At 40.5% G+C, this 120,657-nt stretch overlaps 2 protein-coding genes across 4 annotated transcripts; one reads left to right on the forward strand and one right to left on the reverse strand.

Annotated features, from left to right (window-relative positions):
* The first annotated feature begins 307 nt into the window (after positions 1-307).
* Positions 308-101,838, forward strand: LOC109033145 (uncharacterized). 2 transcript variants are annotated; one of them, XM_019045606.2, is made up of 10 exons: positions 308-1,072; positions 2,982-3,928; positions 20,521-20,644; positions 73,669-73,831; positions 76,762-76,892; positions 78,035-83,723; positions 84,374-84,483; positions 85,252-85,357; positions 92,389-92,659; positions 93,472-101,838. In XM_019045606.2, the coding sequence occupies exons 2-10, from the start codon at positions 3,288-3,290 to the stop codon at positions 93,602-93,604; spliced, it is 7,368 nt and encodes a 2,455-aa protein (XP_018901151.2). In that variant the 5' UTR covers positions 308-1,072; positions 2,982-3,287; the 3' UTR covers positions 93,605-101,838. The 2 variants fall into 2 exon arrangements, with proteins under 2 accessions (XP_018901151.2, XP_018901152.2); XM_019045607.2 differs by lacking the exon at positions 92,389-92,659.
* A 1,033-nt stretch (positions 101,839-102,871) lies between these two features.
* On the reverse strand, positions 102,872-113,539 carry LOC109033146 (4-hydroxy-2-oxoglutarate aldolase, mitochondrial). Of its 2 annotated transcripts, none has more exons than XM_072306121.1 (8): positions 113,309-113,539; positions 110,528-110,746; positions 108,965-109,093; positions 108,010-108,107; positions 107,406-107,564; positions 105,212-105,308; positions 104,126-104,259; positions 102,872-103,606 (listed from the first exon to the last, which is right to left on the reverse strand). In XM_072306121.1, exons 2-8 carry the CDS (start codon positions 110,742-110,744, stop codon positions 103,451-103,453), a joined length of 990 nt encoding a protein of 329 aa, XP_072162222.1. In that variant the 5' UTR covers positions 110,745-110,746; positions 113,309-113,539; the 3' UTR covers positions 102,872-103,450. The 2 variants fall into 2 exon arrangements, with proteins under 2 accessions (XP_072162222.1, XP_018901153.2); XM_019045608.2 differs by having other exon boundaries at positions 113,313-113,537.
* Positions 113,540-120,657: the final 7,118 nt, after the last annotated feature.

Consider the following 120,657-nt stretch of genomic DNA (forward strand, 5'->3'; position numbering starts at 1 on the left):
ACCAAGCCACATCAACTATTGCCAAATTTAACAGGGAAATTACATTTTTTACGAAAAAACGCCTGTGCAGATTCCTTTGCAAATTTTGAGGAATTTGCTTTGTATTATGGAAAAAATTCACTGAGATTTGCACAGAAATCCGCACAACCGTTTTCATGTAAAAAATTAAATCGCCCGATTAAATTTGGCAATAGCTGATGTGGCTTCCAATTCACATTTTATCGAAGGCAATTTGGTTACAGCGCGGCCGAATTTTGTAATTTCAGCAGGAAGTACTGCCATCTGTCGCTCATATCTCGAACTCGAGAAGGTTCAGTCTGGTAACTAGCGCTCTCTGAAGGCCACAACAAAGACAGAGTGACAATAATAATGAAAATAAACCCGCGTCCTTTTTCACGCCTAACTTTTTACTAATCTTGTGTTGAAGAGAACAATTCGTGAGCAGCAGATAACGACGTTGCCCTTGCTTGCGTGTGCGTGCGCCTGTCCTTTCGAGTTCGGGTTCGAAACCTCCAATATCGCGCGTCCGCTCCTGTTGAAGAAATTTCGGGTTCGAAAATTTGATTACAGTCATCGCCGACTTCCATTCTTCAGTGAAAGCTTTTCTCGCCAATTCTGTCGACGGTCCGTGTCAAGAATTTCGCGTCAGTAGTTTCATTATTCTCAGTGAATTTATCGTATTACTCCGAAAGTTTTCGTGTTTACGTTGTGTTTCTGAGCGATGTATGCCGTGTTTATTAGGTACACACATATTATGTATGTAAAAGTTGTAATTGTTCGTTGCTCGAGTCTCCATACTTGATGGTTGTCCGTGCTACTTTTAACTAGCGCTCGTGATGCGGCTAGTTTTGTGTTTCCAATATAATCTAGTGAATCGCGATTATTGAAATTTTTGATTCATTGTCATTCATGGCGACTCATGAAGCTCCCTTGCAAGTTTCGTGTCCTCAATCCGACGTTCGCTGCAAGTTGAATCCCTCTCACTGATAATGTGTTTTTAATTCATGGTTGTCGCTTCAAATGTGTGTTGTGGTGTTTTCAAGCCATCGGATCTTTTAAAGAAGTCATGCAGGTACATACTCCCCGTTTCATACTATTCTCAATTTGCTGATATGCTGATATTTAACCTCGAAATTCTTCAAATTCAATTTCTGTTTTGTCTCCTGTTGTTATCACTGGATTCTAAAAGCTCCCTTTCATCCTGATGGAATTGAATTTTATCAAAAGATTGCTTTGACTTAACAGCGCATTAGTTGCACTTAATGTATTTTCGCTCAATCCAACAATCATAAGTAACTGTCCTGACGATCCTTTTAGTGATCTTCCTTTAAAGAGGCATTATTTCAGTTCATATTCTGAAGCAGTTGAATTCTAATACATATCAATTCTTCACCACAACTTTAATAATTTAATTTCGGAGTATCCTCCCGCTATGAGAAGTCTTTATCCATTGTGACTGCTAGAAGTTCTGTCAGTTTGATTACCTTTGGCTCTAATGTATCATTAGACTAGGTGAGAACTGAAACATGACAGAAATGAATCAATCAAATTTTTTAATTCCTCCATCAGAATCATGTGTTGAAAATGGTGGAAACGCTCTAAATTTTTAAAATCAATTTGCAAGTGAGTGATTTGCATAGTTTGCATTTGTAGGTGAGTTGGAACTTCCTGCTTGCCCCAAAACAAAAATCGCTTACAGGAGAATTGGAGTGCGGATCTTAAATGACTTCATACACATATACTCACTCTATACTTTTATCACATTACTCTCTTGATATCATGAGAAGAGTTGTGCATCAAACAGGAAAAATTGTTGTGAATCCAAACTCAGGTTTTTTGCCAAACATGAAAGTGCTCCCCAAGATTTGATCTACAACATTTTGGTTGTTCGGAAGCTGGAAGTTTGAATTTACTGATTCTCCTGTTAACTATTAATGTAAATCTCTCATTTTCAAGTTTACATACCTTGTGCTCAATGCGTTTTGCAAGGAAAATATGATTTGGGAGCATGTATTAGAGCATGGCGATTTTCACTTAATTTTGGTAGTCTATTATCATGCAATATTTAGCAAATGTCTACTTATTGAAGTTGAGCCAGGCTAATTTAATTCACTACAGGGAATGAGAGATTAGCTTATGGATGAAGGGGGGGTCATAAAGTTGGCCAAAATGGCTGTTGTATCATTAATACTTCAATGGACCCCAAAGGGCTTTTTTTTATCTGAACCGCAGAGGATCCCTATGGAACGCATCACTTTTTGATCCCGTTTCACTGGCGTGTTCCATACCTTCCAGTGGAACGTTTGGACCGCTCTTCCAAGGTGGGTTGAGGCTGTGGTTAAGCCGGTTGAACCGCAAAGATCCCAATCCATCGCAATCCATGCGCTCCACGGATAAAAGAAAAGCCATAAAGTGATTTTCTATGCTGGCTTTTCTTTAGCAGCTGCTGCTTTCATATCCACTAATGAAAGAGCACTGTATGTATTTTCTAAATTTTTTCCCTCTCCTGAATCACACTAAATACTATGAAGTTCGGAAAATATGAAAATCTTTCATTTACTTTTCTTGGTAAGTACTTAGGTAGGAATGGAATGTGCAAAAATTGTGATCCCATGATTTTAAAAACTTGGAGAAGAAGAAATACTTATTTGGTCACTTCTCTCAGGTGCAATCAAGCTGTTTTATTCATTGGGCATTGAAGATTCATATTCGAATCTATCAAGGACTGATTTTTCTCTGAGCATCCACTGTTCCTTGTGCTCTAAGTACATGAAAAAGACCCCCAATTTTTGCTTTTGTCGTGCATGCTTTATTTACTCAAAACATGTCAGATAGGTCATACTGTGCTCTTGCAATTTATTAAATTGCGTTTGGAAAACTATATTACCAAACAACAAAGTAGCAAAAAATTTTAGTAATTACCAACTCATTAACCTGTAGTTTATTTCAAGACTGTAATATCAATTCTCTGTCTTTTTCAGTGCTTGTGGAATGGCTCCAGCGCATCCAGTGCAGGATTTACTTCACACGCTTTTTCCGCAACTGCAGTTTACTCAGTGGCCGCAACCCAGCCCAAAATTACGCTTGTCCTCTCGATTAAGAGCACAAGAACGATCAGCGGGAAAGCAGAATTCATGGATTACTGTGTCTGAGACTTTTAACAAAGAATACCAGAGTTCTCTGGTATCTGTAATGAGTTGTGGTTTTGAGGGTGTGACCACCAGTTCATGGCAAAGTCTTAAGATCTTAAATCAGTTTTTTCATGTCATGGTTTCAACTTGTGTGGTATGGCTCCATTGCATTCAATGCAGCAAATCACTGCCAAGGAACCGCAGCAGTCACAATTGTCTCAACAACAGCAGCAGTCACCACAACAACAACAACAGCAGCAGTTGCCGCAACCTCCTCAGCAATCTCTGGCACCCCTTCAGTCTTCCGCTTTTCAGCAACAGACTGCGCAGCTGAATTCATTTCCTCAGACACTTCAAAATTTCAAGAAAAACTCTGTTTTTGTGATGAGTAGTACTGAAAATACCCAAATTACTAGTTCTGTGAATAATTTTTCGCGTCAGGAAATTCTACCCTCAGGTGAATCGGCAGAATCCAGCTGTAGCAGTTTAAGTTCAATAGGTGATGGAACAGAATACAATAATGCAAATGTTCCGAATAACCGTACGTTCGTTGTGAATTTTAACAATAGCAATAGTAGTAATGTTAAAAGTAGTTCCGCATTCGGTCAGATCAAAAGTGCGAATTCACCCCCGTACAGTGGCGTAAGTGTAGTGAAAGTGTCTGAACCAGTCGGTGGTGCTACCAGTAGGATAACTCAACTCAATTACAACATTGTAACCATAAATGGAGTCCCAACTATCTCTGTACCGCATGGATGGAAACGCCTAAATGCAAATGGAACAATCATCTATGTTAGGTAAGGATTTTTCACCTTTTTGCATGAAAGACAGCAAAATTGCTAAAGATTTGCTCTTAAGATTGCCAAAAGGTTGCAATCATTTTGGTAAAATAGACCAATAGAGGCATCATAGGTGAATAAATCCACTCAAAATAAAAGGGGCAAAATGAAGGATATTTGTACCATCTACCTCTCTCGGTCAGACCTGTGAATCTAGGTATGTCGACTGATTTTAACCCCCCCCCCCCCCCCCCCCAAGGTTTTTAACTTCTCTTTGTTAAGAATGGATGAGAGAGAACATAGAAGAATTAGCATGAATAGAATAGGAGCCAAGATATAAGTGGGATTGCTTCTCTCAACAGCTGCAAGCAGCTAGGCTAGTACATAATGTTTTTGAAGAACTCTAGAAATGATAGCTCATTTTTACAGTAAGCCACAACACACTTAAAATATTCTTAAGAAACACATAAAGTAACTAGCACCTAATAATAAGAGTCATGATTTTACCATTTATTTATTTATTTATTTTTTTTTTTGGGGGTGCCCTGATACCTTCTGACTTTGAAACCACCGGGCCTTGCAAAGTTGAACTAAGAGATAGGTGGAGCAGAGTAAGCCTCCATGGCAAGCCAATTGGTAGGCCCCACTCATCCTTTTTTCCATAGGCATCAGAGGAAATACTTAAAACTAGATGAAAGCTAGGCAGCAGTAGAAAAAGTCCAAGCATCTCCAAAAATTTCCCAAAAAGCAATCCCTCCTTCCCCCTATAATTTAGGATGCAGATAATTAACTGCTGTTTTTGTTGGGAGCGGGGGCGGTCTGGCCTCCTGGGGTGCTAAAATTCTGTCAGTTGGCTGAGGGGGCCCCAGCAGGACTCCTGTAGGGGTTCCAAAAACTTAGATACCCCTTTTAATGGAGGGCATTTGATTGGTTGGGGGGGGCACTCGAGAGAAGGGGCCTCTTAAACTTATTCACAGCCCAAGAATTTTCCAGCCAGACGGACACTCATCGGGTGCAAATATAGCTCATTCTTGACCTCTTATTTACTTTTTTCTGCTTTTGGAAATTTAAAAATCTTCAATTAGCAGAAGTATACAGAGAGATTGCTTGAGCTTTCCCCCGCCTCCTCTTAGCCGCTTTAAAGTTTGATTTACTTATCTGCTGGTAAACGAATGGATGCATGAGATCCACCCAATTCCCATAGCTTGCCCTAAAGGTTTATCCTCCTCTTCTCATCCCTATGCTCTTTTCAATAGAAGAACCCGTTCACACAGGGCCGGATTAAGGGGGTGGCCACATGGGCCGCGGCCCATGGCGGCAAATCTAGGAGGCGGCAAATTTTGCAATTTTTTTAAATGTAGGTATGAAAAAAAATCGGATTTAGGAAAAAATTACAAACAAAATCTCTCATTTCCTGCGAGTATAGTAATTTCTAATTTTGTCGTCTTTCGGTGATACAAGAGACAGCAGCTTTAATTAATCGAGTTAAGAGAGAGACGAAAAACGCAATTTGGCCAAGAACGGCGCGACTGAGAGAGAAATGATGACGAGGACTTGAGGTGAAAAGGAGAAGCCCTCGACGCGGCGGTCGGCATGTAACACATATTAGCGCCTAAATTCCTACAAGACTGCACGAATAATCCACGCATTGCATCAAACACAGTCCGGTCACTGATGTCAGCGTGAAACGGATACCGCCTACAAGAATGCATGAATGCATGAATGCATGATTCACGCATTGCGCCAAACACAGTGCGGTCAGCGTGAGACGCATAGCGCCTACAAGACTGCGTGAATACTTCACGCATTGCGTCAAACACAGTGCGTTTAGCAGCGGTCGTCGGCGTGAAACTCATAGCGCCCACAAAACTGTCGGAATACTTCACGCATTGCTCCAAACACGGTGCGGTCTGCGCTACGCGGCGGCGGAAGTTAAAATCATTAAACCACATTTATGTTTGTTCTTTCATAATTTTTTCGTTCATTTCTTATGAATGGAAGGCCTTGTCCAGTGTCCACGCGGAGATTGGTTTACGAAACTTAACGTTTGCGCAAAGTTCGGTGAATTTTTGCTAGTAGTGTTGGCAGGGCTTTCCCAAAAAATGTTTCCAACACGAGTAAACGCGTCTTATGCACCCCACCCCCACTGGCACGTTCACTTGATGCTTTTTATTGATGTTTCAAAACGAATGAGAAAGGGCGGCAAAACACAGGCGGCCCATGGGCGGCAAGTAGGTAAATCCGGCCCTGCGCTCACATGAAGAAGCCACAGCCTAATGTATTCCTTATACTTACTGAAAGTTAGAACAGGTAATGAATTAGCAAAGATTTTAGATGATGATGTACCAGTAAACACATTAACCATGATCCTTGAAAAAGGATAAAGCAAGACAGGAAATTTACAACTTCCCCACACAACTGAGTTTCGTAGTTTTGTGGTTTCATCGTCGATATATTCGATGGCGGGTGATGAGCAGCACTACCGTGCTAAGGAAGAACACCGTATGAACATTCGAGAGTTGCCAAATGTCTCCTGGTAGAGCATGTACTATTGAGGAAATGTATGGGTATTTTTCCTTGAAATTTTTGAAATAGGTATTATAGGTTAAATTGCGGAAATAATTTTCTGAAAAATTTGGAGTTGTTAATTAGCGATTTTCCAAGTAAATTCGATTTTTATTGAAGAAAAGATGGCAACGTCTGACGGCGTTTTCCCTCGGCATGGCAGAGCAGTCATCCAACGCCTTACTTAGGCAATATTTTTGGAGTCGGTCGGTTGTTGGATCGTAGTGACGGAGCCCTAATAGTACTAACAATAGGCGAATCAACCCCCTCTCGTGACGTGTGGCGCGTCGCGTCGCAGGGATGTTATTTCCGGGTCCCCCCCCCTCCCCCCTCTGAATCCCGATTAGGTTGCGATGCATCGGCTCGCGTTCCTGCTCCTCAATCACCCTTCGCCCTAGAGCAAGATCCCTCCTTGTTACACTTTCGAGAAAGGTTGCCAAATGTGGACCGAGAAAGAAGGTTTTAAGCGGTATCCTGCCGTGCTAAGGAAGAACGCCGTATGAGCCTTCAGACGCTGCCAAATTCCCTTAGATGAAGTATGAATTTTCAGGATAATCCATGAATATTTTTCCTCGAATTTTTCAGAGCATTTTATTCGAAATCAGATCTGAATTATCTGAAAATGTCAAGAGGAAATATCTTCAAAAATGAACGTTTTATCGGAGGAAGTTCGGCAACTCCCGAATGTTTTGCAGTATTGCTCACCATCGTTTTAAGTAAACGTTAAACTCTATTTTCTCATTAAAAATATTTTCGCTCTAGGTAGGTATCCAAAATTTTAGAGACGCGATAATTTATGAACGGTTAAACTCAAAACCGCGGTCGATATATTTTTTTCTTTCTTTCTTTCCATGTGGCTTTTTCCTTGTTTTCAATCTGGTTCAGTAGAAACGCAGGTGTTGCCAACATCATGCGACTGTTCCTTTCATCGGGATTTGTATCATCTCTGTTTAGTGTTCCTTTATTTAACCTGGAGGATTCTCCAGGCAGGAAGGAAAGAATGAATATAAAAGGCCTTCAAGTTCACAGCACGGTAGAGGAATACAAACCCTCGCTGTGATTGAGTGTCCAACAAATCCACACCCGGAATCTCGATGAAAATTAGAGGAAGTTCGCCTGAAAATCTCCCGAAAAAAAATGTATTTACTTAGTTCCTTTACGCCGAGAAACAACATCCACAATGCCAGCAGTGCTCTGCCTTCTCCGGGTGCCGCGCGCCAAATTCGCGTCGAAATCAGGCTCTATAGCGCCTAAAAGTTGGGGGACTGGGGAATCATGGCGCCTAAAAAAATTGACGCACTCCATCGATGTTTTCAAATTCGCAGTCTTGTGCCGCAATCAGACGCTGAATTTAGCAGCTGAATGTGGAAGTCAACAGTCATCGCCCAACGGCTGAAATTTAGCAAATTCGAGTTATTTTCATCCAGATGTGTATTAAATCTACTCGAATTGTTCAGACAAATTCAAAATTGGTCCGATGGTTGCTGAATTTTGCGCGTCACGCGCAAAATTCAGGCATCGGGCCGATGACTTCCACATTCAAGCCACATTCAGCTCCCACATTCAGCGTGTTGGAACAGGAGCGGTATCGTATGATACGTAGGCAAGAAGTTGAATTGATTGAACATTTTAGATGAATGAAACTTGCGCTTTTCGGCTAACAATCAGTTAGAACCTAAAATATCAGAGGGAAGGCAGAACACTGAATTCTAGCCGTATCCGATGGGGGTGAAGATGTTTTAATTTAGACGCTCGATGTGAACGCCCACGAGTCGTTGTCTCTGCCGAAGACTCTAAATGAATTTTCATTTAATATTTATTTTTCCTGACAAATTTGCATCGAATTTGATAGCATTTTCAAAGGTTGTGTACCTCTCTATTGCGAGACAAACCAATGACAGTCGTGTAATCCTCAAATCCAACACTAACGTAGAGTCTCTTCATAGCATTCACCCAATCTCCTTGTATTATGCAAATACTGAAAACATTAACAACGTTTGATAGGGCGGATAAAATCGTCATGTATCAATGCTCACTAAACTACCTGGTGTTTCAAAATACCAAGAAAAAAAACCAGCATGCCCCCGTATCCAGCGATACCGACGTCCAATAGAACTCATCTCACAATGGGCCCCGGAAAAAATGAAGATAGAAATTTAAAAAAAAGGGTAGGGACAGAAAGGAAAAAACTTGAAAAAGAGGCGATGATGAAAGAAGAAGAATTATCATATTTTATTTCGGAACCAGTTATCACCCTAATTTTTTGTCCTACCCTAAGCAGAAAGGACCGGGTCGTTTCGAAAGATTCTCATAAGTAGAACTGCAAGTGGGAAGTGGGTGTCGCAATAGTTGAGTTTGTAAGAAAGAGAGTAGTTCCGCTTACCGTCGCGTCGCTCCTCTGTATTTCGTAGTCCCTCTGACGCAAGGACGTATCTCAATTTCTACGTGAGCTCTAATGTCCATTTAATTTCATGCTCTCCGGGGCTCTTGTGGAAATAGGGATACGCCCTTACGTCGGAGGAACGACGATTTGTCGTCTCCGAACAGGGGTGGACCGACAGGAAAAAAGTGTTAGGCGGTTACCGTGCATGTTTTGAAGGTCTTCCTCTCGGTTCATCCAGGTGCCCCCCAGTGCTGCCGTTTTATTTTATCAAAAGATTCCGAAATAATTCCGATTTCCGGAAACATATTCTGATTTGTCCAAGTTCCGAGAAAAATTCCGAAATACGCCCGGATTTAGTTCAGACGATCGTCAATTTGATCAAATAAATGGTCAAACTGGCGAAAAACTGCAAATTTCGAGGAAATTCCGAATATAGCTAAGAATTCCGGGGATTCACAAGATTCCGGGAAAAGTTCCGAATTTCGGAATTAACTCGGGAAATGGCAGCACTGAATTGCCCCCGTAAGATCGACTTTAAGGTGATTCGATGGACGCCATATTTTGTGTCAGAACGGCCTGCGATATATTGCATCAATTGGTTCCATTTTTTCAGCTACTCCTCATATTTCTCCAATTTTGAGATCGCAATTCTGTTGTCAGGAGACTAAAGCACTCATTTACCAATTTTAACAAAGAAGTTCAACGTAATGAAGGCGCGGTTTTTTTAGAGAGGAAACATCGCATTCGATACTGATATCGAAACTGCACGCGAATGCGATATTTTCTCTCTAAAAAAACCACGCCTTCATTACGTTGAATTTCTTTGTCAAAATTGGTAAGTGAGTGCTTTAGTCTCCTGACAACAGAATTGCGATCTCAAAATTGGAGAAATATGATGAATAGCTGAAAAAATGGAACCAATTGATGCGATATATCGCAGGCCGTTCTGACACAAAATATGACGTCCATCGAATCACCTTAAGGAGCTGCTCCCAAGCAGGAAAAAGGTCAGGGACTTCCCTCCTGTACAATTTTCAACGTAAAATAATTTCAGAACGTACTCTTGACCATTTGCAAAGGAAGTATCTGAAAACAAAGTGCACCATCTCGGTTGTACCATAATTTCGACAGAATCCACCATTGCGAAATTTTCCAATTGCATCACCAAAAACCATCGTGGCTCCTAAAAATTATTTAGAGTGTCCCTAAGAATTAGTTTATTTTTGGCCTGTGGGCTCCGTAAATTCTGGAGTGAATCCGGAGCATCATTCTGGATGCCGTGATGCTGCACTTCTCATGGCGTATACTAGTATCACTCGTTTCGAAAATCGCTTAGCTCCGAGGTAAAAAAAAGTCCTCAGAACGGAGAAAATAAAGAATTTTGTGCCGATCTTTTTAATATAGGTAAAATGAGTAATACATTATGTGTATGGTCCTAAATAAAACTATTCTGCATTTCCGGAAACGGAATTTTCCTTTTTTCCGAGTTTGGTAATTTCGAAACGACAAAGGTTCACGCTGACTGGCCCCCGGAGGGGGGGGGGGTGGCCTATAAACCAGAACATTCGTTCTTAAAATAGTAAAGTTAAAGGGGATGAGAGGGTGAAGGAGAGAGTTAGGCAGTTTTGTTTTTACATGTTACAGGATAGGAGCCTACGTTATGAAAGGGTTACACGAAAAATTCGAAATTTAACGTTACGTATTCAATGAACGACCCCTAAAGGGAAATCGTATGATTTTAAGTACGTGTAATGGATCGATAATTGATATGACAGCAGGGTAACTCGAAGTCAATAAGCGTGCAACTTGAGTGCCGGGGGTGAAAACAACCCCAACCCGAGAGAATCACTTCTCGGCGCGCCGGTGCGGTGGGTTACACTTCTTGCGGTGTCGGCATATTTTCTCTTTGCAGGGTAATTATTGTATCGCTCTCTTAGCGCCATTCTGATCCCCTCTCCATCCCCCCGATGAAGAGCATTACTCTATTGAAGACTAGCCATGCTACGTCCTCTCATAACGTGTAGGTTTTGCATTGCTACTGAGATTGTGCAAATCGGTGGATGGTTTGGACTTGAACTATCTGAAGGTTTTACCTGATTTCCGTATTTTCCATCAATATTTTCTGTATCATTAATGATTTTTCTGCGAAAATAATTACCGTGTTTCTTTGTTCGGTCTCCTGAAAATCCTTTACGACGGGGAAGAGCGGGGGAATTGGAGCAGCACGGAAATGCTTATAAGTCGTTCTTAAATAGAATGTCCAAATTGCTGCAGTCGTCAGAACAGCCAGGATTTTATAGCGAACAGTCAAGCGTGGTAGCAAAATGGTGGGCTCGTGAGGAAATTAGTTTATGAAAAAGTTTCTTTTTTTCCTTGGAGTTTTTTTTGCAAAAAATAAGGAGGTAAAAATAGCGGAAAAGCTCGCTATTTTTTAAAATTTTGTCGCTCTTCGATTCTTTCGTTGAGTTAGGAAAGTTCGAGTGCGACTGATTTTTACTCCGGAAAACCTTCTGCGTTCCTGTGAGCTGATTACTGAATTTCATAGACGCAGGAGACGAAGAGAAAACATAGCGATCCAATATTGCTGGCAACGGGTGGTTGCGCGATGAACGAAGGATGTAAGCAGGAACGAACCCACTATCGGCGTTTTTCCTTGGCATGGCAGCATTGTCCTCTTCTCCTCTTTGTCCATCGCTTTGTCTATGGCTGTCATTAATCAGCCCGCAACGCCGTATGAACAGTCGAGAGTTGCCAGAATCTCCCGGATAATACATGCATTTTTAAGGGAAATCATTCATTCTCTTCTTTGAGATTTCCAGATGGTTTAGATCAAACTGTGAACAAAATTTGAAGAAAAATATTGAATATTTTTTGTCTTCGTCTATGACTGTCATTAACCAGCCCGCAAAGCCGTACGAACATTCGAGAGTTGCCAGAATCTCCCGGATATTACATGCATTTTTAAGGGAAACTATTCGTACTCTCCTTTGAAATTTTCAGATGTCTCAGATCAAACTGTGAACAAAATTTGAAGAAGAATTTTAAGAAACATATCGAATATTTTCTGAGCAAATTTGGTTTTTATTGAAGGATATCTGGCAACGTCCAACGGGCTCGTACGTCGTTTTTCATTGACATAGCAGCGTTGTTACGTTGTCTTCTTTGTCTATAGCTTTGTCTATAAATTTCAATAATCAGCCCGCTGATGAGGGATAATGGACGCGAGAGAGTAGCGATGATACGAGGGAAAAGAGCTGTGAATTGGCGATGAAGAGAAATCCGTGGCGTGAAGCAAAAGCTCCGAGGGAGAACGGGCTGGGATGTCCGGCCTTGACCCGGAGGAAGCTGACGTCAGACGTCGGCGCCGCCGCCGTCGACGTCGAGTGCGTCGACACGTCGTCGCGGCGCGGCGCGGCGCCGGGACCGGGGATCAGGGATCAACCCTTCCGCGTCACGAGATCCGTGCGCGGGGACAAGCGGTGGGAAATTGAGCCGGGCCGGGGCGCCGAGGGGGGAGGGGCAGATCCCGAGTCGCCCATCGCCGAGCCGCGGAGGGGAACAGAGACGTATGAATAGTAAAATCAATAAAAACACATAAGACGTTCAAGTGAAGGCTCCAGGGATCGCGGAAGGAGCGCCCGGCTTATAGACAACCACCGCCACTTGCGGATCCTCCGTTCCGTCTTGCGCCTCATGCAACTGTTGCACAATTTTTTTCTTTTTTTTTACCGCACCGTTCAAGGATAGCTAGAGGTCGTAAGGGGCTATTCATAAAGTACTTAGCGTGATTTTTTCCGATTTGTCGGCACGCCCCCCCCCTCTCCCTTACTTCTTGTCCTGCTTGGTCAAAAAATAATGAAGACCCACTCACCCCCTAGGCTGCAGGGGTGCAAATTGTTCTCGACTCGGCCGTGCGGTCGCGACCGAATTGTGGATTTTCCCTAAAAATTGTGGAGGCGGACATTTTTTTTGATTTTTCAGTTTTCAGATTTTCAATTATTGTGGAATGATGCGATTTTGGGACATATTCTAAAATTGACAAACAATTTAACAGAAGTCTGATCAGCGCGCCGTGTTGACCTTCTTGTGAAGACTCAGCGTGTCGTAGAAATCTGCGGAGGCCCAGAACACTTTGCATCCCTGCCTCAGAGTGTTACGTAATTTATGGACTGACACTAACTTAAAGCATTTTGGCTGACCTACCCCTCCTTCTCTTCTCGCGGGGCAACCGTGTGACAACCTCTGCCTCCTCATTAATTTAAGCAAAGTTGGCCTGACACTGGCTGACAACCCCCTTCTCCCGATTTTTCCTAGAAAATTACGGATAAAACCTGGAAAATAGCTGGTTTTTTTTTATCATTGAAACATATTTTTTTTTAAATGAGGGTTCACGTAAGACATGGCCAGACCCTCTTTCTCCTATCTTCCCAAGTGGCCCTCGCAATAATTTAATGATCCTCGATTCATTTTCGGAAAACACTAACAAAATTTTGCTCGTAAAATCATGGAACATCCTTTTGCAGTCAAAGGAGTGAAATGACTCAGTTTGTCCGGTGCGGCGACTGTGATCGCCGGTGCGACCGGTGGCGTCTTCCTCCAGTTCTTCCCGATTTAAATTGGAATAAAAAACAAAAATAAGGAGACCATAGATATGGTGTTTTCTGTAAATTTTGCATGAAATCGAACAGATAGATTCTGAGATATTGCTGTAGACAGATTTGGGTGACGCCGGACGGACGGACGCACATTTTTCAAGTATGGTTATTTTGACTCCATGGACCTTAAATCGTCCAGAAATGATGAAATTTCAACTTTTTTTTTTTTTCCTTGGAGGATGACAATGCTTCCTCTACCCTGAAAGGGAGCGAGAAGGTGAAAAACCAAAAGGCAAGGGGCTAGGAAAAGAGGCAGAGGCAAAGAGGAAGTGTGGAAAGAAGCACGGTCAAGGTCGCGAACACCATTCATCTCAACCATCTCGTTCCTCGATCCATCTGATCCCCCCCCCCCCCCCCTCGCCGCCTTGCATCCTGGCGCTCGTGCCCACTTGATGACCGCGACCCCAAGCGCGCGACTACTTGAGCTCCATGCCTAGCCTCGCCTCGCCGGGCTAGCCTATGCCGAGTCGTTAACATCACTACATGATAGAGAGGGGGGGGGGGGGAGAAAAAGAGAGAGAGAGAAAAAAATAGATTTGAATCTTGGTATCTTGTCTGGATAATCCTTCCCTGCGTGTCAGTACAAAAGATGCCGAATCCTGAGTGATCCGCGGGAAAAGCATCTGGTCATACATAGAAAACTCTCGCAAAATGTCAAGTAAAAATGTCGCTCAGTTTCTCGTAAGAAAAGGGATAAGTGCGAGAAATAATCTGGCAACTCGGCATGTAGTCAGGACGATCCTTCTCATCATCAATCTGTCCAACTCTCTATCCAGCGAAGTTTATGTAATCCCAAGCTTTTACCTTTCACCGCAAACGGGATGCTCCATGATTTTTCCAGCAAAATTTTGTTAGTGTTCTTCGAAAATGGATGTGAAGTTTGGCAGCTGAAGAAAGGGACACAGGGCATGCTAAAAGTAACGGAAATGGATTTCTGGGGGAGGTCAACAGGAATATCTACAAGAGATTGGGTCCGCCACAGGGCCGGATTTATCTACTTGTAGCCCATGGGCCGCCTGTATTTTGCCGCCCCCTCGTCATTTGTTTTGAAACATCAATGAATACCGTCAAGTGATTGTGCCGGAGGGGGAGGAGTGCATACGACGCGTTTACTCGTATTGGACACATTTTTTGCGAAAGCCGTGTCATCACTACTAGCAAAAGTTCACGGAACTTGATGTGAAAGATAAGTTCCGTAAACCTACCTCTACGTGCACAAGACCTCCTATTTATAAGACATGAACGAACAAATTATGAAAGCACAAACATAAATGTGGTGTAATAATTTTAACTTCCGCCACCGCGCCACCACACTGAACGCACTGTGTTTGACGCAATGCGTGAAGTATTCATGCAGTCTTGTAGGCGCTATGCGATTCACGCTGACCGCACTGTGACAGCATTGTGTGACACGCATTGCGTTAAAACGCAATGCGTGAAGTATTCATGCAGTCTTGTAGGCGCTAATATGTGTTACATGCCGACCACCGCGCCGAGGGCTTCTCCTTTTCATCTTAGACCTCGTCAGCATTGCTCTCTGCGCCACGCCGCCGCTCCAGGCCAAATTGCCTGTTTAGTTTCTATCCTAACCCGACTAAAAATAGGTGCTGTCTCTTGTGTCACCGGACGACAAAATTAGAAATTGCTATGCTCTCAGGAAATGAGATATTTTTTCGCCTTTTCTCGTTTGTAATTTTTTTTTCTAAATCCCATTTTTTAATCCCTACATTTAAAAAAAAAATTGCAAAATTTTTTTAAATGAAATTTTTAAAAAAAATTGCGCGGCCCATGTGGCAACCCCCTGAATCCGGCCCTGGTCCGCCTTAATTAATGAGAGTGCCTCGGATCATGGGAGTCAAAAATGACTTCTTATTCTACGTCATGACCAAACAGCTTGTATGGTATGCTCATGTTGACAGGACGACGAAAGAAAAGCTGCCGAATAAGATGCTCGATCGGGTGCCTCCTGGGAGGAGATAAAGAAAACGCCCTGTAAAAGGGTAGCGACATGGGGTTTTAGAGGAAAATGAGTGAGTGCCAATTTCCTGAAGGGCTAGGGGGAGGCTAGGGGAATAGGGCGGTGAGACGTCGCAGAGCGCCAGAGAGAGCTGCGAGAGCGGCTTTTATGTATGTATCTAGTAACCACTAACTTTTTTTGTGGACTAAAATGGCATCAAAGCTGAAAATCGATGATGGAGTTAGGTATGAAGAGCGCAGCGTGAAACTGGTTCCGTGACCACACCGATGTGGAATCAGGGCTCATGCTGGTAAGCGAAGCCGGAGAGTCGTTAGCCGAAGCCGAGGCGTCGGTGAATGTTGAACTGGTTGAGTGGTGGAGTGTCGGTCGATGACGACGACGACGGATCAATAGTTATGTTGGTCACGATTTGACCCTAACTCGGATCACGACGGCGTAAGTTCACAACTCCTCGGGTCCATCGCTGTCGCCTTTCCCTCGGCCTCAACGGACCCCAGCGCCTGCGCCGGCGCCCCTGCCCGTCGTTCAATTTGCGTCCTATGAAAGAACGCCGTATGAGCCTTCAGGCGTTGCCAAGTTTCCTTCGAGGCAAACCGAATTTATCGGGAAGATTGGGAATATTTTCCCCCCAAATTTTCAGACAGTTTTTTGCGCGATTTAATCTAAAATATCTGAAAATGTCACGGAAAAATATCCAAGAATGTCGTCAAAAATACATGTTTTATCAAGGGAAATTTGGCAACTCCCGAATGTTCATACGGCGTTCTTCCTTAGCACGGCAGAATTTGCGTGCGATCCTTCGAGGCTCAGCGCGGGCCTCCTTTTTCGCGCCTGTCGCTGGCCGTCGCTGCTCGAAGCTCGCCCCAACATTGCATCGCGTTTACTATACAGTTAAGGCTTATAGAGTACTTAGAGGCGTAATGCAGGGTGTTAACAAGTCCGGCAATAGCACCGATTTTTCAAGGGCGGTCCGGAAGTACTGAAAAAGTGCGGAAATTCTGCTAGAAGCTCCGGACTTGTTTTAATTTTTTTATCATTTTTGTCACAATTTGAGCGAGAAATTTAAACTTTTGAAGTTTTTCGAACCTTGTCAAATGGAGGTACCTACTGAAAAAATACTGAATTTTTCTGTAGCAGTAAGTAGGGCTCTAGCGGAATGCTGTGGGCTTACCGCTGTTTCGTCTGAAACGCTGTCACATTTTTTCAAACTTACTTGCATCTCAAAGGGCCTCGTTTCTACTCAAATAAGATGAATTTTGCTGTTTTAGCATATTGACCACTCAGATTATTCAAAGAGAAAAGGAGAGAAACTTGAAACCCTCTGTCATTATCGCAGCTGCTAAGGAAAGTTGCGCGACTTGCGAGTAGTGGTCCGACGCGCGCCTTCAATTCCACGCGACACTTCCCGCATTGCCGCGAAGTTGATTTAGTTGCGTGACCTAAGCTAACCCAACTCCAGTCTTCAGTGGTAGCTCCGTGCCTTTGCTACAGATTTGAATCAATTCCGGAAGCGAACAAACATCTAGATACCGAACATATTCTGCTACGTTACTGATTTCTTTCTCGATTTCCAATCAAGAGCGAAAATCCTAATTCTTCAAGCGTTATCAAGTCAATATCACCCAATATATCCGCGGCTGCGGCTTCAGCGGATCGATAGCTAATGTTAACAGCCGAGGAAATCTGCGCGACTTACGAGTAGTGGTCCGACGCGCGCCTTCAATTCCACGCGACACTCCCCGCATTGCCGCGAAGTTGATTAAGTTGCGTGACCTAAGCTAACCCAACTCCAGTCTTCAGTGGCAGCTCCGTGCCTTTGCTACAGATTTGAATCAATTCCGGAAGCGAACAAACATCTAGATACCGAACATATTCTGCTACGTTACTGATTTCTTTCTCGATTTCCAATCAAGAGCGAAAATCCTAAGTCTTCAAGCGTTATCAAGTCAATATCACCCAATATATCCGCGGCTGCGGCTTCAGCGGATCGATAGCTAATGTTAACAGCCGAGGAAATCTGCGCGACTTACGAGTAGTGGTCCGACGCGCGCCTTCAATTCCACGCGACACTTCCCGCATTGCCGCGAAGTTGATTAAGTTGCGTGACCTAAGCTAACCCAACTCCAGTCTTCAGTGGCAGCTCCGTGCCTTTGCTACAGATTTGAATCAATACCGGAAGCGAACAAACATCTAAATACCGAACATATTCTGCTACGTTACTGATTTCTTTCTCGATTTACAATCAAGAGCGAAAATCCTAAGTCTTCAAGCGTTATCAAGTCAATATCACCCAATATATCCGCGGCTGCGGCTTCAGCGGATCGATAGCTAATGTTAACAGCCGAGGAAATCTGCGCGACTTACGAGTAGTGGTCCGACGCGCGCCTTCAATTCCACGCGACACTCCCCGCATTGCCGCGAAGTTGATTTAGTTGCGTGACCTAAGCTAACCCAACTCCAGTCTTCAGTGGCAGCGTATAATGTAATCATGCGTATCTCCGTAGCAACGTTGTCAAATCTATGTTTGTGTTCTTTCTCTCTTTATTTTTTTTTTTGAAAGAAGAGTCGAATCAAAACATCTTCTTGGCAGAGGTGTACCCTCGACCACCACAGCAGCAGTGAGAAATCACTGTGAGAGATGGAGGAGATAGGTCGTCCACACCCACCACATTAACTCCTCACAACGTGTTAGTGACGATCTCAGCAAGTTGGCAACTTTGCTGATGCTCCATCTAAATCCATTGAACATATCGATTCTAGTTGAGGCAGGCGGTCTCACCCATTATCGATTGATTAACATACATTTAAAGGGATGAAAGACAGTGTTGCCAACTTGCAAGAATCGCCACCGTGATGCCAAAACAGTGGCGATCATCGGCTATGGATATTGTCCCGATATTTTGAAGCCATAGTAGCTGCAGGTGTTGGCACGAACACCCCGATATAATCGATCCTTTTCCATAGGATTAAATGGTAGATCAACCAATTCATCGCGAAGCACGACACGCCACCGTTTAGAGAGGGTCGTCCTTCTCTGTCTCCTGTAGGAAGCGCATGTTTTCCTCTCATACTCATTTGTTCATGCTAAATATAAGCATCTAACGAAGTTGAAGTTGTTAAATTGAGACACGCGAGGCGCCTCCGAATAGTTACCGAGGTCCTTCGGGAGATTCTATTTTTGTTTATGCAAACGAAGGAGATATCACCTTGACGAGTTACAAAAAGCGAAATAGTTCGTTACAGCCATCGCCACTTCTGAAATCCTGTGTCAGTAACGCTTTTTCTCAAGGAGCTGATTCAGTGGAACTCTTGCGTGTGTCAGAAGAAGCACTGAACTGGATTTCTCTAAAACAAACTCAAGAACTCATAAAAAGCTCTCGAAGTTGAGGCCGTAATGGAGGAGATATCCCGTGCCAGAGTACCTATATCAGGGTGTCTACAAGTCCGAAAAGTCCGGACATAGTACTGATTTTCTAAGGGCGGCCCGGAAGTACTGAAAAAGTGCGGAATTTCGCGAGAAGGTCCGGAATTTTTGTCATTTTTGTCGCAATCCGAGCGAGAAATTAAAAATTTTCGGATTTCGTCTGTTGGAAGTACTGAAAAAGTACTGAATTTCTCTTATGAGGAGGTACTGAATTTCTTGAAAATGGACTAGAAAAGTACTGTAAAAGTACTGATTTTTGGCCAGCCTGTTTTAGTAGACACCCTGTACATAGAGAGGGCACGGACATTTCAAAATATGGAGCTCTTAGGGTCCAAAAGGGCAGCAAACCTCCTCACAAAAAAAATGTCACTGCCGATCTTCAGATTCCAATATCAAACCAAATTATCCAGGAATGGTCATAAATTAGCGCTTTTGCGGTTCTGTATTGATCCTGAATCTGAGTGATTTTTTTCTACAGTGTAGTCGAAGGTGGGGTCTCAGGGAATCGTAGATCCCGGGTTTGGGTGGAACAGACTATTTACGACGATAGTCTCATGACCTGATACTTGATGACATCTTTTTGAACAGCTATTGACGCAGTGAGTTGCCAGCCTTTTTGTCCCGTCTCTTTACTGACATCAACCACTCTCCGTTTCCACCCGTGCCATCGAATACTTACGTCATCCGACTGACGTGTTTCTTTCACAGACCGAGCGCAATCGAATTTCGTAGAACTCTTGCGCTTTCATAGCAACAACAATAATGGCCATCATTTTCGTAATTGTATATGATGTCGACTGATTCAACACGACATGAAGCGAATTTCATTTCTTGGCTCGTAACTACTTTCGCGATGGAACCTCGCTGCGTTTTATTCGAGTTCGGAATTTCGATTCGGCGACCGCCGAATTCAACGCTGATGCGTGATTTTGGTAGCACCTTGTTAGGTGATCTTAATAAAGATTCGATCTATCGGAAATTTTTAGGTCGGTTGATTAGCGGTGGTTGAAAGGACCAAATCAAACAGAACTTCTTTAAGAGGTTCGAACCTCGAAAGAAAACTCGCATATCCTCAGAATTGCTCTGCGACTTTTTGCTTTTTTGGAAAAAGAAGGAAAAATACCGCCTCGTTATCCAAAGATTTAGTCTCACTCACTTTTACGGCCGCAAAAAGTTACACGACAAGTAAAACTTTCGCACACTACCAAAAGAATACTGTCTTACGAAAGGATCTAAGTAATAGAGGGGTTATTGTCGTTTTTATTTTTTATTCTGATTTCTTAACTCGTTCCAATGTATCTCTGATTTAATGAAATGTTCCTCCAGTGACGTTGCACGACTGAAAAAATTGTGGCCAGCGTAAATCGCGCAAATGTAGCATAATTATGATCCAAAACTTATCTCCGTGTTTTGTTCGTGCACATGAACACCTATCTTCCTCTCAACCCTTGGATAGTTTGACGCCCTTCTCGTAATCATCCCACGCCATCATTTTAATATCTTGTCAAATTTCTTCAAATTAACCACCTAATTTATTTTACTTTGTATGATAATAAGATTTCACTTATTTTTACTAATTCCATGTTCATTTTAATCTGTTTTCAGTCCCAGTAACACGGCGCTCAGTACATTAGAACAAGTTAAAACTTATCTTCAAACGCAAGGAACCTGTAAATGTGGACTGGAGTGTCCAATTAGATGTGATTTAGTATTCAATTTTGATTCCAAGGTAAGACATCTCACGTCACTTTTCACCGCATCCTTCAGTGTACCTTTTACGCATGGATCGATTTTTTACATAGGGTTGTAAGAACATTGCAAGAATATGAATTCGGCTCTAAATATTTGTAGAGCAACATGAAGATGGCGAATTTTTTCATGAGGCCCCCCGACTCTGCAGCAATAAAAGTCGAAAAGAATGGTTAGCGATGGAAAATCCGAGGCAGCGTCGTGTTTACCGACCGGAGCGCGGATAAGATTTTACACCGGGGCAATTTGCCTCTTTGGTGTCGTTTCAGCGTTTAATGCCCGAGCATTTATACCGGGGGACGGTGCGGCGCGGCGCACACTGGATCGCGTCGATAGGACAGGTCGGACAAAATTCGGAAACTTCAAACGCTTATAACTCCGTTTATACAACACTTTGAGGTTCTCGAAGTAGTTCCATCGGTTTCCTCGTGACATTTTGTGCTAGGAGCACTCCTTGAAATTTATAATGTGACAAAATAAACATCAAAATGTGCATTTTTAATCAAAAAGTTCATGTCCGCCCTCTCCAATGGAGAATTTGCGTGCAAATGTTTTATTGCTTCATCTGAAAGTGTTTAAAGAGCTGATTTCATGGTATTTTTTAAAAAAAATTTCTGATATGGGAAATAATATAATAATAGATTTAAAAGCGAGAAAATGCACCGCCTACTGACGTCATCTGGCGGCATTTCCCATTTCAACACACGTATTTCAGCAGATTAGATCATTTTGTCTTATCCTCTCCAATCATTCGTCGCCTACCTGACATAAAGGCGAAACTACACTCTGCAATGAACCCTGTCTTTCATACAAGTTAATGCTTTTCCGGGCTCATCTCAATATGCAGTTACGCCCTTATGTCAGCCAAGCGACGAATTGTTCAATGCATGAACCAAGGGTATCCTCGTGTTCAGTTCACTCAGTAGTTTCCACTAAAATAGGAAATTCATCATTTTTCCGACACCTGGGAATTGTGTATCGATTGGATCCAGTGTGCGGCGCGGCGGGTACGGGCACTTGGCGAGTCGGCGATAAAATCGCGGGACTCGGCGGAGCGGGCGCGGCAATAAAAGGAAGTCCCCGTATCGGAAGGAGCGATGAGAGATCGGGTGTGGAGAGAGCGATTAGAGGAAAAGCTCCGGCAACTTCTCAAGTCGGAACTCTTTTAATTGTGCCCGGCCCGGCCGGGAGTCGAGGTGCGAGGAGGAGGCGGAGGAGACGGTCCCGGGTCCAGGGTGGGGGCGTCGGGCGGAAGGGATCGCTGGGAAACGGAGGGAATCGAGACAAAAGCTCGCAAAAATGATCGCAGATAACGACTGCGGTTCGGCCGGGAAGTGGGGGCGCATGCTCGCCTCCCGCTGTTGCAAGCTCGACCACCCCAGGGCCCAGCTCACCCCTTCCCGCTCCTCCTCTCAGATTCCGCTCCGGATTGCGGATTCCTCGTCGTGCCGGGGCCTTTTCAGACTGGAAATTGAGAAATCGTCGTCGAGGGCTATGGAATTAACGTTTTTATTATTTCGCCTTCAAATTTCGAGGTAGTCAACCCCTCCGTTCCCTCGTCTCAGATTTCGCTCCGGATTGCGGATTTCTCGCAGCCCGGGGCCTTTTCAGACTGGAAATTGAGAAATCGTCGCCCAAGGGTATGAAATTAATGTTTTTCATTATTTCGCCTTCAAATTTTGAGGGGTTCCCGATTCCGGTCCGGATTGCGGATTCCTTGCCGTGCCGGGCCTTTTCAGACTGGAAATTGAGATATCGTCGTCGAGGGCTATGAAATTAACGTCTTTATTATTTCGCCTTCAAATTTCGAGGCAGTCAACCCCTCCATTCCCTTGTCTCAGATTTCGCTCCGGATTGCGGATTTCTCGCAGCCCGGGGCCTTTTCAGACTGGAAATTGAGAAATCGTCGCCCAAGGGTATGAAATCAATGTTTTTATTATTTCGCCTTCAAATTTCGAGGTAGGCCGGATAACTTCCTCCGTGCTTTCCTTCTCATGTGCAGGATTCCAGACTCGCTTGGATTGCGGAATCCTCGTAGTGGTGGTGGCGTTTGCTGACTGAAAATTGGGAAATCTGCGCGAAGGGGGTATGGAAGTTGTGTACTTTACTATTTCGCCCTCATTTTTTGAGGTAGGCCAGGCTACACCCTGTGTTCTTTCCATCTCTTGTGCAGGATTTGATTCCGGTCAAATTGCGGATTCTTTGGCAAATAAAGCTCTTGCATATGTGAGAGATTTGCGATTTAAGCACTTTTACTCTCGCTTAATTTTGCGAGAAACACACTGGTGCCACTGGTTTTCTCTGAAACGAACTCCAAGGCTCAAAAAAGCTCTCAAAGTTGTGGCCGCAATGGAGGAGATATCCCACGCTAGCCTGAGCGCCCACCTCTATGTCTAGTCAACCTCTCCATGCAAAAATAGGGAGCAAATACATGAGCATGGTTGCCCTGTTCTCAGTTATGGAGTCCACAAACGAATTGGCAACCATGTTAATGTACTTGCTTCCTATCTTTGCATAGAGAGTTTGTCTTGGTTTAGTGGTGGACTCTAGGGGTAGCATGGGCATTTTTGAGAGCTTTTTTTAGCTTTGGAGTTGATTTCAGAGAAAAGCAGTGGCACCATCGTGTTTCTCGCGAAAATTTACATTGGACTTACTACTGAGATCGCAATTTCCTGACACATGCAAGAGCTCCATTTCACGCTTCGAAAATGCATCGATCAGAGCTACCCTTGCAAGTAGCCTGGAGCCCACCCTGGGTAGAATCAGCCAAGGGCCAGGCCATAGCCTACCTCGAAAATTGAAGGCGCAATAGGAACGCGGGGCCAGGCGCTCGCTCTAAATTCTCAGCCCGATAACGCCACCGTGCGAAAGAGGATATGATCAATTTTCCGCCGGGAGACGGTGGTGCGCGGTGTCTGTGTGCGGGAACATCGGCATCCCTGGAGGAGGAGTGCAGTTTGCATCGCATGCAAGTGCGGCAGACGACGTGAAATCGCTGTAGGGTGCTCGCGACGCTGGGAGGGGGACGAGGGCCCTTCCTTACTCCCGTCGCCCCCCTGCGCCCCCGCCCTCGGCCGCGCCCGCTTCCTCCAGGTCCCTGTTCCCGGTGACACCCGCCCGAATTCTTGCGCACTTGATTCCACTCGGACAGTCTCCGGTTTCGATTCGTTTTCGTTCCTGGGTCATGTCTACTCCGCCACCCTCGCATCCCTTATCCCTCCCCCCAGACTCCCCCCTCCTCGCGATTCCCCGTGTGTCTCTTTCACCGGGCGCTCATCGGAACTCGTCTCGCATGGAAACAACCTGTGTCGCTCGATGGGTAGCTTTCTCGCCGGCGCGCGGTTGTCAGTGGATCGAGTCGCAACGAGAGAGGTCGGACATGATTTAAAAACTCTAAAAGCATATCGACGGTGAAACTACCAAACCACGTATCTCGTTTGCGGTGTTTAAAAATCTACGCTCACATTTTATTTTTTTGAAGTAGACCAAATCAATATCATTCCATGAAATTTTCACGGAATTTTCTCCGCACAAAGAGGAAAAATCACAGAAATTTTAAAGACTGGATGTTAAGTAGTTTTTCATTTAAAAAATAAAGTATGACAGGAAGTCTGCGACGTCGCAAACCGAGATACGTGGTTTGGTAGTTTCGCCGTCGATATACCTTCATTGATATGAAATGTTAATGTTTTAAAAGTAGTTCCATTGGTTTTCTCCTAAAATTGTCCGTAATAAGCACCCCTAAAAATTAAAATTGTGGCGAGATACAGGTACAATTTTACCATTTTGGTGAGAAATTTATGTCCGACTTATTCCGAAGACTCGCTCCTCTGTGCGGTGAAGAAGCACCCCTAAAAATTAAAATTGTGGCGAGATAAACGTACACTTTTACTATTTTGGTGAGAAATTTTATGTCCGACTTATTCCGAAGACTCGCTCCTCTGTGCGGTGGGGTGAATTTTGCGAGTCGATAACACTCTTTATTATCAGTCACTTAAATCCGTTACAAATATCGAATTTAGGTGATGCCTCACCTGGAATCGATTGTTTTACATACACTCAAATAGAGGGAATGCTGCCTAAATTGTGCAACTTATTTAAAGTAGAAGTAAAAGTAACGAAAGCCTGAAATCTTGAACAGATTCTATTCCTGTACCAAAAATAATTAAAATTATCGAGAAATAATTATTGCGCGATGAAACCTGCGGTCCCAATTAGATATACTCTCCATGGAAGGAACTGTTAGAATAGTCCAGGCGCCTGGTAAGTCTACCTGGAATTTTGGGTACACAGCGATTTTTTTTTGCCTACTTTATGTTTTTTGGGTCGCTGAATCCGAATCTGAAGTTTCCGCACGCGTATCTGGTGAGCATTTTCCGCTATTTTGAAAAAATGGCCTAAAAAGGCCTTTTTTTTTGCGGTTTTTTTGATATAGCGGCTACGGATGAGGAAAAGTCCCGGATTTAGCTAATGTTTTGAATAGCTGACATAATTTGGAAGAAAATGGTGTATACATATGTTAGGTTTGCTTAAAAATTGAGGAAGATACAGCATCGTGAACATCGCGCCTATTCACGTTTTCGCGGCGCACCCGTCAACGCGCGATCCGGCTCGCCGCGGTCAGGCAAGTTCCGAAGCGTTCTAAAGTTCCGAAATCCGAGGTTCCTCAATTTTTGAGCAAACCTAGCATATTCATATACCATTTTCTTCCAAATTTTGTCAGCTATTCAAAACATTAGCTAAATCCGGGACTTTTCCTCATCCGTAGCCGCTATATCAAAAAAACCGCAAAAAAAGGCCTTTTTAGGCCATTTTTTCAAAATAGCGGAAAATGCTCACCAGATACGCGTGCGGAAACTTCAGATTCGGATTCAGCGACCCAAAAAACATGAAGTAAGCCAAAAAAATCGCTGTGTACCCAAAATTCCAGGTAGCCTCATTTTTAGCTACCAGGCGCCTGGACTAGAATTTCAGTGCTGCTTGGACTGAGTTTCTGAGTAACTTCTACGTTTACAATGTAGGTATTGACTGGAAGTGCATCAACTGATATAGTGTTTTCTCAATTATTTGACATTTTATTAGTGCAGATAAGTAGGACCTGCCCATGACTTCAGGGGTTTTTTGGCTAGCTTTGAGAAGCTGCAAAATCTAAGTAGCATTGAAGTGCTGATAGTTCCTTATTGCAAAATGCAGTCCAAATATTCCATAGTTTTCTCCGTGCTTCGAGAGAAAAGTTATTGACCTTCCCAGAGTAACGCCGCACCAATAACGCGTATTGATTGTCGAGGATAGAGACCAATCACGGTTCTATGGTCCACCGCCAGTTATATTCTCGGTCGTCCAGTAATGAAACCTCGCTCCATCAGAGGAGTTCAGTAATTAGTCCCTGAGGCCAATCGTCACCGTTTTATCGTCAATAAAACGGGGAGCAGGTCCATGACTCCATGACGCAATCGGATAGCCAATAATTGACCCATTTTATGTGTTCATGCGGACGTTTAGGTATTGTCAGATTCCGCCTCTCGGAACATATGGTTCCTGTTTTAAAGGTTGACGTCCGTTTTCAACTGCCAATTTTTCAGACGCCATGTTTGTCTGGCGCTCTTTAGTATGTAGGCGCCCCGTTCTAGCGCTTTTTAGTATTAGGTGTTACATAGTATACCTAGCTTTTTAGGCGCATTTAGCGCGTGGCACTACTGGCGCGGTGTGCTTTGCGGTGTTTTTGTAGTTTTGAAGCTTTTTAGGCGCATTTAGCGCGTGGCACTACTGGCGCGGCGTGCTTTGCGGTGTTTTTGTAGTTTTGTCAGTCTTGGAAAAGTTACTAAGTTTTTGTTTCACAAATTAGAATTTAGCCCGTTTTTTCTTCTTGTTTTCAATTGAATGACCTTCAGCCAGGTTCCGAAGAACCAAAAGATCGTTTGACTTCGTTACAGTTTTTCTCATGCTTCTTCGGCGGATGTGCGTAATAAATATTCATTCGGTGGGCACTAGGATGGAAAATTTTACTTTTCATTTCTGAATGCATTTTAATTTATTCACTTCACTTTCAGAATCGTGTAGGCTTCCTCATGCGTATCATCAAGAGTGCCGAGCGGCTCCTTGCCGTAGTTGCCCGCCGTCGCCACCCACTACACAACCGTGCTGACGGAAAAACGCCGCCAGAACATTCAGATGTTTTTTCGTGCACACTTCGTGCAAAAGGGCAGCCAACCTTCTGTCAAAAAATGTCTTCGCTATTCCTCAGATTCAAATTTCAAACCAAGATGGCCAAGAATGTTCATAAATAAGCGTTCTTCCACCATAATGAGTGAATTTATGCAAATACCAAGTCAAGTACGTGCTTTACCAACGACGGGTCGTAACAATTGTAATAATAAATCACTCTGGAAAATTTGAATTTATAGGTTGGCAGGGTTGGCTGCCTTCTTGGACCCTAAAAGCTCCATGATCTACCGACGTATCCAATTGTCCATACTCTCCCTATGTAGCCACTCTAAATCCTCGAGGTGCGTTCTCTGAAGGCATCGGAGAAAAAACATTGCTGATTTTTATGGATTACCCAATTACAAACTTTCGTCTTGTGACTATCATGGCGGCTCAAATAGACATTGAAGTTATCTCAACGCTCAGCGACCACGCCAGCACTTTTGAAAGGTGCTGGGCGATAGCGTTGGCCGATGACCCACCATGACAGTCATCGGGTAATTAGCGAGAAGTCAGCAAGTTTTCAGGAACGATCGTCAAACTCTCAACGGTACTCATCGGGGGAGCAACAGTTGACCTGGTGCCTCCAGAGAACGCATATTTGCAGTTCTGTCATGCCAGCGGACCGATTATTGAAACTGATAGATAAAGCTATAGACAAAGACGACAAAAGGGATTTGGAGGGATCCTATTGGTGGAAACGGGTTGTTGCAATGGACAAAGGAGGTAGGTAATCGACTAAGTAACGGCAACCCACGAGAAACCCGACAGTTAGTCTATCATTTTCCCCCTTAGTCGATGAGAACCACCCATTTCAACCAATAGAATTGCTTTATACCCCCTATGTCATCTTTGTCTATCGCTTTGTCTATCAGTTTCAATAATCGCCCCGCAGGTCAATCGCCAGATACTTATGACAAAATATAGTCCGATAATTTGTTTTTAAGTACATCGAGATTCTTTGCAGGCGCATTTCTGTCCCCTTTATTCCAGTGCTCCCATTTTCCGGAACTAGTGCCGAATTTCGGAACTTTTGAGATCTTCCTGAATTTTCCCAGGAACTTTTGAAAGTCCCAAAATGTTCGGAATCTTTTGCATTTCCTTGAACTTTCTCGGAACTTTTGAAAAATCTAAAAAGAACCCCGGAACTGTTGACGGTCTTGGAGTGGGAGAGATCCGAACAAAATTGTCCAGAATCCTGAAACTTTTGACGGAGATTGAATGGGAGCACTGCTTTATTCCCAGAGTTAGGTGAAATTTTCCCTTCTTTTATTTTAAAAAAGGATTACACGATGAGACGAGGACACAGCAACGGGACTAAGCACCCGGCAAACACCTCCTCGGGTCCTCCAGCTGATGAGAAGCCCGACGGGTGTCCATTGTTTTGTCGTGATTATTTGTTCCGAACGAACACGGAGTGTTGCTTCGACTCCGAATGTGAAGGGTGCGCAGGCGTTGCGGCCCTTGCAGCCGTGCGCAGACCCTTTCACTCTTTTCGGATTTCGGACAGTGGGGGGCTCGCAACGCAGGGACGTGGACAACTTACAGTCAGGCGTTTTTGATCGAAAAATACGAGGACTTTACTGCCGTGCTAAGGTGAAACGCCGTATGAAAATTCGAGAGTTGCCAAATTTCCTCCGATAAAAAATTTATTTTGGGAGGGTGTCATGCGTATTTTTCCTCGATATTGTCAGATATTTTAGATCGAAGTGCGAACGATATTGTCTGAACAATTGGAAGGAATATATTCACAATTTTCCTAGTAAATTAGTATTTTATCAAAGGAAATTTGGCAACATCCGGAGGTTCACACGGCGTTTTTCCTTAGCACGGCAGTGTAATTTTTCTCCGTTAAGGCCTCTCGAATGTGGAATTGAGGAGATCGTACGTCTGCTGCTGTTGCCTCGTTGTTTGGGCGCACCCTTCCTTTTGTTCTAATTTTCGTTAACAATGAGCCGTCAACATGTTGGCGCACTCGTCAGTCTATCTCGTCGCTCCTCTGACAAAACGGCGTATTTTCATTCCCTCGTGACCCCCAGAAAGCACAGATTTATACGTTAAACAGCTCACGGAGAAATTGAGATAAGCCCTTACGCCAGAGGGGCGACAATTCCTGCCCCCTTGAATTCTCCACATTCGCGGTTCCACGGGCACTTCCCAGCTCACGAGTAAAAATAATACCCCCAATGTCAAGAATATCGATACGATGAAACCAAACCCGTTTTTTGGTTCAACGCTTATTTACGTGTACGTGTGCTTTCTTTCATATTTTGAATCTCTTTAACTGTGAATTTGCTGAAGTTTAGCCTAAGTCAGCACAGGAATGAAGAATCACGCGTGAAAATGTGGAAAAGCCCCCAAAGATGTGGAAGGAGGGAAAATTTTGAAGGGGCAGTCAAAAATCAACGAAAAACAGAAAATGTCATCTTTCTTTAAACTGCTAGGGAATTTTTTGGAGCTTGGAAGATTCTGCACCCCTGAGTCAGCATATTTTCATGAAGAATGTGGAGGTGGAAGTTTAGTTCAATTTGGGAAAAGCTCGGAAATTTGAGGATGAAGCAGTTCGCCGTTTCCCTCACAAAAGTACGTATCTGCATTTCAATTTTGCCAATTTTCCACGCTCAAATTGCATCTTAACCTGGAAAATCGTGGGCATTTCTAACTGAAAATTTTAGAAATTTCCTTCTGATCTCATGCGAAAATTGGTAAATGTTTGGACAGAAGCTGCACAGGTACATTCTTGTAAGAAAATAAATTGTTTGAGTCAATTTGACAACCTTGGAATGAAGTTACGTTCTTTCGGCCGGGAAACGAAAAATTATGGAAATGCTGCACGCACAACAGCAGTAGCGTGGCGTGAATTGCGATGCATCGATTGTTATGCCATTTAAACCTATGGTAAAGAATCGATTATTAAGGCGTTCGCTGCGAACACCCTGTCTATCGATCCTTTTCCATAGCTTTAAATGGCACAACAATCGATATATCGCAAAGCACGCCACGCCACTGCACAACAGCGTGAACCAATGTCACGGCCGGCGTCTCGCGAGGCATTCGCATCCGTGACACGAATTCCAGCGGGAGTTCCTCGGTCGGACTGTAAAACTGCCGTGCTAAGGAAGAACGCCGTATGAACCTTCGAGAGTCGCCGAGTTTCCTTCTATAAAATGTTTATTTTTGAGGAAAGTTATGAATATTTTTCCGATAAATTTCCATAAACTTCAGTTAAAATTGCAAACAAAATAACCCGAAAAATTGGAAGAAAAATATTTACAAATTTTCCCGAAAATTCTTGATTTACCAACGAAAATTTGGCAACGCCCGAAGGCTCATACGGCGTTTTTCCTTCGCACGGCAGGAAAAGTCTTTACGTTACGGGTGGCTGTAAACCGTTATCAAGACGCATATATTAAGGGCTCGCTTCGGGGGTGAGAGGGCGTAATTAATGGTGGTTGCACGAATGTCACGGGCGACCAAGACCTGCACCAACGTTAGGTCACGGCTCGGGGGTTGAGGCAGGAAGACCTAGCCGAGGGTGGGAGGGCTCACGAGGGTGAGGAAGTGGAAATTATCAGGCTCCCATCCGCTCCACCGTCGCACAGTGGTTCGAGTAAATGAGAGAGGTCGGACATGAAATTTTTTACTTGAACCGCGACTTTTGATGTTTATCTCGTCACATTTAAAATTTTAAGGGGTGCCTCCAGAAGAGAATTTCACGAGGAAACCAATGGACCCTCTTTTAGAACATCGGAATTTTGTATCAACGGAGTTATAAGCTTTTTAAACTTGCCAAATTTTGTCCGGCCTCTCCCATTGACTCGATCCACCGGACCACCGTGCGTCGCTTTGTGGTCGTGGCAACCTCACACTCAGCTGAGCCAAGTCGAGTTGAAGGAGTTCCCGCTTCAGTGCCCATCGATATTTTTTGTTTCTCGTTTGAAGTTATAGTGAAGGCTCGATCGTTGCGGTATACCCTGATAATCGACCTTTTCAATGGGTTTTAATGGTAGATCAAACGATCCATCGCAAAGCACGACACGGCGCGGCGCTGCATTGTACACGCGGGTGCACGCAGTACGCCACGATCAAGGATCGAGAACGCCATGTGCATGCCCCGTAAGGTGGGGAAACCTTGCTCATTTGACAGCTGCTGTCCAGGTGCTGTTGCCAATTTCTTGCCCCGCGACTCACGATGACGCTCGACAATTTTTTTTTCTCTGCAACAGCGGGTCGATTGATGAATTTTTGTATATTCAGGGTGTCCACAAATCTAGTACTAATCGAGTATCGGCAGGGAATTACATTAGGCCGGGGAAATAAAAAAAAGTCATAGCGTCCGAAGAAAAGTACTGAATTTTCTGAATTTTGACAACAGTTATGGATTATAACTCACACTAACGGCTAGCCCTTTTAATTTTTAGCGCTGAATTCATCCAGTGTATCAGTTTACTCAAGTTAAAAGGGTGTTGGGGGGGGGGGGGTGGTCCTTGAATCTTGCAGAGCAATAAACTCGAACAAGAAAAGTCCTTCAAAACCCCTCTACATGAGATATCGATATTTTCATAGCCATGAATAAATTCAGCTCTAAAAATGTTAGGGGTTAGCCATTTTTCATTGGCCATAACTCGTCATAACTCAGCCAGTTTTGGTCCACAACCATCACCAAAATTCAGAAACAACGATGATTTCCTCGAAAAATTGGGGAGCCGTTAGGGCACTTGCGGAAAAAATTTCATAGAAGAAGAATGTCTTTACCCATAAAACACGCTTCTGCAGTGTTGCCTTTTAACCCCGGGACAAAAGGCGATTTTGCAAGTCGGCATCACGGTTGTTCCTGTATTTAAATCCATTAAAAATATCGATTTCAGATGAGGCAACTGCTTCGACTAGAATCGATCGTTTTACATACATTTAAATGGATGAAAAACCATGTCGTCAACTTTCAAGGGGGAACTCGCCCCGATTAAGTTGCGAAGCCGAACTCGTGGTGGCGCCGCACGGTGGATCGAGTCAATGGTGGAGGTCGGTCATGGGCCAACAAAAAAAAGTCGGATTTTAAATATTTTTTCTTGGTTTTCTAGTAGTTAAGCTTCCAAAATGAATGTATCCATTGTTCAAGGGTCTTTGAATCCTTCCGCTTTGACATGCGGGTTGCCTAAAGCTGACATTGCAGGTGGTATCAAATTTGCCGTCTGATTCTCAAGGTTTTATTTCGCTTTTGCATGAGTTCTGTGGCAGATGAATCAAAATTTCAATTAAACACGCTTATTCTCCTCCCTTTAAGGAACATTTTGGTATATCATTAATGTGCATTGGCATATTTTTAGGAGGACCAAAACCACCTCCAAAGCTTGCTTTAAAAAAACGCCCAAAAAAATGTTTAGATAGCTCGATAAAAAAATGTCCACAAGTGTCCGCAAAATCCTTTGTTGGGTTGCTTCTAGTACACTATCAGGAATGATATTATGTAATAATTAGCCGCTAATATCCGCTAATCTGCGAAAACGGTCCATTTGAATGATAGGAAGTCGCGCCTGCTGGGAACCGATCTTGCTCTAATGTCATCAATGAAATCGTGCATCACACGATATCCTTCAATCTCGGTAATTTTTCTACTGATTACTGATTTTGGCTGATTTGTTGATATTTTTGGACGAGACATTAATCTCCTATTAGTCTATGAAACTGATCAGTGTTATACAGTGCGATAAAGTTTAAGGTGTATGTTTTGCGCACTGTATATTTCACAAGTCCCGTTTTTTCCAAAATGTCTTCAACATACCTAGAACTCTTCCATGAGCTCCATACAAATAAAAATCGGTTGTGGGTTGAAAAAGAATAAATACAAGAAATCTCTTCAAAAGACATTGGTCCTTCTCAGAGGTTCTTCAAGGAGTTCAAGGGATCAGAACTTGCATGAAAAATAAATTTCCTCCTATTTTAATATTTTTTCAATAAAAATGTTTCAAACTTCACTCCAAACTTCGAGTAACAAAACGAAATAATGGAAGATGATATAATTTTTTTTTTTATTTTTTTTTTTATTATTATTTTTTTTACTGCACATTCAATTTTTTATATCTTGTGGTAAGTACTTACCCATAATAATATTTTAGGATGACTCGATAAAAAGAAGCTACAGTATATACATATCTTTTTTTATTTCTTTAATATATTGATCTATTATTTGAAATATGCATATTTGTTGAGTAACTGAAAGAGTAGAGGGTTCATGAAAATGAAAACGTCTATTGACTGGCTTGAAGAAAAGAGAAGAAAAATGAGCATTATCAGAATGTTTCGTATACGTGTCAGTATGCAATTGCGAGAAACCAATTAACATGAACAAAAAACGATGTTAGCAGAAATTGAAAGAAATATGGCAACCTTCGTGGTGAGAGGCCTGTGAAGCCGCCCTCCCTCACTCCTCAAGTAATGTCTTTGAGACAAGATCTGCAAAATTCTTCTTTATGTAAGATGCTTACGGGCTCATTCGCCGAAAGTAACGTGAAAAATAAACTATCAAGGATCCTATTTTCAATAGTTATGAAAAAGTGTGTCAAAGTCGTATTAAAACTCGTTATTCGGCTGAAATATGATAAAAAATGGAATCTACGGCGGAAAATACATAAGATGCAGGTACTTTGCTCTATTCTAAGAGCGGAAAATCTCTGTAATCAGAGAAAATAAGACGCGTGATGCGCGATGACCGACCCCTCCCATTGACTCGATCCACCGTGCGCCGCCGTATATGCGTGGACGTCTGCCGACGTGCGAGTGTAGCGTGAGTAAAAACGCGGTGCTCCTTGTTCGCACATGCCACGTGATGACGCCATGCGTCGCCGCGCCGTCCTTTAACGTTTCGGCGTCCGTGTTGCAATTACCTCTCGCCTCTTTCCACGTTAAAACCGAACACGTTCGTTTTTCGATGAGCCCTGGGGCTCATCACAATGCTTTCACGAGAAGGTTCCACCGTCTCCCGACTTCGATGCCCTCTCTCTTTCCCCTCGGCTTGCGTAATTGCACCGATAGCTTCCCTCGGAACGAAGGATCTCCCGGCCGGCGCACAATGGATCGAGCATGGTGTCTACATGTCCGGAAAGTCCGGAAATAGTACCGATTTTCAAGGGTGGTCCGGAAGTACCGAAAAAGTGCGGAAATTCCGCAAAAGTTCCGGAATTTTTTTTTCAATTTTGGTCATTTTTGTCTCATGAGCGAGAAATTCAAACTTTTGAAATTTTTCGAATTTCGTCAAATGGAGGTACTGAAAAAGTTCTGAATTTTTCTATTGAGGAGGTACTGAGTTTTTTGGGAATGTACTGAAAAAGTACTGTAAAAGTACTGACTCTTGGCCCGCCTGTTTTAGTAGACACCCTGATCGAGTCAATGGGGGCGGTCGGACATTTGGCAACTTTAAAAGCTCATAACTCCGTTCATATAAAATTTTTAAAAGTGGTTCCATCGGTTTTCTCTTGAAATTTTCATCCTCAAGCACCCCACAAAATTTTAAATGTGACGAATTAAACATCAACATTTGTAGTTTAAGTTGAAAATTTCATGTCCGACTTCTCTGATTGACTCGATCCCCTGTGCAGCGATCGTAGGACTTCCTTCCCGCCGTCGACGTTGCGTCCGCCGTGCGAATTATGTACGATGCAGGTGCATGAACTTGGGGCGATTCAATTTCAAGCCGTGACAATCGTGACACGAAATCCGTGTTTGAGCATTAGGCACGTATCGTGAGGTAGGAACTTACTCCGGCGGTTCTCAATCAATACTCCACGCTTCAAACGAGAATCTATCCTCAGTGAGCACACATGAAAATTTTCAGGAACGCCACTTCAGCCAGAACTTGGTGCAGAGTAATGTTCGTAGAAAGCATAATTGGACAACATTTTGCAATTTGGAACTATAAATTCTAGCCCGGTTTAAAAACAACGTATGTGCCATTAGTTTCCCTGTGCACATAAGTGTTTTTCCAAAAGAGCCAGAATTTATAGTTCCAAATTGCAAAATGCAGTCCAATTCGTTGTTTTTCGGAAGAAGGAACGTAACTCCGTTTCAAGGTTGCAAGATTGACTCAAACAATTTGATTTTTTTACAAGAATGCACCCGTGCAATTTTTGTCCAATTTTGTTTGATTTTTGCAGGAGAATAGATGAAAAATTAGTAAGATTTTCAGTTAGAAATTCCCAGGATTCAACAGTTAAAATTGCAATTTGCGAGAAGAAACTTGGCAACATTGAAATGTTGTTACTTCATTTCGAGGGAAAGATTGATCTTTAACAACCTTTAATCCTCTCTTCTTCTCTTTATCTTTTCACCTAACCTTTTACTTTTATACCTTTTCTGTTTTCGGATCTTTTTTTTTATTTAATTTTCTCTTTTTTTAAAAAAAAAAAAAAAAAAGCAAAAAAAACAATAATTTTATCAACTGGATTTCAAGAATAGGTGGCCAGGAATATCAACTGTCTTGTTTATCAGGTGTTGAAGTCGTTCGTTCATTATTTTGAGGCCGAAGTAGTGCTAGTGGTGTCCACTTGATTCCGTCGTGTTTTGCGTGGGTTGAACATAATGGTTGCTCGCGCGGCTCGGCGAGACAGGTGCAATGATGATTCCTTTCTTCAACTTGTTTCAGTATCGCCGAGCAGCTTGTAAACATAACCTCCCTTGAATGAAGAATCACCAGATGTTATTGCTCGTCTCGTAGAAATTACTTCCTTCGTGCGTGTGATCCCTTCTCCCCATCGTAAGTTTTTCACAACTGGACTACATTTTGCAGTTAGGGACTAATATCCTAGGCTCATTTTAGAAACATCATATGTCTTCCTCTTCTCCTCTTCCTTATCTCTTTTCTACTGCTCCATTTTTCTGTCTTTCTTTTCCCTCTTTTTTTGTCCTCTTTTCCTATTTTTCTCTCTATTTTTCTTTTTTTTCCCTCTTCCTATTCTCTTTCCTTCTCCTCTCCTTCCTCTTTTTCTCCTCCCATCTCCTCGTCTTCCTTTTTCTGTTGTTTTCCTGTTCTTCCTCTCCTCCTTAATTTAGCTTTCCCCTATGCAGAAAGGTAATTTTATGGCTGAGCCAGATATTGTATGTAGTTCCCTATCGCAAAATGCAGTCCAACTGACACTAAGTTGGGTGATTAATTGCCAGTTTTGGCAACAAGGCGTGAGCAGGTCAGAGCCAAAGAACGCGAATCACTCTCACTGAGAACAGAATTCCCATGCACCTGTGTCTTCAGTAATTAGTCATTCTCTTTCTTCATCGAGGTTGAGTAGACAGCTCCCATATATGGAGGTGTACTTCGGGCGATTTTTTCTTGCACTCAAAAGTCTGTTAGACTTAGAGAAGCGCATTTTTTGGTCCTACTAGCATGGCGCACAGTCGATGTTATTTTATGCACGGAAGCAGATAGTTTTAAACACCGCTCTTGATCTCCAAAAAACGGCCGAGTTGATCTTAGATCTTTTGAATTGAATTTCGATTCCTTTCTGACTTCTAAGAAACTGTTCCCCGCGTCGAAAATCTGATACCGTGACCAATCGCGCTTTTTTCTGATCTAGCTACTTAAAGGTTTCATCCTTTTCAACTCGAATCGCACCCCCATTGTGTAATCTGTCCACCCACGTGGATTCTAAGGCCTTCTCAGTTCTGTATCCAGTCGACAACAGATTTTCTTTGTCTTTTAACCTCCTTTGAAGGACGGTGCATCTTTTTATTCCCCTGAAAATCCGCTCGTTGATCCTTTCTAACTGCATCCATTCTTCGTCATCCTTCCTTTTTTTAAGGGGAAACGGTGAACGAGAGAGGTGTCGATTTTGCTCCAGATCTCGCTAGCTCTGTCGTCGATTCCTCGCTGCACCTGCCTTGAACTTCATCCGTTAAAGTCACCAGATTGGGTTACTTCAAAAAAAAGGGGGAGGTGCTTCTGCATTGTGCGTTATGCCATCTCTTGTATTTCCCCGCGAAGAACAAGTTTTTTTATGAGCAATGCTTTTTGGTAACTCGACGGTGTAAGTCGGCAATCACATATCTCGTTTGCGGTGTCCGAAAATCTCCGCCTCTATGTTATTTTTTTTAAAGGAGAACGAATTGAATTCATTCCTTGAAGTTTTTGCAGAATTTTCTTCGCACAGAGAAGAAAAATCGCGGACATTTTGAAGAATTTCCGTTGAGTAGTTTTCCGTTTAAAAAATGAAGTATGACAGGAAGTCTGCGACGTCGCAAACCGAGTTATGTGATTGCCGACTTACACCGTCGAACTGTAATTGCTCACGGATCCATTCATCAACACGCGTGCGATACGAAAATAAAAGCAATTTTTCATTACGTAGGTCCGTTTATTCAGTCTTGATAGCAATCTCATCGTCCAAAAGGATGATCAAGGCATTTTGTCAGAAATTATCACGCTGGATAAATTCCCTCGCACTATGTTTATTAGCAAGCAATGGCGGATCTCGGTGATACTAACGGTAACGGTAACACATAACTATAAACTATAATAACAATAGTTACAAGACCAGACCAGGAAATAATTTGAAGGGGATTCTTCACTCTTTTAAAAAACAAAGATGCAAAAGTGTAGAAACGCACTTCAGCAGTCTATTGGTGAAAAATCTGTTTTGAAAACCCGAAATTGAATCCAAATGAGACTAAACGCAATATATCGCATTCGATACGTAAAATCGAACTTGAATTTTTGCTTTAAGTCTCATTTGGCTTCGGCTTTAATACAGAGTTTCCGGAAGAGATTTTTCACCCATTGACTGCTGAACTTTTGCATCTGTTTTTACAAAGATTGAAAAGCGAAACTCGAGTTTTAGCAAAATTTGTCCGATGTATCGATGTTTGATTACTTCCTAGAAGGAACCTTACCTTACTTGCAAAAATGAAGCTTTAATAATTTGTCTTTGGCTACTTCTTTCCCACTGCCTCTTCCCCTAATCGAACGGTTTCGGAAATTTGCTTCAATTCTTTACATGTCATCATCTTTTAAAAGTCGTCATGCAATAGTTTGGAAGCGCAACTTTCTTAAATTTTAATTCATATAGGCGCGTTAAATTTGCGAAATTTAATACAGGATGGTCCCCTGCAGCTTCATATGGACTGAATGATGCACCTATCCCCTTCAGATCTTCTACTCGATTTTTGAAATGCTCCTTTCACCTCGTCTCTAGCTAGCATGGGTCCGTCGCTGCTAGCAGCTTGTTATAATGAGTTTTTTCTTAACGTTGAAACGTGTCATCGCTGCAAATTTCTGTTTTAAATGTTTTATGAGCGGATTATTACCGGATGTCAAAAATGTCAATGAAGATTGCGTAGCTCATTTTAAAATGCGTAATTTATGCCCCTCAACATGCGACCTTCAGTTTCTCCTCACAGGTAGTGCCAGTGACATAGACAAACGTATTAAATGTAAACAAAGTAAGTGCTCTTCTTTGTGTTTGGATGAGTCTTCCTGCGGCAATTAAAAACTGCGATCACCACACTGATTGCGTGGAACTGCTGGAAGATAATTGCTCAGCAATCAAATGACTATACATTAATTTGCACTCTACGGTCATTTGCTGACTCGCATAAGTTTTATGTTGGAAACAGCCGTCAATTACTGGAATTTAAATATCATACATCCATGGCTGTAAAATCTGTTGTAAATTTCAGCGAAGCAGCTTTTAAATACTTATTTCGTAATTTTATCACCAGATTACGAATGTCTGTAATTGATTGCTGCTGAATCGATCCACAAGACCAGTTTCAAGTCTTACGAATTGTACAAGCGATTATTCATAGTGGATTTAAATAGAGGAAGAAAAATCTTGTCAACTTGCGAAAATCGCCATTATCCTCATGTTTTGCGCACGATACGATGGGTGAAAGAAATCGGACCTGACAACTGACAAACCCTGTCGAGCCATGTTAATGATGAAAGAAAAGTTCCTGTAGATTTCCCGGGTGTGTGAGAAATTCCTGATTAATTTACATGAGCTTCGTTGATCTTAAAAAAGGAAAGAGATCGGGTACTAACGCGAAGAGAAGGAACTAACTTGGCGATGCCTCGCGCAGTCTCCTTGCCTCATCGTTTCATCGTCGACATTGAAGAACGAAGACCTACAGAAGCGAATTTTTCTTTTTCTTTTTTCATAGGTGTTTCAGTGGAGAGGTTGGCACGCTTCATGCATCGGCTCCCATCGTATTGAATAGGCTTGTCAACTTAAGCATCCGTCTGCGAACCCTTAACTTTAAAAAACTGTAGAATTAAATGGAAAAATTCTCAAAAATGTTTTTCTTTTTTTTTCAAATCGATTTATTGAAGAACTCGAAGGCCATTTGATTTGAAAGAAAGGAGATTTTTTTCTTACGTATAGCTATCGCCATTTTAATTCGATAATATTACATTCATGATATTATTACTATCCTAAATTTAATTGTAATTTCTTCATACCTCCTAGATTGATAACTATCACCCTTCAAATTTTTCGTTTTTTTATTCTTTTTGGAAGAGCTTACGAACTTGGTACACGTCTTCTAAAGTTATGAGTCTTGTAAATTAGTTAGATCCTCTCAATTTTCATCCTTAAAGCATTTGATCGTGGAATATGCTTTGTACCAAGCTGAATGAATACACTTGAGAGATTCGATTCCTGACTCGCAGAATAATCGAACGTATTTCTGCCAAACGGAGCTATGTCCATTATGACGTGAGCCCTATTATTAATACGTTCTAATGGGTCTCTGGGCTCATGTCTGAATGCACATAGTTCCGTTTGGCAGAAATACGTCCCAATGTATGTGTTCAAGACTTAATGAGTTCGCAAATGACTAGTCTGTTTAAACTATTTAAAAGGTCACTATGGCAACTAAGTGGGAAGGAAAACATGCATGGGCTGCTCGATGCAGCGCAGAGACGGTTCGCGGTGCAGCGGCTGGACTTCAAGCACTGCTAAAGCTTCCGTGCGTTTTGCTTGACCTGTTAACCTCCAGATTATCTCTGCTTCAGTCATACCACCTTTCGGCTCTCTTCCATACCTTCCTCTCTGCACCTTGTTCAGGGGTTTAATGCCCATGTATACTTTGATACGGTTCGTATATGCTCCAACCTGAGCGAATCCAACGTTAACCTTGGAACTGCTAATAATATAAGATCCCCCATGTAAAAATCTGCTATAGGAGCTGCATTCCAAAATACCGTAGGAATCCTTATAGCTGGCTATAAAAGGCGATAGAAAGCTGTAGAATAGGGTGTCTAGCATTAGGATTTACCCGACTCTATCAGGATTTGAGGTTAATCAGGATTTGAGGAAAAATCGGTCGTTAAGTCAGGATTTGAGAAAAGTCGGCTGTCCAATCGGAGTTTTTTATGCTTTCGCATACGCTTCTGCAGAAATTTTGTCAAAATTGTTTTCCATTTCAGAAGAAATTTGGAAGACAATATTTAACGGAAGTCTCTTGGAAAATAAGCAGCAGGCTTACGAGTATATGAAGGCTCCATCAATCCTCTTAACTAAAACGCGCCTGCTGAAATGTCTGATTCGTAGAACTGAAGTTTATCGCCACTATTTGGTGGAACGAACCATGGGCAATATTTGACAATAGGTCATGATATTTTCAACCAAAACTACGAATTTTAATGTTTAATTTGTCATATTAGAAATTTGAAGGGGTAATAGGCGAAGAAAATTGTACGAAGAACCCATGAAGCTACTTCTAAACTTCTACGTTTCGTATATCGACGGTGAAAGTCGGCAATCACATAACTCGGTTTGCGACGTCGCAGACTTCCTGTCATACTTTATTTTTTAAATGGAAAACTACTCAACGGCAATTCTTCAAAACTGTCATGATTTTTCTTCTCAATGCGAAAAAAATTCTGCAAAAACTTCAAGAAATAATATCAATTTTTTCTCCTTTAAAAAAATGACGTAGAGGCGGAGATTTTCAGACACCGCAAACGAGTTATGTGATTGCCGACTTTCACCGTCGATATGTATTAACTATGCATACAAAAAGCTTTGAAAGTTTCCGCGTCATGTCCAACTTTTTCTGTTGACTCGCTCTACTGTGCGTTGCTTGCCACGTCCTGAAGTCTCAAAAATACCGAGAATCTTAGGCAAAATTTGGCAGCATTCGAATAACTCGATGTCACTTTCCTTTATTGTCCCCTTCAAAACGGTGACTAAGTGTCATGGAATACAGCACGCGCCAGCGCGAGTCCTCGCGAGGTTGGCATGTTAAGCGATAAAATGTGTATTTTTACAAGGCCTTAAATTGGGAAAAGTATGGATTTTTCATCATTCTCTGGCAACAATGAGTCCTCGTGTGCGTAAACGTTTACGTGCATTTATCGCACGAAGAATTCCTGTGTTTTGGTGTTCCGGTCCCGCAAATCATAATTGGTCGTTTTTCAGACAAATAAACGTAAGCACCCCTTGAAAGTTTGAAAAGCATCGAATAATTATAAGAAACTGTTGGGTATTTTCTACCGGAATGCTTACTGATTTTTCCTCTAATTTCAGGCAAAAATCGGAAAAATTTGGTCTTACGAGGTGTGATCAAAAAGTTCCTGGACTGGTGCCGCCCTGGGCTGAAAAATGGTCCAAACGAGCTAAACTTAAGCTCGTTTGAAAGCTTATACTCTCACGAGTACACTCCTTTTTAGTTTTTGAAAAAATATTTATTAGTTTTCGCACAGCGTCAATTTTACGGAGACGTGTTTGCGCCGTGCGGCGATTTTGTCTGCGAACGAGAAATGACCAACATCCTTTTCCAACTTTGAGGTGGCTGATGAGACAGGTGCATCCAGCGATCACGCTGATATGAGTCTATCCTACCTCTGGTGTACTTGCACAAGATAAACCACTATTTTTTACCTGAAATGTGTCACTTGGAACGCATCAAGATGCAATTTTTCGAGTTTTTCGTTTTTTTTTTTTCGAAAAATTGCATCTTGATGCGTTCCAAGTGACACATTTCAGGTAAAAAATAGTGGTTTATCTTGTGCAAGTACACCAGAGGTAGGATAGACTTATATCAGCGTGATCGCTGGATGCACCTGTCTTATCAGCTACCTCAAAGTTGGAAAAGGATGTTGGTCATTTCTCGTTCGCAGACAAAATCGCCGCACGGCGCAAACACGTTTCCCTAAAATTAACGCTGTGCAAAAACTAATAATTATTTTTTCAAAAACTAGAAAGGAGTGTACTCGTGAGAGTATAAGCTTTCAAACGAGCCTAAGTTTAGCTCGTTTGGATCATTTTTCAGCCCTTTTCAAAATTTATTTTTTTGAATTAAAAAAATCGCAATGCGACGCAAACACGTCTCCGTAAAATTGACACTGTGCAAAAACCAATTGATATTTTTTCAAAAACTAAAAAGGAGTGTACTCGTGAGAGTATAAGCTTTCAAACGAACCTAAGTTTAGCTCGTTTGGACCATTTTTCAGCCCAGGGCGGCACCAGTCCGGGAACTTTTTGATCACACCTCGTAAATTGTACGGTGACGTTCTTGTCAAAAATCGAATTGCTTGGGACAATTTTCAACCTTTGAATTGGGTCACGTCGTTTGGCCCGGAAAAGGGCGAATCCCGGCTAATCAAGTGACCTAAGCTCTTTTCATTGTCTCCTGGGCGAAGTATCGTAATTCCACTTCAATGTTGCCAAATTCCCCCCCCCCCCCGGAAAATTGCATATTAACCCGGACAATCTTGGGCATTTCTAACCCTATATTTCTTTGATTTTTCCCCAGATTTCATGCAAAAATCAGAGAATTTAAGATATTAATTGCACGGCTACATTTTTGTAAAATAAGTCAATTGTTTGGCATATTTTGGAATGGAGTTACGTTCCTTCGTCTGGGAGAAGACGTTCTATGTGAAGGTGACTTGAACGCACGGTTATGAAAGTGCGCAACCGCGCTCCATCACTCGCCTTCAGTATTTACCTTATGAGGCCCTACTGCATCTTATTTATGTTTAGGCATTTCGCCAATGAATACTTTTCCTAAAAGACTTTCCTTTAAAGTTACTTTTTCGAAGCAAAATTTCGGCGTCATTAGAAAATGCCAACTCAATCCTGCGGTAAACTGCCGATAGCCGCAAAACCATGGAAATTTGTTCAGCAGAACTGAAAAACGAATTTTTATCTTGCATCTATTGCAGGCAATTAGCAATCGCCGGCAATTAACAAGTCACTCGTGATAAATTGAAGATAATAAAATTCAGAACAATTGCAGAGAAGTGATGAGTTTGCCTTTAAACTTTCCCTCCGTAAATGCAGGGTACCAATCAAAAGACACCCTCGTTTGAGAGTGAAGTGAAATCTGTGATCTTTGATGGGATCGGGTCAAACAGGCAACTGAACTAACTTTGCGTCAAAGCGTAGAGTATCACAACAAAATTAAGGCGTTTTGAGTCGAGATCGTGCTCCTTAAGTAGAACCAGTCAAGTAATAATAACCTCGATGCTGTCATTTTTACGTTCCATCGTCCGTCGCAACCATTCCTTGTTTTGTCTTTCTCGAAGCTGTCTCCTCCCTCGAGATGACAATGAGTTGGTATGCACTCGTCATTATTTTCTAGCCAGCATATTTTCTCGCTCAACTTCAATCCTCTTGCCTTCGTACATCGTACTCATGTTTGACGCCCCTTTTTAGGAGGGAACGTGTGCGCGTGCAACTACCCACAGGTGCCGCCAGCCTGCCGTTTAAATCGCTTGCGTTCAACTTACCGGACCATTGTATTTTATCGCGCACGACACGGCCTTTTTTAAGCGCACCGTCGATCTTTATCTTGCCGGATGCTATGTCACACACGCGTACTGTCTGCTCACGGAGAGCGTTCCGCCAACGATTATAACCATTTAATGCTTCGCCGTGTATTTCGCATCTGACACACTGAGAGTATCCGTTGAAATACGTTTCCTTACACACGGCGACCTATTTATTCGCATACACTTAAATGAAAGTGAAATTTGATAGGACTATGTTTGAATCTGTCTTCACGTGTCTCGCGCAAGAAGGGCAGGCGGAGGGTTAAGTTATCTCTTGAGCGAAAATCGGGTACACGGACTTTATGTCCACTTTTTTTACGTCCACAGACTTTTCGTCCACAATTTTTACGTCCACAATTCTAAAGCCCACACTATTGTTAAGTCCATTACTTAAACGTCCACTAAGTTAAGTCCACAAATGTAAAGTCCACTTAAATCAAATTCAAGCGTCATGTTTTAGTCCGTGTGTAAAATTATATTGACTTTATCGAAATGAGAAAATTAAGAGAGAATGAGGTGTTGTTATCGTAACTCATATTTTAAATGAAATGTTAATCTTCTTTTGATTCATCTTTTCAAATTGTCTTTGGTAAATACTTGGTTTCATTTCTATCCTTGAAATTTCTGATATAAAATATGCCTTAAATGTACACTCTTTTTTTTTTTTTTTTTTAATGAAGTTGATTACTTCATTTTAAAAACATTTACATTTTTAAAACGTGGTGAATATTTGTAAAACTTTTTCCAAGCAATGGCATCGATATGAATCTCAATGAGCCGTAGTTGTGATGAAAGAAACTATACAAAAATTAATAAAAGAGGAAAAAAACTAAGAAGCACGCAATTTTTTGTTTTTAACTTATTTGTATATCGACCTCCTTGAGTCAAACACGTCCAATTTTGAGCGTTTAGTTGCGCTTACACCACGCTGCAGCACAGTAAAAGCCCAAAACATGAAAGAATAAATTTGAATGCTTTGGAAATCATTAAATTTGACACGGAACCACTATTATATCTACATAAAACACATTATATTTTCCAGTAGTACATATTTCTTTTTCATCAGTTTAAAAGGGAATAATCAATGCAGAGAGTGCAAACATCTCAAAATCATGAGTTGAAAAACGCTGACTCCGCGAGTTTAAATATCAGAGCCTAACACAGAGCGGAGCGGCGTGTTAGCGCAGAACGCGCACTGGCGCCTACAAACCTAACAGGATACTTCACGCATTGCGCAACGTGTGAAGTATCCCGTTAGGTTTGTAGGCGCCAGTGCGCGTGTCTCGCTGGTTGCCTGCCGCGCCGCGCCGCAACGCTTTAAGCAACTATTTCGCGTCAGAGGCGTTGCACAGTATCCTACAAGATTGAAGGCGCACGAAATAACTAGTTAAAGAGGACTTCCAATTTTGACTGCACCTGTTACTGAAAAATGTTTAATTTGACATTGGAGCGTTTCCTAGGCTCCCGCTTTGGTTTTCATCTCATCGTATCCGTACATTGTACACATGAACATATGTTTTTATCTGCTCTTAGAGTCTGTTCTTTTTCATGGTTTGATTCATGAATGAAATGTTTTTAAGAATGAAGGTAGTAGTAGTATGCATTTATTTTTGAGGTGGTTCTTGTCATTTAAATGAGAAGAAAAAAAATGTGGACATAACATGTCCACAATTTGGACAATTTTGGACGTATTCATTGTTGGACATTAAATCATGTGGACTTATTAAAGACTGGACTTAACGTTTAGTGAACATTAATAGCGGTGGACATTTATTTAATGAACGAAAGGTAGGTGGACTTAAAGTCCTGGAAGCGAAAATCGATCAGCTTGCTCTGACTTTTCTTTGCTTCTGAATTCGCGCATGACGGGAAACTCCATCTACCTTACTCGTATGATTATGTCAGTTATGCCTCTTTGTTATCATATTGTAAAAGATCGCTGAGATAGTATCATGTCACCGCTTTTTCAAGTGAGTCTCGATGTTCTTAACGATGTTTACTGCTCCCTCGCATTTATGTTTGTGAACTTCAATCGTCTGAAATGTTCCTCCAGTTTTTCCCCCTTTTTTTCATTTCTTTTTATTTTCTCTTTCGTTATTTGGCTTATACATTACATCTGGGGCTACCCGATTCTCGAATTACCCTAACTCATTTGTCGAAACATATTCCTCACTTTCCCTCCTGCGCATCCGTAATTGGAGAACAGCAGGAGCTAAAAAATGGTGGCTGACCCGCAGAAGAAAATCGCGGATTATTTTAAGTAGGTATAAAAACCAAGCAAACTATAATTTCTTTCTTTTCACGTACTAGAATATCACCTGTGATATTCTGTATCGCAACGGTAGCTCAGAGCTGGTGCAAATGATAATTGCACAGCATTGAGCGTGTGGTTGAACGAGTGGGGAATATTTTAGTTATCGCTCGTAATAGTCTGGTTCATCCTCGGTGGCTAGTTGCAGCGCTGCATTTAAGAGGGGGCCCTAATTACTAGACAAAACAGGAGAGCAATTGCTGCTACATCCGTTTCCCGGCTAGATTTTTGCGTCCGTGAGAAATGGAACTGTCGATGTTGAAATCGAAATTGTCCATCATTTGCTGAGCCCTCGAATACAAGCATTCTTATGGACGTCAGAGAGCTTATGATTAATAGAAGCGGAACAGGGATTTTAGGTTTGAACATAAATAGTATTCGGCTCGTTTTGTCGGAGCATCCCCAGCAATGCCCATTACCTGTCGTGTTGCGACTGAATATCGATCATACATTATGACTCTTTCAAAAATTATCTTTCCCATTAGAGACGATGTACTTTAGAAACTTAACACAGGTATCCTCGGCATAGCGTAAAAGATACACGCCTACTGCCCTACGCATCGCCAAATGGCGTACACATCTCGAAACTAGCGCGATTCGTGAGTCGAGAGCGAGACTGGCGAGCCCGGGGTAACGGTGCGATGCTTGAAGTATTCCCACAGTTTCGCAGGCGCTTCCCGCAACCGTTTTCCGCGCGATATTCAAAGTTCTGGAAATTTTCCGCGGGAATATGAGGTCCACTTTCACGGACCTGGTCACAAGTATGAAGAAATAAAAAAAAAACTTCCTCGCACATTCACAACAATGAAAAAGAGCTCGGTTCCTGCTGACCGGTCGCTCTCCGCTGACTCGGAGATTTTAACGCAGAGTAGAAAAAGTGGATACGGCGAAATGCGTGCTACAAATATTTGGACTTCCAAGAAGGTAAAATTGCACATCCTCATAATGAAGGAGAATATGGTGTTCTTTATCATCCCAACTATTTGGTTCGTGTAACTGAACTTATGAGGTTAAAGGAACTGATAAAAGAAATCTGGTTATGTGAACGTAACGTTTAGTTCTACACGGTTATATGAGCCGAACGTTTAATTTCACTAATAAAAAAATCGGTTTATTCTATAGTGAACGCTCGACGCACTGATCTTTAAGAAAACTTATAATAGGGATGTTATTCTTTTGCAAAAAGTAGTGCGAACACCCTGCTTTTTATAAAACTTGTGTGGAAGCGCTGAAATGTTGAGGAAATTACTCCGGAAGTGTCGAACTAAGTTCTTTGGCGACAGGTATACTCATGTAAAGCTTGGCAATACAGGATACAAATCAACGTTCTCCTGAGTCGAGAAATTGCCTACCTGCGCACAGTGAAGGCGAACATGTGGACGCACTGAGGGCGCTATGCCGCGCGCCTCAAGTTTCCTCGTTAAAGTACAATTCGAGGGTTAAAATTTCATGACAACTGCATGTAGTGACGTTCTTTGCGTCCGGGGAACGAATAGACGCTATTAGTGCCACGTCACAGAAAAGCGATATATTTCGATTTATTCTCATTGGTAGCATTGAAAGAGGATATGTGATCGTGATCGTTTGGATCCAATTCGATGAAATTGAGAATCCGTATGGTGACTACAGCGATCTCTCCACGAGTCAACGTTCAAGATGGAATTGGAATTACATCAACGTTGAAGCTCGACGTAAACGGAGCTCCTGTCTATTTAATGAAGTCATAAAATAAGTGTCTCATGTCCGATGGACGATGGGTGGAATGTCGGGGCGGATACCAAAACCGGACTGGAAAGGCGCGGCGCGGCGCGGCGCGGCGCTGCGGGAGCAGGCACGCGGTCACGATAAGCGGTATAGGTATTCCGTCGGTTTGGACGGGTAAAAAAAAGGGAAATGAAAGGGCACGCGCTTATCGGAAGTGTTTGATGCGTTCAGCGCCGCCGCCGCAGCCCCAACTCGTTGCCCACACGCGCGTGTCGCACCGCTCGTTCGCTCGCTCGTCTCCGGAACAAATCGCCCATACACCACGCATGCGTCTCTGAGCCAGCGCTTCTTACCTAACGTGATTCGACGGTTGCCATTTTTTGTGTCAGAGCGACGTGCGGTATATTGCATCAATTCGTTCCACAATTTCAGCTACCTGTCAATTTTTCGAATCTTGAGATCGTACTTCTGTTGTCATGAGACTAAAGAATTCGTGTACAAAATTCGACGAAGAAATTCAACGTATGAAAGGCAGGGGTTTTTCAGAGGAAAAATATCGCATTAGATACTAATATCGAAACTTCACTCGAATGCGATAATTTTCCTCTGAAAAAACCCTGCCTTTAATACATTGAATTTCTTTGTCAAATTTTGTACATGAATTCTTTAGTCTCATAACAACAGAAGCGCGATTTCAAAATTCGACAAAAATGATGAGTAGCTGAAATTATGGAACGAATTGATGCAATATATCGTACGTCGCTCTGATACAAAAAATGGCAACCGTCGAATCATCGTGAGGTGATTCGACGGTCAGTGCATACGGGTTTGATGAAAATATTAAAAATAATCATCGTTTTTGCCCCCAACTTATGATGTTTGCCTTTACTCATGGTTTTTATCACGCTGGGAGAGTTACCTGGGAAATTACGCATTTTCCCCCACCGAAGCAGAAGTTTAAAAATTTCAGAACAGACATTTCAAGAGCGATTTCGGTAGAATCTCACGTTTAAAATTTTAAAGTAACCCCGACGTATTTAAAAATCCTAGAATTTTACATTATCTGGTTACTCCCCTCTCGACCAAAACTATTCTTTTTTCTAAAATGGATAAGAATTCCAAATTTACGCAGGTGAGAGGATTTAAGCTTTTAGCTCTTTTTTTTTTTTTACTTTGATAGTTGACGAACCTGCAAACCGTGCAGTGCTGTCAGGCTGCTCAAAATTCCGGCGACTCGAAGCGACGGTCGAACCGAACCGAAACAGGAGGAAAATAGTCGTCATTAAGGCGGCATTATTAGGCGGCACAACGTCATCGGAGCGGGCGGCGGGACCACGGGTATCTGGGAAAATGGCAGTCATAAATAGTAATGAGCTTGAGGTCAGATGCGAGGGAGCTCTGACGTCAGATAGTGCGAAAAACCGACAAATCCGCCACCCGGCGGTGTAGGAATCCGAATTCATTTGCCTTGCGCGATGCAACGCATCAAAAGCTCCGAGAAGCAGCTCATAATCGGTCCGAACGGTGTTTAACAAAATCATTTTCAGCTCTCCAGATCCCATTGTTCATTGTTTGCTCCCAGTGGCGCGGCGTGAATTGCGATATATCGATTGTTATGCCATTTAAACCTATGGAAAAGGATCGATAAACAGGGTGTTCGCAGCGAACACCTTAATAATCGATTCTTTGCCGTGGTTTCAAATGGCATAACAATCGATATATCGCAATTCACGCCACGCCACTGTTTGCTCCCGGTGCCGGGCATCGGGCGTTGGCTTCCTTCTCCGCCGTCCTGAGGAAGAGCGCCTTAAGAGCTTTCCCACGTTGTCAAGTTGCCTCCAATAACATACTAATTTTCCAGGAAAATGTCTCATTTTTCCCTGTGAATTTTCGGAGAATTTAATTCGCAATTGAAGCTAGTATGTATTTAATCCTCCTCGAAAAATATTCATGATTTTTTGGCACAGTAATTATTTTAACCAAGAGAGTTTGGCAAGATTTGAGTGTTGATGCGGGGTTTTTTCGCAGGACGGCAGCTGAGTCGTGTCTCTGCCGTCTCGCCTAGTCGCCCGCGCTTTCTTGTGAGGATCCCTCCTCCCTCGTAATACCCGCCGGGGTCATTTAATTCCCATTACATGTCGAATACGAGAGTCAAGTCGATGCTTTTTCCGCGTTTCAAACGAGCATTGAACCTTTTCAAAAAGTAATCAAAGCCTTCGCTCGTAAATCGCCATCGTATTAAAATGGAACGCTAAGCGACTTGCTCCTTCATCGGGTTTTGCTCGGATCCCGGGTGAACTCCTTTATCCCTCATGTTTTCCAGCAAGGTGATTATTGACATTGATAGACAAAGCTATAGACAAAAAGTTCAAAAGGTACACAGAGGCAGCCTATTGGTGGAAGCGGGAGGGCGCAATGGACGAATAAGGTCGGTAATAGACTAAATAAAGGTAACCCGCAAAAGGCCCTATAGTTAGTCATAATTTTCTCCCTTAATTTGTAGGAACCACCCATTTCAACCAGTAGGATCGATCCGTACTCCCTATGTCTTCTTTGTCTATAGCTGTGTCTATCAATGTCACTAATCAGCCCGCTGGCCCCAGCAGGAAAATTTTAGCCGTCCGGAACTGAAGCGGCATGATCGTAATATAACGCTTCAAAATTTCTCATAGGTTAAACTGGATGTATTTTTGATGATAGGAACTTTTTGTCTGTCAACTAAATCGATAGGAACTATGTAGCACGCAACCGGCAACCCTCTTCACATCCTGGAGAAAAAAAACCCATGCGTGGAACCTGAAGTTCTAGTCGTATGGATCTTCCAAGCTTTTGGATCGCGCATCCGAAAACTGAAGGTCAAGCTGTCGAAATTGCGGTTACAAACTTAAAGTACTCCGGTACTTTAGTTGACTCTATAGAAACAACCGAAGCACCAAACTACTACAGGCCGTAGTTCGGTAGCTGAACCTCTAGTTTTCGGATGCACCATCCAAAAACTGCAGGGATCCGTATGACTTAAACTTCGGGTCTCATAAATGAAGTTTTTTCTCCGTTTTGTTCCTTTTTTTATTGTATTTTCCGAAGGTTATACACTATTTTCATTTTATTTGATAAATATTCACATATTTTCTTTCAGCACAATCGCGTCCAATTTTATGGCTAGTTTGGTCCTGAATAGTGTCACCTAAAGATAATGTCAACGAATTTTCTTTACTATCATGCTAAGCTTTCAGAAATGAACGGAAAATCAGAAAAATTTGAGAATCTCATTCACCCAAGAAAAACGAGTATTCTTTTTGTCCCGTCAATATAATATCTCAGACCATATCGTAGAAGTCAATTTCCCTCTTCGAGCGATAAGCTGCGACTGTTTTTGCTCTGAAAGATGTCATAATTGGACAAATTTACCGAAAGTGAATCTTACAATAATGCGGTCGTTTAGTACAGTACGTTGCTACGTAGAATTGAGAAATTACCGAGCAGTATGGGTGCCTCAGAGCCCGTGACTCATTCCTAAAAACATGCAATTTTAATGGATTCGTGCGGCACTAAGTGGACTTACACGTAGGTACACGTGTACGGGAGAAGAAAACGCCTGCAAAGAGAAAAAAATTGGCAGCCATTCCTGGTACGGCGGCCAGTCAACGAAGCACGGTTCATTTGTGTGAAAAAGGATTGTTATTACTTCGCTGAAACAAAGTTTTTTCGAAATTTGGAAATTGGAAACTATCAAATTTTCACTCACAAATGAAAATATTCTGTCGAGCTTGTGGAAATTCAATATCATTTTAAAAGTATTATAAATAATTTTAAATTGAATCCTGTTCGATGTAAATTTAGTCAAATTTTGACTCAAATCAGTTACAATCAGAAAAGCGGGTCAAGCTAGGAATCGAAACGTCAAAACACTCGTACTTTAATTTTTTTTAGGATGGATTGTCAGAGGTAGAGCCCTCCTCAGTTCGAAAGGAGGAAGGATTTTGGCTTGCTCGCCCCGGTATCAGTGGCGTGGCGTGAAGGATCGATTATCGATATTTCGCCTTTTGAAGCTATGGTAAAGAATCGATTATCAAGGTGTTCGCTGCGAACACCCTGATAATCGATCTTTTTTCATAGGTTTGAGTGGCAAATCAATCGATATATCGCAAAGCACGCCACACCACTGCCCGGTATATACCTCTTCTCTTTCACGTTCGAGGTACATTTAGAAGTGTAACATCGCCTCTTGCATGAACGTTAACAATTCATTCTGGATTTTGACGAAGTATTCATTCCTCCTGGATGAAATGTTGCATCGCGAGAGAACTTGCTCTCTGCACTGTTTTTCTCGTTTAAGTTTCCAATAGTGCGGCGCTGTCATTCTAAAGTGCATATTGTCGAATTTTAGCTAGTTTTCGTGTAACAGAACAATATAGGAGGGAAAAAAGTAAAAAATCGGGAATGGAGTCACGGTATTTCTCTTTTGGGATGCGCGATGTCTTTTATTCAATTTTTTCACACATTTCGATTTTTTTTTTTTTTTTTTTTTTTTTTTTTTTGCTGACAAGTATATGTTCCTGTATCTATAATAACGTGTCGTTGACAGTAGTTCTCGAACGGAAAATATCATGTGCATTTCGAGGAATGCTCAAACTAAACAATTTTTCCTCCCATTGAGTCATAAGGGAAAAAGTATCCTCAATTTCTCGTTAAATGGATACTTCCTCTTACATCAAGAATTAATTTTTTTGAATCATGACGTGGTGCAAGCAAATTTCTTTTTGGTGGCAAATTCCAGAATATTTCCGCTTAAATACGGAAAATAATGATAAACCCTCGAGCTAGAAGCCAATCAAATATATACAGTAAAACTCATTTACGTGATGTCAAACGAGCAAGCAAGCAATTGAAAACAATATTAGAGACGGAATCCCACATTCCCACGCAAAAGCAAACGTTTCGAAACTTGACATGAATTTATCCGCTTAAATCATGTCCTTTTTCCCAGTGAAGTTTGAGGGGAAATAAATAGCTATTGCGTTTGCTATTAGGCAATCTCGCGTTCTGAAAAGGTAAAAGTGCAATGGCCTGCTCATGTGTGCAAAATGTTCTTCACCTAAGCACGCTTAAAAAGATACACCTCGAAGCTACGTTTTCTCCCCTCGCGAAGCCAACAGCCTGGGCTCTCATATCGAGTCATTTTCTGTCTCATCTGGCCTTGACGGCTGCGACTGTCTGCTGTTACATTTAAGTGGAAAACCTGTAGTGTCCTGTTTTTGCTTCGCAACCCTAAAAAAACGACTGGCCCCCCATCAAAATATAAGCGATATAGTTGCTAGGTGAAGTAAATGATGGGCAAATTAAATAGTGGATGAGCAACGCTCCTGTGCATGGTTGTCAAAATTATATCGTCACCTTGTTAAATGTAATTCCCTCCATGGACGACCACCGTGTCATTAAATTCTTACTGACAGCACTGAGCTCAATGCACGCGTCACAGTTCGGGATTCGATTACGAGAAAATTCAGTGCTTTTTATAATGCGGAAAAAAGTTTGATTGAAATGCGCGCTCTGTGGCTTTGCTTTGTTTATCATGACCACGGCTAGTCTTGTCGGCAGTGGCGTGGCGTGAATTGCGATGTATCGATTGTTATGCTATTTAAACCTATGGAAAAGGATCGATAAACAGGGTGCTCGCAGGGAACACCTTAATAATCGATTCTTTACCATAGATTTAATTTGCATAACAATCGACACATCGCAATTCACGCCACGCCACTGCTTGTCGGTGGCTATGAAAGACCTTAACCCAGGAATGCGAAATGAAATTTCATTTTCCGAAAAAGTAAATTTTCGTTTTCCATGGAACTCCAACGATTTTACAGAAACTGAACATTAAATCCGCAACAATTATCCGAGAAATCTAAAAGAAACCCGGAATTTGACTCACAAAAATTCAGAATGGTGATTTTACCGTTTACATGCGTTTCATGGCATACTGCGTTTCATTGCAGATTTTTTCGAAATTTCATGAAATTTCATTCTATTAAGTTTCATAAAATTTTCGTATCTGCCTCAACCTAAATTAAACGTTCCTTTAAACTGAAGGAACCAGGATCACAGCCGTGCGTGCATTCTAACTAAACAGTTTAGTTCTTGAGAACAATTTTTCCCCCCATTATCATCCACAGACAACAAATCGTTGAGTGTGCTAACGTGCAACTCGATGGTGAAACTACCAGACCACGTATCTACTTTTTAAATGGGAAACTACGCAACGTCAATTCCTCGAAAACTACCGTGATTTTTTCTCTATGCTATGAAAACTCGGGGAAAACTTCAAAAAATTATATTGATTTTTTCCTCCTTCAAAAAAATCAAGTGGGAGCGGATATTTTTAAACACCGCAAACGCAAAACGTAGTCTGATAGTTTCACCGTCGAAATGCTGTTGACGTCAACTACAGCAATGCGTCATTCTAATGATCCCAGAATCTTATGGTTTGATGGTCGTTAAAACCTTCTGTGTGTTTTTTTTAATTTCTAAATTAAATTCCCAATTAAGTTTTTCTAATCCGTCTGTTTTGTCTTTTGTTTCAGGTAATTGTTTCTATATGCTTAGTTATCAATCGCCTCGTAAAACTGTAAGTTCCATTATTATTACTGTCATCGGTAGTTCTACAGTGCGCAGCAAAAACGCCGTAACTTCATTCCAATTGTTCTATATTCATTTTAAACGCACTGCTATACCACAAGAAAACCTAACTGGAACAAGGCTTCATTTTAAGTTCCTAATGGTATGCCAGCAGGGTAGACTTGATTATTTTGTTTTGCTCTCCGAAATGTTGCTCCTAAGCACAAGTCCCCGCGAGAACGTGAGGAATGAATTGGACTGTATTTTGCAATTTGGAACTATAATTTTGGCTCTTCTGGAAAAACACTTATGTGCATAGAGAAACTAATGGCACATACGTTGTTTTTTAAACCGGGCTAGAATTTATAGTTCCAAATTACAAAATGTAGTCCAATTACGGAAGGCACATATACTATCAATTCTTTGCGTTCTATACTCAAACAGAGTTACATTTATACTGTCAGCAATTTCATCGTAAATTGATTGACTTTTACGCGTCCATCGTAGGAGCTCACTTCGTGATGAATTTCTGATAAATTAATATAATGAAATCTCCGAAATGAAGAATGTACATAAGTTTTATTGTGCTGTTTTGTAAAAATTTTCGAGTAGAACAAAATGGCACCTTTTCAGAATTGGACGGCATAACCTAAAATCAGACTAACTAACAAGGGGAGCTTCCCAAGTGTAACCGGAATTTCGAGTTGAAATTTCGCATGAAGATACTAGAGATGATTTTAGGGATGCCGTATTTTTTCGTTTTTTCGAATGGGGTCGGGAAAGCCCTCAAAAAAAGGGCTAAAGATGCGGAAAAAACGCGCGCGCTAGCAGCACAAGGTAAACATAGATGATAGAGGCTCTGTATCCTTATTAGTACCGCATGGCCAAACGGTAGCGCGCTCGCCTCGCAGGCGGGAGGTCCGAGGATCGGTTCCTGATTACCGCTCGTAATTTTATTTTACTATATGCTTGTTTATTTTTCACTTACTTTATTTTGCACCATTCGCTCCGCAAACCGACTTACGAGGTAGAACACGTAGTGACTGAAGATTTTTTACATATGCTGATAAAAACTCGAAGTTTCTCTTGGATTGAAACGTTATATATAATTGAATGAACAAAACACTCTAAAACTCACCAAATTTCGTTGCCAAGCTGACTTTCCGGAGTATCAGTCAGATACAGATACAGATTCGACTGATACTCCGGAAAGTCAGCTTGGCAACGAAATTTGGTGAGTTTTAGAGTGTTTTGTTCATTCAATTATGTATAACGTTTCAATCCAAGAGAAACTTCGAGTTTTTATCAGCATATGTAAAAAATCTTCAGTCACTACGTGTTCTACCTCGTAAGTCGGTTTGCTGAGCGAATGGTGCAAAATAAAGTAAGTGAAAAATAAACAAGCATAAAGTAAAAAAAAATTACGAGCGGTAATCAGGAACCGATCCTCGGACCTCCCGCCTGCGAGGCGAGCGCGCTACCGTTTGGCCATGCGGTACTGATAAGGATATAGAGCCTCTATCATCTACGTTTACCTTGTGCCGCTAGCGCGCGCGTTTTTTCCGCATCTTTAGCCCTTTTTTTTGAGGGCTTTCCCGACCCCATTCGAAAAAACGAAAAAATACGGCATCCCTAAAATCATCTCTAGTATCTTCATGCGAAATTTCAACTCGAAATTCCGGTTACACTTGGGAAGCTCCCCTTGTAAGTTAGAACTGGGCTAATTTTCTCTCCTATTTGATTTTTTATGAAGAAACTGCGCTACATTTTGCCTCGTAATTTACTTAGTCAGTACATTTTTTGTACCCAAAGGAAAATTTCAAAGTGTCTTCTCGCTCAGTTTTAATGTAGGAAAAAGAAAACATCATAGGGAAGTTGGGCAACGATGAATTGAGTCCGTATACTTACTAGTTTTATTATTTCACCTGTAACATCAACATTTCAGCACCAACGGTGACGAATAGATTTTCTTAAAAAAGGGTTGACCCTACGTTATTATCCGCTTCATCGTGCACCGACACGGAGAATCAAATGCCGTCACTATTGCCCTAGGAAAGTTGTTGGTGCAGCCTCTTGCGTTCAATTTTCCTTCATTTGAGAGGGTAGGCAATATGCATTCTCAAGAGTTTGAATAGTGGTATCAGAATCTTTGGTCTTGAGTCAACGTCACTTTAACCCTTCCCTCTACTACATAAAGTAAACAGAAGAGACAGAAGTTTTACATGCATTTTGGACCCTTCTTCTTCCTCCTATACTTTTTCCTCTTCTTCCATTTATTCAATTCAATTTCTTTTCTTTACTGTCTTCTTTTCATCCGCCTCCTTCTTTTCATCTTCCTCTCCGCGCAGGTGTATGTAGTTTAATTGTTCGATTCTCTCTTCATAATCAGACCATTGTGCTTTCAATATTTTTGCCGAATTGCATTTCTTTAAACTTTCTCAATAATTCTCATCAGGCTGACAGTGACTCAAATCTCCGGGGGTTGAATTCCTTAGTGATTGTAATACAAAAAAGGTGAACCTTTAGGAAAATTTTCAACTCTGGGTGACATTTTTGGTTCGGTGCACAGCATTACCAGTTTTGAACGCTGAACTATTCTTTTTTTATTTGTTTATTTTATTTTTTAATTTTGCAAGGACTATTTCCTTGACTTAAACGACAATCGTGCACATCATCGCGTTTATTCCGCAGGTCAGAGAATCGGTCCATCAAAGTAAGCTCCACTAGCTTGACAACAAAAAATTTGATCTTTTATAACTTTAAAATTTGTGGATTTGGCAAAATCGCGAAGCCTAGGCTCAGCTGCCTCAATCTGAAATTTTTCCTGGAAGTCTGACGTGTCGTAAGCTTTCATCTCACCTTTTTTTTAAATTGTAGGGAGGTCGTTTTTTCTTGATTTTAGGAATTTTAACGTTTTTCTAAAAACGGAGGGTGAGCCTTTGAAAAAATTGAAAATTCTGAAAGGATCCGAGCGAAACGAACGAGATCTCGCAACGACGGACGACCCTCTCTTCCGCGTGTCACGCGACTCGCTCGCTGCCGCTGCCAAATCTTTGTGGCCGTTTCAAGGTCGTCCATTATGGCACTCCATCAGAATCGGAGACCGGCAGCACCCACGACGAGTGCCACGAACGTGGTTCTGGATGTGGACGAGTAACAAGGAGCCATCCTCTGCGCGCAGAAGCCACGCCACGTTATTCTTTGACTCGGAGATCGCCACTTGGGAAGGTCAGAGAAGGTAGAGTCTGACAGACCATCCGTTCGCACAACGGACTGGAGTGATCAACTCCCCGGACGCTTAATTTTCGAGATTTTCTCGTTATCGAACCGTTCACTGGAAAGAAAACACATTGGATCTAGAGCCCAGACACTTAAAAACATCGACAAAAAAAAAAAAAATACTCTTGATTCAATCGGATTTTTGCTGAAACCAAGAACCAAGCCTCTTAGTTTGAGCGGATTTCCTTTTGATTCAAGCAAAAATCCGATTGAATCGAGAGTATTTTTTCTTGTCAATGTTTTCAAGAGTCTGGACTCTAGATCCAATGTGGTTTTTTTTTTCCCAGTGTTTAAATTCGGGCTCTCGAAAATGGTGCAGTTGCGCCATGCCATTCCTAGAATCGTGTTTTGATGACTTAAGCTTACTGATTCACAACTAAAAATGAGATCTGCTCTACTTCCAAATTTCTACGGGGCCAATAAAACGGAGGTATCGCCCATGGAAAAGCATGGCTTCTATGACTATCGGTGCCTTCATCTCACTGTGCGACGATGAGGCGCGTTTCAGACGAGACGCCACGTCGCGTCGCGTCGCGGCAAATGTCGTCATCCTCGTCTCTGGCGGGAGATCCGAGATCGAGAGGCAAGCTTTGGGTGCGAACTCTTTGTCGAGCGGTCCCGGCTCTTCCCAAGTCTGCAGCTTGCGCGGTGGCCTCGCTGTCAGTGTCCGACTGTCCGGCCTCCACCCTCGCCTCGCTCGGGTTTGTCTTGCGTCAGCCTGCGTCTTCATATTCCGAAGGAAACTCCGCGATTCTTATGCAAAGCAGTTCCGTAATCGGCCGCTTATACCACAACGAAATTTTATAGCCCCCTCCCGATGCTCTAACTGGAGCGTCAGGCTGGGGTGTCGATGCGGGTGTGGACCGTTGAACCTCGAAGGTCCGCGGGCTCGTGACTTTTAATCAACAACTCTGAATCGGCTTTCACCGAAAGTAAGGCGTCCCCGTGTTTATATTTATGTCTTATGATATTTCAACGGCGCCCACGTCGATACCCCACGACTGACGCTCCAGTTTGAGGGACTGAACAATGTCGGTCTGGCTCGAAAATTCTTCGGGTACTGATGCGTTTTCGGGGCTCCTCCTCTCGGGTGCCCCCTACCAACCAAAAGTCCTCCTTTGAATTTTCAAGTTTTGAGGGCACCTTGAGTCACACGTCAGAATTTCTGGGGTGCCAAAGAACCCTAGCCGGCCAGGTTGGCCCAGTGGCCAGCGCGTCTGACTCTAGGTCAACAGGTCCCGGGCTCGAATCCCGGTGGTGGCGTCTAATTTTCACGGAATAGACGAGTAGATCTGCTGAAAGCAGATCTACAGATCTACAGAAGATCTGCAGATTCTTCTCGGCCCTAATCCCTGAAAATTGGAAAAGCCTGGAGCATGGTGATCCCACGATGTCTACGGAACGGACACTAAACATTGTCTAAAGTTGGCTGAAGGTGCTAGACACGAAGCCCTTAAACCAGCAGGGGGGGGGGGGGGGAACCTTAGCATCCCTGGCTGGACCGCCCCTGCGTCTGGTAGGAGCTAATCTCTTCTGCTTATCGGATCAAAACTTTAAAAACACTATTCTTGGGTATTTTAGGGCTTCCATAATTCTTTACGGTCCGAATGACTTTTTCGACTTCGCAATGGAGATACGTGGTTTCGCACGTAGGCCGTCTGTATTATGCTCCTGTGCCAGGGGAAAATGTCGTATGAATATTCAAACGTTGTCAGATTTTCCCTGATCAAATATCTATTTTCTAGAGAGTCACGTTTTTAAATTTCCTCTAAATTCTTTTATCCTTTGAAATAAATGGACCACTAGACAAGGTACGAATTTAAGCATTCAGATACATGTTTCTCAACCAGAATTTCACGTAAAGCTCGATTCGCGTAGCGAAAACAAATGAAACAAACTCCTAACGAAGATATCAACGTTTTTATTTCACATTGGTTACGAGGAATTTGAACTGCCCGCTCACGAGAAACTCAAAGCTCTGCGTGAGTCAAGTCGCGCACTACAACGGTTTCAGCAAGCATCTTAGTCGAGCAATGTTCATCTCCCACCGTGTGTTGTTCAAACTATAGGCAATTTGCTATAGCTGAGCCAAAGCGTCAAGATTGAGGTTGCCAGATTTTTATATTGCAGAGACTGTCATGATAACGTGTAGCGCGCGATGTGAATCACGCAGAGCATTGAGTTTTCATGAGCGGGTGGTTTGAATTCACGCATCGAGAATCATTGAATATCTTCGGAAGGAGTTGATTTCGGTAATGTTCGTCGTGCGCATCGTATTTTATGTGAAATTTTAGTTAAGAAACATGTATCAGAGTGCTGAAATTCGTACCTTGTCTAGTGGTCCATTGCGAGTGAAATATGTTAGACATTGGAAGAAAAATTTTCAGATATTTAATGGAAAAGGTTTTTATTATATTTGATTCGGCAATGTTCGAATGTTGATACGACGTTGCCTCGATTCGTTAGAATGGTACTCGCGGTGGTATGCCGTGTGTGCGGAGCTTATTTCGTCCGTATTAGCTTCCGCGCATACCATCGAAAGTGAAAACATTCCATGTTATATGTCCGTTTTACCTAATGCCGCCCGCCCGCTCCAGATGAGGATTCCACTTTGCTTTCGTTACTACATAAATTGTCCTCAATCGTAAACCTTCGAGTTCCGTTCTCTCCCGGCTTGCCAGATCGGCCAGAAAATCCTCCCATTCAGTTTAGCACGCCGAGGAAATAATTCAGTCACAAGAACCAAACTTCGGTTCATGGAGCACCATAGATTTTGGTACAGCATGCCGGCCCATTCTGACAAAGAGAACTAAGAGAAGATGGAGGTATTCTATTGGTGGAAGCGGGTGGTTGCAATGAACTCAAAGAGAAAACTGTCGGACTAAACCACCCGTTTCCACCAATAGGATCCCTCCATTTTCCTCGAGTCTTCTATGCCTGTCGCTTTGTCTATCAATCTTCTTAATCAGTCCTCAGGTACCCGAAGCTCATTTGGATTCCATTTTGCAAAAAGGAACCACTAGCATTGCAATGTTGCTAAGATCGTGCAACTACTTTTGTCTTGGAGGAGAAACCCGATTATCCAATAATAGTTTCTACTTTACTCGCTCAAAACTGTAAATTTAAGACAAAAATTACCATCTGAATTTCATAGTTTTTCACGATTTCCGCAATTTTATTGCAAAAGATGAAGTTGCACAATCTTAGCATCATTGCAATGCTAGTGGTTCCTTTTTGCAAAATTCAATCCATTTCTCACCCGATGATACGGATTCCTCTGATCGGGTTTGTCTACATCGGTCCACAAGAGCTCCATGGAAAGCATAAATTGATGAACCAACCAGAGAGCGGTACAGACACGCCAGTTCTCTCCCTTTGCAAGTGCGCCAGGAAACGCTGCATGAACATTCGAAGGTTCCCAAATTCCCCTCGATGGAGTATTCATTTCTTAGGAAAGTTGTGAATATATTTGCTCTTGTAAATCATCAGTTCAAAATTGGATGGATGTGTTCACAAGTCTTGCAGATAGATCTTATTTGATTGTAGATTTGGCAACATTCAAAGGCTCATACGGTGTTTTTCCATAGCACGACAGCAAGCAGGGAGCGTAACCCGACGAAAAGAATGGCCGCCCGTTCTCGGGTCCATGGCGCAGGCGCTGAGCCCGCACACACGCGGACTCGCGCACGCTCGGGCATCACCGACTATCGATATCTCCCATTTGAAGCTACGATAAAGAATCGATCATCAAGGTAAATCTTAGTAATCGACCCCTCTCTATAGGTTTCAATGGCAGATTAATCGATCTATCGCCGATGATACGGATACCGGAGTGAGCGAACGGAGCCTCGCCTCGCCGAGGCGCACGAGAAAACCAGTTTCGAAGAGCCTAGGCCCCGGAGTCGGGGACGGGGCAGGGAACCGGGAACTGGTTCTATCATCTCATAAAACATGCGGATAAAATATAAAAACTGAAAAATATTACTTCCATATGACTTGGCCGAGCGACCGCGCTCGGACGATGCGATGGACGGACGTCGCGTCATCCGGGGCACTCTGCGGACGTCGGGACGAGGGGCGTCTCGTCTTCCCAAGTTGCCAAACGCGTATTCTTTACGCTCATTCATCGGCAGGACCAGTTTGGAACCGGTGGCATGGCGCACAATGGATCGAGTCGATAGAAGAGGTCGGATAAAATTTGGAAACTTTAAACGCTCGTAACTCCGTTTATGCAAATTTTGAGGTGCTAAAAGTGATCTCATTGGTTTTCTCGTAAAATTCTCTTTCTGTTGCACTCCTTAATCTTTAAAATAAGACGAAATAAACATCAAAATTGACAGTTTTTGTCAAAAATTTCATGTCCGACCTCTCTAGTTGACTCGGTCCACTGTACGGCGGTGGTACTCCAAGTCATTGGAGCTTTGAGTGCCCTTAGACGCGTTACTAAACCCATCTTACAATTAGTCACTAATAAGAATGACTACATCCCGTCACCCGATTTGTTTGATAGCAGGGTGTTTCATTTACTGCTCCGGAAAGTCCGGACATGGCAGTGCTATTTTAGGACAGTCCAGAATAGATGAAATGGTACGAAAATTTCGCAAGAAGGTCTGTGATTTTTCGTTTCCTGCCACGCGTGTCTTTTAAAACTGGCTGGAAAGTATATGCAATTCATTAAGAATTTATTTTTATTGCAGAAATCGTCGTTCCCCTTACGAAAGATCGTAACTTCATTTTAATGTTGCAAAATTTCCCCTGCAAGTTGAATTTTTACCAGTAAAATCTCAGGCATTCTGACTGAAAATATCACTGATTTTTCTTCTGATCTCGTGCATAAATCATACAAATTCTCAACAAAAACTGCGCAGGTACATTCTGTATGTATTCTGTATTCAAATATGTGTCGTCTCCGTTTTCGACCCAAACACGAAGCGTGAAGGATGCCGACAGTGACGTGGCGTGAATTGCGATTTATCGATTGTTATGCCATTTAAACCTATGGCAAAGGATCGATTATTAAGGTGTTCGCTGCGAACACCCTGTTTATCGATCCTTTTCCATAGGTTTAAATGTCATATCAATCGATGTATCGCAATTCACGCCACGCCACTGGATTCCGAAGTCGTGAATGAGGTCGTTGTGCCTTGTACTCACGGTGTTGGGCTCACAATCAGCAAGGAAAAGTATTAATCCCTTCCGCGTTGATTCTTTGTGCGTTATTTTGCCTGCCGGATCGCGAATGTGTTTCCAATCGGTCTGTGTTAAGCAGAAAGGAACCAAGCCGCATCAGCTATCGCCAAATCGAATTGGACGATTTAATTTTTTACATGAAAACGGTTGTGCGGATTTTTGTGCAAATTTCAGTGAATTTTCTGCATAGGGCGAAGCAAATTCCTTAAAATTTTCCAAGAAATCCGCACAAAAATTCTTTTGTGCAAAATTAAATTGCCCTGTTAAACCTGGCAGTACCCAACCTAACTCGAGCTAATGTGGCTAATGTTTCTACTAAACGCGGTCCAATTGTCTTCAAGTCACTGATGGGCTTCTAATCGTGGCTACGTCAGTTTTTTGTCGCAATTTGCACGAGAATCTGGAATTTTCGAAATTTTTTGAATTTCGTCTTATCAAGGTACCCGAAAAGTACTGAATATCATTGTTAAGGAGTTACTGTATTTTTTGGAAAAGTATCGAAAAGGACTTGAAAATTATTCATTTTCTGCCAGCCAGTTTTAGTAGACACCCTGCCAAAGTTGGCTAAAGTTCCTCTTGAAATATCCAAGTACAAACGATCAACATGCGAATGAAATCCTGTGAAAATTTCAAAGAATTTGTCGGCTACTTTTTTTTAGTAAATTCGTATTTTCTCGGACAGATTTGACAACATCCGAATGAACTTTTTTAGTGCGGCAGCGCGGTGCACGCGGGCAAAGCCGTCGAGCGCGGTCCATGCGTTGCATCATCCGGCAGCCGACGCACTAACATCGTGCACATACACCAATCGCATAACACTGCACATTTCGTCGCCCAGCTGTCAAAAGGACGTAGCTACCCTCAGAAGATGAGCCCGGGGCAGCATCGAGTCATATGGATATCAGGGTTCATCGCTAAGTTCCGTTACGTCCTTTTGTCAGGGGGGCGACCATTTGCGCGCGGCTGCTCATCCCAGTCACGTACCTCTCCAAAGGTATCTTCTGCTCGCTAATCCCCCCCGCCGCCGCCCCCCGCATTTTTACGATTCCTTCCCGTTTCCCGAGTCGGACTCTTACACGTCCAAGAGTCGCGTCATAACTTCGCACAAACCTCCTTCGGTGGCTCCCTCGGCCGATACTGTTTATTTCTTCATCCGATCCGTTTTTCCAACTCGTAAATCCACATCGTTGCTAAGTTTCTTATTGTTAAATATTCTCAGTCTCGTAGATAGGACTAAAGTACCTGCAGACTGATTATTGACATTGATAGACAAAGCTATAGACATAGAGGACATAGGGAGTATGGAGCGATCCTATTGGTTGAAATGAGTGGTTCCTATCGGCAAAGGGAGACAATGATAGACTAACTGTCGGGTTTCTCGTGAGTTGCCGTTAGTTAGTCTATTACCTACCTCTTTTGTCCATTTCAACCACCCGCTTCCACCAATAGGATCCTTCCATATCCCTCTTGTCTTTTTTGTCTATGGCTTTGTCTATCAATTTCAATAATCGGGCCGCAGGACCGGAAGAGTATGGACCAGTGGCAAGGCGTGAATCGATATTTCCCCTTTTGGAGCTATGGCACAGAATCGATTATTATGGTACGCGTTGCGAAGACCCTGTTTATCGATACTTTTCCACAGGTTTAAGTGACAGATCAATCGATATATCGCAAAGCGATATATCGGGTGTCATCAAGTCCGGAATTTCCGGAAAGTCCGGAAATAGTACTGATTTTTTAAGGGCGGTCCGGAAGTACTGCAGAAAAAGTACGGAAATTCCGTAGGAAGGTCCGGAATTTGTCTAATTTTTGTGTCATTTTTGTCTCAATTTGAGCGAAATTCAAATTTTTGAAATTTTTTGAATATCGTCAATAATTGGAGGTACTGAAAAAGTACTGTAAAAGTACTAATTTTGGTTAGCCTGTTTTAGTAGACACCCTGAAAGCATGCCACGCCACTGGTATGGACATGATGAAGCCCTCAAACATGAAGTTAGCTAAAAGGGTAGCCAATCATTAAGTTCCCTCCTTTGTAGAACATTCGTGTTTGATGTGGAAAATGTATCAACGTTGGAAATTTGGAATGTAGAAAAGACGTTTATCCTGAGGATAAAGTGTGGGAAACGATTGGTCGAAGGACTCGAAAATCCACGTTCGGATTACATCTCAGTGTAATTTACTAAGTACGCACGTAGCGCGGCACCTCGTCGAGGTCTCAAGCCGATGATAGCGCCATAGCAGGGCACGGCCGTTTGGTTGCAATCAATATAATTATCGGCGTGCCTTCGTCGTCATCGATGCTGAACTGAATTATTTCAGGTCTGAGAACGCAATGACAACTGCTTTATTGCCGTGCCGTTTCCCGCTTCTGGAGTACCTTTACATCTAGTGGTATGGCGAGATTTGCGATGTATCGATTGATTTGCCATTTAAACCTATAGAAAAGGATCGACAAACAGGGTGTTCGCAACGAACACCTTATAATCGATTCTTTACCACAGCTTCAAATGGGGAAATATCGATAATCGATCATTCACGCCTCGCCATCGATGGCCCAACCCTGGTAAAAATTGGCAGTAGAATGTGTGTTCCAAAATACTATAGACCTAAAGCCGGCTGTAAGATTTCCAATAGCTTCTGTAGCCGGCTGTACAATTTCTTAAGGCCTTTTATAGCCGCTAGCGATTAAGCAATAGCCAGACAATAAAGTTTATGCTAAACGTTACTAAATACGGATACTAAGACTTAGTTAGTATTTGGACTACCGCACCGCTCTCTTTATGTGCCGTAGTATCTTGATTTATTTTGCGAGGAAAGCTCCGTACTCTTGAAGGATGACTGTCATTCTTAATATGTTGGAGCGCCTTCAGTTTCGAATGATACTGTGCAATACCTCTGGTGTGAAACAGTTGCTTCAGACGCCGTGGCACGCTGCGGGCGTGCAGAGAGCTCGAAACGCGCATTGGCGCCTACAAACCTAACAGGGATACTTCACGCATTGCGCAATGCGTGAAGTATCCGTGTTAGGTTTGTAGGCGCCAGTGCGTCGCCGCTCCGCTTTGTGTTAGGCTCTAATATTTAACCTCGCGGAGTCAGCGTTTTTCAACTCATGATTTTGAAATGCTTGCACACTCTGTATGGACTATTCTCATTTTTATTGATGAAAAAAAATATGTTTTATAGGAAAATATAATGTTTGTTTTGTAAATATTAAGGTAGTTCCGTATCAAACTTAATCATTTCCAAAGCACACGAATTTCCACACAATTTCGTATAGCCTTTTATAGCCATTGGCGATAAAGGGTAAAGCCCGGCGATAGGAACTGTAGCCCGACTGTATACTTTTTTATAGCTTCGTATAGCCCGGCTATATGATTCGCTTTCTACAGCCAGCTATATGATTTTCAATAGCTTTCTTTAGTCGGCTATAAGAACTCCGATGGTATTTTGAAACGCAGCTCCTATCGCCAATTTTTACCAGGGAAGTGCGAAACCACGTATCTCTATTGCGATGTATCAACATTTCTGATGATGCTTTGTTCAGAAATTTATTGAACCCTCCTTAATCACAATGTAAACCATATGGGGCATCGGGCTCTTAAGGAAAGGAGCTGTTTAAGGAACGACTATGAGCACGGCCATTTGTTTGTGGCGATTTTGCAAGTTGGCAATACTGTTGTTCCTCCCTATAGATCCATTGAAAATATCGTTTTTAGATGAGGCGACTGCCTCATCAAAAGTAGATTATTTAACATACAGTTAAAATAGGGGGGGGGGGGGGGAGCAAGGTTGGTAACTCGCAAGAATCGCCCCTGATGCCCTAGTCCTATCCGTTTTGGTCCTTAAGCCTCCATGAAATGACGTGTCCACGCGCTTTTCATCTGGGTACTCTATATTTTAGGCACTTAGGCAGCCATACTGCCCTGCTAAGGAAGAACGCCGTATGAGCATTCGAATGTTGCTAAATTTCCTCTCAGAAAAGATTTACTCTAGAAGAAAGTTATGAATATTTTTCCTCGCAATTTTCAGACTTTTTCGATCAAATTACAAACAAAATCCTCTGAACAATCGGAAGAGATATATTCACGAGTTTTCCTGAAAGTCCGTGGATTGTCGAGGGGAATTTGGCAACGCCTGATGGTTCATACGGCGTTTTTCCTTAGCACGGCAGCATATGTATTTGTATCCCATAATGTGGGAATCAATGTCTTCGCGGAAAACTACAGTGCCAACAAATTTTCTCGAGAATCATCGAAAAAGTTCTCGGAAACGTTCCCGGTTGGTGCAGGCGTCCAGAAAATGCCCGATCACACGCCCGAATGTGAAAAAGCTCCAAAAATGTGGTAGGAGGGAGCATTTTGAGAGACCAAAGGTCTAAAATCGAAGGAAAACAGAAGAAAAACGTCATCTATTTTGAGATTGGTGGATATTTTGGCGGAAAACTGACAAGAAGAATGTGGAAAGCCGGCTGGCTGACGCGTGAAAATGTGGAAGCTTGGAAGATTCTGCACCCCTGCCCGGCGGCTCCTCCAAGTTAGAACGGGGGAAAGAAAAGAAGAGACAAATGTCACATCCAAAAATTGCACCATTCAACGGATATTTACATGCTAACCAATGGGCCAACTGATGATTGATGCATCCAGACTGATGTGACTTTTGTCTCTTCTTTTCTTTCCCCAGTTTTAAGCGATCACCGTGATAAAGTGCATGTTTGTGTCTGTTTATCTATGAGTGTTTCTCGCCGGGAACGAGAAAATTCCCACTTGAATCCGTGGCGCTCAGCCAAATAATCGCTCGTTCCTGGCGGTAGTTGTCGGTGACGGCCAAACATTCGGTGGACCGCAACTCGTGAAGAACGGTGACCTGGTCACCGGTCAGCGCCGGACTCCTAAGCTCGGATTTTGCTCGGTGATCCCGAGACAAGTTGTCTTAATTAATTGCTCCTCGGTTATCTCATTATAGTGGAGCTTCTACTCTAACCAAGCGCCCCTCCCCGATCCCTCCATGTGCTCCCTTCCACTTGCTGCGCCTCTCCCTGCCCCCTCCTCCCGCTTTCGAGTTGGCACGCTTATTTTAAGATTACCCCGTTGCACATTCCTCGCGCGGCAGTCCGCCCCCGCTCAGAAAAGTGACTCTCTTCTCGGCGAATCCATTCATATTGTCGCCTCATCGACGTAATGGACCAAGAGACAGGGTGAAATGGGTCAGTTACGCTAGTCACAGAATCGTGTTTTGATGTCGTGAGCTTTTAGATCAGCGAATGTTGTAAAATTCGTAACGCCACGTTTCTACGTTCATTATGAGCGGAGATAACGCTCGTCGAAAAACACTGCATAGTTGCTCCACCAATCATGCCCAGCACACCGCGATATCCAAACTAAAGCACAGAAGATACTCACGTCCTACGCCTGTATGCAATTATTCGTGCGTAGGAGATATTTTTGTGGTACAAACAAAGAATCAATTCTTCGTGTACTCGTATTCGTTTGAGCGATCTGATCTGCTTTTTAGATCCTCGTAGTGTAGCCCGACGCCACGCGCTTCGCGCCTCGGGTGAAGCGGTGAGTGCCTGAACATTAAAAACGCCTTCCATTCTGTGCGTATGCAATACGGACATCCATGGAGCCCGAATAGTTGCATCTTGGAGTTAAAATAAGCGTTCTCGCATTCGGCACTAACTAAGGGCGCCTCAAATGTTTCTCTCGCACCGTAACTTAATTCCAGCTTTGTCTATTGTGCCGATGAGGTAAACTTTCACGGATTTTTCATCGCGATATTGTCAATTTTCCAAAGAATGCTTTGATCGTTAAAAAATATATTAATGTTGCCGTCCGAATACGTAGGCTGCGGCCCCTACCTTCTCCGCACTATGAATGCCGATTATGGAATATGGATCAAGATTCCTGTACTTTCATGTATTTCGGCGCTTCTTTTTTTTTAAATACATAGAAGAAGATAGCAGGTTCGTCTTGAGATGCTGCACGTTTCGAAGTTGGCACATATCATACTGTAATTTGACAACCCAGACTTAAGCCGCGTGCAGCTACGGAGAGTCGTTAGTCGTCACTACAGGATCAAGAGTAACCGTACACGATTTCGAAGGCGTGTCCGTACGAATCATAAAAATGAATGGATTGCGTTTTAAATGTAAACTGCGAGTGTTCAGCCCGTGTTACACCCCTCCATGCGCCGTCTATCATTTCGCTTGTTTTATGGCGATTCGTGGGTCAGAGGCAGGAGAATTAAAGTTCGGGTTTCAGTGCTTGTCCATTTCGCGTTTTAGACTCAGTTGAATGGATTTGATGTATGAGGACGTTATTAGCGATTCATGGAAGTTGGCGGCAGCGGAGTGCTCATTTTTAAGTGCATGAGAAATAATTCCAGGTGAGACAGGCTGCCTATCAAGAATCGATTACTTTTAACAGCAGGGCCGGATTAAGGGGGTGGCCACATGGGCCTCGGCCCATGGCGGCAAATCTATAGGGGGCGGCAAATTTTAAAATTTTGTTAAAATGTAGGTATAGAAAATTCGAATTTAGAAAAAAAAGTACAAACGAGAAAAGGCGACAAAATCTCTAATTTTCTTAGAGTGTAGTAGTTTCTTTTGTCGTCTTTCAGTGACCCAAGAGACAGCACCTTTAATTAGTAGAGTTAAGAGAGAAACCAAACACGCAATTTGGCCTGAACGGCGCGACTTAGAGAGAAACGATGTCGAGGACTTGAGATGAAAAGGAGAAGCCCTCGGCGCGGTGCGACGATCGGCATGTAACACATGTTAGCCCCTATATGACTGCACAAATACTTCACGCATTGCGTCAAACACAATACGTTCAGCAGCGGTCGGCGTGAAACTCATAGCGCCTACAAGACTGTCGGAATACTTCACGCATTGCGCCAAACACGGTGCGGTCTGCACGGCGCGGCGGCAGAAGTTAAAATCATTAATCCACATTTATGTTTGTTCTTTCATAATTTTTTCGTTCAATACTTATAAGTCAAAAAGCACTGATTTTTGGCCAGCCTGTTTTAGTAGACACCCTGAAGTTGACTTTTTGCCCCACCAGCCGGAGCCTCGTTAGAGTAGCAAATTTTTTAGAGAGGCTCGGCTCCTCGTGAAGTTATCTTTGTAAAACAATTTTCAAGGAAGCGAAGCCAAGGCGTAAAATGAAACGGCAGGTACGCGGCTGTGAGTGTAGTAGATGGGAAAGAAAAGAGGAGGATGCCAAAGGTGGGAAAAGCGAAGAAGCGATGGCCTTGCGCTGACTGTGGACTGTGAACAATTGAGCGAGATTGATTGCCCATTGTAAACGCTCAACTGCCTCGCACCTCACCGCATCGCATAATCTCAGCGCCACCTCGGTGATATTAGCGTTTCTCTATAGAGGGAGTTAAGACATCGCGGCTCATGGATGTCACAAACGGGAATAAATATTACACAAATTGAACGTTTTTCGTTATCTTTGATCAACCCACTCCCGGATTCCTATCCCAGTTCTTTCTGTCATTCCGTTTGCTCCTGCCGTGCCCATGCCCCGGTCCATTCCAGGTCATGATCTTTGCAGTTGGTGTGACCCCATGGAGGCCTGAAATGAATCAGTGAGAACGAAAGAATGAGAGATGACGCTGAGAACGACGGTGAGCTGGGACCACATTTAAGCATTTTCCAGGTCAATTCCGAGACTCCTGTGTCACTTTGGGTCATTTTTTCGATACATAATCGATTGTTTGCGATATAAGAGGACCCGACCATCCAACGTAAACAAAGAAGATAGGAATCACGACATATATTCTACATCACCATTTTGGATCAAAAATGTATCGAAAAAGTGACCGAAGCTCGGAACTCGTCGTCCAGGACATGGTCCCAGAGCTCCCATTCACACTACGACTCTATGTACTCTATGATCTAAAGAAACCCACGGAAGTCGTGCCGTTACAGTGATGTGTGGAAAAGGGGTCTGAGCGCGTATAAGTCGTTTTGCCACTCACCGCGCGCGGCCGCGACAGCCGCAGTAAATCTGTCCATATGAAATCGTCGAAATCTGTTAGATCTTTCATTCTCACAAGACGGAGTAAGCGGAGTTGCGCCCAGACCAGACCAGTGTGCCAGGCGACGGCTACGTGCAGGGCATTCTGAGATATCGCCGATTACGGCCAGGGATTTATGAAACAGAGCGGCTTAATGTGCAATAACTGCCGCGTCCAGCGTGCACCGCCCGACGACCGGAGAGCTGGTGCGGGTGTTCTTCGCCTCGCCCGCCGCCCGCCGCAGTCATTAACCGCGTGATCCAGGTCAATCAGGGAAGTTCCGCCCTGAGCCGCTTAAATCTTGAACAACCTTCGCAGTCCTTCGCGCTTTAATTCCATTCGGACGTTACCGTAAGCGCAGCTAGAAATTTTAATCGGAGGGGGAGGTCCGAGGGCCCTTTTACCCTTTACGGGGGCCCCGGTATCAAGCGACTATCTACGATTATTACTTTCTGAGTGGACATGAAATTCACGCGAGTTTTATCGTCCCTCGCCCTAAACGAACAGCCTCCTTTTTTGAGGTATTTCCGAAGGGCGCCCCCCCCCCCTTACTTCTCTGCAGGCGAAGGTTTCCTCTCTCATGAAACCGAGGTAGGGAAAAAAGTTCAAAAAAATCAAGGAGTACTGCCCAATACTAAAAAGTCAGGGAAGTCGGTGTCTTTAGCTGCAGAACCTTGAATTTCTTCCTTAAATCCAAAAGCATAGTATATTTATTTTCAATGTTTAAAGCCTTCGCACTGGGGGAAAAAAAATACATTTGTATTTTCATGAGAATCACGGCAGAAAAACATTCCATAATGAAAAGTCCCGGAAAACTCAGGGAATTTCATGTTCAAAACCTCTAAAAAATCATAGAAATGTCAGAAGAACTTGTCACCCTACTAGGGTATCCGAGAAGCTTATCCTACCTAGTGCGTTTTTAAGACCCTCTGATGTCCCCTTTTCGCTCCCTTCAGAAAGCCCACGGAGCAACGCCTCAGAGGCGAGTTATTTTACCTCCTGTACACGGAAAGAAATTAAATGTTGATTTAGCATCTTTACTGTTAAAAATATGTCCGACAAGTTTCAAATGCTGATTTTACATTTTAACAAATGCTAACGTAACTACGCCCACTGCAAAACGTACAAATTTAAATGTTATGTTAGCATTTTTGTATTGTAAAATCAGCATTTGAAACTTGTCGGACATATTTTTAACAGTGTAAATGCTAAATCGACTTTTAATTTTTTTCCGTGTAAAGTACAATGACGAAACGCGCCTCGTACCAGTTCATCGCTGATGGTAGCGATGGTGGTAGCCGAACAATTTTCGATGCACGTGATGTAAACCGTTTCGTTTTGCACGCTTATACTCTGGTTGAATGTAAATAGGTTAACACAAAAGAAGGAGTTCATTATAAGGTGCAGTACAAATTGTCGATGGAGCTCAATGAGGGCCCTCGTGATATTCTGCATGGTTGATGCCCGACTGACACGACGCGACGAACCCCCCTCCCCGTTCCCCCATCTTCACCGTCATCTCGCGATGATTGATCGAATGAGGCCGACGACACGAGGATCAGATCAGTACCGCTGTACTGAGGAAGAACGCCGTATAAACCTTCGAGAGTTGCCAAATTTCCTCTGGCAAATCACCAATTTTTTATGAACATTCTTGAAAATTTCCCTGCCAATTTTTTAGATAATTTTGTTTGTAATTTGATCTAAAGTGTCTGAAAATTTCGAGAAAAAAGTATTCATCACTTTCCTATAAATAAACATTTTATCAAAGGAAGTTTGGCAACTTTCGAATGGTCATACGGCGTTCTTCCGTAGCACGGCAGGGTAGGCAGTGTCGCTCAATTTAATCGTTTCAGCCGACGTTCATGTGTCGGATTTACTATCAATCGCAGTGCACCTTTACATATAAAGTTACCGGTACTCGATTTTCAAGTAAAAAAGTCTTCCAATCAAAATGAGGTGTTCTGATGCCTCGTTACTAAGGGAAAACGCCGTACGAACCTTCGGACGTTGGCAAAATTCTTTGGTTGAATACAAATTTCCGGAGAAACAAGTCAACGCTCTCTTCAATTTCTTAGGGAATTTGGTTTGCCATCTAGTGTGAAGTATCTCAAAATTTTCACGAAAAACATTCTCAATATTCCTCAAAAATGGACGCGCATCTGAGAAAATTTTGCAACTTTCGAATTTTTATATTGCATTTTCCCCTAGCATCATAGGCGTACCTAGGTTACTTTGCTAGGAAGGCTTAGGCCCCCTGCCACCGGAAGGTATGGAATACGCCCCAATTCAGAGGGGAGTCTGAAATATTATTGAAATTTTAACTCTATTCGGACGCATTTTGAAGCTTCTACGATGCAGATTTTCCATTAATTTCTGCAGAATAATTACGTTTTTTTTTTTTTTACTTTCAGCACATGCTACTCTCGAATTGTTGCATTCAATACATCTGGAAAATTTGTGAAATTTTCCCTCTTTTTGGACCCATTTTGAGGCTTCCATGATGACAATTTTAGAAAATACCAACTGAATAAACACGGCGTTTTCTTTTAAAACTCTACATTAAGAGACATACTCATTCTCGACGAAGGTTTTTCCCATCGTCCAGATTTTTTTTTTTTTTTTTTTTTTTTTTTTTTTTTTTTTTTTTTTTTGATTTTTTTTTTTGGGGGGGGGGGGGGGGCTATACCCCCCTTTGCACGCTCATGCCTAGCATGGTGCATGGTTCAATGTTCTAGAACTAAATAAAAAGCGAATTTTGGACGAATTAATAAATGAAAGAATGGATGTATTGAAGTGACTGGGAAAATGAATCGAGAACTAAGCAAGTTAGAGGCAAGACTTGTAACGGTGGTGTTTGGTACAGTAATCTTCAGTGATCTTGATCTTGATCTTTGATGTTTTTTTGTTTCAGATCTGTAGTCGGCCGGCTTCGTACAAAGTACTTCCGAGTAGCCTGTCGGATTTGACAAATTTGTGCAATCACAAGAGGAAGTCTATGTCCTCATCAGCGTCCTCATCCTCTATGCAGGCTTATACTCTCCCGCTTCAACCTGGCGCACAACAACCAAATTTCGGTAAGCTTTATGACGTTCTCTTCAGCATTGACGCGGAAAAATTGGACTAATTCGAGACAGAAATTGCAGTCATACTCCTGACCAAACATTGAATGGGCCAGTTGCGCTGGTCATCGGATCGTGTCTCGATGCTTGGTTATTGTAGATTGGCTCGAAGTAACAAATTCTGTCCGAACAGCAACTTTCTACGTTCAATATTAACTGAGATATCGCGCTGTGAAAAATTCGGTTCATGACGTCATCCACCGCGATCACAGACAACCTTGGTTTCTTCCATTTTGCTTCCATCCGAGTTTCACGTTGAGTGACCAGTGCAAATGTGTGCCTCTCTGACTCACGAAAGCAAGGTGGAGTAAACCAAGGGTGTCACTACCGCGGTGGATGACGTCATAATCCGAATTTTTCACAGCGCGATATCTCTATTAATATTGAAAGTAGACGGTTGCTGTTTAGATGGACGTTATTATTTTTAGCAAATCGACAAGAATCGAGCATCAAAACACGGTACTATGACCAGCGTAACTGATCCATTGTGAGAGTCAAATATGCAACACGGGAATGCAGCCACGGTCCTTCCTCCTAAGGTCACGATCAACACCTCTCTTAAATTTTGAACCACGAGACTCCGCAATCCAAAGCCTACCGTGGTGGGCGAGCTCATTGTTTCTAGCGCTTCGTTCCACTTTCGGAAGTGGAACTGGAAACGACAAGAGCAAGGTACGTACGGAGATGCCGTAGAAAGTTCAAAGGGTCGGCGTGGAGCATGGAGCATGAAGCTTCGGTTTGTTCCACAGGTATGCAGCACACAGCGCGAAGTTGCGGATCCTAGTGAGCCGTGCGGTCCGCGTGAGTCCTGATTTTAAGTTGAACCATCAACGGGCTGGATCAAACATCGAGAAATCGAACGACTTTTGCCAAAAGGCTGGTTCCCCTCGAAGCACATGTTCGATGCAGCAGTCGTTCCACATGTAGAATTTGTCTCTGTGTAGAATCAAAAGGACACCAAGTCAATCTTCAAGCGCTCAGTCGATGGGGAGCGCTTTTTGATTTCAAGCTGCCTATAGCCCTGGATAGACGATCGAATTCCGAACCAATTCCGATCAAAGTGAACATGCTGATGACTGATGGTCACCATCTACCATCAAATTTTGACGGGCCGCACTATTTTGTTCAGAGTAAGATCAAAATGGAGTGCCACCATTCATCATTTCCTGCCTCAGGAAACATTCTTCAAGTTTTAAAATTAAGCAGCAAATTAATGAGTTTAAGACTGATGACTCCCGACACTTTGATGGTAATTGGTTCGGGAATTTGATCGTCTATCTAGACCTTAAAGATTTCTAGTAGACTGGCTTAGGTGGCAATACGTTCAAATGGCACACTAGCTCTACAACAAAATTGCAGCGAGGGACCTAACGAGGGACGAATAGATTCGTCTGTGGTACCTACCTCTACTTTATGTCTCTGATGTCAAAGCACGAAGGGCGATACTCGTTTTACAATAATTCATTTTTTTAGCGGTAGTGTATTTCTCTCAAAATTGAGTGTTGAAATTTTGGTGAGCGAGTTCTTTCATCTCAACGGTGTTCATCTTTTTCGGGGAACTTCAAAACGCGCGTATATAGAATACAGCTGAGCGCTTCTCCAATACGGACGTACTAGAACTCTCCCGCTTGTTCTTTATTTTCGAGAACTGGGGAAAAAACTGTAACTCTTTTTTTGGTTTGATGAATTTGGTCGATTCAAAGGTGAGGATCGGTGTGACCGAACCTGAAAATTTCAAATTCGAAGTCGATAATATTGCGCAAATTCCCTAGAAGAAAACATGGGCTTGTTGTTTTTTATCGGAACATGTTTCTTTTTGGTCCTAACTTGTTTTCGTCATCAGAAATCCCATTAAGATTTATGCTATTCTGATCCGAACTCCTTAGTGGAGTATTTCCAGGAAATTGTTTCGTGGACACAGTTAATGTGAAAGGAGACAAATCATAAAATTCCTGTAATTCCGGAACAAAATTGTTGTACTTGTCTTGATGCTGGTTTGTTTCCGTTTGCACCTCATGGAACCGTGGCTTTAAGGTCTGATCACCAGACGATCAGCCTCGCGCTCCCCTGCTCCCCATATAGCACCCAGAGAGGAAATCTTTCAGAAAATTTCTTTAAAATTTCACGAAATTTTTTTAAAAAATTTAGAAAGTTTACGAAACTTTCGTGAATTTGTTATACACTTCTGGAATAGACTCAGTAAGCCATGAAACGTATTTAACCAGTAAATGCCTAATTTTGAAATGTTTAGAAAAAAAAAAAAAAAAATAATGTATGAGTCAAATTTTGTCAAAAATTCAAAGTTTCCCACTGAATTCTCGGATAAATATTGCGGGTTGCATACTCAGCCCCTTAAAATAAATGTAATTATTTGAAATATCTCACAACATCGCCAAATTTCACGTGAAACACGAAAATTTCAATATGCACTGGCAAATTGTGAACCTTCATTTCCTAACCCTGGCTGCGAGAGACCCAGACAGATTCAACGCTCACCGAGCGATTCATTCGGAGCGAAAACATTCCTCGAGCGGGCGGAGAAATAACTGCACTTCATCGTAACGCGGTCTCTTCCTTTTCTGCCGTGGTGAGGAAAAACTTCGTATGAGCATTCTAACGTGCTACACTCTTTTCCCACAAAACGCAAATTCTCTCGAAAACTTAGGAATCACCTACCTATTTTGTTTTTAAAATTTTTAGAGACTTTTTTTATTTAATTTTGATCGGTGGTTTGTAGTTTCTATTGGTTCCTATCAAGAAGATTAAGGATCACTTGAATCATTTTTTTTTTATCCTTACGACAAATGAAAAAATTCAAAACATTATATTGAAAATTGTGCAAGTAAGATGTTGAATTCTTCAATTTGGAATTTTTAACTTTTCAGATGCTGCTGGTTTAAGGAGGAAGAAACGCCGCACAGGCGTTGGGTCTTTTGGTAGCGGAAATGTCTCAGCTCAACTCTCTGCCGATAGAGAAAGACTTACCAAAGAAAGCTCCAGCTCTCATCTAATGCAGGTTTGTCCCTCAAGGCCTTACTTTGTTTTCTAGTTCACCATCTACCATGTGGGTAAGACAGAGTGAGAATTGGTCGAGATATTTTTTACAATTACCTGTACCTCAGATCCATGTTAAAACACTACATCTTTTACTAAAAAAATATGTAGACGGAAAGGTCAGTTGCAAAAAATGATGTTTCGTAGTAAATAAAGAAGTTCAACTTGAACTTATTGAATTCTAGAAAGATGTTTTACGCCTCTCTCCGACTTCATAATTCGATTTATTCATGAAAGAACTTTGTCTGCTCAGCTTTAAAAGATGCAGCAATCACAAAAACATTTTATTCTTTAATGATGTGTAAGAGGAATGCAATCTCTAAAATTGATCTTATGAAATTTACAAAGGCGGTATGAATAGTGCTGAAATGAAATTTTGCCTTCCAATAAAAAAATGAAGTTCTTAGCATGAACCTATGATTCACATGATTCACATTTCATGAACATAATTATTGCTCTCTCTTTCTTTTTTAGTTAAACATTATTGATTTATCAGCTGAAACATGCCTACACTTTGTGAAAAAAGGTTTTTTATTCTGGGCTATTTGTAAAAGGAATCATGTGGGTTGAGATGGATTTTGCTTTTCTATTTACTTGAGAAACGAATCCTTCATGTTCCCTAAAAATGAGTATTAAGTTTTAATTTCTGATTAAAGTCTGTAATGGGACGTAATGTAAGAAGTAAATCATACTTCTTGGGTCTTCAAAATTTGCGATACGTTTTGATTTCTGAACCTCTAAAATTTCAAACCACTAAATCTGAAGATTTAAAGAGAATTTTTTGGACCAGAGATCTGCAAAGGGTAGTAAAGAGCAACTCGAAGTCTAGCTCCGAAATTACGTGATAATAATGATGACTCTGAAAAACCTTATTCGAAGAGGATGTATTCATTTCAATATCTATCATGAATAAATAAATTGGTGCACACCCACACCCCTTGATCTTGAGCAATGAGTTTATGTCAATATGAGTGACTATAAATATTGATAAAATTCATGCTGTCCTCATAAGTGTCAACACCCTCAGTTGAAATTAATTTAGTTCTCCTGTATGTTTTTTATTAATCTGAGGTTAGATAATTTTTATTCGATTTCTTGTTTCAGGACTGGAATGAAAGTGTATTAGCTTCAGCTCAACTCAGTACTAATAGTATTATTGGAAATAATTTAAATCGGTTACCCATTAACTACCAGCAATCAAATGCACCTGTGATGAACCCCTCTCAACAATATATTAGATTTAATTCACCAAGTCCTTCTGGTATTAGGCCTGGCGAACAATCAGCTAGTAATCAGTTGATAATCAACGAAGACACAAACTCTAATGCACCATTCCAGAATGCTGTTTACCAATCATTTTGTAGCACTAATCCGACACCTATCAGTGTGAATGCTTGTGCACAGTCTTCAGCATTACAAAGGATAGCCAATGATTTTCCAAATCAAGAGGGCTCAGGTTCAAGTCAAGTCGTTGATTGTGCACAGAATCAGCACCATCCAGTGTCAGTAGGAGTAAAATCTCCACTCTCCCAACAGCAATTGCAACTGCTTCATCAGCAACAACTTCAGCAGCAACAATTACAACAGCAATTACAACAACAACAGTTACAACAACACTTGCAGCAACAATTACAACAACAAAGTCAGCAACAACAAATTCAAGAGCAAAATCAGCAACAAAAATTACAGCTTCAGCAAATACAACAGCAACAACTTCTGCAACAATTTCAGATTCGTAATAATTATCAGGCACTGCAACAACGGCAAGTTGAAGAACTTGGCAGTAAAAATGTGAACAATACATCATTAGAATCTTGCTCCATTTCTCAATCACCAATTCAGCCTACTCAATTGAATCCAAACTTGGAGTCAAGTTCCAAACCCTTGGTGATGAACACAGTTGAAACATTAGCAAAATCTCACCCTAAAATTTGTAGTTCTGAAGACCCGATGGCCATCAAAAGTGAATTAAGTTCAAGTCCATCTGTTCTAATATCAAATGAAATTAATCACTTGCCAAATGTGGGAACTAGTCCTTTCCCAACAAACCAGTCGAATCAGTTCCAGAATTGTAATCCCTCATTATTGCAGAGTCAACAGATTGTCAACACTCCTTTAATAACGAATAATCAGCAGATGAATCAACAAAGTATTTTGATACCCAATCAAAATCAGACCGTTGCGCAGCATAATATTGTCGATCGCAGTTCATGTCAACCACAAATCAATCAGAATAACTCTCTACCCATTCAAAATCAACCAAGTAGTCAGCATAATTTAATATTACCGTCTCACATGTATCCGGCGAACCAACAAAGTATAACTGTGAATGCCCAAAATCAGATCCTAAATCAACAAAATGTATTGGCTGTTAACACAAATCAGTCTCTGAGTCAGCAAAATTTAATAGGATTAAATCAATCCCAAGTTGGATCTCAGCAGAATTTAATTTCTTCCAACCAAAATCATCAGAATGTAATACTATCTAATAATCAAAATCAGGCTCTTAGTCACCTTTCCTCGAATATCACAAGCCAAGATCAGTTATTAACTCAACAGAACTTAATGTCTCTCAGTCAGAACCAAAATTTGGTGAACAGTAATAACACAACGCTACTTCAAAATCACAACGTCTTGAGTTCAAATAGTGCTTCAGGCTTTTCCTCTCAAAGTGGCAATCAAGTAGACTTGGTGAATAGTGAGAACAACTTTATCAGACAAAATGCCAGTACTCTTCAGAATCAGCAGCTGCTTGCTGCCAACCTGGTCCAGCAGCGTTTGAATCAAACTCAAATGATGAACCAGCATAGTTTCAATGTGAATAATTTGTCCAGTGACCAAACAAGTCTGTTGCGGCAGATTACGCAAAATCCATCCCAAAATATGGTGTCCTTGCATAATTCAGGAAGTCAAATTCCGGCCACAAAATTAGGTTTGCAAAGTCCTGGAATGAGCTCACTAATACAACAAGACTCGGCTTGTAGTACTGGTTCTCCCATAAATTCCCAAATTTCATTGAATGAGTCAGTCCCCCACGGCACTCCAAACACTGCTACAATCTACGCCAATCATCAAATTCCAAACTCCCCTATCATGGTGCAAAACTCTGTTGGTTTAAGTAACGCTGCTGTGGCTATTAATTCATCTAATGATTGTCAGTCTATTGCTCCAAGTAATAATGTTGATAATCAACGAAGTACACCTGATGCTAATATGTTACATACCAATGATTTGAGTCGCAGTTTAAGTAGTAACCCAAATGTCAATGCAGGCAATACTAGTAGCAGTAACATTTCTCTATCTAATATTAATGTAATACAAAATCAAGTGGGGTCAAATCAGAATCAAATAACTTTAACTAATCCCCTCGCCTTATCCCAGCAGGTCAACGCAGTTGTATCTTTGACCAAAAACTCGAATCCCAATGTAATGCAATTACAAAATCATAACATGGAGCAAAATATCTCATCTCAGCCAGGAAATTCTGGCATCAGGCAGCGGTCTATTCCTCCATGGCAGCAGAATAGGATCAATGCTCTTAGTCAGCAACTTCAAGTACAGCCTTCGCCTTTAGAGGTAACGCAACAGAGTGCCAATCAGGTTCAATGGAACGATGAAAATATTACATTCAAAAAAGCAACTCTAGTGAAACATCCCACAAAATCACCTCCAAATCCGCAGATAGCAAAAAAACCGAGGCCGGTCATTGACAGTCAACAACATCAGGCGATGCCTCCCAATATATCGGATAGATTTTCGCCTTCAACATCAGCTGCACCATCTTTCATGGATGATCCAAGTGGTTACCTTGCACAGCAAACAGCGTTGTTGAATAGCACAATCTCGCGACAAACAGGACTCCTTAGTTTCAACTGTGATACCCCAAATATGCAACTGACCAGTAACAGGAACGCAACAAATCCTGGCTCTAAAAATGCTGGGAGTTCTCAAGGCTCTGATTCTACTTTCGTCAGTTTCCCAGACAGCAGTGTTAATCTTGCAAATCGCAAGTTCTTAGAAAGTCAGAATAGTAACCAAGTAAGCTGTGATCGCAGTTCAACTGCAACAAATGAACTGAGTCAACAACCAGTCACCTCATCATCTATCCGGACAAGTGGTACCTTGAATTCTCTACAGAACTCCTTGGATCCTTGCTCCCCAGTACAAGGTGGCACAGTTAGCACCAGTATTCAATCTCCAATTCAATCAGAGCGTTGTGTAACTGATGCAAACCCTGTTCTCCCTCTTGTGCCTAATGTAGAAACCAAAGATGCTAAAAATGAATCAGATACTAAAGAAGAAAACTCTAGGCCTACTGGTAGTAGGTTACCTACCGTAGTCACAACTATGGCAAGTGGTCATACCGTCAGTAGCAACACGATAACTTCTGTTCTTGCGGGTCGCACTAATACTGCAACTGTTTCCATTAATGCCCCAGCATCTAACTCTTCGCCTGTTATTCCCTCCATAATCACAACAAACTTTACTACCACTATGACTGCTACATCTTGTCCTTCTGTGACAGCCGCTACCAAATCTCCTCTTGAAATGGTACAAAGTGTTGTCAGCAGTATTCAAATTCCTTCCTCTACATCACAAAATTCAAACTCTAATGAGACAAAAATGCAAACTCAACCAACTAGTCATATATTAGTTTCAAGTAACGGTCATTTTATCGTTGCAAGCTCTAGCAATCAGAATTTACCTAAAGCCCATCAGCCGTCAAATCAAGTTCCTTCAATAGTCTCTCAAGCTAACAGTTCGATAACACAAGTTTTACCATTGAATGTGGGATCTCAACAGGTTCTAAACCAGCCCACCGTTTTGGTTAATAACTTCTCGCCTCTACTGTTTCAGCAAGGGTTGATCAATGTTGATGGAACAGTTAATGCAGTACAGATACCGCAGTTAACAGTAGCAACGAACAATGTTCTGCAGGCAAATCAATTGATTGATGAATGTAGATCCAACAATGGACAATTCTCCCCGCGACAGCATACTTTACTATCCCCTGATAGTTTGAACAATAAAAGAAAGAATCTAAACAAGAAAAGAAAAGTCGCTGCTCCTACTGTTGCATCCATGCTTCAGATTGCGTCTCAACAAAACCCACCAGGTAGTCAAATTGGTAACATACCAGGTAGTATGATGACAGTTCAGCAAGCCCAACCACAGCCTAGTTTCTCCACTCAACAAACAGCACCCATGCTTCAGACTCTTATTCTTCCCAACAAAAATGGTCAGTTCACAAATGGGCAGCCTATGATTGCGACAGCCAATGTATTACAGCCTTTGAACCTAGTGCCTAACTTTCCAACAATTCAACAGTTCATTGTCCCTACCGCTCTTGGTGGTATGGTAATGACTGCGAGTGATGGCACTGCGACTCTTCTACAAGATGGTTTGCATCTGAACGTTCTAACTCCTGTACAGAATCATACAGGTGCTGTATTTAATAACTCTCAAAACATCTTGGCAGCAAGTCCTGCAGGCATGGTGTTGAGGGCTCCTACCGTCCAAACTTCCTCTGGCAAACTCCAAATCCAAACTACCCCTAATGGGCAATTAATTGCGACTAATTCTCCTAATCAGTTCATTGTAGGCGGAGGTTCCAACAATGCTTTTGCTGGTCAGCTCAGCCCAATTGTAGCCAGTGTAAGCCCTAGCCATTCGTTTGCATCGCCTAATGGAAATAATTGTAACCAACGACAAGAGTTCATTCAATGTATCACCTCTGGACCAAGAACACCTACTCTGATGGTTCCTTGTTCCATCACCCCTCAACAGTGCTCACCTCAAAACACAACCGTTGTTCAAAGAAACACTACCATAGTTCAGCAACAAATGACAATGGTTTCAAATAACAATCAACAAAATGTTTTAGAAAATCAACAAAACCAGGCATCAAATTTGAATCAGCAAAATCTTCAAATTTTACACAGTGATCAAGGAAAATCGAATCATGGAAATCCTGTCATTATAACAACAGATAAAAACAACTCATCCTTCATTTTAAGTCCCAAAACTGCAAGTGATAAGAGCACTCATTATATAATCCATCAATCAAATGTGAATGACAAGCCAGGGGCATCTCAAAGCCAACCCAGCTTCATCATTAGCAATGCTGCTCCGGATGATGATAAATCAGTTTGTGGGAATTTCCTTCTTAGCTCAACATCAAGTCATTCAGATAAACTTTCGTCCCAAAATAAGATAATTTTGAATGCAGGAACTGGACAAAATAACATTATCTTGGACCCCAAAAGACAGCAGCAAAATAATTTCTTGAAACAGTCGGTTTCAACGCAAACAGCATCAACTAACACTATCAACCAACAAAATTCATCATCAAATGTATCAACAAATTTAGTGGTTGCAACCAATAACACATTTTCTCAAACATCCAGCACTCCATTTTATTCTGTGAGCCCTCCTGATACAACGACGCATAGCCCTATTGACAGCAACACAGCTCCTAGTCCAGGATCCACATCAGGGAAACCAGAGACACCATCCAGCTCTGTGAATATTGGCAGCCTTGATGAAAATAATCTGTCTCCAACATCAACAACTATTCCTACCTCCTTGTCTGATAGCAAAAATTATCAAACTCAACCAATGGTGCACTATGTTTCCTCCAGTAATGAGCAAGAAATCCCATCTGACTGGTCTGATAGCTCGGCTAATAACCAAACTTGGACCGAGAACAAGTATTTAAACAATTTAAACACCCTTTTTCTGTCTGCTGCCCCAAGCTCCACAGCATCCAGCCAAGAACATAGGTTCAGCAGAGGTAAGTAACTTAACGTAATTTTTTTGCTGTGCACCTAGATTATCTGTAGCAACGTACCAATTCTTTATTCTGTTGTGTAGAGCAAAATGAATTGGAGAGAAATAGTTGAACTCAGAATAGTTTTGTAGTTCGTCTATGTATCGGAAATTTCGATTTTTCGCAAAGAGATTTGTTGTTATTCGATAGATATCTCTTTATTCCTGTTTAGAGCCTTCAAAAAGACATCAAAACCCCTCTCAATTTTACCAGTGGAAAGAAATTAATACCTATCAAGCATCTGATCCCACATAAAATATCGGTCTTAATCAGTCTTCAAACCTCTTTAAAAAAGAATCATGAAAGTTCTGAATGTCCACAGCAAAACTGCCTCTGTCCTTTGATCGTAATCTTTTCAAATTCCTGGTGTCACTTTGTTTTTTTAAAATGAAATCAACAAATATTTTGCATAAAAATGTCAGAGAAATTTTCAGGTGAGATGAGAAAAAGTCTGAAATTTTAGGAATGAAAACAGTTAGCTTTCTTTTCCTGAAGTTAAATTTATTGGAAAGTATGCAAAGTTTTAAACTGAAATTCTACAAGTTTTCTTCTTTCATTGTTGATATAGAATTTTTACTAGTGCTAAATGTCTTATCTGTACATTTTTTTCACAGGTCTAGGTAGTGAGAAAAGCCCTATCAACAGTGCACATGTAGAGTCTTCTAGTTCCACTAGTCCCGTTCAAAGTTACGATAGCATCTCATCCCACCATTCATCAAAGAATGTAAGTGATTTGTCGTATTTTATTTTATTTTCATCCCTTCCAGTGGAAATTTTCATGATTCGAATTTCTCCTGAATGTCCTTTAATTGAGCCCACTTCATCCAGTGTTTTATTCATCTGAGATAGTGTTAACATTTTTGTTGAAAACCTCTGAATCTTATACCTTCCCTTCTCCCACTTATTTGCAAATTTCAATTCCAATGTCGTATTGTTTTCAAAGCTCTTAGCAATTTTCAGTTGATTTATATTAAGAGAGTTTGGATGTGAGGAATGTTTTATTGATACCTCGAAAAGAAAGACAGCGTGAACTGATAATTAAGAAATCCAAAGAATAAAACTCAGTATGAAATAGGGCAGAGGCAAGGAATTTCCAAGGATCGTAAAGTGGTCTCTCTTATGTAAAATTTCGTGTGAAAACCAAAAAGCTTATTAAAAAGTTTATAACAGCACTTTTAAGAGGAGAAAAAGCTAATCAAAAGCCTACATTTGAGTTGACATAGCAAGGGCAAGGCGAAGCATTAAGCTGAGCTTGGCCAATCAGCAAATGCTGTTTCCCCTTTCTGGCCGTGTCATCAGAGCCTGCCAAAAATACCGTTTTAAACTGTTTCCATTCTTGGCATTTTCAAAGCGGAGTTTCTTTGCCATTTCGGGTTTAAAATAATTCCTAAAATCCCCAAAAGCTCAGTTCATTCCGTACTTCAAGAAAATGAAAGTTACCAACCCATTAGAACAGAAAATCTGAAACTCATCTGAGTATTTTTTCTTTCAGAACACCCGTAATTACATGTTTGAAAGGAAAATCACAAATCTTCAGCAGAATCCATCTTCAATGGATCACCGAGTGTCCACAATGACGGCTGATGAAGGCAACAATGGTGAGTCACTTTATACAATTTTTCAATTATGATTTGAATTCCATTGTTCATTAGTGACCTCAGATTTATGTTCTGCTAGGTTAATTTTCCTATCTAATCGATGGAAGTTTGTGAGATTTTCTCATATCGGTAGTTTCTGTCTCTCGAATAACGGAGGTAATTAAACATAATCCTTTAATTGCTCCAGTTGGTGTTTCTAAATTTTTTCTTTTTTATCGCTTTCTCTTGAAATCAATTTCATACTTCATTTTCCCTTGTGTAAATATTGATAATTTTAAGTCTGTCGCAAAGTTACTCCAGAATATGCTGCAGTGGCATCTTCAAATAGCTTGCTTTTGCCCCATTAGCAATACTTGAGACTCCAGAATGGAGAGGATAAGAACAGTTTTTATATATTTCGTTGATATTATTGACTGATCGATACATTAATACTCATTTACTTAAGTATTATATTTTTGAGGACCGTACAGAGTTTAGGAAACTGAGAACATAATAGAAGATAAAAAATTTGAAGTATCTAGACCACAACTGAAACTTTGGAAATGCAATAAAAAAAACTTGTTGAATACAGATGTCATTAGATTTTATGATATAGATATCCTCTTTTCATTTCTCAGATTTTTCTAGCATGAAATCCTGCTCCTTTGTACATGAAATACCCTTTAATTTATTTGTTATTTTTAAGTCAAAAGAAGGGACCAAGCAAGCATTCACAACTTCAGTTTTGATTATGTGCATTAATATCAAATTGAACTGGACAGGTTCAAGCATGAATAGTGACTGTGCATGATAACATAATCCTGGTTAGTTGTATATTTGGACTGTGTTAAGCAGTAAGGAATCGTGCCACATTTTGGAATAAACAAGCTTTGATGTCAAAAATTCAAAGTTGAGAATTAATATTTCAATTGGGCTTTATTCTGCAATGAGGAATTTTTATTTCTGGCTCATATTAGAAACAACATATGGATGGGCAAAGTGCAAAACCATGCATCTCTGTTTGCAACGTTGCAGACTTCGTGAAAACTTCTGTGATTTCTCTTCTCAGTTAGCAGAATATTCTGTAAAAATTTCAAAATTCAAAGTCTCTTCAAACAAATGAAGTAGGAGCAGAAATTTTGGAGAATTCAAATGGAGATACGTTGTTTTTCACTTTTGCCATTGATATGAAGTCAATAGGTTCCTCATGCCAAAAAGCAATTTTATGGATGAAAGTGGATTTTCAAAACATGATTTGCGCCTTAAGGTGTTGCTAGGATTGTGCATGGTGCTCTTCACTGCGAAAGAACCTAAATGCCTTTGCTCTGTGGACTTTTAAAGGGGGATTTTCATTAAATTTTGCCCTCATTTGCCACACAAGAATTTTTATTTTTAAACGGGTAGTAGATTCCTGGTAAATGAGATCAACAGTTGCCGAAATCTTAGCAACAGCTGATGGCGTTTACCATGTTTTGAATTTCCGCCTTTCATTTGTCAGTCTTAACCCAATGTGGCTTGGTTCATTTATTTTCATACAGTCTCCTTGCAAAGGTCAATCATTGCCGGGTACCCTTGTGGATGAAAAGTATGCTTTTGCCTCAAAATTATGCACTATTTAAAACAAAATACGTACACCAAATCCTACCAAAAGGTGTCTAGGGACTAAGAAAACTCAGGTAATCCAAGTGGGCAAAGGAAACAGTTAGCAACTGTTTAGTAATTAGAGTAGTGTACATGTTCACCAGGGATGTTCTAAAAACACAAATATTTGAGAAGTCATGCTCTACAATTGTTTTTGTATGTCTAAGGATCCAGGCAGAGTACCTTAAAATTTGAACCTCCTTTGTGAAGCCTACACCTTCCTGTAGGAGCCATTTTTTTTAATGGAAACTTTAACTGACCCAAATGGGAGAAACGGATCTTACACCAAAAAAATGCAGTTTTTGCATTTGAACTGTTTTAATCGATTTTAACAGGGTTGCTGCAGTCAGGGAAAATGGCGGAAGGGTCAGAGAATAATTGTTAAGTCACCTTTATTTGCTTTCTAGAATATGTTGAAGGTTTCGAAAAACAAATTTTGCCTGATATCTATTTCAAATTATGTCTTTTTAACCATCTAGTATATCTTCAATTGTCAGGAAATTTTGCTTAAATGTGTCAGGAAAATCATGGAAATGTCAGGGAAATTTTTTTTTCAAATTCCGTCACAACCCTGAAAACTTCTCTATTAAAACTGACTTGATCAATTTGTACACCATTTACTATGTTCAAATTTTGGGGGATTTCACTAGACAAAGCCTGTTGCGTTTAAGAAAATTCTAACTCCAGACGTAATATGGCAGTCTAACTGACTTGTATCTCAAAATTCAAAGACTTTTTCGTGTTCCTCTAACAAAATTTGTGACCTGTTGAGTTGCTTTTTTGTTAGCTTAACCTCTGCTCCCACCTTGTGCTCAAGCAATTCTGAAACGTCTTTATCTGGGTTCATTACCTTGGAAATTGCAATGTTATTTTCCTATGAAGGTTTATGATCCCCGAGCTTAAGTTTTCTATGTCAACTAGACAATTGCATGTTTGGTATTTTCATCGCTTAACTACTCGATAACAATTCCACGGTGTTCGGTTTGCTTAAATTGATGTCTGCATCTGCAATCAAATCATAGCTTTTATTTTGCAAAATCACATTCCTAAACAACTCTAGCTTGTTTTTTATATTTTATTAATTTTATTGTCATGGTTTCAGTTTTCATCAAAGTATTAAACATGTTTGTTCATTCAGCATAATCTGAAGGAATCGAAAGTAAAGAATTACTGACCAAATTAACTGGTTTTAAAAAAAAAAAAATATCCAACCCCTTAAATATCCTGGAAGGGATAACCATGTGCTTAGAGCTTCATTATCTCTTCAGCCCCTACTGAACAACAGACGCAGCCAACTGATATTTAAGACCATGAAACTCAGTTTACTTAGCTGGGAATCGAACCTTAGTCCTCATGATCAAAGAGCCCTTGTTTAAAAATGCGAGTATGAAAACTAACTTGAACTCTTAACTTCAAATTAACAACACAAGTGTGCCTCCCCTTGTTTTTTTTTCACTATTATTTTGTCATATTTTTTAATTTTATTAAACCTTACTGTACCTCTTATTAACCCTTAAGGCAGATTTACTTTTCTTTTCCAACTAATCCTGAATGGCAAGCTCTTTTTTTGAAAAATATTTTTCAAATCAGTTGCACCATAAAATCAACGAGAGACAAACTGAATGTTTTGATGAAAAATGAATTCATAGAATAGCTGTTCTGTTATGATTACTGTTCATAAAACTGATGCTTATCTTGTTTTTTTGTTACGCTGTTTCTTTGATTGTCAAATAGAAATTAAAATGTTACTATGACGGTTTTTTTTTTGGGCTGAACTTGTGCAGTTAATATCCTTGCTAATTCTCATAACATAAATTGACCCAAGGAGCAAAAGAGAAAGAGGGAGGGTAGAGACAGGAAAAGGCAATCCTTACATACACGCATAGTATCCATTGAAACTTTGAGCGAATTACTTTTCTAAATTAATTTTCACAATCGTATTTTCGTTTAACGTTTAACAGAAATGGAGCTCTAGGCAGATAGTTGGTTTGGTGAACCATACCTAGTACGGGATTTGAAATATGTGGAATAATTAGGGATATGAGCCCAAGATGTATCAAACCTAACCAGCAGCTTGATGAGAATGAGTTGCATTATTTGTTCCCAAATTTTTTTTCCTCCTTTTTTTGTCTCGTTATTTTTGAGTTAAAACTACCATCTAATTCTAAAATAGCTGTTACAGGCTCCATTGAGTAAAAATTATCATCTAATTCTCAAATAGCTACCACCAGCTCAAATAGTATAAGTACAGTTTTTTCTCTGCTCTTTCTCTTTTTTTCAATGATGTAAAATATATCGGAAAAAAAAGCCAGATCATGCTGTAAATATGTTTCCATTGCTTTTCTGTCCTGCTTGCATCATCAACTATCTTGATAAAGACCTACGGCAGAAAAATTAATACACGCACTTCATACCATTCGTGTTCAGCTTAAAAGGCTTCGTATTCTCTGTGAAGGAGGATGGCATAGTGTACAGAGTTGCCCAGACCCACCGTACCAGGCCTTTTTTGTGGTTAATTTAGGTTGTACGAAGTCCAGGATCCAGAGGACATCTTGGGAATCGACCCCAAGGAATCAAAGTTTTATGATCCTAGAGCCCCCTCAGCGTCCCATGGGGAGTGAAAGAGAAGCTTGTACTTCAAAAGTCAGGGTTTATGTCAAAATTTTGAAATTATTTCATCGAATCAGAAATTACGAAAAAATTTTACGTTAATCAACGCCGTTAATCGTTAATCAAAATTGGCCCGTTCGTGTCCAAAATACCAATCCCTAAAGGTGGGGGACAGACTCCCCGTTAAAAAATTGCAAGTTCGCTGAATTGGCGTAAAGACTCAGAAAAATACGTTTTTGTAGGCAATCCACCCTTAAATCCGAATCTGAGGGTCCTGTTGTCCCCAGAGTCTTCTTTGATGAGGCACAGGGGAACCCTTACCCTGGTTGAATTTACATGTTCAGGATCCCCTGATGATGAGTTTTGAAGTACAGACCGACCCCCCTTTTATTCCCCAAAGGGCGCTGAGGGAGCCCTAGGACCATGCAATTTAGATTTCTTGAGGTTGATTCCCTACTTGTCCCGCGATCCTGGACTTCGTACGACCTAGATTAACCACACAAAAAAAGGCTTGGCACGGTTTGTCTTAACCACCCCCATATATACATAATAAATTGGCATTCTTCGAGACACAATTTGTTATTTAAGCCCCTGGACTTTTTTTTTCAAGAGTCAAAGAAAATTAAGATGTGGAAATAATTCCCATTACATTTCAAGTCAGGTTAGATGCGTAGCTTGTTAGAATAAAATGAGTCAATCAGAAACGTAAGTGTATTTAACCACAGAAAATAATACGTATAATTTAATGATTCTCATCATGCGCAAGATCAAATCTGCAGTGTTTCTGTATATTCATGTTTACCGTCATTGTTATTTTTTTTTTTTATTTACTTATTATTTCATCAGTATTACTTATAAAGCACCCCTAGTCTTTTTGTTCCACACTGATTCCATGTTGTTGGCCAAAGGTGCATTTCCAAGTGTGCTGCAATACCTCCTGAAAAACATCTTCAGTTGCCCTTTCAAAATGTGGAAGATGAATGTATTCTCAAATTAGAGCAAAGTAATTCATGTCTGACAAATGAAACATATACATTTTTTTATATTTCTCCGATTGTGAGGGATAATGATATTGTAAGCAAAGGTTAAAATATGAGTGGGTAGACTAGAACATGCTCTAGTGTTTTAAAACTAATACTCAATCATCAATAGAATGCATGTTCAAGGATCACACCGCCTGTCCAATTCTTATTTTAATTTTATTTAACATAGATGAAGTGTTGGCCAACAACTTCATTAGTTTCTTGGTAAAAATAATTGGTTTATTTAAAAAAAAAAAAAAAAAAAGTTTCTTGGTGTCTCAAGGGCCACAATGAATTATTTTGCCTTATTTGTCTTGTCGTATCACCACATTTTCAAAATTATACAGCAGTAAAATCCACGCCAAATGTGCTCTCGGTTTTTTAGACTACGAAAGAAGATGGTGTGACATCAGTTTAGTAAAGTAAATGCAAGAATCAAGATGATGAATCTTCTTTTGTCGTCTAAAAGTGCGCAAACTTATTTGGCATGGTCTCTAAATCAGGTGCACATGAAAATACATGCACTCGGCTGCTTTCCTGTGCTATAATTGCATCATAAATCTGAGATTTTTTTTGTTTTTTTTTTCTTTGTACAATATTATTAACACATTAACGACACCATTTCATTTTTTATTCTCTTGTTTGCTATGTGTTGAACAGTAAGAAGGCTTGACATGTTGTTGAAATGCAATATCTCGAGAGATGATCTCACAATACTCAAAAGTCGTATTGCAATTAAAACTTAAATAAGTTGATAAGTCAAATAAGTCATTTGAGAACAGTTTTGTTGTATCATTGGAAATTTACTAATACTTGGATAGAGAGTGTCAGATATGTGCGTTGCAGCATGTCATGCCATCGTTAAAGTGTTAAAAAATATTTTTTCATGATTTTTATCCATATTTTGTTCTATATCATCGGTTTTTTCATCTCATTAAACATTTATTCACCATATCGATTTTCAAGTTCAATTTATTTTTTATTTTATTTTTTAGCTTTTCTGTTCTGTATCTTCTGTAGATAGAAGTTAGCTTTTTTGCTGACTGATCATGCAGTTTGTATTATTGATTAAAGTTATTAAGCTGATTTTGAGACTGTAAACTGTTTTGTCAAGAATCTCTAGGGTTTAAATAACACTTAGATACTACTAACTTGCATGACTCGTCAGGAAACGACTAACTTGCAACTGAGAAAAATGTGGGACATTTTGTAAGACATGTATAGAATATTGTATACTATATTATAGAATTATATTTCTAAATTGATAATAGATTAAGTGATGCACTGTGTGAAAAGAGATCTTTAACTTCTAAAGCAAAATTTTCAGGAAAATGAAGATAATTAACCTTAGAGCGATTTTGAGTTTTACATCCACTCTTATGCAACCCGCCTTCCCCCTTCTCTCCCACATCTTTCCGTAAGACCTTTTCTGGTCACATGTATGAACAATTCCAAACATTTTTCATGCTCTTAGTGTGGAGGGAAATATTTTTTAATGCCCTCACCTCCCTATCCTAAACTGTGGAAATTTAAGAGTATTTTTCTCTCCTCGTCAAACGTTATGTACCCCATGATCAATTTCAACATCCAGCGCTAGAGGTCTCTTTTTTGCATTGTATCACTTTCAATAGCTATAAAAATATCAGTTATTCGTCTCATCCAATGAATGCAGAAAACGTTGGAGATTTAAGGTTTCTCAGGCTATAGTATTAAGTATTATTAGAATCATTAAAAATTAAAATGAGTTGTTGGGAATTTGTGATTGATTGATGAATCTAGATTCAGATGCAGACTCAACATCAGAGTTGGAAGTTGAAGGAGAAACAAAACTTCTTGGGTTGTCGGAAGGAGATTTGGTGTGGGGTGCTGCTCGTGGATTTCCTTCGTGGCCCGGCAAATTAGTTGGGCCTGCACCAACTCCAGGTCGTGTTTGGGTTCGATGGTTTGGTGGACCTAACTCGGCTCAACTGTCCGAAGTTGAACCGAAAACCTTAAAAACACTCTCCGAAGGACTTGAAGCTCATCATCGCGCCTGTAAAAAGTTCAGAAAGTGAGTTATTGTGGAATTGTTAATCTCTGTGTTAAGCTGAATACCAAAGAAGACATTATGCTTGCTTGGTTGAGATTATGGAAGCCAATATGAAGGATGAAGGGTTTGTGCCAAACCGGGTTCCAAAATTTGGAGAAACTCCAAAGTGGATGACCGTCAGTTATAACTTGATTACTAGTTCCAGCTTTTGTTGCAAAGCCTTGAATTTTGGAAATGTTGGATGTGAGTACAAGCTAAATGAAGAAGCTTATCTCGGTCGTACTCACGTATCACCCAGTCAGTTTAAATAAAAAGGATGCTACTGACAAAAACTTCAGTATGATTGTTCCCAACGAACATTTATGTGTTTAAATCTGGAAGAGAAATTTTATTGAAGCAAGGATGAAGATTGTTCCAATTTTTGTCTTTGATGAAGGGAGAGGGGGAGACTAGTAAATAATCACTCCCCTCCTTCATCCTTAAATGCCCTGAAAACAAGTTAAATATTTCAAAAAAAGTAATGATACATAACTTGAAGCTTTTATCTACCTGAGTGTTTTCCTTCTTTAGTCTGTTTATTTTTCTTTTGAATCTTCATTGTTTTTTTTAGTGAGTTTACTCTTCAATCAAGACAAATGAAGGTCTTTTCTTCTCTTTTTCCCCTTACATATTTTCCTCGATGTGGTTGATAAATCTCTGCTTAGTAGTCTTTTCCTCAATTTCAATTACCAAATGATTAATCTTTGCCAATTCTATTTTAATCTCTCTTTTGTGCAGTCTTTGTAGAGCGATGGATTATGTTGCCTCTAACTCTAATTTTTGTTACTTTTCAGAAGTCGGAAACTGAACAGTCAATTAGAAAATGCTATTCAGGAAGCAATGGCCGAACTGGATCGAATGAGTGAAACTCCTGAGCAAGGTGCTCCTTTACCTCCTGTCAATGCAACCCCGAGACGACACAGATAGTACCAAGTCGAGTGTTGACTCATACAGGGTTAATTAGCACATTTTGAACAGTAGCCCTTCTCATCACCTCATTTCAGAAATTTATTGCTTACTTCACCCAATGAATATAATGCGACTGTTCCATCTCTTTTATATCACAATACTACCTTTAGCCTTTCTTTTTAATTGTTTGTAAAATTACTTCGTTTCCTTTGCCTTATCAAACTGCTGCTTGGTATTGACAAATTTTTGTGCACAGTTCCTACATTTTTACTTTGTATTGATTCCAATTTTCAAACATTATACATCTGTATCATGCCAGCATAATTCATAAACATGCATATTATCATTATCTATTTTGTTGTTATGGTATCTGGTAAAGTTTATCATACTTGTTAGAACTCATTGTCTATTTCTACGTTCTACTTTGTTTTATGGTTGGTAAAATAACATTACTGTATAAATGATAGCTAGTACCGCATTCATGAGTTCCCTTAATTGCTAATAATATTATTGAAGTCTCCTTGGGAGGGTGCTGAGCATCCTCAGTTAATTATAGCTTTTCTCAATTGGTAACAATTGAATGATGTAAGTATCGTTCTTTCTGTGCTTTGTCAGTGGTTTCTACCGTGACAGTAGATCACAAGTGACTCACAGCAACTTACAAGTGTGATTTATTGTTAGAAATGTAGTCTCGTTTTTCTCGGAGTGACATAATTTTCTTTTGTGCAAGATGTGTGGGAAGCAATCATTATGAATATTGGTACCTTACGGCAGTGTTTTCGATTGAATATTGGTACTATTAATTTGGGTTTTAAGCCACCAATATAAATATCAAACCGCCATAATGGATTTTTAATCATCTCCTCTGCTTCCAACCGCTCACAAGATATCTTGAATCAAAATTTAACTAGAACTATTGGATGATCCATCTATCTGGGAGTCTCACTAAAAAGTACAACATCAGAAACAATTATATACTCTTAACTTTCAAAGAAATCGACATTTGTGTAAACTGACACCAGTGGAGTTTAAGTATAATAATGGATGCTCAGTCAGTCTTCAGCCTCTCAAAATTAACCAATACAATCATCTGATACGATGAACATTCTGGAAATGAAAATGATCCAGCCATGCAATCGGTAACGGAAACAGTAAAGCTGTATTGGTTGAGGTAATTTAGAAATGGGATGCAGAATGACGATTGTTTTAGCTTTGAAATTTGAAAAAGAAAATTATTATTCCAACAATAAAGAGTTGAATCCTAAATTTATATGTATGCTATTCGTATATTAAATGGCTGTTTATAATTAATTATTGATCATTGTATATTGTAAATTTTATCTCCTTACAATGTACCTTATGTCTCCCCTGTGTAAAATCTGTAGGTATTCATGTTAAGAACCAAATTTAGACTGAATTAGTACTTGTAATTTTTTTATTATTATTATTATTATTTTTTAAGTGTAAAGTATTTTTAAAAGAATGTTATTAGTATTTATTTTATTTAAACGTATCCATAAAAAATTGTATTGCTGTGAGGAAACATTAATGATGTGAAGTTTTTATCTCACACTTAGTGTTTCATTCAGCTTGAACCCTGTTCCTTAATTATCTTATTTATGTATCCAGACGTACTTTCTTTTTTTGAATGTGTAAATTATTCTATTTTGTGTCATACAAGTATCTACCAATGTTTCTTTTGTACTCTAAGATTTCGACACAGTAGATATTATAAATTATGCAGAATGATTTAAATTGCTTTAAGTCTTTCAGCTCCAATCTTTTTTTAACATGTGTAGATGAAGATTTTAGCTCCAAAAAGCATCACATCCAAAAGATCGTAATTTTTTAATACCAGTTTACTGATTTTGTATTTAACTTTTGTCATTGGAATGGTTGTTATTAGTCCTGATATCTGTTACTTTCAATTATTGTTTGATTTAATGAGTTGGTTGAAATCTCATTACACTTGATCATTTCAATTATCATGTTTTGAATCTGCCTAGCAGTAAAAAGCGAAAAAAACAACAATATTAACTTAAGATTGCTACCTCAGACATTTTCCCTTCACAACCAAGTTTTATCATCTGATGGATAACACTTTAATTAAAATATTGCAGAAGGCTATTTAAATACCTAGTGATATCCTAAAATTTTCACATAGACGATGAAACAGCAAAATTGCACATATGGTTTGCAGTGTTTCAAAATACGTATCTACTTCTCTTTAAATTTAACAGTGAACAAAGAGCCAATGCGATTGCTTGCAATTTTCACAGAATATTCTTGACTTATAATGTAAGAAAATCATAAAAATGTTCAAGAAATGAAGTAATCTCATCTTTCTCTCATTTAGAAATTAATTTAGAACAGGAAGTCTGTAATGTCGCAAATCAAGATATGTGTTTTTGGAGTCGAACCACTGATATGTCATGAAACAAGGATTTTCAAGGTAAAGTTAGTCTCTGGTTCAGTTCGTAATTTAAATTACACAATGAGCTTTCATGATTTGACTGAGAACCTTAATTGTAGACTGTCCAAGATGGCATCCAAGAGTAAAAATCTATCCTTCAAAGATATTCCGTTCTATTTTTAAGCAAGGTTAAATTTCCGTCAGTGTTTAATGGTTGAACCATTTAATCGTTAATTGTGTAAAAATCTCTTGGGAATATATTCATTTTGATGTCTATCATAGGTACCTCATCAATTTTGAAATAACTTTTAGGTAAATCAAAGGCCTTTTTCCCAGAAATTCAAAATCAAAAGATTTTGTTCTAAGTTGCAAAATAGTGAATCTAGAATGAGAAATCAGCACTTGTGTGTAACCTTCTGAGTATACAATATCTTATTTATTTTCTGTGCCATAGCTCTATACATATGTATGTGCTTTAAAACTCTGTGGATTTTACTTTTTTAAGCTCTCTTTTAAGTTCACTCAAAGAAGCTATCACTGTTCTCACACTTGTTGCTTTTTATTTTGATCGTGCACTTGATTGTATTGGTATTTTTCGTCATTTTTTGACAAACATTTTCTCTTACGTAAGTTTGTTGTTAATGATTCATGAACATGCCTTCTGATTTCAATATTTGAGCAACTGGATCCTAAAAGCAACCACAAAGAAATCGACTCCTGCATAATCTTTGTAACATCTTTACTTTTAGCTTGAAGTGATAATTTAGTTCAAGGACTACACAGAGATTACCTCTGACTTACTTCTTGTCCTATGCGCAATGCGCATCATATGATCAGCTTTCCTCTTTTCTCTTTGTCCTAAAATATTAGTTTCGATATTGTATCATTGAAACAGAAGTAGCAGGTTTCACAAAAGGATTTGTTACCACCAGAGCAAATCTAGTTTCTCTCAATAATTTCCCCATGTGGGATAAAGAAGGATCTTCACAATACCTGTTTATTTCAACATATCGTTAAGTATAACTTTTCAGCAATGCTCGCTCAGATTTTTTTTTTCTAAAGATTCATGAACTTAATAGCATCTTGTCACGTATCTAATTTACTCACGTGGTGTGTTATTTTAAACCCAAGATTTATTTCATAACAATACAACTTGCAATTAATTTCAGTTACTTATTAAGTTTCTCTAACAGAGGATCATGTATACTTCTCACAGCCTGTAGTCTATGCCTTGAAAAGTGCCAGCTGAGAGACAGAGCCGTAGTCTGGCTTAGTACATTGTATGAGTGTCAAATCTCAGATTCATTGTCTCATTGATAAAACCCAGGATCGCCAGAACCAGTCAACCCTTAAATAATAGACAGGATGGCTCACCTGACTGTAACCCTCAGCTGCCATTTTTTGTGGGATAGACTAAAGCACATAATCCAATTCGAGTCATTTTTAAGAGTGCCATTGGTCAAAATTTCACACTATTCTGACCTAAAAAGAATAAAAGAAAAAGAAACAAAAACTTTTGGGAGTTATCTCTCTATTTCAATTTTAAACCTGTAAATAAAAAGGAAAAATCTCGCTTGCTTACCAAGTTTAAGGCCCAGATTATTTCTTGAGCAACAAAATCACCTTCTCCACTTGTATGTGAGTTTTTACCTTTCACTCTGTTCCTTTGATGTCTGAAGCAGTCTTGATTTCATTCCAACTAGCTGAAGCACTTTACGTCTGCCTCTGCTCGAAGTTCTTTCCTATCTTTCTCTCTGTTTTAAATTTAACAAATATTTCTATTATTTCCTCTACTTTTTTCTAATTCTCTTACTTCTCTAACATTACAATCTTGAAAATTCTAAAAATTGAATCAGAAAAAAAATCCAGACAGGGAACATTAATTGCGAGTTAATTGATGTAAATCAAGCAGGGAAATAAGTTTGCAAGTTGATGTGAAGTGTAAAAAGGGCTAGAAAAACTTATTAATAAATCAAAAGATTTTAATTTGATGCAAGTAACAATAATTTTAGTTTTTCCGACTTAGTGAAAAACCAAATGAAATTAAGGCGGTGAATATGTTGAATTTTTCTTCTCATATTCCCTTGTCAAATTTATCCAAAACTGAAAGACTTTTTATCCTTGGGAGGGAAGTATTTTTCTTTTCAGGGCTTTTAAGTCACAATTCCTCCCTGCGCTATCTTTTACAGTATTGAAACGGTTAATGTGGATTGATAATAGTGCATAAAATTCTGATTTCAAAACTTTGTTCATTAATGTCATATTGAATTTTCAAAAACATCACTGTTTCCCCCATACCTGCTTTTCCTTTTCATGAAACTTTTCATTTATACATTTTTACTTTTTCTCTTCTTCTTCCTCCAAGCAGTTCATGTGCACAGTACATATGTTCTGTCAGGTATTCTTTGTTAATCGACATAAAATGATATTCTCAACTTATGTTGTTCTTATCCTACTGTTCTTGGTTATGTTTGTAATATTTCTATTAAAATTATAAATTTATAATTAAATTTTGTTAGTTTTGGCTGTGTTTGAATTTGTTTCTATGTAAGTTGTGAATGTAATTATCTTAAATAACTCGACAACAAGAAGGAATTGGTTTAATCTTATTTTTTTTTTATGATAAAGACGATCAAGGATGTATCCTAGTAAATATTTTTCTCCCTATTTTTCATGTGAACCATGTTGGCCTCTTTAACACAGGAGGAGATTTTACAACAAATAATATCCATGTAATTAATTTTTTTTCTTGCAATTTCAAACATAAAATGAAATCCACAATCCAATTCTAACCACCAGCAAAGAGGATTCCTGCCCTTGCTTTAATGTTAAATCTAATTTTGCCCCTCCTCATTTTTCAGGGTTAATGTCAAGTCAAGTGTTAAGGCTTGTAATGAAGTCCATAGATCTTCTAGGAACAATGAATATTTGTATCACAACTATGAAGACTTTTTCCCTGTGTAATTAACAGTTCGTAACCATTGATCTGATAATTTTTTCCCAAACATTTCTCAAAATTACAAGACATTCTTTCCTAGCATGTGTAAATTCATAGCTGTGACCATCCACAGGAAAGATGACCTTAGTCAAATGAAGCAACGTTTAGAGAACAGCAATTTTTCTACTCTCTAGTATTTCAAAGAATAAGCTGAAAGTTCATTTTTGTATCAACACAGGTTGGTAAGTTAAACTTTAATCCCAAAATTTTGGGCCCCAAACTGAGCAGAATAAAACCTTCAATAGCTCATTCGAGTAATAATGTTTTTTGACCTGTTATAACTTCTTGATTTGATTTTAAATTTTTAGGGGTTGTTTGTGCCAAAATTCATACAACACCCCTCTTGACAGTTGTACCAATAGCTGAATTTTAAATTTTTTGATCCTGAGGTCCTTTGATCCTCTGTCCTGTGAATGGTCTCAATTATGGAGATTTAGAAAATAAAATGTACTGAACTGCACACAGTTTTCAAGTAAGATAGGCAATCTAAATTGAGGAGCTCCCTGGAAGAAGGGCCTATAGTATAAAATTGCGTTTAGAAAAATATATTTGAAGTTTTCCTAATTACTTTCCTGGCCACTGGCGATCACTTACATTGAAGCTTAGACTCCACTTTCCAATGTAAGTCACCGTCAGTGGCCAGGAAGTAATAATGAAAACTTCTAATGTATATGTCCGAAATGCGATTCTTTGGTAAGGGCCTTTTTCCCGGGAAGCCCCTCAGTTGTGTTTTTCGTGTTTATTTAACAAGACTTCCCCCCCCCCGTCTAGCCAGGGAGCAAGTCTCCAAAAGCGTCATGATCGATGTGCAAATTAAATGCAATCATGATCGACACTTGCATTTGAAAATGTTCAAAAGAAAAATAGACCCATTCCTTTCCCACAGTTGGCCTCCCTATTCTGTCCCAAAGCAAACCAAGGAATTGGCAGTATTCAATACCCAGTATTTAGAATATGCTCACTATTTTTTTTTTACCAATTGTATTCATAGTCTTTATTTCTTACCGTACAAGGTTTCCTTACCAAAAGGACCAAAAAGGACTACTGTTTAATGTTCCAAGGATACCTGTTCTTGTTCACTTACATTGTATTTTTGCTTTGTTAGCTGTTTAATCTACCAAATTCAAACATTGTAAAGTTGATTTTCGGATTTCAAACTATCGATTTCAATTTATTTCTCAGCTTCATGTATGCATCAGAATCGAGATGATTCAGGAAAAGTAGGGAGTCTTTCTGAAGTCAAGAAATTTCTTGAGTATCTAGCGGTACGCTAACCCAATATAGTCCTCTTTTTTCAAAATTAGAAAATATTACATTTTACCTATCTTCCAGAGTTTTAAAACCTTAGATTGATCTATATTTATGAACTCAGTTTTTCTTTGTTTTGTCTCTTTTCACATTTTTTCTCTAATTGTTTACTCTTGATCCATAGAATCTTATTTTTGATTGATTTGCATATTTCCTTTATATTCTCTTGGTAAGAATCGTATAATGGTCCACATTTTCTGCTATTTGAAATGGCTGTTGGTAAATCTTTACATAGGCATCATCGTCATAAAGAATAATCATTGATCTGACCGTTTTTATTTTTTTAATTTCCTAGGGTTTGCTGAATAATTTATGCTGTAAGGAAAATTATCTAAATACTCTAACCCAAATCAATTCTAAAAGGAAGGTAGAGGATGAGGGATGGAGCTTTTCCGAAAAAAAAGACAATTTTTATAAGCCTATCAATTTTTTTAAACATAAAGAGTCTCATGAGATTTTTTCAGTCCCATTTAATTTTACTCCGTACTTTAATCAGAATGAATTCAGTTTGTCAGTTTTAGCGTTGATGAGCTGATTTACACACATTTAATACAGAACAAATGTATGATAGGACTACTAATGCTTGCTTGAACTGTAACCCTCACAGTTTGTAGATTCATGTCAATTCATCGCAATATAACCAAAAACTTATTCGATTCTCTCTGCAAATCCATAAAGCCCTGAAAGTCTAAAACTTTTAAAATGAATTGTTTCAGTATTTTTTATCGGAACTGAAAGAGAATACTCTACCAAATTTTATTACCATCATCTTATCCTAAAACCCATCCTAATATTATTGACTCTTTTTCATTCTCTATCCCTTCTTTAAGTAATGGAACATGTCTACTCTTTCCTGTAATTTTTGCTTTGTTTCCTTTCATTACTATTATGTATCACCACCTTACCTGCATTCAACTGTTTTGTAGCACGTTGCTCCACAAGTTTTAAGTAAGATTTCCTTCTTTGACTCTGTTTTCATCTTAAGAGAAAGCCAAGAATAAGTCAAAGTTTCTTTCAGAATTATTATGATCGATCCAGTTACTTCTCTTCTTTGCTATCTTTTCTAGTTTTATTCAAGAAATGTAAATCAACATAATGTTCTAAGCCATGGGAAAAGCAAGAAAATAAATTATTCTGTAGTTCAAAATTTTTAAAATCTTTTAGTACCTAGTGTTAAGATACCAATGAAGTATGTAATAAAATTAGAAATTTTTTTAAATCCTGAAGTCACTCAGATAATCTGTTGTATCCAGCCATACATCTACACGTACATGGAGTTAGTCAGTGTAATGTTTTTCCTACACTATCCTGTAATTTTTATGAAATGTTTGTAAGATATTTCAGATATTCTTTAATTTTATACGTATAACAGCGTAGAGTAAATATATTTCTAAGTAATTGTAATTAACAGTGATGTAACTAATTTTTTATAATTTGTTGTTTTTCTTTTTCTTTTCTTTTTAGTTTTTGTATTATGTATTTAAATCTAAAACACTTTTCCATGTCTCATTAAAAATTTTATATAATTTTCAACCAACTTCTCTTTTTAAACTTTTTCCTCCGGCCATTATTAAATTTTTTCTCAGTATGAAAGAAGATGATTTCCTAGATTCAGAGGAGTGCATCAAGAATGAGAAAAACAAATTGAGAAAAGAAATTTGATTCTCTCCCTCAATGCTTCGTTTCATCATTAAAATCAGAAAAAACACTTTTTACCACCCACATGCATCTCAACATCGTTCAGTGCCTAAGAGGATCGTTTATGGTGATTCCAAGTGATCAAGGGAAAAGGTCCGCCACCATGTTGTGCTGCTACACAGTTTGTGTGTTTGAGAAACAATGATTATTGTATTGTGCGAAATTAATATGAAATTAAATTAATGTGAAAAACTGATTCATAATGTGTAGCAGTATCAATATAGAGTGGTATGATATCAAGTTTATGAGGATTCATTGAAAATTTATACTGAAAATTACCAAAAATAGACGAGGGACGTCTGTTTCCTCCAATTTGTAAATGAGAAGTAGGATCGTAAAATTGCACTCTAACACGTTAAGTCAGTGAGCAACAACTGTTTATGTAGTCTCCTGTGTAAATTTTCAATGCATATTCACAAATTTGATGTCATACGATCGGACATTAATGCTGCTCTACGTTATAAATCAGTTTCTTGCATTAACTTGCACATTAGGATATTATTACTTCTCAAAGACATACATCAGGTCCCTCGATCACTTAAAATCACTTCAAAGCTAAAGTTGAGCAGAGCTTTTGAGACCTCAACATTTTCTTTCAAATTGTCAGAAGAGGAATATTTTGAAAAACTACCACAAACTTTTACCGATTCTATAAGAATTAGAAACTTTATACGACAAACCCACTTAAAGTTAGGCATTTCTGAAAGAAGACAAGAACCATGTAGAACAACAGTATGTGTACAAAGTGCAATTGTTTTTTAAGTGAATTAATTCTATCCTATAACTTATGTCAGCACCATGAAATATTGAACTGAAACTTATCTGTGCATTGAGCATAAAACTGTAAAGAAAAATGAAACAATTATACTTTACTGAATGGACAAACTTTTATTCTTAAAGATATGTACAGCAAGTATAATCATCTGACCTTAATGTACCTCAGTAGCTGACAGGCTAGTAACCTAACAATCTATCCAGTCAGTGTCAACAACTTGAGGGACTAATTCAATACTCATTCATCATATCACCTGAAAATCGTTTTAAAGGTCAAACAAGTTAATTCACCTTTTTTCGCAGCTAAGCTCATTTTCTTTCTTGCTCAGTTGTGTCGTACTTTCAATACCAGTGGGGAACTCAAATGATTTCTTTCTTGGCTGATCTTTTATCAGATAAAATATTCCCATATTCATGTAGGAGCTCATGTATTCATGTCACACCCTTCAGCCCATAGCAACAAAGTTAGAGTGGTATCAAATATTAGAATGTCCATCATAAGTGTAATGAACCGGGTGGAAAGCAAGTAGCTACCAAGAATATTGTGGATTGAAGGTTGGACCACAGCTCAAACAATTTTTTCCTCTTGATGTAGATATGAGGGCCAAAAAAAGGAAGAACACTCTGCTCTAAATTTTCTTGAGCTGTAACTTGGCGATTTTCCATTTTTGCTCTATAATTTGAAGAATCCTGACTTTATGAGACATTCCCTTATTCTTCCATGGTCAGCCTCTTTTATGGGTTGTAGAGGTTTTCTTGGGGGTCCTCCGTAATATCCTAGAATATCCATAGCTGCTTTTAATCCAGGAACTCCATATTCCCGCATTAACTGGAAAAAAAATATTATTATTCATTATAATTCATACAACAAGTTTCAACAATGACGAGCAAAGTTGCCAGCTTTTGCAATATGTTCCAATGGGGAAAAGTGCTGATTTGTCAGCTTCATCTGGTAACACTGCCACAAGTCTTCATCACAGAACTGGCCACGGCATCCAAATAGCGATCTAAGTACTGCAGTCATCATTGTATTGCTGCTGCTTTTAAGTTGCCTATCTAAGTCTTTGAAGGCAATATTCGAGGTGACTGCGGCTTGGTATGACAGTTAATGCGCAATGTGAACGCTGCTTTTGTCACAATGTAGCGAGCTTCATTAGATTTTTTCTCTTTTTTCATTGGTAGGAAGTTTCTCACCAATATTGATATTTGATGGTGAGAATGCTGCGATGAGATAGAGGCGAATTTCAGCTACAGTAAAATGACAACTTAGTCCAAGGAAAGCAGTTATACTCAGTAATAAAGTGTGACATTCCTCTTTCTTTAGGTAACTAAAGGAAGACTTTCTCACCATTAAGTCCGGTTGAATTAGCTTCATCTGCAATTCTATTGCTTTTTCATACTGTCTAGACATAGCCAGTTGGTGTAGTTGACAAACAGCTTCCCCGAAAACAACCGCAAGGCCGTTTATTCCTCCAACGCATCCTATACATGAAAAAATCTTTAAATTACAATCGATGGTGGAAGTGCAGCAGTGCGTATCTCGGAAAACACGATTTTCCAGGAGAATAAAAAAAAACTGTCTAAATTCCTCTTTATTGTTAGTAGAAGAGTAATAATTCATGAGGATAGCAAAAATAAGATGCTTTTTCAGACTCCATCAGGACTTTAGAATTTCTCGAACTGTTAGAAAATACGACAGAAATGCCGTATGAAATGAGACTTACCGACAAAAAATATTTAGAACGAAAAATAACGTTCTCCGGGCATTATTCAAAAATACGGCTCGATTGAAGACTCCAAAACTCTGAACATTTTTGGTCAACATCGTTGCACAGGGCCACTCAGATACGATACAGGAGAGCGCCTTCAACCAACTGTGTAATCTTAATGAGAAATTCTGATACCACTATTCGTGCGTCACGACAGTCATTTTGCATAGCCGGCTAATTGAAGGCAATTCATCGGCCCAGGCAACAGAGTACGAATGTCGGCATTGTGATACGTGTTTTTTTTTAGAACAAAACCTCTTGGGGTGCCCCACCTGGACTAAAATAAGCCCAGTCTCCAGGGGTGCTCCACCTAACATCCAAGGAGCCCACTCCTTTGGGAGGGGCCTCCCTTGGCATTCAAGGAGTCCAACTCCAAAGTTAGCATAAGCGTGATTTGTTTCGTATAAAGCAGTCTTAACTCAGTTTGGCCCACTTTTACCGTAAAATAGGGGAGGAGAGGGGAAACCGGGAGACGTTATGCAGCTGTTTAATGAGAGGAAGCAATGTGAATTCGACAAAATCTCCATCTTGTATTTTTGTGTCATGTTTCATAAGAAATACGATCTGATACATCCATGAAACCACAAAAATTTACATATTAGATCTACCTTAATATACTTTGCAGAATATTTCAACGGATTCTCCTGAATGACGCATTCGCTTACCTGCTAAAATCCCTGGAAGTAAATACCCTGCAGAGCCTGCAAGAATTTCAAATTTTTGGCCCTCTGTCGCCAGCTTTATTCCAGCAAGTTTCACAACCTGAAACCATTTTAAACTTATCATGTATTGTAGGTAATGTAGGTACAAAAGTTAAATATCCTTTTTAAGCATCTCTAAAACTATGTAGCGCCCCATTAACTATTCAAAGTCTTTTCTGCACATATTCCTGGTAAGGAACACACGTTAATTGTTTCCCCGTTGTGCGCGTCTCTCATGCGGTCGAGTTCGCCTTCAATTTGTGCGATGGCAACATAAGCGACTTGGGAGCACGAATAATTGCGCGCGGTTGTTTTGCCAACTCTGCGCAGTCTCGGCAAGGAACACACGAAAACTTGTAAGCTTTTTTCGATATCATTTAACTCCTATGTGCTATTACATCACCATATTACCAAAAATCTTGAAAAATTGGGGTTTTCTCCCTAAATTATTTCGTTGTAATGAACCTCTTTGACAGATAAATACACCTAGTTTCTGATTTGAAATAGCTGCGACGGAAAGTTTTTCAGAAATTGATTTTCTAATGAAAGATGCAAATGATTAACACAAACTGAGTTGGAACATTTATTCTCGTCCCTCTTTCTGTAAATTTCAAAGAAAGGCATCTATTCTAAACTTTTCTATTGATAAAAAGTATTGTTAAACGGAATCTGGCTACTGTAAAATGTATGTATGAAGTCTGTCCAGAACGGCAGCGTAGCGGCTGGAGGGGTCTCTAGAGTTGCCATAAAGTTGAAATTCTAACCCAACATTTGTCAGATTCTGCTGTTGCAATGATTCTTTCATCACCTTCCGGCCAAAGTATTACAAGCGCCATGCGACGTTCAAAAATGTCCGCCGCCATTTATTTTTTTACAGAGAAATTGTTGGCCGAAGCTGTCCGAAAATTTCACTGATGATTTTATTTTTGTGCTACCAATAAAATTCTGTGAAATTTTCAAACGGATTCAACCAAGAATTTCTTTGTAAAAAAAATAAAATGGCGGCGGAAACTTTTAAACGTTTCATGGCGCTTGTGATGCTTTGGCCGGAAGGTGACGATTTCAGGTGAAACCTGCGCCCAAAACAGAGAGGATAGGCAACGTGCAACATTATATTTGGCAACTGCATCCTAGTAAACATCCGCGGTTGAGATAATTTCAGCACCAGGGCCGATTTAGGGGGTGGCCACATGGGCCGCGGCCCATGGCGGCAAATTTAGGCGGAGGCGGCAAATTTTGCAATTTTTTTAAATGTAGGTATAAAAAAAATCGGATTCAGAAAAAAATTACAAACGAAAAGAAGCGACAAAATCTCTCATTTCCTGAGAGTATAGTAATTTCTAATTTTGTCGTCTTTCGGTGATACAAGAGACAGTACCTTTAATTAGTCGAGTTAAGAGAGAAACCAAACCAAAATTTGGCCTAGAGCAGTGCGGCGCAGAGAGCAATGATAACAAGGACTTGAGATGAAAAGGAGAAGCCCTCGGCGCGCGCGGCGGTCGGCATGTAACACATATTAGCGCCTACAAGACTGCATGAATACTTCACGCATTGCGTCAAAAACAGTGCGGTCATTAGCGGTCGACGTGAAACGCATAGCGCCTACAAGACTGCATGAATACTTCACGCATTGCGTCAAACACAGTGCGGTCATTAGCGGTTGGCGTGAAACGCATAGTGCCGCCTACACGACTGTACGAATACTTCACCCGGTCAGCGCGGCGCGGCGGCGGAAGTTAACTATCTATGGCATAGCGTTACGAATTCGTAACAACGTAAATTCGGGGTTTTTAAAAACGTAAATGGGCGGCAAAATACAGGCGGCCCATGGGCGGCAAGTAGGTAAATCCGGCCCTGTTCAGCACCTTGATTAAAGCGGGTAGGCAACATGCAAGCACAACTGAAATATGTGCTACCATTGTAACTTTATTAGGATATTTTCCTATTTGTAATTTTATCACTAATAAAATCGTAAAAATTCGGAAACGCGATCGCCCATAAATATTACCACAGACCGTTTAAAAAGATGTGCTAAAATCTCTTAGTCAAGTCTAATGTGTTGATGGCTTCTCCCATCCGATAATTAATCGACGAAAGACATTTTACGAATGCAAATGATCACTTGAGAAATGTAAAATACAGATAAACCAATACTCACATCACCATCTTTCACCCCCAAGATGTTGGGATGTGATGATAGTTTAGTCAAAACGGAGATCGGGATATCTATTCCTGTCACGATTGGCATGTTGTAGATAACCACTGGTACAGGACTCTTGTCTGCCACTGTTGTGTAATGATCTAAGATTGCAGCTTCCTGTCAGAAAAAAAAATCTCATTATGAATCATTGTTTGAAATGTTCACCAACCTCTATTCCGCAAATTCCTCGCCCAGGTAGCACAGTGCAAATTATAATATTGAAAGATTGCAATATGTTTACACGATTTGGTCAGTAAGTGGCGATTTTAAGAAGTCAGCAAGATGATTTCCATGCGTCGGAAAGAAGCGTAGTTTGCATTGCAGTGGAAAAACTATAATTCATCCATAATTTTATTTAAATAAATTTCAATAAGAAGTGTTCCTTCAATCAGTAGATTTTTATTAAATATTAAACACTCAGATTCAGGTACCTAGCAATACTTTTACCCTAATATTGCAATTTATTGCAATATCTGTGCCCCATAATAGGGCAGGTGCAATGTAGTAGGTTGCGAAAAAAATTAAAAATACTCGAGATAAGTAGGTAAGGCATTAAACTCACATTCATTCTGGATTTAAAGTAGAATGGCAACAAAACTAGGACTCCATCTGCGCCCTCTTTTGCCATGGCCTCACTCAGCTCACAAGTAGCCTTTGTTGCTGCATATGAAACAGAGACAAAAGTGATAGCTCAAGTCATTTAGCTTTTCTTTCTTGCAACATTTTCTGGAGAGGAGAAGCAGGTCCCTTATCCACTTACTTGCGCCGCCATGCCGTCTATGCCAAGATTCGGCTAAAATGACGTTCCTATTTTCGTAACTTCCGAGAATCGTTGAAAAAATGTAGGAATTTATCAAACAAGGCGGTTTAGATTTTACATGTACTATTTTCATCATCATCAGTTTAAAGAACTTTGGCAATCCATCATAGGATCTGCTTTGTAGGCTCCATGAAGTCCAGGCTTCTTTTATAGGAGAAAAACAGTGGAAAGTATATTGAGGAATCCTACGACTTGAAAGGCCTGCCTGAGTTAGTAAGACTCAACATAAAAATTCAGATGGCAAGAATGTCCCTAAATTACGCGACGCGATTTTTCGGATTTTTTGACACCCACCCACCCCTTTTAACGCGATTTTAACGCGGGTCTAGACACCCCAAAATAATTAAGTAATATTTGCCTCGACCCTCTCCCCCCTTTTACAAACACAACTCGTCAGAAATCTCACTGAAAAAACGGGAGAGCATTCTGTAAATTAGAAGGCATTTTGTTTTAAAAGACAAGAAAGAATAAGACTTTTAAAATAAACCAGCATATAAAACTTGAAAAGAAAAGGGGAAAAAGTTGAGATCCACTGTTGCGTGTTAACACTGAGCTTGACACCCCTTTTCATGCTCGGCCACTAAATTATATGGAAGACCCACCCCCACCCAGCCCCCAAAGCGTTACGTAATTTAAAAAACAGCCCCTTAATATCTTTGAAAAAATAACCAGAAAACAAAACCAAGAGTGTCCTTACATTCACATGTGGAGCCTCCAATGAGAAGCTTGTCATCTGAGATAACTTTCCGCGCTTCTTTAACTATCGACAATCTCTCGGCAGGGCTCACGAATGGAAGCTCGCTGTTTGAGCCTCCGACCATGTAACCTGAGGAAAAAATTAGAAAGCATTAGTAGTAGATATCACTTTGTGATGAGATGCTTGTCGCTTTCATATTTTGTTTAAAAGTTTAGGGGTTATTTGTGTGAGACGTCTTGTTTACCCTGGTAAAAATTTGCAATAGGAGCTGCGTTTCAAAATACCGCAGGAATTTTTATAGCCGGCTATAGAAGGCGATAGAAAATCATATAACTGGCTGTAGAAAGCGAAGAAAATCATAGTGCGAAGCGATAAATAATTATATAGCCGGGCTATATAATTCTAGTTCCTATCGCCTGGTTGTAGCTTTATCGCCATCGGCTATAAAAGGCTATAAGAAATTGTGTAGAAATTTGTGTGCTTTGTAAATCCTTAAGTTTGTACGGAATCACTGTAATATTTAAAAAACTCACATTATATTTTCCTTTTACTACATATTTTTTTTTTTTTTTTATCAATTAAAATGAGAATAATCCATACAGAGTGTGCAAACATTTCAAAGTTGAAAAACGCTGACTCCACGAGATTAAATATTAGAGCCTAGCACAAAGCGGAGTGGCGGCGCACTGGCGCCTACAAACCTAACAGGGATACTTCACGCATTGCGCAATGCGTGAAGTATCCCTGTTAGGTTTGTAGGCGCCAATGCGCGTTTCGAGCTGGCTGCCCGCCCGCCGCGCCGCGCCGCAGCGTACCACGGCGCTTGAAGCAACTATTTCACACCAGAGGTATTGCACAGTATCATACGAAATTGAAGGCGCTCCAACATATTAGGAATGGCAGGCATCCTTCAAAAGAACGGAGCTTTCCTCGCAAAATAAATCAAGATACTACTGCCCAAAAAGAGAGCGGCAGTCCATAAACTAGCAAGTCCTAGCATCCGTAATTAGTAACGTTTAGCATACACTTTATCGCCAGGCTGTTGCTTAATCGCCATCGGCTATAAAAGGCTATAAGAAATTGTGTTGCCGACTATAGAAGCTATTGGAAATCTTACAGCCGGCTGTAGGTTTATGGTATTTTGGAACGCAGATTCTACTGCCAATTTTTACCAGGAAGATCCTACTGCCAATTTTTACCAGGGTATGTTCACAACTAAATAACCACATTGTAATGGCAGAGCGAATGGTCATCTAGGCCCGTCATCATTCACAGATGATTCTCAAAAAACGTATTATGATCGTGAAATCCAATCCTCGGTTTGACTAAGTAATACGCCACACCACCGAAAAGAGGAGGAAAGAGAAAATACCTTCTTTTCAAAGAAATACTGGTAAATTTATGATGAGCGCCTTACATTTCTAATCTGAATTTTCAAAAGTTCTAATATGTATTTTTATTTACGAGCAAAAAATTTTTCAAGTGCACTCTCCTTGTCTTAAAGTCTCATTTGTATCACTCTTTCACTCATTTATCATATTAAAATACTTTAAATTTTCTCACCTTTGAATGGGATTTTTTCCCATAGTGACAGGTTTTTTCGTAACGCATCAAAATCTACATTTTCGTTCTGATCAAAAGGTGTCGGTAAGGGTGGAAAGACTCCATTCAGAGAAAATTGCCTTTCAGAAGCAAGTGAACAAGTCATTGAAATTGATCTCTTCGTTTCTTTTGATGCAAATTTTCTCAAGAATTGAGACGATTTTGAAGACATTGACATCTCTGAAAACATCAGGAAGTACAGTTTCATTATGAAATGAGATTTTCCGTTGGCGGGGGAAAAAAATCCAATTAGAAATTCATTAAAAGTAGTGTTTTAAGCCGCATCCATTGGCTTACAAAAAATGTGTAAACTTACTAGGGAGGGGGGGGGGGGGTGGTGGTGGTGTGTATGTTTGCTCGGTTCCTCGCCGCAACGCACGGTGGATCGAGTTAATTAGAGACGTCGGACATAAAATTTTTGACTAAAACTGCAAATTTTGATGTTTATTTCGTCACATTTTAAATTTTAAGGGGCGCTCCGAGAAGATAATTTTACGAGAAAACCAATGGAACCACCTTTAGAACCTCAAAGTTTTGTATAAACGGGTTATAAGCGTTTAAAGTTTCTAAATTTTTTCCGACCTCTCCTATTGACTCGATCCACTGTGCGGCGGCGAGGCGCGCAATGACGCGGATGCAGTGTTGATGGTAACGCCTGAGAGATGCAACTATTCCTACTCAGTAGACCAATCTGTTGCATAAGCAAAAAATTGAAGGCGCACAGGCTGCTTTTACTTGTTTGATTGACCGTTGAAAACTCTCGTGCTTTCCCTAGCCCCATTCAACCATGAAAATCGTACGTTCAGTTTTTAATCACTCATAGTTTCGAACAGAAACTTTGAGTGGGTATATATTTACCTCTCGAGAGCCCAAATTTCGAATAAGTATCATATTACTTTGGTTGTAGAGCTTCACAATCTAATCTCCCCTGCAGATTTGAAGAATCGATTCACCACACGTGTCTTGTCGAAAGCGGAGGTAACTGTGAGAAATTAAAAAGAATGACTAAATGTTACAACTTACAAGACGCGACTTACAGAGGTTAACTAATTTATTCCGATTAGTCGCTTTTTTGTTGATGTATCAAAATGTTCACGATTCAGAATTTTGAAAACATGCACGAGCCCCAGGAAGAAAAAAAACATCAGAAAATCATTTTGTGCTTTTATATCGAGGCTTCGTGAGATGTTTATTCTCTACTCGTGTTGTTCATTATACTGCACCTTCACCATGTCAACAATGTTTAAAAGTCAGGATTCCTGTTATATACTCGTATTCCCCTTTTAATTATGTTTTGAATCGGCAGGGATTCTGATCAAACCCTACCAAAACGACGTAGATCAATGTCTCACGATTGCTCCACAGACGTCAGCTCAAAGTTTCGTCTATCACTTCAACATATTGATCATGTCTACCTCTGAAGTAAAGCGTGCATTAAAAAAATCCCTGGAACTTAGGTGTTTGCGCCATACTTTTTAAGTATGACTCTAAATGATCACCTGCAGATTTTGCCACCCTTTTTCTTCGATGTATCTTTCCTCATTTTCGGGTTTATTTCTGAAATTGATAGACAAAGCTATGAACGGAGAGGAAATGGAGCGATTCTATGGGTGGGAATGGGTGGTTGCGATAGACAAAGGAGGTAAGCAATAGACTAACTAACGGTGACTCACGAGGGACTCTATAGTTAGTCCATCATTCTCTCCGTCAGTATACAACAACCACTCGTTTCAACCAATAGGATAGCTCCATTTTCCCTTTGTCTCCTTTGTTTATAGCTTTGTCTATTAGTTTTAATAATCAGCCCACTGAGCAACATTTTTCCGGTGACTTCTAAAGGCACACCGCATTATGGCGCCGCTCGTCGCATCGGCCACAGCGCGCAGCGGTCATAAACTGCTAAAGAAACGAGGACGACAAAAGCGCCTTCAATTTTTCTCTAGGCAACACAGACATCTCATGACAAGAATAGTCGCATGAAGGCGTTTTATACTCCGCTGGCTGCTATAGTAATCGGAAGGTGGTGGATGGAGGTTGAAGGCACAGGCGTACGGTTCCGCCTTAATTTCTAAATGAACTTGACACGCCTTTTTTATTGTATTGTATCTATTTAAATTTTATTTTTCTACCTGCAAACGTTAAGAACGTTTTATGCTAGTTGCGAAAAGAAACCACAGAATTAAGATCAGAGCACCAGAGAGCGGTTTTAAAAGCGTTTTTTATGTATGTAGTATATCTATGCACTCATATGCACAGTAAAAAAAAATGTTAACTTAATTGTTAAAAATTAAAGTAAGAAGTCGCCTAATTATTTTCATATGAATAAATCGAAGATAACTGGCAGTGGTAAGTACATAATGATAATGATAAACAAATATAAATGAATGAACAGCAAAATTAATGCATTCAATACTTACTTACCATGCGAAAAAATGTTTTGTTAAGTACTCGCAAGTCTATGCCGGCATTTACGGGATTTGCAGCAGAATAATAATAAATATGTTTAATACTACAATATTTAAATCATATTGGTTCGAAGTCTCTGCATTCCGGCATTTACGGGATTTGCAGCAGAATAATAATAAATATTTTTAATACTACAATATTTAAATCATATTGGTTCGAAGTCTCTAATGTTGCATAAGAGTTGTTTTAAGTCGCATAACGCGGTTTATACATTCAAATTTTTAGTATTTTTGTTGTATGGGCAGAAAATCGTCCAGATATGAACGACAGCCGCACCTACCTGCTTTCCTGAAGTTGAAACCGAACGGAAGAATCAGGTACAGCGCTCAGAGGAGGAGGGTTAGTTTTTTATTACATTCAAACGCGTCAAAAACACTGTATCACGAAAGTTTCAATTTCCGACTGCACTGCAAGGAGTTCGCTACTACAGGATGAAAGGATCCAACACAACTTTCAGTTACATAATGCGTGCGGCATGTTCAGCGGTTATTACGTAAGTGGTTCACTACTCCCTAGCGGCGCTATAATGTTTCAAGAGGCCAAGTGACTAACGCCACTGCGGTATCTCTGGCCAGTGTCTTTTTTTTTATTATTTTGCATACCTTATTCAATCGCTTGTGACGAAAATCCCCTTTTCCTCTACTCATGAAGCTGTTATCCGATCTCCTCGAAGATTTCGCACTCCAAGCTGAGGTTCTCTCTAGACCTCATGAAACTGCGGGGGTGGGGGGGGAGCAAAGATTTCGTATCTCCAGTCTTGACGTCGCCTACCTTCAATCTCATTTTAGATCGGGGGGGGGGGGGGGGTGTCATTTTTACTGCGTGTCTCGCAAAAAATAATTTTGTGCGATTTTCATTGTGATCCTTCAACTTAACTCTCGGAAAATTGTAGATAAAATATTCATATCTGTCATTTAGAAAAGGGGGAAAATGAGCACAAATTTCGAAAACCTTTTCGGGGGGCGGGGCCTCATAATTTTTCTGTAAGAATGGGGGATGCCGTTGGAAACAGTGACCTAGGACTTTAGTAGTCATTATTTGAAGGGAAGGGGGGGGGGGTGTGATACTACTCGTAAGTCGTACCTAACAAATCCGTTTTTTTTCGAGAACTCCTGAGAATAGATTTTTGAAGTTTTTCAACGCGTAACGTTTTCCATAATGAAACTTTCGGGAACCCGCACAAGAAAATGGTCAATAAAATACTTAAAAACGTAAAAACTCACATGCACGTAATATTTTCATTTGCGAGCCGGCGAAACGCGTCCGCAAATAAAAATATTACGTGCAGGTGAGTTTTTAAATTTCTAAGTATTTTATTCACGTTTCCTTTGTTTTCGAGGCACCTCCCTATTTTCCGAGAAGTGAAATCCATGCCATACTCCAAAAATGAATTTTGCTTCCATTCGATTGCGGAAAATAGCGAGGGCGGGAGAACCTTTATCCAACCAGAGGCGACCTTCTCCTTGCCGCTAAAAGTGGGAGGTTGCCATCTAGCCGAGGTTCAAAATTGAGGGGCCTGAAGGACAAGGCGCATAAGTGCAGTTTTTGCTGTTTCGATAAATACGCGCTCAAAGTTTCAAAATTGCATGCGGAGCCTTATGCCGGTAAAAAAGTTCGAACTCACTTTTTGATGCTTCTAAGTCGGAATTTGGGAGTGAATTTTTCGTATATATTTTTTGAATTAGATTTAGCTGAAATAATTAAAATCTCAATTTTTTTTCAAAAACCTATACTCGCGCGCCTTGCTCTGATATCCTCCAAGAAGTGGCGATTTTGTAAGTTGGCAACACTGTTTTTTCCTTCATTTAAATGCATTAAAAATATCGATTTTAGGTGATGCAAGCTGTCTCATCAAGAATCGATTGTAATACATACATTTAAAAAGAGGAAAAACGGTGTTGTCAACTTTCAAGAATCGCCACAGCCTCAAAGCCCTTGAATTCTTAAACTGGGGCCAATTTTCTCTCCTCAAGCACATTCATTTGCTCACGCAAACGAACAGAGCCGGACGAATGAATTTTTTAACACTGTGCGAGACTGATTTAAGCGCACCGTAAGGGGAGGTTTGAAGGATACCCCAAAGTTGAAGAAGAGAGAATTTTATTCTGTGTCCTTGCAAAAAAGAAACGATTCAACCACCCTGGTAAAAATTGGCGATAGGAGCTGCGTTTCAAAATACCATAGGAGTTCTTATAGCCGACTGAAGAGGGCGATAGAAAATCATATAGCTGGCTGTAGAAAGTGGAAAAAATTATACAGCCGGGCTACACGAAGCGATAAAAAATTATACAGCCGGGCTATAGTTCCTATCGCCGGGCTTTACACTTTATCGCCTGGCTGTTGCTTTTTCGCCATCACCTATAAAATGCTATAAGAAATTGAGTAGAAATTCGTGTGCGTTGTAAATCCTTAAGTTTGTGCGGAATCACCTTTATATTTACAAAACGCACGTTATATTTTCCTTTACTACATATTTTTTTTCAGCAATTAAAACGAGAATAATCCATACAGAGTGTGCAAACATTTCAAAGTCATGAGTTGAAAAACGCTGACTCCGCGAGATTAAATATAAGAGCCTGACACAAAGCGGAGCGGCGGCGCACCGGCGCCTACAAACCTAACAGGGATACTTCACGCATTGCGCAATGCGTGAAGTGTCCCTGTTAGGTTTGCAAGCGCCAATGCGCGTTCAGCGCTGGCTGCCCGCCCGCCGCCGCGCGCCGCCGCGCCGCAGCGTACCGCGGCGCTTGAAGCAACTATTTCACACCAGAGGTATTGCACAGTATCATACAAAATTGAAGGCGCTCCAACGTCATAGGAATGTCAGGCATTCTTCAAAAGAACGGAGCTTTCCTCGCAAATTAAATCAAGATACTGCGGCCCAAAAAGAGAGCGGTAGTCCAAAAACTCACTAAGTCCTAGCATCTGTAATTAGTAAAGTTTAGCATACACTTTATCGCCAGGCTGTTGCTTAATCGCCATCGGCTATAAAATGCTATAAGAAATTGTGTTGCCGGCTATAGAAGCTATTGGAAATCTTACAGCCGGCTGTAGGTGTATGGTATTTTGGAGCACAGATTCTACTGCCAATTTTTACCAGGGCAACTAGTTTATTAAAATTACCAATTTATTTTAACACTAGTGTATTGTACTCTAAGGCAACAAAGTAAGAACTACCGACTCAAAATAAAAATTCGCATCTAATTTACACACGTGGATATTTTTCAGACTGCTGTATTGCTTGATAGAGTGATGAAATATTACTTTTAAATTTCGATTAAAACCTCAAAAAATACGCATGATGCCAAAGAAATAAGGTAATCACGGGACGACATCGAAGACGATATCTACCAATAGATTTACAAAGTCGTTTATCGACGTAATTAAACCTCATGGAGAAATACAGGGCCGGCTTTAGGGGTGGCCACATGGGCCGCGGCCCATGGCGGCAAGGGGGGGTGGCAAATTTAATTTTGCACTTTTTTAAAAATATACATGTATATAGGTATAAAAAAAACCGGATTCAGAAAAAAAAATTACAAACGAGGAAAGGCGACCAAGTCTCTAATTTCTGAAAATATAGTAATTTCTAAATTTATCGTCCTTCAGCAATACAAGAGACAACACCTTTAATAAGTCGAGTGAAGATAGAAACCAAACACGCGATTTCCTGGAACGGCGCGGCGCAGAGAGCAATGATGACGAGGACTTGAGATGAAAAGGACAAGTTCTCGGCGCGGCGGTTGGCATGTAACACATATTAGCGCCTACAAGACTGCATGAAAACATCACGCATTGCGTCAAACACAGTACGGTCAACAGCAGCAAGCAGTCGACGTGAAACGCATAGCGCCTACAAGACTGCATGAATACTACACGCATTGCGTCAATCACAGTGCGGTCAGCGTGAAACGCATAGCGCCTACAAGACTACACGAATACTTCACGCACTGCGCCAAACACAGTGCGGTCAGCGCGGCGCGGCGGCGGAAGTTAAAATTATTAAACCATATTTATGATTGTTTTTGCATATTTTTTTGGTCCATTTCTTATAAATGAAAGGCCTGTCCGCACAGAGATAGGTTTACGGAACTTAACTTTCGCGCAAAGTTCCGTGAAATTTTGCTAGTGGTGTTGACAGGGCTTTCGCAAAAACTTGTCCAACACGAGTAAACGCGTCTTATGCACCCCTCCCCCTCCGGCACATTCACTTGATGGTTTTTTATCAGGGTTATGGTTCAAAAGAATGAGAAGGGGACGGCAAGCAGGTAAATCCGGCCCTGGAGAAATATAATTAAGTATGTGTTCATTGAATCGATAACTATTTACGCTTCTCAGTATTTATGTTGCGTATGCACTAAATTTAAGGCGAACTTTAGGTGAACGATGCTGTCATTAAGTTTACACATGGTCTTTTATTGGTTTTGTAACCTGCTCCAGATATTTTTCTTTTTCACTGTATACGCGGCTTACGGATATCAGCTCGCTCCGTCCATATGGCGCAAAATGGAAAGCCATCTGACACGAGCTGTATTAAAGTTCAGAGCTATATGTGCGTGTTTTCCGAATAACTAACGACGGTGAAACTCCCACACCACGTATCTCTGTTTGTGAAGTAATCACAGACTTACTGTCATCCTTAATTTTTTTAAACGAAGAACTACTTTACGTCAATTTCTTAATAACTTCCGTGATTTTTCCTCTCTGTGCGAAGCAAATTCTGAGAAAACTTCAAGGAATTATGTTGATTTGTAAGATGAACACTTAAAAAGGTAAAACAGGAGCGGAGCTTTTTAAACACTGCGAACGAGATACGTGGATTGGGAGATAGCCAAGTATTCGCGCTCTCTAGTAGGTATGCTTGTTGCATATGCGGAAAAATTGAAGACGAATCTTAAGTGGACAATATTTGACGATATGTTTACGCATTGTCTATTAGCTCTAGCAAAGTCTATTAAGATATGTAGATAAATGCACGTTTTAACGATTTGCTTTCTCGGGAAGGTAGATTTGTTGCCCGCACGCGGGTGACGGAACAAAAAAAAAACATATATCGATGGTGTAAGTCCGCAACCACGTATCTCGTTTGCAGTATTGGAAAATCTCCGCTCCTATTTCATTTTTTTAGAGGAGACTATAAATCATAATCATTGGTTGTTGTCATAGAATTTTCCTCGTATAGAGAAGAAAAATCACGGCAGTCTTTAAGAATTGCCGTTGAGTAGTTTTCCATATCGACGGTGAAACTACCAAACCACGTATCTCGTTTGCGGTGTTTAAAAATCTACGCTCGCATTTTATTTTTTTGAAGTCGACCAAATCAATATCATTCCTTGAAATTTTCACAGAATTTTCTCCGGACAAAGAGGAAAAATCACAGAAATTTTCAAGACTAGACGTTAAGTAGTTTTTCATTTAAAAAATAAAGTATGACAGGAAGTCTGCGACGTCGCAAACCGAGATACGTGGTTTGGTAGTTTCACCGTCGATATGTATAAAGGAAGTATGACAGGAAGTCTGCTATGTCGCAAGCCGAGATACGTAGTTACGGACTTACACCGTCGATATCTCCGAGAACACAATTTTTCATGAGAGTGAAAAAACTTCCTAACTTCCTCCCAGTGACAATACAAACGTAAAACTTCTTGAAAATATCAAGAATAAGATACTCTTTGAGGCTCTTAAGGGTTTTTAAAAATAATGTCAGCAGTTACAAAATACGGTAGAAATACAGAGACACGTGTTTCTTGAATCATCGATTAAAACTTGCAGTCCCCTATTTTAAAACATAATCACAGAAAAACTATAAATGAAACAAAATAAATTAATCGATTGCTTCTTTTCAGAGTTACATGCTAAGATGCGCCTTCTTTTTAGCATGTATGCAATCTTTGAGCCTTGTTCGTTCTGGCACTCTCGTCTCAGTAATCAAATGCAAGTTATTGCGGCATGGCTTGCCCATGCGTTTTAGCTGGTAGATACTGAGTAAACTAACAGAGACCCAGAATTTTAGATGAGTTATACGTTTCTTTGGCTTCACCGCGCGCCGCATGACTGTTTCATAAATGACATGAAAACGAAAAATACTGAATTAGATTAATCAAACTAAACAAATTTCGGAGTTGCATAAACAACAATAAACAAAGTTTTCTTTGACTTGCATGATTATTTCAGAAAAATGGAGAAAATGAATTTGAAAGGGAAAACTCTGAAATGAGCTGATAGCAAGGTTTAGTTTATCAGATGCTCCGTGCCGACAGAGCCCGCGTAGATGCATGAATAGTTGCATAGCCCGCAAAAAAAGGCGCCGAAGACGTGGTTCGGAGGCACGTGTTTTTGGAACCAAGCGGCAAGTATACATGGTAAGATTTTTCGTCATTTTTAAGCAACTTCCCGACTTTTTTCGACCATAGTTCCTGAGAGGCAGATAAAATGTATCCCATTGAACACATTAATGCAGCTAATTGAAAATCGACAAAAACGGAGATTCGTTTTTTTTATCTGTCACCCGCGCGGTATGCGCTGAAATTGAAGGCTAAATTCATGTCGACAATATCTACCAAAAAAGTCACACAATATTGGCTCCGTCTAATGACTCAGCGAGTGCCGGACGACTCAGTAATAATTCTCGATTAGTTCAATATTCATGCTTTCCCGCAAATTTATGTTTATTGCACTCTTCGTTAAATTGTTCTTCCCTTTTCCCTCTCATATTTTCCCCGGTAAAAATGGGCGATAGGAGCTGCTTTTCAAAATACCATAGTTCTTATGGCCGACTAAAGAAGGCTATAGAAAATCATATAGCTGGCTGTAGAAAGCGGAGCAGATCATATAGCCGGGCTATACGAAGCTATAACAAAGTATACAGTTGGGCTATAGTTTCTATCGCCGGGCTTTACACTTTATCGCCATTGGCTATAAAAGGCAAGAAATTGTGTAGAAATTCGTGTGCTTTGGAAATCATTAAGTTTTTTACGGAACTATCCTAATGTTTATAAAACACACATTATATTTTCCTTTAAAACACATATTTTATCATCAATTAAAATTATAACAATCTATACAGATGTGCAAACATTCAGAATCATGAGTTGAAAAACGCTGACTCCGCGAGATTAAATATTAGAGCCTGACACAAAGCGGAGCGGCGGCGCACCGGCGCCTACAAACCTAACAGGGATACTTCACGCATTGCGCAATGCGTGAAGTATCCCTGTTAGGTTTGCAGGCGCCAATGCGCGTTCAGCGCTGGCTGCCCGCCCGCCGCGCCTCGCCGCAGCGTGCCACGGCGTATGAAGCAACTATTTCACACCAGAGGTAGGTATTGCACAGTATCATAAGAAATTGTAGGCGCTCCAACATATTAAGAATGACAGGCATCCTTCAAAAGTACGGAGCTTTCCTCGCAAAATATATCAAGATACTACGGCACAAAAAGAGAGCGGTAGTCCGAAAACTCACTAAGTCCTAGTATCCGTATTTTAGTAACGTTTAGCATAAACTTTATCGTCTGGCTACTGCTTAGTCGCCATCGGCTATAAAAGGCTGTAAGAAATTGTACAGCCGGCTATAGAAGCTATTGGAAATCTTACAGCCGGCTTTAAGTCTATGGCATTTTGGAACAC

Source organism: Bemisia tabaci, chromosome 1 (assembly GCF_918797505.1).
Source record: "Bemisia tabaci chromosome 1, PGI_BMITA_v3".
Lineage (NCBI taxonomy): Eukaryota > Metazoa > Arthropoda > Insecta > Hemiptera > Aleyrodidae > Bemisia > Bemisia tabaci.

Coding starts and splice junctions, on each gene's coding strand:
- LOC109033146 (XM_072306121.1), bottom strand. CDS start 110,744: ATGTCAATGTCTTCAAAATCGTCTCAATTCTTGAGAAAATTTGCATCA. Junction 107,565..108,009: donor ACTTTAAATCCAGAATGAAT/GTGAGTTTAATG, acceptor TTTTTCTGACAG/GAAGCTGCAATCTTAGATCA. Junction 105,309..107,405: donor TGGGGGTGAAAGATGGTGAT/GTGAGTATTGGT, acceptor AAATGGTTTCAG/GTTGTGAAACTTGCTGGAAT.
- LOC109033145 (XM_019045606.2), top strand. CDS start 3,288: ATGGCTCCATTGCATTCAATGCAGCAAATCACTGCCAAGGAACCGCAG. Junction 73,832..76,761: donor CGCACAACAACCAAATTTCG/GTAAGCTTTATG, acceptor TTAACTTTTCAG/ATGCTGCTGGTTTAAGGAGG. Junction 84,484..85,251: donor CCCACCATTCATCAAAGAAT/GTAAGTGATTTG, acceptor TTTTTCTTTCAG/AACACCCGTAATTACATGTT.